Source organism: Scyliorhinus canicula, chromosome 17 (assembly GCF_902713615.1).
Source record: "Scyliorhinus canicula chromosome 17, sScyCan1.1, whole genome shotgun sequence".
Taxonomy (NCBI): Eukaryota; Metazoa; Chordata; class Chondrichthyes; order Carcharhiniformes; family Scyliorhinidae; genus Scyliorhinus; species Scyliorhinus canicula.
Window position 1 is genome coordinate 133452078 of NC_052162.1, and position 144179 is coordinate 133596256.

The window sequence follows — 144179 nt, forward strand, 5'->3', positions numbered from 1 at the left end:
AGTTGATAACCGCCGCATATTTATTATCATCTTTAAGTCTCCGGTGTCCCCGGTCACCAGTTTCCGTTTGTTGATTTCGATTGTGATATTCTAGAAATTGCTGTCGCTGGTCGATTCCTGTCATTGGTTTGATCAACCGTGCAGTGGCTCCTGAATTTTTTAATTTCTGCTCTGATATATAATTCCCTGAGAGCAACTGAAGCAGGAACTCGGGGAACCGCCTTTCAGGTCTCCTCATCATCATCTCACTTTTTGGTATTTTCCTCACGTAACACCCCCCCCCCCCCCCCCCCCCCGACTCTCCCCTCACTTTGTAACCTGATATCATCGTTATTAAATAATGACGGTGGTGAGCGTGGCCGTTCTGTTGGTCAATACGGGGCTGATGTTAAAGTTTATTTTATTTTTTCTATTGTTTTCTGCCAGACTGGAGCCACCAAAACTTCGGGGAACAGCGGGGAGGCTGAAATAAGGGTTGAAGAGGACAGTGACGTCACTCAACAGATCACAATCAATAAAATGGAACCTGACAGGTACAGTCAGCAATTAACAGCAGTTTCATTGACAAATCATCCCGATTTCGTGGGAAAATATGATCGCGAATAATGTATTTATTCATAGCATTCCGATTAGTGAACATCTGGAACACGACGCGTAAAATGATGACAGAAGAAGATTCAATAGCAAATTTCAAAAGGGGATTGTCATCATGTGAAAATGGAATATGGAAGATTGGGTGCGAAAGACGATTGGGGCAGCATTTTCATATAGGCCCGTGTACGGTAAGCCGAATGCTCATTCCGTTCCCTAATTGTCTATAACTCTGGGCGATTCATGCCAGTTCCCGGCTAATTATTCTCACTCACTTGAGCAGTGAGCAGGTGCAGGATGGTCACATAACTTTAGACATTGAACCGTCGCAATTTGCGCTCCATCAGTCGCGCCTGCTCCTGATAACAACCAAATAGCCCGACTAGTTTAGAGTCTGTGGTGTCCCCGGTCACAGTTTCCGATTGTTGATCTCGCTCTAACACCATTGTGAAATTGTAGAAATTGCTGTCGCTGCTCGATTCCTGTCATTGGTTTGGTCAGCCGTGCAGTGGGACCTGAATCTGTTTTTCTGCTCGGCAGATAATTTCCTGAGAGCAAATAATTCTGGAATTTGGGAAACCGCCTCTCAGCTCTCCTCATCACCGTGTCTCCCCCCCCCCCCCCGCCCCCCACTGTGTAACTTAATATTATTGTTAATTAAATAATAATGATGATGGCGAGGTGGCCGTTATGTTGGTCAATATGAGGCTGATGTTGATTTTTGATTTTATTTTTTCTGTTGGTTTCTGTCAGACACCAGGACCCAGGGGAACAGCGGGGAGGCTGAAATAAGGGTTGAAGAGGACAGTGACGTCACACAACAGTTCCCAGTCAATACAATAGATCCTGACCGATACAGTCAGCATCCGGGCACCCTGCACCGTTCATATTCCGTCAGATTGGAGAGGATCTGTGCAGCAGAAAGGTATAAATGATCGCAATATGACTTACATCCAGATAAATAGCTGTATATAAGTATATACTGTAACCAATCCAGGCGCAGCACAGTTGAGCTTTCTGACCACAGGAAGTGGAAGGATCTATAATAGTGTACACAGTTCAATGTAGCAGCAGGAGCGCGGTACTGACGATCAGAACAGACTCTGTTCAGCTCAGCAGGGAACGTCAATCCTCTGACTGCCAGCGACACTCGGGTGAAAGGCAACGTCAGCAATACTGCCCCCGTGACAGTGCCGCAAAAATCTGCAAGGACGATACAAATACAAGGCTGTGGCGGTCCCGGGCGTTCATGACTTGTGGATTAATCCGAGGGACGGGAGCGTTGTAGCCCTGACCGTGAGCCGCACCCCTCTGAAGTAGGTCCCGTATCTGAGTGACTTGCAGCAGGCAAGGGATGAGTTTTCGATCGAAAAACCGATTTTCTACTGAAGCCTACATACAGCAGGCACCATGGTCCAACATGATAATAATAATCGGGTTCCTCCGTGAGTCCTTTTTGAAATTCTTATTAAGAATTCCACGTGTTAAATACAACAGCAAAGTTTGACACTCTCTGTTTTCTTACAGGAACGGATGGGACAGAGACAACGGGCCTCCACTCATCTGAGTTAACGGTCTGGAAGATCAAACTATAACTTCCAGCTACATTATCTCCAGATCTGAGAGCTGTTATTACCGCTGCTGGTATCCGGGTATTCCAAGTTTTAATTTACCATGTACATCGGGCCTGGGGATGGGTCTCGTTATTTCCCAAATTGTTCCTCTATAGACCTGAGGAAGGAGCTGCGCTCCGAAAGATAGTGATTCGAAACAAACATGTTGAAGTTGAACCTGGTGCTGTCAGACATCTTAATGTGCTCACCCCAGTTCAATGCCAACATCATGACCTGTAGAAGGACAGAGACACCAATAAAACTTTATGAAAAGCAGACATGACTGTGTTCGTGAATCCCCGTTCGGAAAATTCCCGCAGACAGGAAACTGAAAGCAGGTTTAGTGGAGCTGAAAATACTCGCCGAGGTTTTTGTACGGGGCTCTCGCTGCTTTCTAACGCTGTGCCTCATTGCACAGTAATAGACCGCCCCGTCATCCACGCTGAGGCTGCTTATATTGAGGTAACCGTTCTGTTTAGACTTGTCAGCAGCCGCCAGATATCGTCCTGAAACTTCATCTTCCTTCTGAGCTACGAATTTTCTAATAATCCAGATTGGTGGGTGTGCCGCTTTCTGCTGATACCATTGCATGGAATTCATATTGGAGTCTGTATATTCACAATCCAGCCGCACTGAACCCCTTTCTGATACGGTTATTGTCATCGGTGATTGAGTTACTCGATCTGCGCTCAGCCCGCCTGTGAAGGGAGAGAAATTAAACATCTCTCATGTTTAAACATAATTGATCCAATTTGTTTGTCCAGGCGTGAGTTTGTGGAAACACAACTCTACTCATCATGTGGATATTTCTGGTCGTTAATTATATTAAATGTTATTACAATCTATAATTATGGCGGCACGGTAGCACAGTGGTTAGCACAGTCGCTTCACAGCTCCAGGGTCCCAGGTTTGATTTCCGGCTTGGGTCACTGTCTGTGAGGAGTCTGCACGTTCTCCCCATGTCTGGGTGGGTTTCCTCCGGGTGCTCTGGTTTCCCCCCACAGTCCAAAGATGCGACCATGCTAAATTGCCCTTAGTGTCCAAAAAGGTGCGGTTACTGGGTCACAGGGATGGGGTGCAGGTGTGTGTTTGGGTAGGGTACGCATTCCAAGGGCTGGTGCAGACTCGGTGGGTTGAATGGACTGTAAATTCTATGAAACAACCAGCTAATCTGGCATTATGAACATTATCCATTACTCACCGTCCAACAGCGCCGCCAGTATTAACAGAAACATGTCTGACTGCATCTCTCTGAGTGAATGGGACTGGGATGAGGCAGAGATTGAGAGGAGAGAGGGAACCCGCGCTCTGTTCAGCTCAATGTTCCACCCACACACTGCAGGAGGCCAGGCCCATTGTGACATCACTCAAACTACGACGCCTATTGGTTTTGACAATGCCGTCACGGAACTTCATCATCCCCATGTTTGAAGGTGGCGCCCCCTGGTGCCGGAGTAGCTTAATTCCTGTTGGAATGCAGCTACTGAATGGATTGAGGGCGTATTGATATAAACAAGACGACACGAATGTTTCCCAGAAATCCAAACTGGATCTGCTACGAAACAGTTTTTATTACTGTTGATGTTTATGTCTGAAAGGGATATTAATCGATTAAATATTTGCTGGCCGTTACTTTCCAAATCCCGCACAACAAATGAGAAGTAGTGTCAGGACGTTGAGAAAGTGCGGATGTCATACATTTAAATGTTGCCAGGGACGTGGGCCGTTTATGCAAAAGACTCAGAGAACTTTCGCTTAATTTGCCTGTCACAAAGGAGGTAGAAGGAAGACTCATTTATTTTGCTGAAAATATATGCCTTTCCGAAACCGTAGATCGTCTGTATTTGTTCCCATTAGCAACAGTTCCAATGACAAATCATCCCGATTTCGTGGAAAATATTACAGAGAATAATGTATTTATTCATAGTATTCCGATTTGTTAACATCTAGAACAGGACGTGTAAAATGATGACAGAAGATTCAATAGCAAATTTCAAAAGGGGATTGTCATAATGTGAAAAGGGAAAGAAATATGGAAGATTTGGGGTGCGAAAGACGATTGGGACAGCATTTTTAAATAGGCACGTGTATGGTAAACCGAATGCTCATTCCGTTCCCTAATTGGCTATAACTCTGGGCGATTCATGCCAGTTCCCCACTAATTGTTCTCACTCACTTGAGCAGTGAGCAGGTGCAGGATGGTAACATATCTTTACAGATTCAACCGTCGCTATTTCCGCTCCACCTGTCGCGCCTGCTCCTGATAACAAACCACACAGCCCGACTAATTTAGAGTCTGTGGTGTCCCCGGTCACAGTTTCCGATTGTTGATCTCGCTCTGACACCATTGTGATATTGTAGAAATTGCTGTCGCTGCTCGATTCCTGTCTTTGGTTTGGTCAGCCGTGCAGTGGCACCTGAATCTGTGTTTCTGCTCGGCAGATAGTTTCCTGAGAGCATATAATTCAGGAACTATCGCGGCAACCGCCTCTCAGCTCTCCTCGTCACCATCTCACTTCACGAAAACTCCCCCCACTGTGTAACCTGATATTATTGTTAAATAATAATGATGATGATGGGTTGGCCGTTATGTTGCTCAATATGAGGCTGCTGAATTCTGATGTTATTTTTTCTGTTGGTTTCTGTCAGACTGGAGCCACCAGGACCCAGGAGAACAGCGGGGAGGCTGAAATAAGGGTTGAAGAGGACAGTGACGTCACACAACAGTTCAGTCAATACAATAGATCCTGACCGATACAGTCAGCATCCGGGCAGCCTGCACGGTTCATATTTAATCTCACTGGAGAGAATCTGCGCAGCAGAATGGGATAGATGATCTTACTATGACTTACATACAGATACATCCCTGTACATAAGTATATATTGTTACAGACCGAGGCACAGCACGGTTGAGCTGTCTGACCACAGGAAGAGGAAGGATCTACAATAGTGTACACAGCTCAATGGAGCAGCAGGAGCGCGGTACTGACGATCAGAACAGTCTCTGTTCATTTCAGCAGAGACGGCCAATCCTCTGATTACCAGCGACATTCGGGTGAAAGACAGCGTCAGTAATGTTGCCCCCCCCCCCCCCCCCCTCCCGTGACAGTGCAGCAAAAATCTGTGAGGACGATACAACTACAAGGCTGTGGATTAATCCGAGCGCCGCGAGTTTTATCGCCCTCGTCGTGAACCGCACCCCTCTGAAGCACGTCCCGTATCTGGCCGACTCCCTCACAGCAGGCAAAAGATGAGTTTTCGATCGAAAAATCGATGTTCTCGTGAAGCCTAAAGCAGACTCAAAAGGTTCTAACATCATAAAAAGAATCGGGTTGCTCCGTGAGTCGTTGTTGAAATTCTTATTTCAGCAGAGTTTGACACTGTTTTGTTACAGGAACGTACGGGAGACTCAGGGGCCTTGGGCTCATCTGAGTTAACACGTCGGTAAAAGCAAACTAGAATTTCCGGCTACACCTGAGAGCGATATTACCCCCTGCTGGTACGCGGGCATTCCAAGATTTAATTTACCATCTCCATCGCGGCTGGAGATGAGTCTCGTGATTTCGCAAATTGCTCCTCTGTTCACCCCGCAGAAGAGCAGTGACACCGATAAATAGACCTGACTGTGTTCGTGAATCCGGGATTAAACAATTCCCGCAGACAGGAGCAGGAAAGCAGATTCAGTGGAGCTGTGAATACTCGCTGAGGGTTTTGTACGGGGCACCAGCTGCTCTTTAACGCTGTGCCTCATTGCACAGTAATAGACCGCCCCGTCCTTCACACTGAGGCCGTTTATATTGAGGTAACCATTCTGTTTAGACTCGTCAGCAGCCGCAAGATATCGTCCTGAAACCACATCTTCCTTCAGAACTAATACCTTGGTAATAATCCAGATTGGTGGCTGTGCCGCTTTCTGCTGATACCATTGCATGTAATCCATACTGGAGTCTGTATATTCACAATCCAGCCGCACCGAACCCCCTTCTGACACTGTTTTTGGCACCGGTGATTGAGTTACTGGATTTGCGCTTAACCCGCCTGCAAAGGGAGAGAAATGAAACATCAATAGTCGAAGCATAATTCATCTACATTTCTTTGTATATGTGTGAGTTTGTGGAAACTCAACTCTACTCATGATGTGGATATTTTAGATCGTTAATTATATTAAATGTAATTCCAATCTATAACCTGCTAATCTGATTTTATGAACATTATCCATTACTTACCGTCCAACAACGCCGCCATTATTAGCAGAAACATGTCTGACTGATTCTCTCTGGGTGGATAGGAATGGAATGAGCCAGAGGTTGAGAAGCAGAGAGGGAACCCGGGCTCTGTTCAGCTGAATGTTCCACTCACATAAGCCCATTGTGACATCACTCTGACAGCAACGCCTATTGGTTTTGACGATGCCGTCACTGATCTTCAGCATCCCCATGTTTGAAGGTGGTGCCCTCTGGTGCCGGAGTAGTTTCATTCCTGTTGGAATGCAGCCACTGAATGGATTCAGGGTGCATTGAAATACACAAGAAGACACGAATGTTTCTCAGAAATTTGAACTGGATCTGGTAGGAAACAGTTTTTACTGCTGTTGTTGTTTATGTCAGAAATGGATGCTTAATCGATGAAATCTTTGCTGGCCGTTTCTTTCCAAATCCGGTGGACGACAAATGAGAAGCAGTGTTAGGACGTTGGAGAAAGTGCGGATGTTATATATTTAAAGATTATCAGGGACGAGGGCAGTTTATGCAAAAGACCCAGTGAACTTTGGCTTCATTTGCTTGTCATAAAGGAGGTAGAAGGAAGGCTCAATCGTTTTGCTGAACAATATGCCATTTCGAAGCGTAGATCGTCTGTAATTGATCCCATTAGCAGCAGTTCCAATGACAAATCATCCCGATTTCATAGAAAAATATGCTAAAGAATGATGTATTTATTCATAACATTCCGATCTGTTAACATCTAGAACACGAGCCGTAAAATAATGAAAGAATATTCAATAGCAAATTTCAAAAGGTGATTGTCAGAATGTGAAAAGGGAAAGCAATATGGAAGATTTGGGGTGCGAAAGACGATTGGGATAGCATTTTCAAACAGGCATGTGCACGGTAAGCCGAATGCTCATTCCGTTCCCTAATTTCCGATAATTCTGGGCGATTCATGCCAGTCCCCCACTAATTGTTCTCACTCACTTGAGCAGTGAGCAGGTGCAGGATGGTCACAGGACTCTAGAGATTGAACCGTCGCTATTTCCGCTCCGGCAATCCCGCCTGCAGTTGATACCAGCCGCACAGTCTGACTAGTTTAGAATCTGCGGTGTCCCGGGGCGCAGCTTCCGTTTGCTGTACCCATTTTCATTCTGAAACGATTGTGCTGTTGGGGACATTACTGCACATGACCCATTCGTGGCATCGGATAGGTCAGCAATGCAGTGGTCTGGGAGTGTGTATTTCTGCTCCAGCTGATCACTTCCTCCACTGAAGAGGGACTAATTCAGGATCCTCCTGGTTCCACTCCTCGACATGATCTAACTTCACCGAAACTCTTACCCTCACTTTAAAACTCCAATATCCCCTGACTGATCTCTTTGCCCAAATATCACAGATTCTACTTGTTTGTCCAATAATCCCATTTCCCTCGAACCCGTGGGGCACTCCGTATTTCATTTCTATTTTTGTAATTTACCACAATTTCCTCTTCAGCTACCTCACTGCCTGCCTATTACCCCTCCTATTTAGACCGTAGACAGTTAGTATGGCCAGTGAGAAGCTCTTCCCCTCAGAAACTCCGGAATTAGCAACACAACAGCATCGGCTTTTTTCATCACTCCTTCCCCGGGATAGACTAACCCCTAAAGGGGAATGTATATGCTCTTGACTTAAAAACACAATGACATTGACATTCCGCCTAAGAACGCTGAGATGCTTGTTTTTAAAGCATCTTTTCGTCCTCTCTACATTATATGAAACTAACCATATAAGAAATAGCATTGAGCGCAGATCAATTGACCCTTCGATCCTTCAGTAAGATCACAGTTGATCAGATTGCGGCCGTCGGTCCAATTTCCTGCCTGCCCTTCAGAAATGGCAACTCGCGTGAAAATCAGAAGCTTCCGTCGAGATCAAAAGCAACCTCGTTTTTTTCAATCAGGGGCAGTTGAAAATATCCACCTTGAAAAAGTGTCCATGACGAAAAGTGAGAAAGCACAGTCCCTGAATTCAGTTTCTCGCTTTATCCTCAGGATCTTTTCGCCTGGTTTGGAACCATTTGCCAATGTTTCTGACAAGCTGCTGGATCCAATTAAAGAATTATCTGTATTCAGTCATGCCTTATTAAAAACTGTAATTTACAATGAAATGAGATATCGAAAGCTATCACTCGATTACAATAATGGTCTGTCTACCAATGTTTGCTTTGTGTGTGTGTCTGCAAGTGTGAATGTGTGTATATGTGTGCATGTGAATTTATATTTGTGTGAGAGAATGTATGTGTCTGTTTGAGTATGTGGTGCTTGTGTGTGTGTTGTATATGCGTGCGTGCATGTGTTCTTTATTGCCTTCCTTTTCGGTGTATGCGTCTGGAAGTGTTTATTTGTATGTCTCCACGGCTGTTCCCTGGCGTCTGCAGTTATGCTGCTTAACAAAACTTGATGCAAGACGGCGCTGCGAGATAATTTGGTGAAGGTTTTTCCAAGCAAACATTTTCAATGTATGTAAATTACTTCAACTAATCAAGCCATTGTGTGCACATTTTTTAATTCTGATCGTGCACATAATGTTTTTCACGTTATTAAGTTTGGAATTTTTAAAGGGCCATATCAAAACCAGGAATTGCTTCACTTTCAACCTCGTCAAATATTGCAAGAGATGGGATGAGAGAGGGGAAAAGAGTGAGCAAGGTAGAAGGTGAGACTGACAAAAAATGGATGGTGAGAGAGAAAAGCACATGGAAAGAGAGCATAGGGGGATAGTGTGAGAGAGAAAGATTTAAAGCAAAACTCTGAGCAGAAGGTCAAGAAAGAGAAAGATACCGAAATAGGTTTAGCCACACTGGGTAACGGTTACATATGTTACAACTGTAAGTGTGAACCTCTGCTTGAGTGTTTGTATGAGTTTCCATGTGCGTCTGCTGTGTGTGTAAGTGCATCGATGGAAGGCCAACCTCAAGCGGATTAGCACGGAAAGAACTTTGAGTGTTCATGCAGGAATACCAGCATCAATGATTGGTTCATCGTTAGTCCCATTTCTGAGAGAGCAGCCAATCCTCGGCAGCTGTCCCTCAGATTCACAATAAGCGAAACATTCCCGTTCTATGTTCACTGTTTAATGAAAATCGCTTATTGTCACAAGTAGGCTTCAAATGAAGTTACTGTGAAAAGCCCCTAGTCGCCACATTCCGGCGCCTGTTCGGGGAGGCTGGTACGGGAATTGAACCGTGCTGCTGGGCTGCCTTGGTCTGCTTTCAAAGCCAGCGATTTAGCCCTGTGCTAAACAGCCCCGAATGTCAGTCTATAACATTCAGAATATTAAAAACATTCTGATTTGTTAGCTGAAATCTAACCCATCCACCATATTTCTCCTATGTCCTTTCCCGATAACCATGGTCGTGCTGCCCGGTGAGTGGGTTGTTGAGTCGTTTCCATGTTCCATTGTTTGCGTTTACTGTGACGTCTGACACAGTTTGGTCTTTATTTCAGAATTAGTTGGAACGGATGTAATGTCCCATAGATGATTCAGGACCGACAGACCGTAACACAAAACTGCAATTACTATACATCGGATAGCTAGCCCTACCTCTTTGGCACATTCGCTATTCTGCAGAAGCTCCGGGATACTTACTGAGAAGGTATGGCAAGGGGCAGGGGGCGCGTTCTCCAGAATTCCAAGAGCGTTTATTTTGCTAATTTCGACCAGGACAAGGAAACAGTTCCTTTACATATTAGTTGGGCTTCTATCCCTGACTCTGCCGTGTATCTCTGTGGGCTGAGGTGCATTCAGTCCGTACAAAAACCGGCAAGGCACTCTCATCCCCTCTCACTCAATCGGATCACGAAAGTGAAGCTCAGATTCATATCACAGATCAAACCCAATTTGTAAAATAGCTGTCAGCAGAACCCAAACTGAGTGGCGTTGCCTGAGAAGGCAACGCTGTTGAGCATCAAACTGAGTCCTACATCAGATACACTGTAGAGGCCAGAAAGGTGTCTCTGGGAATGTGGATAACAGGGTAAAGGTGTGAGGGAGCTTCAGCATTGCTGTTCCGCCACAAGCAGGAGAGTGCGCATGCGTCAGTGCTTCCGTCTGAGGAAAGTCAGACAGCAGTCTCTGTGAGGTCAGTCTGTACTATCTGTGACGTCAGTCTGTCGATTCTATGTGACGTCAGAGGTACCCTGTTCCATGGAGCTGATCCCAACATTAAACCCTGTTTTTAAAAAGAATAAAGAACGAAAAGGCGCAGGAAAGACTAATTAACCGATACGTTTATTTCGAACTGCATCTACCTGTCATTTTAAAGATTCTATTTTGTTTGTTTTTTCAGCCGCTTTTGGAACCGGTATCTTGACGTTTTCATTGAAAATGAGATTGGTTTGTTGGCAGGATTTGGTTTGAGAGGCTGACAGCGCTGCTCATATTACGGGTGAATCTGCTCGAGATTCTGTAGAACCCCCAAACAGACAGGAGTACTGAGCTGCTGCCCAAGGTAAACGTACAGGGGTCAGACTGCTTTCCATCACATTTCCCACACACAGAACGCAGTAATAGATAATAGACGGTACAGACAGTCAGCTGCCGCCCCTTGAAGCTTAAACTGGTGAATTTAGTAGAGGTCTCGAATTCTACCGTGAAATATGGTTTGGCAAAACTTTCATTTACCCACCCAGAATTCCTGCAGTGCAACTTCGCGCGCTGTGTATCTGGTGCTCTTGGTGCCAGAATAAATAATGAAGCTGATGTTGCATATACCTTTTTCAGTTTCCCCTTCTACAACTGTCTTTAGATCTAAGGACAGCAACTGACAAACAGAGCCTCCATGACCTGGATCTAAATCCATATTCAAACAAGGAATTATCAGACCGGCGGGTGTTTAATATTCTGATTCATACCCTATTTTAGAAAATGGAGAAAATGCGGAAGGTGTTTAGTCCACAATTATTCCCACAATATCCTGATGCTACGTCACATTCTGCTCGCCATCCGCTCTGTCAAAGGAGGGTTGAATATTTGAAGACACCGATCCTGATCCTACCGTCAATCATCTGCTGTAAGGTTTTAGGATTCTATCGCCTCACTGCCATTTGCTCGCAGTGCGGTTGTGAAACGGATGAATAGTGAAGTGACTGCGAATGAATAGAAACATATCGGTCTCGGTCTCGGCTGCAGTGCCGTGGCCTTTTCGGGGGCTGGTTCTGTTGGAGGAGTTGGGTGAGAAGAAAAACTTTCTTTAGGCACTTTAAGACAGAAACTCTGGGCTATGAAAGCTGGTGGAAAATATGATAGATATAAAAAGACACTCCAAAAGGTCATGAACATCGAGGGAAATTGATGCATGGGGTGTGTTTTAACACTCGATGTTCTTAATTTGTAAATTTTAATCTTTTCATTAAAACAACAACTAAAACACGCTGTTCATATAGAGTTTGTGCGCGGTCGTGATCAAAAGGATCGGTATACTCACGGGGAGATGGAGGGAAAATCCACAATAAATCAGACAGATACAGAAATAACATCAAAAGGAAAAAACGAGGTGACACCATAAATTTATTTGTGACTCTCATTTGTATTACAGCTGTGAGCTGAAAGCAACTACTTTAATTCCCTAAGTGGCCCTTGCCTGGTTTTGTTGGGCGCGCCGTCTTGCTCTGAAATTATGAAAAGTCTCGTTGGCTTTCACTGTGGAGGTTGAATATTTATCGGCGAGAGAACGCCCTCTGGTGGGCACTAACTGGAACTCTCAATGTGGGGTTATTGTACGGCATCTGCTATATCTCTGCAGCAGTGTGGGCACCATGGCACAGACATACACGGCGCAGTCGGAGAGAAGCGTCCCGGCGATAGTTAAAGGAACAGTTGTGTTTTCTTTATGCAAAACCGCCACGAATCTGACTGGTAAATTTGGAGAATTATTTACAATCCCAGAGCTATATATTGCCATTAAATATTTTGGAGCTTTCCCGGGATACTGGATGTACCAGAACAGACTTTGAAGAGAAGCTGTCGAGTATCTACAATCCAGTGTTATGTTCTGTCCTTCCAGAACCTTTAATTCAGATCGATCCTGGAACACTGCTTCTTCGCCATTTGTTCCTGTAAAAGACAAATAATGTTTCAAACGTCTGGGAGTGAACATAGCATATGGAACATGTGCATGTGTGATATTGAATAGTATAGTAAATATTGACTCACTGGGCAGGATGATGAGGATCACCATAAAGCAATATGAAGAGAACATGGCACCTGGTTTAAAGTTGGAAAGAAATAACATCATGTTTGAAATAAGTTGATATTAAAGAGTAATCTCCAATCAGCTGCAGATTTCACGCAATGTGATTATGATGGGCGTTTCCCAAGGTCAGGATTGGCTCGTCCCTCAGTGCTCGTGAGAGTCGGGCACTAATCGTTTTTGCTTCTGGGCTAATTAACTCCTTGAGCATTTTCGCTGCCTTGGTGTCTCTCAGCGTGTCTGTCTCTCTCTGCTGTTCGACTTCTCTTTCGGTATCTCGCCTCTATCTCTCTCTCTCTCACACACACACAAACTTTCTCTGTCTCGTTTTCGTTCCTTCACATGACATTCAAGTTCAGAGAGTCGAAAATAAAATTCATCTCAAATTCCCGTTTCAACTAATTCACCAGCCAAGGTACAGTGAAGGGACCCGGTGCCGTGATGTGGAGACAATAAGGTCGGTGACACGAAGAGAGACAAACGAACAGATAATAACATAAACAGAGAGAGAATCAAAGGAACATAGTGAGAGAGAAAAACATAAAGTCGATGCAGGAATTCAAAATGGAAAGAAAAATAAGATATAAATAATAATATATTTAAATATTTAATAATTGAGAAAATTATATGATCAATTGAATATAACACAACACGTGTCAAAATATGTTACTTTACTGCGATTTAAACATAATTTAACATTAGTTCCTGTGTATATTCACCTGCATTAAAGTACATTATAATAGTAATAACGAGGAACCCGTAACCGCTCCCACCGCAGTAAACAGACAAATACGATGCTGGAGCTCTTTGATGGGAGGAACTTTAAATTACACAAGGTGATAACTACAGTTCAGACGCCAGACTAAAATGGAGGCAGCTAACTTCTAATGTATGTTAAATACATGTATGTTAAATTACACGTTTCAGATACTAAACTGCCAGCGTATATCCCCGTTCTGTGCATATGCCACGAACAACACAGAGATCATTTCCCTGAGTGCCACAGTAGAATCTTAATCAAACTCGACTCCCTTCACTACCACCCCTAACAACTCCCCCTCCCCCATACCCTTCCCGGCAGCCAGTTCAATTTATTTAGTGACAGAGACTGAAATAAATAGAACATCTTCATCTGCATCCAATTAATTCTTCCGGAGAACAGCTTTCAGGACAATTACTGATTAAACAGTCGCTGAGGTCAATTAGAGATCAAACTTTGGACTTCCGGTTGCGGCTATGACCAGCTAAGTCGCACATTTGGCAGCTCCTGCGACAAAGGTGTTTAAGGGCCGATTGGAGGGCCCCGACGGTACTGTAAAGACGAATCCCGGTGGGGGAAGGCTCCCTGAGGAGAGTGAGACCAACTTTATGGTCGGTACTCGGAGTGGGGCGACAAAAAAAGCAGCAGCAGCTCCCCGAAAAAAGCGGGGGAAGAGGACCAAAATGGCAGCCGGTGGCGCGCTAGAAGATTGGAGAAAATGGGCGGAGGAGCAGCAGGCCGCTCTCCTCCGGTGTTTTACGGAGCTGAAAGTGGAACTCTTAGAGTCCATGAACGCGACGACCACAAGGCTGATGGGGGCCCAGGCGACCCAAGAGGCGTCGATAAGAGAGCTGCAGCAGGAGATGGCGGTGAGGGAGGAGGAAGCCACGGTCCTCGTGGGAAAGGTGGAGGTGCACGAGGCACTCCACCTGAAATGGCAGAGCCGCTTTGAGGAGCTGGACACTCGAATGAGGCGGAAGAACTTGAGGATCCTGGGCCTAGCAGAAGGCCTGGAGGGGCCTGATCTCCCGAAATATGTAGCGGAGATGCTGAGCTCCCTGATGGGAGAGGGGGCCGGTCCATCGCCCCTGGAGCTGGAAGAAGCATATCGGGTCATGGCTAGGCGGCCTAGGGCGAACGAGCCCCCGAGGGCGGTGCTGGTGCGATTCCAGCGTTTCTGTGATCGGGAGAAAGTGCTGAGGTGGGCCAAGAGGGAGAAAAGCAGCAAATGGGAGAATTCGACGGTGCGGATATATCAGGACTGGAGTGCGGAGGTGGCAAAGCGGCGGGCCCGGTTTAACCGGACGAAGGCGGTGCTGCACGCAAAGAGGATCAAGTTCGGAATGCTGCAGCCAGCGCGTTTGTGGGTCACCTACAAGGACCAGCACCACTACTTTGAGACCCCAGAGGAGGCATGGACTTTTGTTCGGGAGGAAAAGCTGGACCTGAACTAGAACTTGGGAACGCCGGCGGTCGAGGCCGCCCGAGTACCCTTGACTGATCAAGTGGCCCATGTCTTTCTTAGGCCAGGTCGGAACTTGGTTAAAGTTGATGGATCGTTTGGTTTCTTTGAAACTTGTGTTATGGGGGGTTTCTTTGTTCCTTTTTGTGTGTCTCTTCCCGTTGCCAACTTCCCTTAATTATTGTTGTTGTAGGGGGGCTTTTTTTTTTTTTTTTTTTTACTGCTTTTTTTTGATCTGTTCTTTAAGGGTTATGGTTACTGTTCTGTTCGATGGAGGGTGATGGTTAAATACGTTATTATTGGGTAGTTATTTAGTTATGCAGGCATAGTTATGTATTTAGGTATTTATTTGAGATTTGTTATTTATATTGTTATATTGTTAAGTTGGGGAGGCGGGACGGGGGGGGTGCAAGTTGGTTATGCGTGTTTTCTTTTTCTCTTTTTTCTTCCTCTCGTTTTAAGGGGGCTTTTTTATGGGCTTGGATGGGGACGGGGGTGGAATTGAAGATGGCGGGGTAGGGTGTGGCCGGGCGAAAGCGCGGGCTTTCCCCTGTTTCCCGCGCGCGGGACGGAGGAAGGGGGAGGAGAGAAGAGTGGGGTGTGGCCAGCAATGGCGGCTTTTCCCGCGCTGAAGCGGGGTCAGAGAGGGATGGCAAGGGGGGGGGGGAGGCCCCTCCCCCCCCACATCGGGAGGAGTCGGAGTGTGGCAGGGGCAGCCGGGTCAGCGAAAACCAGCTGACTCTCGGGAGTACGATGGTGGATACACCGCGGCTAGGAGGGGTCCTAGCCAGGGGGGGGGGGGGGGGGGGGGGGGGAAGGGGGGTTAGGGGGGGATACCGGGTTGCTGCTGGAAAGGCCGAGGACGGGAAGGGAGGAACGGGAGGAGAGAGGGGGAGGGGCCATCGCCATGGGGAACGGGTCAGAAGGGGAGGGTCGACCCGGGGCGAACAGGGGACAGGACATGGCTAACAGACAGGGGAAAGGGACGGGTCGCTCCGCGACCCGGTTGATTACTTGGAACGTGAGGGGGCTGAATGGGCCGGTCAAGAGATCAAGGGTTTTTTCACACCTAAAGGGACTGCAGGCGGATGTGGCAATGTTGCAGGAGACTCACTTGAGAGTAGTAGACCAGGTACGCCTGAGAAGGGGGTGGGTGGGACAGGTGTTCCACTCAGGCTTGGACGCAAAGAACCGGGGGGTGGCGATTTTGGTGGGAAAGAGGGTGTCGTTCGTGGCGGCGCAGGTGGTAGCAGATAAGGAGGGTAGGTACGTGATGGTGAAGGGTAGGCTGCAGGGAGAGAATGTGGTGCTGGTGAATGTGTATGCCCCGAATTGGGATGACGCGGGTTTTATGAGGCGCCTGTTGGGCCTCATTCCGGGTCTGGAGGCAGGGGGCCTGATCATGGGGGGGGACTTCAATACAGTGCTCGACCCTGGGCTGGACAGATCGAGTTCCAGGACGAATAGGAGGCCGGCAGCGGCAGAGGTGCTAAGGGGGTTCATGGAGCAGATGGGGGGGGTAGACCCTTGGAGATTTGGCAGGCCAAGGGCGAGGGAGTATTCTTTTTTCTCCCACGTCCACAGGGTGTACTCCAGAATAGACTTTTTTGTACTGAGCAGGGGGCTGATTTCGAGAGTGCAGGACACGGAGTACTCGGCCATTGCGATTTCGGACCATGCACCACACTGGGTAGAGGTAGAACTGGGGGAAGCACGGGACCAGCGCCCGTTGTGGCGCCTGGATGTGGGGCTGCTGGCGGACGATGAGGTGTGCGGAAGGGTCCGGAAGGGCATTGAGAGATATCTGGGCACGAACGACACGGGCGAGGTGAAGGTGGGGGTAGTCTGGGAGGCCCTGAAAGCAGTGATCAGAGGAGAGCTGATCTCCATAAGGGCACACAGAGAAAGGAAGGAGAGGCAGGAGAGGGAGAGACTGGTGGGGGAACTTATAGAAGTGGACAGGAGATATGCGGAGACACCAGAGGAGGGGCTGTTGAGGGAGCGGCGCAGTTTACAGGCCCAGTTTGACCTACTGACCACTAGGAAGGCGGAGACGCAATGGAGAAGGGCACAGGGCGCGGTCTATGAGTACGGGGAAAAGGCGAGCAGGATGCTGGCACACCAGCTGCGCAAGCGAGATGCAGCCAGAGAGATTGGGGGAGTGAGAGAGAAGGGAGGGAACGTAGTGCAGAAGGGGCAAGAGGTGAACGGGGTCTTCAGGGATTTCTACAGGGAATTGTACCGGTCTGAGCCGCCCAGGAGGAGGGGGGGAATGGAGAACTTCCTCGATAGATTGAGGTTCCCAAAGGTCCAGGAGGAACGGGTGGAGGGGCTGGGGGCGCCGATAGAGCTGCAGGAGCTAGTTAAAGGGATAGGCCAGATGCAGGCGGGGAAGGCGCCAGGGCCGGATGGGTTCCCGGTGGAATTTTATAAGAAGTATGTGGACTTGGTGGGTCCAGTGCTGGTGCGAGCCTTCAATGAGGCGCGAGAGGGGGGGGTTCTGCCCCCGACAATGTCACAGGCCCTGATCTCCTTGATCCTGAAGCGGGACAAGGACCCTGTACAGTGCGGGTCCTACAGGCCTATCTCCCTCTTGAATGTAGATGCCAAACTGTTGGCAAAGGTCCTGGCAACCAGAATAGAGGATTGTGTGCCAGGGGTAATCCATGAGGACCAGACGGGGTTCGTAAAGGGACGACAACTTAACACAAATGTCCGGAGACTGTTGAATGTGATTATGATGCCAGCAGTGGAGGGGGAGGCTGAGATAGTGGTAGCACTGGATGCGGAGAAGGCATTCGATAGGGTGGAGTGGGAATACCTGTGGGAGACGCTGGAACGGTTTGGGTTTGGGGAGGGATTTATCAAGTGGGTGAAGCTGCTGTATTCGGCCCCGATGGCGAGTGTGGTTACAAACGGGAGGAGGTCAGAGTATTTTGGGCTCCATCGAGGTACCAGGCAGGGATGCCCCCTATCCCCCTTACTATTTGCATTAGCGATCGAACCGTTGGCGATGGCACTGAGGGGTTCAGGGGGGTGGAGAGGACTGACAAGGGGAGGGGAGGAACATCGGGTATCACTCTATGCGGATGATTTGTTGTTGTATGTGGCAGACCCGGAAGGGGGAATGCCGGAGGTAATGGAAATACTAGCGGAGTTTGGGGACTTTTCGGGATATAAATTAAATGTGGGTAAAAGTGAGGTCTTTGTGATACACCCGGGAGATCAGGGGGAGGGAATTGGGCGGCTCCCCTTTAAGAGAGCAGTAAAGAGCTTCAGGTACTTGGGGGTGCAGGTGGCAAGGAACTGGGGGACCCTCCACAAGCTGAACTTTTCAAGGCTGGTGGAGCAGATGGAGGAGGAGTTCAAGAGGTGGGACATGGTACCGCTGTCGCTAGCAGGGAGGGTGCAGTCAGTCAAAATGACGGTCCTCCCGAGGTTCTTGTTTCTGTTCCAGTGCTTGCCCATCTTCCTCCCCAGGGCCTTCTTCAAGAAGGTAACTAGCAGCATTATGGGCTATGTGTGGGCACATGGCACCCCTAGAGTGAGAAGGATTTTCTTGGAACGGAGTAGGGACAGGGGAGGATTAGCGCTACCCAATCTTTCCGGATACTACTGGGCGGCGAACGCATCGATGGTGCGCAAGTGGGTGATGGAGGGGGAGGGGGCAGCTTGGAAACGTATGGAGAGGGCGTCCTGCGGCAATACAAGCCTGGGGGCGCTAGTAACGGCACCATGGCCGCTCCCCCCCACAAGGTATACCACGAGTCCGGTGGTGGCGGCCACCCTGAAAATCTGGGGGCAGTGGAGGCGACACAGGGGGGAAGTGGGGGGTCTGATGGCGGCGCCACTGAGAGGGAACCACAGATTTGTCCCGGGGAACACTGGCGGGGGATTCCAGAGCTGGCACAGGGCGGGCATCAGGCAACTGAGGGACATGTTCATAGAGGGGAGGTTTGCGAGCCTGGGAGAGCTGGAGGAGAAATTTGAGCTCCCCCCGGGGAACACGTTTAGATACCTGCAGGTGAAGGCATTTGCCAGACGACAGGTGGAAGGATTTCCCTTGCTTCCCGATAGAGGGGTGAGCGATAGGGTGCTGTCAGGGGTCTGGGTCGGAGAAGGGAAGGTCTCGGACATCTACAAAATAATGCAGGAGGTGGAGGAGGTATCGATAGAGGAGCTGAAAGACAAGTGGGAAGCGGAGCTGGGAGAGCAGATAGAAGATGGGACATGGGCGGATGCCTTAGAGAGGGTCAATTCGTCGTCGTCGTGCGCAAGGTTGGGCCTCATCCAATTTAAGGTGCTGCACAGAGCCCATATGACGGGGACTAGGATGAGTCGGTTCTTCGGGGGTGAGGACAGGTGTGTTAGGTGTTCGGGAAGCCCTGCGAACCATGTACATATGTTCTGGATGTGCCCGGCACTGGAAGAGTTCTGGGAGGGGGTGGCGGGGGACGGTATCGAGAGTGGTGGGAACCAGGGTCAAACCAGGGTGGGGGCTAGCGATTTTTGGGGTTGGGGTGGAGCCAGGAGTACAGGAGGCAGGGGAGGCCGGAATATTGGCCTTTGCGTCCTTGGTAGCTCGGAGAAGGATCTTGATTCAGTGGAGGGACACAAGGCCACCAAGTGTTAACACCTGGTTAAACGACATGGCAAGCTTCATCCAATTGGAAAGAATCAAATTCGCCCTGAGAGGGTCGGTACAGGGGTTCTTCCGGCGGTGGCAGCCCTTCCTTGACTTTCTGGATCAGAGATAGGAACTGGAGGCCGAAACAGCAGCAACCCGGGGAGAAAGGGGGGGGGGGGGGGGGGGGGAAGGGAGGGGGGGGGGGGATAGCAACGAAGGGAGCACGTCAGCGGGGGGTCGCGGGCAATGACTGCCCGAGGCCATCGGTAGAAAGGGAAAAAACGGTTTGGTTGCTAGACTGGTAGCGCGGGGGGGGGGGGGGGGGGGGGGGGTGGGGGGGGGGTGCGCGGGGGGGAGGGCGTGGGGAGGATTTTCCAGGGGGGATTTGTTGTGTTATAATTTAAAATGTAGTAGGGGTAAATGTTTGTATCGAAAAATTTCAATAAAAATTATTTAAAAAAAAAAAAAAAAAAAAAAAAAAAAAAAAAAAAGAGATCAAACTTTGTTGATTTTTACCGTTCTGTTAGTGATCAGCGAAATGTACGGTTAGATTTTCAGCCTCTGCAATAAACACAGACTTGTGATTACAGAAATAATATCAGGCCAATCAGACGCAGCTCTCGAGGCGATGTTCCTGTCATATGTTCCGCAGGAAGTGGCTTCAGTCAAGCTTCAGCCAATAGTCTCAGTTTTTGTTTAATTTTGCACAGGTTTCTGAGATGAATACAAAGTTGTACCTGTTCCTCTAGGCTTGTTAACCTTTTGGGTTTATTTGAAGACAGAGGAATCTGCTGCTAATTTTGGAAAGTCCAGGTTCCAACCGCCCCCCCCCCCCCCCCCCCCCCCCCGCCCCGGCCCCTCCCCCTACACACTCTCTCTCTCGCCCGCTATTCCCTCTGTTACACCACAGAATTGTTTCTGTACGAGTCTCCCTCTGGTTGCTGTCACTGTGTGTTTACGTCCGCAGTAATACACCGCGCGGTCAGACAGCCGCAGCTCCTGGATGGTGAATTTCCCCTCACATTTCGAAATATCCAGAGATGCAGAAAATCGATTCCCCACACCCACAGTTCTGGAAACTGCTCCGGAATTAGGAATATAGTTCAAGAAGATGGGGGCTTTGTCCCAGTGCCGGCGGTACAGCTGTAAGGAATATGAAGCAGCAATGGTCGGATAGTTGTAATTAACCGTCACCGAATCTCCTTCAAACGGTGTCAGTGTAACCGGTTCCTGTGAGACTGAATCTGTACCACTCACACCTGCAGATATTTAGAGATAAAGAGATTTTTAAAAATCATTCTGTTATATTAATGTTATCAAGGTACCAGCATTTTTTTTTGCAAATATAGAGAATAAACAGTTAAAGGGAAGATTACTATGTCAGTATAACGTGAAAGTGCAAATTGTGTAACTTGGGCTATTACAGGCGAGGAGAGCCGCAACTGAGAGGAATGAGTAAAAAGTAACTCCCAACATGTCCACAGAACAGATGGTGGATTTGAACAGAGGGAGTTAAACCTGAATTGTTTAGTTCAGACGCTCCGGTCTCTCTGCAGATTGGCTCATTCCTGACAGTCAACAGGTGGCACCCAATCAGCTCACAGTTCTTTTTTCCTGCCAGGAACAGAATGACAGATTCCCAACAGTACAGAAGGAGGCCATTCTGCCCATACAGTCTGCACCGTCCCTTCCAAAGACCGTCCTATCTAGGGCCAATTTCCTTACGCTTCCTGAAACTCCACCCTAGGGGGCAATTTAGCATCGCCAATCCAGCAAACCTGCACATCTTTGCACTGTGGGAGGAAAGCAGGAGCACCCGCGGGAAACCCACGCAAACACGGGGAGAATGTACAAACTGAACACGGACAGATACCCGAGGTCGGAATCGAACCCGAGTACCGAGCGATGTGAGGCATCAATGCTAACCACTATGACTCTTTGCCGCCCAATCAGATTAACGTCCATTTGTTTTCCACCAATCCACGACGTCAGAGCAATGAATATCGAACCAATTGAAAGTGTTCCCACAACAGTTAATTGGACAGAAGAACAGAAGATGATAAGAAATAGGATTTCGTGTGGGCCATTTGGTCTTTCTAACTTGATCCGCCATTCAATAAGATCCTGATTGTTTGACCTGACATTCAACTTCCTGAGCTATCCAAAATTCCTGATTACCTTAATATTCACAAATCCATCAACACCTGTTTTTAAGGAACTCAACAACTGAACAACGACTACTGTCTCGGGGAATAAGAATATGGAGGGCATTAAACGCAATGTTGTTTCATTATCAAGGTGGGGGTGATTCACCCAGACAGCGCTCACTGAAACTCATTGAAAAACATTTTACTTTTGATGCTGAAAGTGACGGAGATTCCATATTTCGAAGGTATTCCATCGAACTCTTCTCCCTCCATCAGAATACTTCATTGGAAAGGAGGCACTGCAGAGCAATGTGGCCAATGCGTCTTTTGGTGTTTTTGCTTTTCGGAATCTTACGACATTGGTTGTTTCAGCCATCTCTATACCTCTGTATGTTTGTCCATTCCACTGTCGATACATCTGATTTACATTTAACAATCTGCTGTTGTATTCGTTTGATCGCTTCTCTTCATCGATCCTAATCTATCTACGTCTGTAGCTGTCTTAATCCTCCTGTAAAACTTCCAAAATAGCTCCGATTCTGTCAACTTTTGTCTGCTTTCAATGAGTTGCCTGTGAACATTGGCGCTGTCTAGGTGAATCACCCCCTTCCTAATAATATTTACGAGAACGGATCCAGAGATAAGCAACTTTAATCACAAAGATAGATTTGAGAAGTAGCGACTGCTGCCCTTGATGAGCAGGTTAAAACGCGATCTGAGAGAGGTATTGCAAATCATGACGGTTCTTGACAGAGTAGATATGGAGGAACAGTTTCCATTGGTGGGAGGATCGAGTACCAGAAGGCACAGATTGAAGGTAATTGGGAAATGAATCTTGGAGCCATGAGAGAAACACTTTCACCCAACCAGTGGTTAGGATGTGGACTGGACTGTTTGATTGTGTGTGTGTGGGGGGGGGGGGGGGGGGGGGGGTCAACAGATGCTTTCAAAGGGTAATTGGTTTGTTACCTCAAATAGAAAATCAATGCTAGTTTACAGAGAAATGAGTGGTGTAAGATAAATCACCCCTTTATTCGGCCAGCACATGCATGCCTGGTGGAAAGGTCTTCTTCTGCATTGAAATCACCCTCTGACTATGTTTAAAGGGGCGGCAGTGGGTTAGCTGTAATGTCACTGAGATAGTAATTGAGATGGCTAGCCTAATTCTCTGACACCATATGTTCAAATCCTACAATAGCTGAAAGATGAATTTTAAAATATAAATAAATGGCACAGTAAGCTAATCAGTTCATTGGGTTAGAAATGGTCAACAAATGTTGGTCTAGCCAATGATGCCCACACCCCATGACATTTGTTTTTTAAATCAGAAATTGCAATACTATAGTTTGGCCAGTTGATGGCAGTGACACTGTGGTTGCTGACATTACATGAAGCAGAGAGTGTCTCAATTATTACGACAATGGACCCTGTCTGTGTTCAAATTAAACAAGACACCGTATTAGGCTAGCTCAGTTGGTTAGACAGCTGGTTTGTGATGCAGAACCTGGCCAAAAGCACGGGTTGAATTCCCGTACTAGCTAAGGTTATTCCTGAATGACTTGCCTTCTCAACCTTGCCCCTGGCATCAGGTTTAATCACCACCAGCCAGCTCCCGCCCTCAAAGAGGAAAGCAACCTGTGGTCCTCTGGGACTATGGCGACTTTACCTATTAGGCTCGGTCACGTTTCTGATTTTATGACTGCAGAGCCCAGTTATGACCGTACTCGGCTGAATCCCAGCTGTTAATATGTTGAACCAATATTACGCTCAGCATTCAGGAAATTACAATAGCACTGAATCATACCTCGGCTAATATGAAAATGGTCCATGCCCAATTGTTACTTCAAGAGACCCAGCATCCACTGATACTAAACCTAAGCATGTTCCTATTTGTATTACATGAGGCTCTGTCTCAATTATTACTTTAAAATAACCTGCCACATTCCTCGGCATAGTGGTCTTGGCCAAACCATCTTTAGCCGTTTTAGCCATTACCTTCTTTTACTCATAAAGTCAGAAATGAGGATGTACTCTGTTGATTGCACAATATTAAACCACCATTCGCGACCCCTCACATGCTGACCCAGCCTATGAACAATGCAGCAAGATCGGGACTATATTCAGGTTTGATTGACAGGTGACAAGTATAGGCAATGGCCAAGAGAGCATCAAACCATCGTCACTTGACATTGAATGGAGTAAGTATTGTGGAATCCCCCAGCATCAATATTCTGGGAGTGGCCATTGACCAGAAACTGAATTCGAATATCCCAATAAATATGGCGTCCACCAGAACAAGTCAAGTCTAGGAACACAGGACAAAACAGCCTCTTTGATTGATATCACTTCCATAAACATCCAATCCTTTAACCACCGACAAAGAGTGTCAGATTATGTAACATATACAAGATGTATTATAGAAACTCACCACGGCTACTGAGGAGCGCCTTCCAAACGTACGAACACTTCCATCTTGAAGGACAACACGAGAAAACACAAGTATTTGTGTGATCAAAATCGTAGAAATATTTTGAACACTAATAAGTGGAATAGGTCAAAGATAATGCAGGCATCAGGATCAAATTCCGAAGTGACAGGAATACAGATTCCAGAAATAATAATAGAGAATTAGAGCATTTAAACTTGAATGGTGGTGGGCTATTTGTACATACATTACCGAAGCAGTGTTTTTACCCACTCTTATTTTTGGAGACGCAATTAAAATAGTTAAGACATTGCTGACTATGAACGTACGCAATACAGGGTCTGGTGCAATTTTAATAGTTACAACCTGCAGTGCATGACTGAACACATCTCTGGATCGAGTCTGCTGCTGACACAATGAGTATCTGGTGCAGCTGGACAAAGTTGGCTGTCAAATAACCGTGTCTGTGTGGGAGACAGCGAACATTGACACAACAGCAAATGGTTTTCTTAACGTTGCATCAGAGTCAGGCACCATTGCAATGTGATTGGATGAAGTTAGTGTCAGGCAGATAAAACCCGAAATTGCTGGAATTCCTCTGCATGTCAGGCAGAATCTGAGGAGAGAAACAGAGTTCACGTTTCATGTCACTGACAGAACATCAGCACCAGGTTCATGTCCCTGAAACTAACTGTATTTCTCTCTGAAAATGTGACCCGCCAGAGTAACACATTTGGCCGCACTTCTGTTTCTGACCTAATAAAAGCAAATTACTGCGGATGCTGGAATCTGAAACGAAAGGGAAAATGCTGGAAATTTTCAGCAAGTCTGGCAGTATCTGTAACGAGAGAAAAGAGCTAACGTTTCGAGTCCGATGACTCTTTGTCAAAGGTCAGACTGGGGTCTGTTTCTGACCTGTTTGACCTGGGTTCAAATTCCACTCCAGGATTGTTGACCATGGCGGGAGTGTTGCTGCCACTGAAGCAGGTTATTAATCAGCCTCCAAAATCCTTAACACTCTCCACACCTTCCTGCAAGAGGGATATAATGTGAATGTACGAAAACCAATCGGATTGTCCATCCGCTTTCTGACCTGTTGAGTTTTTCCAGCAGCTTTCGAGCAGTATCACTATTTTAGATTTCTAGTATATGAGGCGTGTTACCTTTGGACTAATGTAATGGGAGCTGCGAACAGGTATTTCAGCATCGATTCGTTGGTGGCACTCATACCCCCTGAGTCAGAAAGCTGGGGGTGCAAGTTCCAGTCCGGACTCCCGATCTCATAATATAGATCAATTCTCACCGTGATAGTTTCGATGAAAATCCTTGGTGTCCATTATCCATTATTTCCATACATTTCAGATTGAAGGGGTGGAGGACAGAAAAAACACTGGTCAGTCGCTCCATTCAGCGAACTGCGGGTTACCGGCATATCAATGATGCTTTAAAGTCCGTTCCTCCTCCTCCCCCCCCCCCCCCCCCCCCCCCCCACCTCGCACTTGCAAAATAACAACGTATTTCTCCTCGGATTTGCGATGTGATTTACAACTGCCGCACCAGTATAATAATCACAGAGACCGGCTCCAGTGTATCCGTAACAGAGACTGCCGGGCCCGGGGTCAGACTGGGGTCTGGTATAATAATAATCACAGAGACCGGCTCCAGTGTATCAGTAACAGAGACTGCTGGGCCCGGGGTCAGACTGGGATCAGGTATAATAATAATCACAGTGACCGGCTCCAGTGTATCAATAACAGAGGCTGCCGGGCCCGGGGTCAGACTGGGGTCAGGTATAATAATAACCACAGAGACCGGCTCCAGTGTATCAATAACAGAGACTGCCGGGCCCGGGGTCAGACTGGGGTCAGTTATAATAATAACCACAGAGACCGGCTCCAGTGTATCAATAACAGAGACTGCCGGGCCCGGGGTCAGACTGGGATCAGGTATAATAATAATCACAGTGACCGGCTCCAGTGTATCAGTAACAGAGACTGCCGGGCCCGGGGTCAGACTGGGGTCTGGTATAATAATAATCACAGAGACCGGCTCCAGTGTATCAGTAACAGAGACTGCCGGGCCCAGGATCAGGCTGGGGTCTGGCATAATAATAATCACAGAGACTGGCTCCAGTGTATCAGTAACAGAGACTGCCGGGCCCAGGGTCAGACTGGGATCTGGTATAATAATAATCACACAGACCAGCTCCAATAGCAGTCTGCTGATAATATTATGAAGGGAGGCATGGAGCTTAGTTTTATTCGGAAGTGAAACTATGAGAAAGCTGTGATGCCGAGGTCCTGGGCCAGTCTCCCTTGCATTAAAAACGGATTGCAAACATCTCTGAGTGAGGAACGTGTGACTGACTCCTCCTGGGATTCTTTATACCCAATGGGAGGACAATCATGGCCGACTCGAGAGATTTCTGATATCTGAGGTGATAATGATTTATCTTTCAGGGGAACCGAAACATCTGTTTCTTCTCATTCTTACCAACACTTCCCCATTGACATAGACACAGAAAAGCCGCATCCGACAGGTTATGGAAACTAAATCATCAAACCCCCATCATATGAAGAATTCGTGCCACAAATGTTCAAGATAATTGTACTTTTTCTGAGCAAATTCTATCGAGTGTTAGTTTGTTCAAAGTTACGAATTTCTCATAGAATCGCTGCAGTGCAGAAGATGGTCATCGAGTCTGCGCAGACTCTTCGAAAGAGCACCCTACCTGGATCCAATTACCGAACTTGTCCTGTATCGGTGCCCAACCTTTGGACACTAAGGGCAATTTAGCATGGCCAATCCACCTAACCTGCATATCTTTTGATTGTGCGTGGAAACCAGAACACCCGGAGGAAACTCAAGCACACACGGGAGGAAAGTGCAAACTCCACACACACAGTCACCCGAGGTCAGAATCATCTGGTCCCTGGCGCTGTGAGTCAGCAGTGCCAACAACCCTGCCGCTGAAAGTTTCCTGAAAATTAACTGCACACGCCCAGGTTCTGTCAAATGACAGGATTAGCACAAGAGCAAAGCTATATAATGATTGCATTTTATTCGGTTTCAATGAGGTACAGAGTCCAAACAGAAATGGTACTGGGACAATGATTAGAAATGAGCCATCCGACAAAGTGACACTGGCTAGAACTTGCTCAGGAAAAGTACAACTGATCCCATTCCCTATAATGCTTCATATCGTGATGTGGAGATGCCGGCGTTGGACTGGGGTGAGCACAGCAATAAGTCTTCCAACACCAGGTTAAAGTCCAACAGGTTTGTTTCAAATCACTAGCTTTCAGAGCACTGCTCTTTCCTCAGGTGAATGAAGAGGTATGTTCTAGAAACATGTAGATAGACAAAGCCAATTGTCTATGTTCCAGAAACATATATAGAGACAAAGATAACGAGGAGACAATTGTCTTTATCTATATATATGTTTCTGGAACATAGACAATTGTCTTTGTCTATGTATATGTTTTTGGAACCTACCTCTTCATTCACCTGAGGAAGGAGCAGTGCTCCGGAAGCTAGTGTTTGAAACAAACCTGTTGGACTTTAACCTGGTGTTGTAAGACTTCTTACTATTCTTCATATAATAACGCCTTAAAATATTTATCGTTAATTTTACAACTATATTATTAAATATGATTCTATCATTCTTTCCAGCTGTGCTTCCAGTTTATAACAACTCGCTGTGTAAAAACAGTCCTCCTGTTCAATGCAGTAAATCTGTGTCCTCTGGTTCCAGACCCTCCTGCCAGATTTAATACTCTCTCTTTAATTACTCTGTTCAAACCCTCATGGTTTTATCAGTTTTCTGAAATAGACAACACAGAGAGATGGAGAGAGATACAGGGAGAGAGAGGCAGAGTAAATGTGAGCAATGAAATATGAAGAGGAGAAAGAGAGATGGTGGGTTGAAAGAAAAAAACTGAGAAACAACAAAAATGAATTACGCAGAGAGAGGGAGAATGATAAAATAATGAAAGGTAGCAAGATATAATTTCCTGGATTCAGAGAACCGAGTGACTGATCCAGTGACCATCCAATCATGCCCTGGAGTGGAACGTGTGAACAGATCACACCAGGCTCATTTGTAAATGTCACCACAATGTGATCTGTGTGACTCTGCCCTGACTCTGTGGACAGATATAAGCCGCACTGACAGATGTTCTCACCAGATTGTGGTCCCTGGATATATTTTCTGCTCAGAAGTGAGATGTGCGGTTTGGAACCGGCAGCAGAGAAACAGGAAGTTGTGTTACCTGAGAATGAAACAGCAGGCGTCAGTTTTATGTTATCACCGTGAACAGTCTTCCTGCCTGTGAGGGTGAACTCACTGTGACAGCATCAAGAACACCCACACAGATTGCTGCCGATGTCACCAATACATTCACCTCGATTGCCATTCCCTTAAAAAAGTTAGAGTACTTGTGTAAAAACACATTAAACGAAGGGGAGATGGATAGAGGGTTGTCACTGGGAGAGAAGAATGGGAATTAAAACAACAATTTCGCTAACAGGTGTTATACTAAAGTAGAAAGTTTGAAGTAAGTTGATGTTTCTGTGAGTGAGAGATTGAGAGAGAGACACAGAGAGAGAGAGATTAATATTTAAAGACATAAAATGCCTTCAACAAAAAAAGATTTAAACGTTAGGTGCCAGACCTGGCTGCTGTGAACCTGTGTATGGGAGTTAAGTCTGAGAGAGAAAAGCGGGGTCAACAGAGAAAGCGAGGTGAGCCGATATGTAAGTAATTTGAAATATATATTTGCCTTTGCAAAGGAATGAACAGCTTGATATTACTGTCACGATCACTCAAAAACAGTAAATATTGACTGTAGCATAGGATCTGGAAGGTAATCTCAACAAAATGTCGTCATGTGCTGAAAAATAATTACAATTATTTGTACCGCCATTTTGCAAAAAATTAAAAATGATGTGTTCCAGACCAACGGACCACCATCGACATACATACACTTTCAGATCCTGTCTCTCTCAATCATTGGCCACAGCAAAAGCAAACAGAAATCCTTCAGCAAAAAGGGTGGAAGACAATTGGCACCATTAAAGAAAACAGTGAGTAATTGTCACAGATAAACACAAGTATGAATTAATGATATCTAACACAATGACGTTTGTGACTTGTGTGATGTGAAGTTCAATATGGCTCCTGTGTTTCTGTTCCTCAGTTTGCTGATGAAGTGAATGTCACATGACTCATTCCAATCTTTCAGCAAAATATTACACACACATCACCGGAGCAATCACACTAACACCGTAGGGCAGCTCGGTAGCACTCGTGGCTAGCATTGTGGCTTCACAGCGCCAGGGTCTCAGGTTCGATTCCCCGCTGGGTCACTGTCTGTGCCGTGACTGCGTGGGTTTCCTCCGGGTGCTCCGGTTTCCCCCCACAGTCCCACAACGTGCAAGTTAGATGGATTGGCCATAATAAATTGCCCTTAGTGACAGGCAGAAAATGGTTAGGAGAGGTTATTGGGTTATGGGGATAGAGTGAAAGTGAGGGCTTAAGTGGGTCGGTGCAGATTCGATAGGCCGAATGATCTCCTTCTGCACTATGTTTTGTTAAATAGTTATTCATTATGCTTTTGTAAGTTAATTAAATCTCAGACAGAAAAGGGAGCTTAAGTAATGTAGTCTGAAACAAAGAGATGAGAGCAGATCGGCAGTAATTTGAAAGATGTATTTGCGTTTGCAAGGAACGTCCACAACCCCTAATAGTTATTGACACGACGAAATGTATTCATAAAAACAGAAGTGAGTGCCCCTTTTACGCACACAAGTCAGTGGCTCAGTGTTATTGACACTGGACAAGTAATCCAGAGAACCAGAGTCAAGCTCTGGGGACCCGGGTTCCCACCACGGCAGGTGGTGACATTTCAATCAAGAAAAATCTGGAATTAAAAGATGACCATGAAACCATTGTTGATGGGAGTAAAAAAACATCTAGTTTATTAATGTCCTTTAGGGAAGGACATGTGTCACGTTTAACTATTCTGGCTAGAACTATATAACTTTAACTATATCGTCGCTGGACTAGTAATCCAGAGACCCAGAGTCCAATTGGCAGGTGGTGAAACTTGAATCCAGAAAATTCAGGAATCTAATGCTAACAATGAGCCATTGTCGATGGGAGTAAAAACCGATCTGGTTCACTGATGTCCTTCAGGGAAGGGAATCTGTTGCCTTAACTAGTCTGTCCTTCATATCACTCAACACCCACTGCAATGTGGTTGACTCTTAAATGCCCCCAGGGATTGGCAGTTGCTGCTGGCCCAACCACCGACTCACACATCCCATGAACGAATAAAAAATATTTAGAGTTTGAAAATGAAAATCCACCCATCTTTTCCTTCCTTTCTTTCTTTCTTTCTTTCTTTCTTTCTTTCTTTCTTTCTTTCTTTCTTTCTTTCTTTCTTTCTTTCTTTCTTTCTTTCTTTCTTTCTTTCTTTCTTTCCTTCTTTCTTTCTTTCCTTCTTTCTTTCTTTCCTTCTTGCTTTCTTTTATCTATCTATCTATCTATCTATCTATCTATCTATCTATCTATCTATCTATCTATCTATCTATCTATCTATCTATCATCTATCTATCTATCTATCTATCTATCTATCTATCTATCTATCTATCTATCTATCTATCTATCTATCTGTCTGTCTGTCTGTCTGTCTGTCTGTCTGTCTGTCTGTCTGTCTGTCTGTCTATCTATCTATCTATCTATCTATCTATCTATCTATCTATCTATCTATTTATCTATCTGTCTGTCTGTCTGTCTGTCTGTCTATCTATCTATATATCTATTAGACAACCTTTATTTCTTTCATCCATTTACGCGATATGATGGTTAGGTCAGGAATTATGGCCCATTCCGAGTTGCCATTCAGAAGGTGATGGTGAGCTGCCTTCCTGAATCGCTGCGGCCCCTGACATGCGGTTACACCCGTTCTCCAAGGCGGTTTTCAGGACGCGCGACAACGCAGAATTGCCGAGCAAAAACTTATAGCTAAGTTCCGCACGCCTGAGTGCGGCCTCAACCGGGTTCTTGGATTCATGTCGCATTACATTCACCCCCCACCATCTGGCCTGGACTTGCAAAATCCTACCAACTGTCCTGGCTTGAGACAATTCAGACCTCTTTAAACTGAGGTTACCCCCTATCTCTGGATCTGTAACGATTTGATTACTTGTAAATGCTCGCATTCCAAGCATTGTCTGGCATCTCTGACTTTGTCTATATATATGTTTCTGGAACATACCTCTCCATTCACCTGAGGAAGGAGCAGTGCTCTGAAAGCTCGTATTTGAAACAAACCTGTTGAACTTTAACCTGGTGTTGTAAGACTTCTTACTAGGATATGGAGGGAAAGCGAGAACAGTTTACTGAGTTGGATGATCAGCCATATGATCATAATGAATAGAAGAGGGGCCGAATGGCCTACTCTCGCACGTATTGACTATGCTTCTGTGCTTCTATGTTTCTATGTAATGCCACAAAGCCTGAAATATATCTAAACTGAAACAGGGACGAGTGCAGTAATTCCTCTTGAGACAGGGCCGAGTTCAGTGATTATTGATGGGGGAAGGGATCTACATTAAGGTAGATTAAGACATGGGTATAGTGCACTAATTGCTGATACAGGGTCTAGATTGATATAAATTGAGTCAGGGCCGAGTTCTGTGATTACTGATCGGGGGGGGGGGGGGGGGGGGGGGGAGGCGAGAGGTCTAGATTAATGTAAATTTAGACAGGGGTCTGATGAAATAATTGCTAATGCGCGGGGGTGGGGGGGGGGGGAGATTAATACAAATTGAATCATATTCTATGTGGTAATTACTGCTACAGGGTCTAGATTAACGAAAACCGAGATAAGGTCGAATGCAGTGATTACTGATTCCCGGTATAGATTCGCACAAAGCGAGACAGGGTCGATTGAAGGGTCGGCCCAAGATTACTGTTCATCAATATAGGGCTGAGTGTTGTGTTCACCATTACAGGGTTGAGATTATATATATTAAGACATAAGTCCGTCTTTTTCTGTGTTTCTGTGTGTGGACATTTTCACACCAAAATCCTGTATAAACACACAAATAATTCCTTTGTTTTATTCACCAATTAATGAGGCGGTGTATGGGGAATTTTACTCTTCGTATAACCCTGCGTTGTTCCTGCCCTGCAAATATCTGATGGTGCGGCAAAGAGGAAACTTTACTATGTTCCTTACATGTGCTTTACCTGTCCTTCACATGTTAGATAGCAGATGTTGCGAAGAATGATTTCCTCTGTACTGTATCTGTCCTTCGCGTGTTTGAGGGGAGATTGTAAAGGGACTTTTACTCGGTAACTAAATCTTCACTGTTGGTGCCCTGGGAGTGAAAAATGGGACATATTTCAGGAAGTTTTATTCTTTATCGAAACCTGTGATGCATTTGGCCTGAGAGTGTTTGCTGGTTCAGTGTGCAGGAAGCTTTGCTCTGTTTCCAACGTGCTGTACCTGATCTGCGTGAATTTGACGTGATATTTTAGACAAGCAGAGCTTTACTAAATCTGCCCTTGGAATTTGATGGGCGCAGGAAATGGAGAGGACTGGAACCAATGTCTTAATGACTGCGTCATATTTGAAAAGTGAGCAATATTGATGTTCATGTGATTAAAGCGGCAGTGAGAGAATATGTACAAAAGTGGCAGGTATCCAACTTCAGGCACAACAGGAAAGAGGACAACGATGACAAGGGAGTGGCCAACGCAGGACAGAGGGTGTTGTGCCTAAATGTGTGCAGCATATGGAACAAGGTAAATTAGCTTGTTGCGCACATTTAAATTAGCTGGTACGGTGTTGTGGACATCACAGAGACATGGCTGCAAGGGGACAGGGCTGGGATCTGAATATAGGAGGATAGGTGTCCTAAAGAAAGGATAGGAGACGGACAGAAGGAGCAGGTTGCATTGTTAGTATGGAATGAAATTAACTCGATAGCAAAAAGCAATATAGGATCAGAAGGCATAGAATCTCTGTGGGTCGTGTTGAGGAATCGCAAAGGAAAAAATGCCCTGTTGGAAGTTATGTACAGCCCCCCGAGCAGGAATCAGTATGTGGGGCACAAAATAAATCAGGAGACAGAAAATGCATGTAAGAAAGGCAATATTACAATAATCATGGGGGACTTCAATATGCAGGTGGATTGGGAAAATTGGGTTGGTAGCGGATCCCAGGGAAAGGAATTTTTGGAATGTCAAAGATATGGTATTTTGGAGCAGCTTGTGACAGAGCCTACTAGGGAACAAGGAATTCTGGATTTGGTAATATGTAATGAGGCAGACTTGATTAGGGAACTTAAGGTGAGGGAACCCTTAGGGGTAGTGACTACAATATGATAGAATCTACCCTCCGGTTTGAGAGGGAGAAGTTGGAATCAGATGTAACAGTTTTGCAACTGAATAAAGGTAACTACGAAGTTATGAGGGAGAGCTGGCCAGAGTTGATTGGAAAAGGAGCTGAGCAGGGAAGACAGTTGAACAGCAATGGCAGGAGTTTGTGGGGGTGGGGGGTGGGGGGGGGGGTTATTAGCAAAGACAACATAAACTAATCCTAAAGCGGAGGAAACATGCTAAGGGGAGGACAAGGCATCCATGGCTGACGACGGAAGTCAATGACAGCATGAAAGCAAAGAAAAAAGCATACAATGTGGCGAAGATTATTGGGAAGCCAGAGGATTGGGGAGCTTTTAAAAGTAAGCAGATGACAACTAAAATAAATCAATAAGGGGGGGGGGGACTAAATATGAGTGTCAGATAGCTAATAATATCTAATAATATTGCTGAGAGTCTTTTTTTGATCCATAAAAGGTAGAAGCGAGGCAAAAATGGACTTCAGACCACTGGAAGTGAGGCTGTAGATGTAGTAATAGGGGACAAAGAAATGTCAGAGGAACTGAATAGGTACTTTCTATCTTTCTTTACACTGGAAGACACCAGTGGATACCAGATCTTCAGCAGTCAGGGGGCAGGGGTGTGTGAAGTGGCCATCAATAAGGAGAAGGTGCTGGGGAAACTGAAAGATCTGAAAGTGGATAATTCACATGCACCGGATCGACTACTGCCCAGGGTTCTGAAAGAGATCGCTGAGGAGATTATGGAGGCATTGGTGGTAAACTTTCAGGATTAACTGACGGCAGGGACGGTCCCAGAGGATTGGAAAATGGTTAATGTAACACCCCTGGTAATGCCACTGTTTAAGAAGAGAGGGAGGCAGGAGACAGGATATCATAGGCTGGTTAGCCTGAGTTCGGTTGTTGGTAAGATTTTAGAGTCTATTATAAAGCATGAGAGTGAGGAAAACACTGTGGTGGAGTGATTAGCACTGCTGCCTCACAGCACCAAGGACCCGGGTTCGATCCTGGCCCTGGGTTACAGTCCATGTGGCATTTGCAGATTCTCCCCATTTCTGTAAGGGTCTCACCCCTATAACCCAAAGAGATGTGCAGGGTTGGTGAATTGGCCACGCTAAATTGCCGCTCAATTGGAAAGAAATAATTGGTACTCTAAATTTATTATTTTTAAAAATTAGGGATGAGATTTCGGAATATTGAGAAGTGCATGATAAAATAGGATTGAGTCAGCATGGATTCATCAATGGGAGGTCATACCTCAGAAATCAGTTAGAATTCTTTGAGGAGGTAACGATGAAGTTAGACAAAGGAGAACCAGTGGACGTGATCAATTGGGATTTCCAAAAGGCCTTTGACAATATGATACAGGAGGCTGTTAAATAAGATAAGAGCCCATGGTGTTATGAGAAAGATACTGGCAGGGAGAGAGGATTAGACGACTACAGAAATGAAATTAAAATCGCTTATTGTCACAAGTAGGCTTCAAATGAAGTTACTGTGAAAAGCCCCTAACCGCCACATTCCGCCGCCTGTTGGGGGGAGGCTGGTACATGAATTGAACCGTGCTGCTAGCCTGCCTTGGTCTGCTTTAAAAACCAGCTCTTTAGCCCTGTGATAAACCAGGTAGAGAGTGTGGATACAGGGGTCTTTTTCAAGGAAGGTCAGTGTTAAAACCACAGCTATTCACAATGTGCATTAATGATCTGGATAAATGAACAGGACATCATGGTAGCACAGTGGTTAGCACCGTTGCTTCACAGTGCCAGGGAACCAATTGCAATTCCCGGCTTGGGTCACTGTCTATGTGGAGTCTGCACGTTCCCCACGTATCTGTGCGGGTTTCCTCCGGATGCTCCGGTTTCCTCCCGCATGTTCCGAAAGACGTCCTGTTAGGTGAATTCGACATTCTGAATTATCCCTCGGTGTACCCGAACAGGCGCCGTACTATGGCGACTCGAAGATTTTCACCGTAATTTCATGTGTTAATGTAAGCCTACTTGTGACACGAATAAATGTTTTTATTATTATTGAACTGAGGGAACTGTTGCTAAGTTTTCAGATGATACAAATGTATATACGGGGACAGGTTGGGTTGAGGAAGCAGGGAGGCTCAGAAGGACCTGGACAGGCTAAGAAAGTGGGCAATGAACTGGCAGATGGAATACAACGTAGAAAAGTGTGAGATTGAGGTTGTGCGCTTTGGTTGGAAAAATAGAGGCATAGACTATTTTTCAAGCTCTTTTCTCTCCCTGCAGATACTGCCAGACCTGCTGAGATTTTCCAGCATTTTCTCTTTCGTTTCAGAATCCAGCATCCACAGTAATTTGCTTTTATTCTCTTAAGGTTAACATGGAGGTTCAGTTGGCAGTTTGGAAGGAAAATGCATGTTCGGATTCATGTCGAGCAGGCTAAAAAACAAGGGCAGGGATACCCTTCTGATGTAGAAGGCTCGTGACACATCCCATTTGGAATATTGTGTGCAGTTTTGGTCCCCGTATCTAAGGAAGGATAGATGGCCTTTGAGACGCTCCAGAGGAGATTCACAAGAATGTTCCCCAAAAGAAGGACTTGTTATATGAGGAGCGGTTAAGGACTCTGGGTCTGTACTGGATGGTATTTCGAAGGATGAGGTTGGGGCGGGAGGGGGGGGGGGGGGGGTCTCATTGAAACTTGGAGAATACCAAAAGGCCTAGTAGGAGAAACGAGAACCCAAGGGCACTGCCTCAGATTTAAGGGATGATCCTATAAACAGAGATGGGGATACATTTCTGCAGCCAGAATCTGTAAAACCCATTCCCACAGGAGGCCGTGGAGGCCAAATCACTGAGTTTCTTTAAGACAGAGATGGATAGGTTCTAGATCAGTAAGGGGATCAGGGGCCCTGGGGAGAAGGCAGGATAATGGGTTAACAAACGTAACAGTCATGATTGAATGCCGAGCAGACTCGATGGGCCGAATGACCAAGCTCAGCTCCTACACCTTATGATTTTATGGCAGGAATGCCATCTATGGATAATCTTAGAACAGATGCTTGATTGCCTTTGCTGATATGGTGGGTAGAAGGGCAACTCTCTGTACTGTAAAACTCTAGGACTCAATGGCTCTATGACAGGGTCTAAAGCAATGATAACTGATGCAGGATGTAGATTAACCTAAACTAAGATTGGATCTAATGGAATGGTTACTGATACGTGGTCTCTCTTAACATAAACTGAGATAGGTTCTAGTGCAGCGATTACTGATGCAGAGTTTGATGAACTTAAATGAGATAGAATCGAGAGTAGTGATTATTGATTCAGGGTCTGGAATATTATAAACTGAGACAGCATCTATTACAGTAATTCCTACTGCAGGGTCTGGATTAATATATGTGTAAAGAGTTATTAGGACAGATGATTAAAAACATAGTCGACGAGGCAGGTTATGGGATGATTTTAATAAGTGAATTAAACTAAAGAAGAGGAGGGAGAGAATACCAGAGTTTAGGACCGAGAAATATGAAGACATCACAAAGTGAAACAAATAATTCTGCACAGTTCGTCTTGATCGGTTACAGTTGCAAACATTTAGAACAATGTTTTGTATGCACACCTTCACGAACGGTCAATATGTTTTTGCAGTGATTTTAGTTGCTCCAGATGAGTGTTTTATAGTTGGGTGGACATATATCCTATGGGTGCCCACCTGGCGATAATATGAGAGCACTGTTCTGTCTAACACTGCCCGTGGATCAGGTGATTCGTTAATATAAAACGAGGCTGGAAAAAATCTTCACTGTGAAATTTTTTTACAATCGATAGTGTATAACACAAGAGTAAATTTGTAATTTTGAACAAAACAGAGATTTCCATTAACGTTTGGAAATTGCACTGCACCAGTATTCACATATTGACCTGCCCATCAAGCCTAGTTCATTACTGAGACATTGGTAAAATATTCAACTCAATATTACCCACATGATAGCAGAGCAAATACAAATGTCATACAACTAATTAACAAGAATTCACATAATCTCCAAATCAACAATGATTGTACTTGTACAAACAAGAAAATATATACAATCATTTATAATATCGTGTCAGGCTACAGGAACATGGTCCGGTGTAATACCAACAGAGACAGACCCTGGTGTGATGTAAGGAGACAAATTCCTGTGGAATATAAAATAGGCGGAATTTAATGTAATGTAATCCTATGCATGGTCTAGTATAGTATTAATTGAGTGTAGCACAAACTGAACAGTGTAGTGTAGACATGGACAGGGTTTACTTAAATATAAATAAAGACAGGGTCTCATTCAACATGAGAAGAAACAGATTTGATGTAATTCCGTGACAGAAAATAGAGCAGGAGCAGAACATTATGCACTTCGAGCCTGCTCCGCTATTCATTATGATTATGGCTGATCATCCATCTCAGTAATCTGTTCCCACTTTCCCCCATATCATTTGGCCCTTTCAGAATTTTGACCCCAAGAGCTTATTCTAACTTCTTCTTGAAAACATACAATACTTTGGACATAACTTCGTTCTCTGGTAGACAATTCCACAGGTTCACGACTCCCAGGGTGAAGATATTGCTCCTCATCTCAGTCCTAAATGGTTTACCCGTATCCTTAGTCTGTGACCCCTGATTCTAGCTTCGCCGCCATCGGACACATCATTTCTGCATCCGCCCTGTCTAGTCTTCTTACAATTTGATGGCTTTATAATTAGATGGGAAAATTAATATTTCATAAATTAGTGTCTTCTGATTTCTGACCATCCGCCAGTGAATCAAGTTTCTTCCTAATTAATCAAACAAAACCCTTCATAATTGTGAACATTTTCACCATGCCTGCCCCATAAACTGCTAGGTTGTGAGGAAAACAATCCCAGCTTCCAGCCGCTGTGACCGTGCAGCTCATGCAGTGGGAAGATCAAGTTGTATACATTTGTCTGCCTTGCTTGTGCTCAGATGCTATTTTAGGAATTACTGACATGTATGGTCTTAGTGTAGTATTAGTTGAGTGTAGCACAAACAGAACAGTGCAGGATAGACAGGAACAGGGTTTACTTTAATATAAATAGAGGGAGGGTCTCGTTCGACATGAGAAGAAACAGATTTAATGTAATTCAGTGACAGAAAATAGAGCAGAAGCAGGCCATTCTGCCCCTCGAGCCTGCTCCGCTATTCATTATGATCATGGCTGATCGTCTATCTCAGTAACCTGTTCCCACTTTCCCCCACATCATTTGGTCCGTTCAGAATTTTGAGCTGGTATGGAGCTAGTGGAATTCCCACTCACCATTGCCATCGTGTCAGAATAGGACGCAAGACTAATAAAAGACCAGCCTCTGAAAAGTAAATTAAAGAGTTAGAACTTTAGATACACTGAGCAATATTTCAGAATGTAATGTCAAAATGCAAACGATGATAAGTTAACAGTGTTGTTCTAGTAGAATCAATATCACCTCCCAGAGCAGATACCTGAGCCCATGATCAAGACCTGTGATCCAATGCAGAAGGAGTGTTTTATGTTCAGTTGCTCCATCTTTTGGATGTGATGATATTACATTCTTAGCAATATTTTTTTTTTTTTAAATAATTTTTATTGAAAGAATTTTTTACATGAAGATATTTACCCCAACTAACTATAAAATATTACAAAATATTCCCTCTTAACAAATATCCCCCCCCCGCCCGAACTCGCGCGCGCGTTGTCCCTCCCCCCCCCTCCCCCTCCCCCAAAAACAAACAAAGCAACAATCAACATCAAACATGAACTGCGAGCAAATTTGCCCGCATATCAACCGTAAATAACCCACCACAACCGTTGTTGCCACCCCCCCCCCCCCCCCTCCCCCCCCCCCTCCCCTCCCCCCCGGGTTGCTGCTGCTGCGACCTCTGTACCCTATCTCTGAGCCAAAAAGTCGAGGAAAGGCTGCCACCGCCTGAAGAACCCTTGTACCGACCCTCTCAGGGCGAATTTGACCCTTTCCAACTGAATAAAGCTTGCCATGTCATTAATCCAAGTTTCCACGCTTGGAGGCCTCGCGTCCTTCCACTGTATTAGTATCCTTCTTCGAGCAACTAGGGACGCAAAGGCCAGTACTCCGGCCTCTCTCGCCTCCTGTACCCCCGGCTCCACCCCAACCCCAAAGATCGCAAGTCCCCATCCTGGTTTGACCCTGGATCCCACCACCCTCGACACCGTCCTTGCCACCCCCTTCCAGAACTCCTCCAGTGCCGGACATGCCCAAAACATATGGACATGGTTTGCTGGACTTCCCGAACACCTGACACATCTGTCCTCACCCCCAAAGAACCGACTCATCCTTGTCCCCGTCATATGGGCTCTATGTAGCACCTTAAATTGAATGAGGCTAAGCCTCGCACACGAGGAGGAAGAATTAACCCTCTCCAGGGCATCAGCCCATGTCCCTTCCTCTATCTGTTCTCCCAGCTCCCCCTCCCACTTGGCTTTCAGCTCCTCTACTGATGCCTCCTCCGCCTCCTGCATTACTTTGTAGATGTCCGATATCCTCCCCCCTCCGACCCAGACCCCCGAGAGAACCCTATCACTCGCCCCCCTACTGGGGAGCAAGGGAAACCCTTCCACCTGGCGTCTAGCAAATGTCTTCACCTGCAAATGTCTAAACATGTTTCCCGGGGGGAGCCCGAATTTCTCCTCCGGCTCTCTCAGGCTCGCAAACCTCCCATCTACAAACAGATCCTTCAGCTGCCTGATGCCCACCCTGTGCCAGCTCTGAAATCCCCCGTCCATGTTCCCCGGGATGAATCTATGGTTCCCTCTTAACGGTGCCTCCATCAGACCTCCCACTTCCCCCCTGTGTCGCCTCCACTGCCCCCAGATCTTGAGGGTGGCCGCCACCACCGGGCTCGTGGTGTACCTCGTGGGAGGGAGCGGCCATGGCGCCGTTACTAGGGCCCCCAGGCTTATGTTGCCACAGGACGCCCTCTCCATTCGTTTCCAAGCTGCCCCCTCCCCTTCCATCATCCACTTGCGCACCATCGATACATTTGCCGCCCCAGTAATACCCCGAAAGATTGGGTAATGCCAGCCCTCCACTACCCCTACTCTGCTCCAAGAAGACCCTCCTCACCCTTGGGGTGCCGTGCGTCCACACGTAGCTCATGATGCTACTCGTCACCTTTTTGAAGAAGGCCCTAGGGAGGAAGATGGGCAAGCACTTAAATAAAAACAAAAACCTCGGGAGGACCGTCATTTTAACGGACTGCACTCTGCCCGCCAGCGACAGCGGCACCATGTCCCACCTTTTAAATTCCTCCTCCATCTGTTCCACCAGCCTGGAGAAGTTCAGCTTGTGGAGAGTCCCCCAGTTCCTTGCCACCTGCACCCCTAAATATCTAAAACTCTTTCCTGCTCTCTTAAACGGGAGTCTCCCGATTCCCTCTTCCTGGTTCCCTGGGTGTATCACAAATACCTCACTCTTGCCCAAGTTTAGCTTGTACCCCGAAAAGTCCCCAAATTCTGCTAGCAGTTCCATCACCTCCGGCATTCCCCCTTCTGGGTCTGCCACGTATAGCAGCAGGTCGTCCGCGTATAGCGATACCTGGTGCTCCTCCCCGCCCCTTGTCAGCCCTCTCCACCCCCCTGAGCCCCTCAGTGCCATCGCCAATGGTTCAATTGCCAGTGCGAAGAGCAGGGGGGGCAAGGGGCACCCTTGTCTGGTCCCCCGGTGGAGCCCAAAATACTCCGATCTCCTACCATTCGTCACTACACTTGCCGTCGGGGCCGAATAGAGCAGCTTCACCCATTTAATAAATCCCTCCCCAAATCCAAACCGTTCCAGCGTCTCCCACAGGTACTTCCACTCCACCCTATCAAATGCTTTCTCCGCGTCCAATGCCACCACTATCTCCGCCTCACCCTCCACTGCCGGCATCATGATGATGTTTAGCAGTCTCCGCACGTTCGTATTAAGCTGCCGCCCTTTCACAAAACCCGTCTGGTCCTCGTGTATCACCCCTGGCACACAATCCTCTATCCTGGTAGCCAGGATCTTTGCCAGCAACTTGGCGTCCACATTCAGGAGCGAGATAGGCCTATATGACCCACACTGCACGGGGTCCTTGTCCCGCTTCAAGATCAGAGAGATCAGTGCCTGTGACATTGTCGGGGGCAGAGCCCCCCCCTCCCATGCCTCGTTGAAGGCTCGTACCAGCACAGGGCCCACCAAATCCGCATATTTTTTGTAAAATTCCACCGGGAACCCGTCTGGCCCCGGCGCCTTCCCCATCTGCATATGCCCAATCCCCTTGACTAGCTCCTCTAACCCTATCGGCGCCCCCAGCCCCTCTACCAGCTCCTCTTGGACCTTGGGGAACCTCAATTTGTTCAACAAGCCCTCCATCCCCCCTCCCCTCGTCGGCGGCTCTGACCGATACAGCTCCTTATAGAAGTCTCTGAAGACCCCATTTACTTCTGGCCCCTTCTGCACTACGTTCCCACACCTCTCCCTCACTCCCCCAATTTCTCTAGCTGCATCCCGCTTGCGGAGCTGATGCGCCAACATCCTACTCGCCTTCTCCCCATATTCATAAATCGCGCCCTGCGCCCTTCTCCACTGTGTCTCTGCCTTTCTGGTGGTCAACAGGTCGAACTTAGCCTGCAAACTGCGCCGTTCCCCCAACAGCCCCTCCTCTGGTGCCTCCGCATATCTCCTATCCACGTCCAAAAGCTCCCCCACCAGCCTCTCCCTCTCCTGTCTCTCCCTCCTTTCCCTATGTGCCCGTATGGTGATCAGCTCCCCCCGGATCACCGCCTTCAGGGCCTCCCAGACCATCCCCACCTGCACCTCCCCCGTGTCATTAGTGTCCAGATATCTTTCAATGCTTTTCCGGACCCTCTTACACACCTCCTCATCCGCCAGCAACCCCACATCCAGGCGCCACAGCGGACGCTGGTCTCGCGCCTCCCCCATTTCCAAATCTACCCAGTGTGGCGCATGGTCTGAGACCGCTATGGCCGAGTACTCCACTTCCCGTACTTTCGGGATCAGTCCCCTGCTCAATACAAAAAAGTCAATTCTAGAATAGACTCTGTGGACATGGGAGAAAAAGGAATACTCCCTCGCCCTCGGCCTCCCAAACCTCCAGGGATCTACCCCTCCCATCTGCTCCATAAACCCTTTTAACACTTCTGCCGCTGCCGGCCTCCTACTCGTCCTTGAACTCGATCTGTCCAGCACGGGGTCCAGCACTGTGTTGAAGTCCCCCCCCATGATCAGGCCCCCTGCCTCCAGGTCCGGAATGAGGCCCAGTAGGCGCCTCATGAAGCCAGCGTCGTCCCAATTCGGGGCATACACATTAACCATCACCACTTTCTCCCCCTGTAGCCTACCCTTCACCATGACATATCTACCCTCTTTATCCGCCACCACCTCCGCCGCCACGAACGACACCCTCTTCCCTACCAGGACCGCCACCCCCCGGTTCTTTGCGTCCAGTCCTGAGTGGAACACCTGTCCCACCCACCCCCTTCTCAGGCGGACCTGGTCCGCCACCTTCAAATGGGTCTCTTGTAGCATTGCTACATCCGCCTTCAGTCCCTTCAAATGCGAGATTACTCTCGTTCTCTTGACCGGCCCATTCAGCCCCCTCACATTCCAAGTGATCAGCCGGGTCGAAGGGCAGCCCGCCCCTCTCCCCTGCCGACTAGCCATATCCTGTCACCTGCTCGCCACGAGTCAGCCCTCCCCTTCTGACCCGCTCCCCATGGCGATGGCGCCCTCCCCCCACCCCTCCGGTCCTCAACTTCTCCTCCCTGGCCTTTTCAGCAGCAACCCGGTAGCCCCCCCCCTTCCCCCCTCCCTCTCCCCCCCCCCCTCACCCCCCTCCCCCCCCCAGGCTAGGACCCTTCCTAGCCGCGATGCACCCTCCATAGTACTTCCGTAAGTCAGCTGGTTCATTCTTAGCAATATTATTACTAGACTGGTAATCTGGTTTAGCTGCGGGCTGGTTTAGCTCACTGGGCTAAATCGCTGGCTTTTAAAGCAGACCAAGCCGGCCAGCAGCACGGTTCGATTCCCGTACCAGCCTCCCCGGACAGGCGCCGGAATGTGGCGACTAGGGGCTTTTCACAGTAACTTCATTGAAGCCTACTCGTGATAATAAGCGATTTTCATTTCATTTCATGGAGACCTGAACTGTTATTCCAGAGGCAGGAGTACAAATTTCGCCAGGGCATACTGAAATGATGTGAGAAATTTTGGACTCCTGATCGAAGGATAGATATTTTGAGAAGGCTCATTAGGTTACTCTCATGTATGGATGGATTTTCATATGTGCTGAAATCCATATGTAGAATATGGAATGTCACAGCACATAAAGAAGTCCTTCGGCCCATCGTTACTGCGCCTGTCATCAAATAAAGAAGAATCCAGCCCTCGATGGCCTTGAAATACAGACCAGATATGTTTGGTTTACAGCCAAACACGTTGACCAATTGCACCACAGACACTGATATAAAGAGAGCTTAAGTAGGTAAGTCCTACACGCATTGGAGTTTAGAAGAATGAGAGGCGAACTTACTGAGATATATAAAATTCTCAGGGAGCTTGACAGTGTGGATGCTGGAGATTGTTTCTGCTTGTGGGAGAGTCTAGGACCAGAGGGCACAATCTCAGAGTGAGGTGTCGAGGGTGAAGAGGAATTTCTTCTCTGAGAGGGTAGTGATTCTCTGGAATTATTTGCTGCAGAGAGTTGGCCTGGTCAATAAATATGTTCAAGGCTAAGACAGACAGATTTTTCATCAGTAAGGAATTCGAAGGTTATGGGGATAAGGCGGGGAAGTGGAGTTGAGGATTTACCCAGATCAGCCACGATCTCACTGAATGGCAGATCAGATTCCATAGGCCGAATGGCCAACTTCTGCTCCTCAATCTTATGGTCTTATGGCAGCTGGGGAACTTTAAATTGAATTAATTGATAAATCAGAAATAAAAATCCTTGTTTCATTCTTAATACTCATGAAGTTCTCGAAATTTCCCAGAGCTCAGCAGGTTCACCAACATCCTTCAGGAGAGGAAATCTTCTCTCCTTCCCTAGTCTGGCCTATATGTGACGAGTTCAACAGTAATGTGGTTGACTCTTTAACTACCTCTGGTATTGCTGAACAAACAAGTTAGTTCAAGGGAAGCTGCTATAGAAAGTCAAATGTGAATTAAATAGTCAGAAGTGCACCTTATCAAAAAGGTGGTTCACATCCGGCTCCTCAGGATGGACAGTTAATGCTGACTTTGCCAGTGAGGGTCAGATGTCGAGAATGATTAGAAAACTGTGCAAAGTGTTGCAGATTCCGAAATCTAAAACATAAACAGCGAAAAGATGCTCAGGAGGTCAGTGGGCATCAGCAGAGAGAGAAACAGATTTACATTTCAGGTGGATTACCTCACTGACATAATTCTAACGAGCAGAGCTGCTTTTCCCAGTATCCTCGACCAATGTCCATTCTTCATCTAAAATCACAGATTAGTTGGTCACCTATCACATGTCAATTTGTGGGGGCTTGCTGTGCGCAAATGCCATGCTCTGTTTCCAACATTGCAGCAGTGACTGAATTCAGCAAAAAATTATCAGTAAGTTTTAAGGGCGTTGGGATGACCTGAGGTCGGGTAAAGCATTTTCCAAAAGCAAGCGCTTTCCAAATGTTAACATTTTAAAATGCAGGTTGTAATATGTTGAAAGATCTGATATTGATGTGACTATCGGCCACTGCTCTGTCTGATGTTTTAATATATCTAGTTTAAATCGGTTAAAATTTTAAGCAAATTGACATTCAGTGGAATAACAGCCTGGTTAAAGATGCTTTATTTAATTGAGACATCAGAACTTTCATAATAAATACTTAATTCAACTGTATTCTTTATTTCAATTAAGTAACATCTGTTCCAATGGAGGTTTCTATACATTTAAACGGCTGTCAACATTCTTAAAATAAACCGCTATTTCTGCGTTTAAACTAATCAATAAGTGACTGTGTTTATCTCGTTCTGCTGACATGAACATTTCATTGTGCCAGTGAGGTGTTTATGTAAATAAACACAGAAATAGAAGGCCCAGTTTAAATTGTAGACTGACAAAAGCAAAACAACTATCTCCTCACCGACACCGCACAGAAATAGAGATAAAGATGTAAATAGATTAATGGATTCTGGTAGTAATTGATTTTGGACATTTATTTCTTCATCAGTTATATGATTAAAAATGTCATCATGGGATCCTTGTTAAGAATGAGGAGAGTTTCCCTTTAATCTCGAAATATTATGACATGCGGAATATGTTCGCAGTTTGCTGTATCCGATTTCTGTGTCTTTCTCCCAATTGGTTCTGTCTTATGTCTCTCCACAATGGGTCATTGTCTTTATTCGATAACATGAAGGCAACTTGATCCCAATATATTCTCTCAGCCCGATCTCACCCCATTGGCTTCCAACTAAATGGATCTAATCCAATGAATTGGAATATGTAGAGGGGGTTTTATTCTAAAATGTGGTTGGAACATTCAATTACCTTGCAGTTTTTAATGAGAACTGCAGAGAAGGTTTTACTCTGAGCTGCAGAGTGGTGAAGATTTGATGTGACAGTGCCGAAGGATCTTTCCCTATATCTAACCAGGCTGACACAGATATATAGTTTCTTGATTAATACGGGGATCAGAGGTTACGGGGAGAAGACAGGAGATAGGCGATTAGAAACATAACAGTCATGATTGAATGAGGAGGGGCAGCACGGTGGCGCATTGGTTCGCACAGCTGCCTCATGGTGCCGAGGTCGATCCCGGCCCTGGGTCACTGTCCGTGTGGAGTTTGCACATTCTCCCCGTGTTTGCGTGGGTTTCGCCCCCACAACCCAAAAGATGTGCAGGATAGGTGGATTGGCCACGCTAAATTGCCCCTTCATTGGAAAAAATGAATTGCTGACTCTAAATTTATTTTTAAAAATGATTGAATGAGGAACACACTCGATGGGCCTAATGGTCTAGTTCTGCTCCTGTGTTTTATGGTTTTGTGGTATGAAGACCATCTGTGGACTATCTTAGAATAGATTGGGACTTGATTGCCATCGCTGATACTATGGGTGGAAGGGCATCTTTCTGTATTCTAAACCTCTAAGACTCCATGACTCTATGACAAGGCCTAAACGATTATCACTCATACAGGGTGGAGATTAACCTAAACTAATCCAATAATCTTTATTGGCACAAGTAGGTTTACATTAACACGGCAATGAAGTTACTGTCAAAAGCTATTAGTTGCAACATTCAGGCGCTTGTTCGGGTACACAAAGGGAGAATTCAGAAAGTCCAAATTACCTAACAGCCCGTCTTTTCGGGGCATGTGGGAGGAAACCGGAGCACCAGGAGGAAACCCACACAGAACACAGGGAGAATATGCAGACTCCGCACAAACTGTGACACAAGTCGGGAATCAAACCTGGGATCACGATGCTGTGAAGCAACAGTGTTACTGAGATTGGATCTAGTGCAGTGATTCCTAATACAGGGTCCACACTAGCATGAACCGAGACAGGTTCTAGTGCAGCGATTACTCAGACAAAGTTTGATTAACCTTAAATGATATAGGATATAGAGCAGTGATCATTGATTCAGAGTCTGGACTATTATGAACTGAGGCAGCATCTATTACAGTCATTCCTGCTGCAGGGTCTGGATGAATATATGTCTGAAGAGTTATTAGGTCAGATGATTAAAAGCTTTGTCGACGACGCAAGTTACATGGGACGATTTTTATTAAGGAAATTGAGGTAAAGAGGAGTACGGAATGCATACCAGAGCTTAGGGCCGAGACGGATGAAGATATCGCAAAGTGAAACTATTAATTCCGAAGATAGCATTGCGTCTTGATTGATTACAGTTGCAAACATTTCGAACAATGTTTTTTATACACACCTGCACGAACGGTCAATACGTTTTTGGAGTGATTTCAATTGCTCTCCTTAACCAGATGAGAGTTCTATGATTGTCTAGACATTTATACTGTGGGTGCCAATCTGGCGATACTGTGAGACACGGTTCTGTCTAACACTGCAAGTGCATCAGGTTCTGACAATCCACTGTGTCTATGCTTCTCATAATTTTGTAGACATTTATCAGGTCGCCGGTCAACCTCCTTTGTTCCAGTGAGGACAAACCAAGTTTATTCAACCTGTCCTCATAGCTAATGCCCTCCATACCAGGCAACGTCCTGGTAAACCTCTTCTGCACCCTCTCAAAAGCCTCCACATCCTTCTGGTAGTGTGGCGACCAGAATTGAACACTATACTCCAAGTCTGGCCTAACTAAGTACTATACAGCTGCAACATGACTTGCCAATTTTTAAACTCTATTCTCCGACCAATGAAGGCAAGCATGCCGTATGCCTCTTGACTGCCTTCTCCACCTGTACTGCCTCTTTCAGTGACCTGTGGATCTGTATACCTAGGTCTCTCTCTGACTGTCAATGCTCTAGAGGGTTCTACCTTTCACTGTATATTTTCCAATTTATTAGACCTTTCAAAACACATGACCTCACATTTGTCCGGATTAAACTCCATCTGCCATCTCTCCACCCAAGTCTCCAAATGATCTAAATCCTGCTATGTCCTCTGACAGTCCTCATCGCTATCTGCAATTCCAGCAACCTTTGTGAGAGAGGGTCATTGGACTCGAAACGTTAGCACTTTTCTCTCCCTACAGATGCTGCCAGACCTGCTGAGATTTTCCAGCATTTTCTCTTTCGCCCCACCAACCTTTGTGTCGTCCGCAAACTTACTAATCAGACCAGTTACATTTTCCTCCAAATCATTTATATACTGCAAACAGCAAAGGTCCCAGCACTGATACCTGCGGAACATCACGAGTCACAACAAGCAAATATATACAATAATTTATAATATCGAGACAGACAACAGGAACATGGTCCAGTGTAATCTAAACAGAGACAGGCCCTGGTGTGATGTAAAGAGACACATTCCTGTGGAATATAAAATAGGCGGAACTTAATGTAATATAATTCTATGCATGGTCTAGTGTAATATTAATTGAGTGTATCACAAACAGAACAGTGTAGTACAGACAGGGACAGGGGTTACTTTAATATAAATAAAGACAGGGTCACATTCAACATGAGAAGAAATCGATTTGACGTAATACAGTGACATAGAAAATAGAGCAGGAGTGGACCATTCTGCCCTTCGAGCCTGCTCCACTATTCGTTATGATCATGGTTGGTCATCCACATCAGTAACCTATTTCCACTTTCCGCCGTATCATTTGGTTCCTTTAGAGTTTAGATCCCCAAGAGCTTTATCTAGCTCCTCCTTGAAAACATACAATAATTTGGACTCAACTTCGTTCTGTTGTATCGAATTCACAGATTCACAAATCTCAGGGTGAAGACATTGCTCCTCATCTCAGTCCTAAATGGTTTACCCCGTATCCTTAGACTGTGACACCTTGTTCTAGCTTTGCCGGCCATTGGGACCATCCTTTCTGCATCCGCCCTGTCTAGTCCTGTTGCAATTTGATCGCTTTATAATCAGAGCGGAAAATTAATTAATATCTCATTAATCAGTGTTCTCTGTTTTCTGACCCTTCTTCCAGTGAATTAAGTTTCTTTCTAACTAATCAAACAAAACCATTCCGATTTTGACCTTTTTTACCAGGCCTTCCCATAACCTGCTGGGTTATAAGGAAAACAATCCCAGCTTCCAACCGCTCTAACCGTGCAGCTGATGCAGTGAGAAGATCAGGTTGTACATATGTTTCTGCCTTGCTTGCATTTAGATGCTATTTTTGGAATAACTGATATTTTATATGGAGCCAATGGACTTCCCATTTACAATTATCATTGTGTCCGAATAAGACCAAGACTAATAAAAGACCAGCCTCTGAAAATTAAATTGACCCAAGTAAGACTGGACCCAGAGTTTGAACTTTAGACACACTGAGCAATATCTCAGAATGTCAAAATACAAACCATGATAGGTTAACAGTCTTGTCTCAGTGGAATCCATATCACCACCCACAACAGATACCTGAGCCCATGATCCAGACCTGTGATCCAATGCAAGAGGAGTGTATTTTGTTCAGTTGTTCCATCTTTTAGATGTGATGATTTCAGTCTTAGGGGTAGTTTCGCAAGATTATTACAAAACTGGTAACCTGGATGTCTGAACTAATACTCCAGACACAGGATTCCTCCAGGGCATATTGTAATGCTGTGAACGATTTTGGTCTCCTTATGTAAGGATAGATATTTGGGGACAGTCCTGAGAAGGCTTTTTAGGTTATTCCCGAGAATGGAGGGATTTTCAAAGGCAGGTAGCATTTCACAGCACAGGAAGAGGCTCTTCGGCCCACCGGTACTCTCTGTCAGCAAATAATGAAGAATCCGGCCTTGAATCACAGACCTTGCGGTAAACAGCCAAACACGCTGACCAATTGCACCACAGAGACTGACATGAGGAGAGCTTAAGTAGGTTAGGACTACATGCATTGGAGTTTAGAAGAATGAGAGACGAAGTTACTGAGATTTATAGTTTTCTCAGGGCACTTGACAGTGTAGATATTAAAGATTGTTTCGGCTTGTGGGAGGGTCTAGGACCATAGGGCACAATCTAAGTGTAAGGTGCCACTCATTTCAGACGCGGATGTGGAGGAATTTCTTCTCTCAGAAGGTAGTGATTCTCTAGAATTCTTTGCCATAGAGAGTTGGCCTGGTCAATAAATATGTTCAAGGCTCAGACAGACAGATTCTCCATCAGTAAGGGAATCAAGGGTTATGGGGAATTATGTGGAAATGTGGAATTGAGGATTTTACCAGATTTGCCACGAACTCATTGAATGGCAGATCAGATTCCATGGGCCGAATGGCCAATTTCTGATCCTAGATCTTATGGTTTTATGGCAGCTGTAGATACTTTCAATTGAATGACTTAATCAATCAGAAAAATATCGACGTGTCATTTATAATACTTATGAAGCTATCGAACTTTCGCAACGCCCAGCAGGTTCAGCAACGTCCTTCAGGAGAAGAAAGCTTCCCTCCTTACTCTGTCTGGCCCATATGTGACTCTAGTTCAGCAATGATGTGGTTGACTGTTAACTATCTCTGACATTGCCGAGCAAGCAAGTCAGTTCAACGGAACATGCTACAAAAAGTCAAATGTCAATAAAATCGCTCGAAGTGCATCTTATTAAAAAAGTGGTTCACTTCCCGCTTCTCAGGATGGACAGTTAATGCTGACTTTGTCACTGATGGCTATGTGGCGAGAATGAATCCAGAACTGTGCAAAGTGCTGCAGATTCTGGAAATCTAAAACAAAAGCAACAAAAAAGGCTGCTCAGCAGGTCAGTGAGCATCAGCAGAGAGAGGAACAGATTCACATTTCGGGTGGATTGCCTCACTGATATAATTCTAAAGAGCAGAGCTGTTTTCCCCATAATCTTGGACCAATGTCCGTTCTTCATCTAAAATCACAGATTAGCTGGTCGCGTATCCCATCTCCTTTTGTGGGAGCTTGCTGTGCACAAATTCCCTGCTCTGTTTCCAACATTGGAGCAGTGACTAAATTCAGCAAAAATACATCAGTGAGTTTTAAGGGCGTTGGGTTGACCTGAGGTCGGGTAAAGCGTTTTCCAAAAGCAAGCTCTTTCCAAATGTGAACATTTTTAAATGCAGGTTGTAATATGTCGCAAGATCTGAGATTGATGTGACTACAGATCAATCCTCTGCCTGATTTTTCAAGTTATTTACTTTAAAGCGGTTAATATTTCAGTCAATTTAACATTCAGTGGAAAAGTAGCTGGTTAAAGATGCATTAATAATTGAGGTATCAGAAATTTCAGAATGAATACTTTATTTAAAGTATGTTTTATTTCAATTAAGTAACATCTGTTCTAATGGAAGTTTCTATTCATTTAACCAACTGTCAATATTCTTAAAATAAACCGCTATTTTGAGTTGAAACTAATCAATAAGTGAATGTGTTTATCTCGTTTTGCTGACATGAACATTTCATTGTGACCAGTGAGGTTTTTATGTAAATAAACTCAGAAATAGAAGTTCCAGATTAGATTGCGGACTGAGAAAAGCAAAACAAATGTTTCCCCACCAACACAGCACAGAAATAGAGCCAAAATTGCAAATAGATCAACGGATTCCAGTAGCGTTTGTTTTTCGACATTTTTTTATTCATCGGTTATATGAGAAAAATGTCATTATGCTATCCATGTTCATAATTAGGAAAGATTCCCTCCAATCTCTAAATATAAGGACATGCCAAGTGGGTTAGTAGAATTTTCCTGTATCCTATCTCTCTGTGTGTCTTTCTCATAACTGGTTCTATCTCATGTCTCTCCACGAAGGGTCACTGTCTTTAATCGACATGTGGCCAGCACTAATAACAATTTACTGTGAAAAGCCCCGAGTCGCTACATTCCGGCGCCTGTTCAGGTAAGCTGGAATGGGAATTGAACCCGCGCTGCTGGTCTTGTTCTGCATCACAAACCACTGTCTAGCCCACTGAGCTAAACCAGCCCTCTCAGAGCCCTCTCAGCCCGAACTCACCCCATTGGCTTCCAACTAAATGGATCGAATCCGATGTATTGGAATCCGTCGAGGGAGTTTTACGCTAAAATGAGGTTGGAGCATTAAATGACCTTGGCGTGTTTAATGAGAACTGTAGAGACAATTTTCCTCTATATCTGATTTGGGATTCAAATGGTGGTTGAGGATTTGACGTGGCAGGGCCGGAGAATCTTTCCTTGCACTTGATCAAGCTGCCGAGACCTTGGAGCATTTGACTGAACAGTGTAGAGCAAGCTTTACTTGCCTGTAACCTGCACTGAACCTGCCCTGTGAGTGTTTGATATGACTCTGCACAGGGAGATTTACTCCGTACCTGAACTGTGCTGCACCTGACCTGGATGAGTTTGATGGGGAAATGCAGAGGTTTCTTTACCTCGTAACTAACCCCACTGTCAATCTGTCTTGGAGGTCTCTGAAGGATGAGTGCAGAAGAGGTTTTGCGTGGTATCGAACTCTTGGTTTCCAGGCAGTTAATGTGTTTGAGCGAGTTATGTAGAGGAAATTTAATTACATATCTAAACAATCTGCAGCTGCTCCGAGAATGTTTGATGGGGACAGTGTAAGGGAGTTTCTCTTTGTCTCCAACCTGTGATGCACCTGTCCTGCGGGTGTTTGAAGGGACAGTCGTCCCTGCCTCTGTATTGCACCAGGCCGTGAGCCCGTCTCTGTTTATATTATACTACCTTGTACCTGTGTCAGTTTATATTAAATGAGGACTTATTTCTCTTTGTTCATATTAAACTAGGCCACCAATTAGAGGACATGTCTTCATCAATGAGGCGTTCAGAAGTTATTGGAAGAAGGCAGGAGAATGGGGATTAGGAACATATTGGCCATGATTTAATGGCGGAGCAGTCTCGATGGGTCGAATGGCCTAATTCTGCTCCTATATCTAATGGAGTTATGGACCCAGTTTGTCTCTCTTTTCATTAACCTAGAACCTGACTCTGTTTCTATTAATTTAAACGTATCTCTGTATTACATTAGATACAGCTTCAGTTCTGCACTGGACCATATCTCTGTTCATACTACATTGGACTCGGCCTCAGTAATTGCTGCGGTAGACGATGCACAATAATTTGGAAAGTGGCTGAGGTGGAAATTGTGAAGATTAAAAAACAATCTGAGGGAAAAGTGATAGTCTAAAATTCTTCAGCAACCAATGCTGATCTATGTCCAGATAAATGTCATAATCTGTCTTGTCAGCACTCTAGACGCATCTACATACAAGCGCAGACCTCCCTGATCTTCTTGCAGCCACTTCAAATTGTACATCTGAACTTCTATTGCCTGGGCCTAGTGCAATAAACTAAGCAAATGGAATAGTTGGAATTGTGTAACATAAACAAAGGACCATTAGATAAATAACTGAGACAAAACCTAATGTTGCAGCAACATTCATTCTCTTCACAGCAGGCACACAGTAGCTGCATTGTGTAACATCGACGGGATGCACTGCAGAAACTCGCCAAGATTTCTTCAACAGCACCTTCCATTCCCGAAACCTCCGAGAATCACAAGGGCAACAAGCACATGGGACACAATACTCTGCATCCTCCTACACATACAGCTCTCTGGGGTAGGAATTGGTCTTGGGTACTGGCAACGAAGAAATGACAACTGAAATCTAATTCTGTCGACTGCACTGAAAATGAATATCAAATGCTGCATAGCACACACTGTATACACTATACATCCCGTTTCAGGCTGTTGCTATACTGATTTCTTGTCCAAAATATCTATTTATTATATTATCTTTCCATCTCAAAGACATGTGGAATAATGCGCCCACAATTCAAACCAGAGGAATTATCTGGTGCATTAATAAAAGTGAGGAGGTCTCGGAAAAAGTAGGCAGATTCAGGATCAAATATAGAATCCCTACAGGGCAGAATGTCACTCGGCCCATAGCACCTGCACCGACCTCTGAATGAACACCTTCCCCAATCCCCTGCCCTTGCAACATGACCTGCGCATCCCTGGACACTAAGGTGCAATTTAGAATGGCGAATACACTTAACCTACATATTTTTGGATTATGGGACGAAACAGGAGCATCCGGAGGAAAGCCTCTCAGACACAGGGAGAAAGTGAAAACTCCACACGGATCCTCAAGAATTGAACCCTGGAGCTATGAGGCAGCAGTGTTAACCACTGTGCCACCGTGCCGCCGATAACATAATCAGAGACTGGGTCTAGTGCAATATAAACTGAGTTCTGGTCTAGCGGAGTGTCGACTGATCCAAATTGAGACATGATCAATGCAGCAATAAGAGGGATATCTTACAGCACAAGAATAACAGGGGCAGGGGCTAGTGTTATATAAACAGGGACATGGACAGGTGTAGAATTAACTAAAGCAGCATTGAGTTTATTAGAATCTAACTATCTTGTCGAGTAATAACTGAGACCGAACCACATGATGCAAACAGAATGTTGTTCCAGTTTACGATGCACAGATAAACGTCCTGATGCTGTAACCATTGTGACGTGTTTCGTGCCAGGCTAACTGAGACATGATTCCGTGCAGTTATTATTAATGATTTGTAATATAAACAAGGCGTGGGTCTGTATATTAACAACTGATATTCAGCCGAGTGCAGGAAAACTGAGACATTACCTGTTGCAATGTGATAGAGACATGGCCGAGTGTAATGTAAACAGAGGCGGGGGTTAGGTGAATGTAAGCTGAGAGATATGTTTAAAATGATTTAATGGCATCTTGGTGTCACCAGTAACGTCAGCATTTGATGCCAATTCCTAATTGCCCTTGGGAATGTGGTGTTGAGCCCGCATATTGAACCATTGCATTCCATACTGAGTAAGTCCACCCACAGAGCTGATAGGAAGGGAGTTTCAGGATTTTGACCAGTGACAGTAAAGAGATATAGTTCCCATCTTCTGCACTGTAAATTCTATGATATATATGAAGATAGTGTGAGGCTTGTCGGGGAACTTGCAGGTCTTGCTGTTACAATGCGTCTGTTGGGCCTGGTCCTTTTAAATGTCTGAGTTTGTGGGTTTGGAAGGTGGTATAGAAGGAGGCAGTTGCTGCAGTCGATCCTTGTATATCGTTCACGCTGCTAGAATTGTACACCCGTGATGCAGGGAGTGAATGTTTCAGCTGGTGGATGGGGTGTTCCCCGAGTCGGCCGCTTTGTCCTGGATGGCGCTGAGATTCTCGAGTGTTGCTTGAGGGGCGCACTTCAGACAAATGGAGAATATTCAGTTAAACTCCTGACTTCTGCCTTCTAGATGATGAGTAGGGGTTGGGAAGACAGGAGGTGAGTAACTCACCGTAAAATCTCCAACCACTGACCTGCTCTTGTAGCCACATTATTTAAATGGTTCTTCCAGTTCAGTTTTTCATCAATGCTAATGATGGTGGGGGATTCAATCAATGTAGAGTCATTTAAAATCAAGGGGAGTTGGTTAGCATCTCCCTTTTGCCTGACCATCCCAAGCCTGAATGTTGTCCAAGTCTTACTGTAAATGAAGACAGACTGCTTCAGTATTTGAGGAATCGAATATGGTGCAGAACATTGGGTAATCATCAACGAACATCCCCACTTCTGACCTTATGATGAAGTGTGAAGCTAGGGCCGGGGGCACTATGCTAGGACACTATACGTGACAGGATGCTCCTTGACACTTTTCATGAAGTTGCTGATGATCGAATGCGGACTGATGGGCCAATAATTGGCCGGGTTGGATTTTTCCTGCCTTATGTGGACGGGTCATGTTTGGCAATGTTACACATTGTTGGGTACATGTCAGTGCTGTACCTGCACTGGAGCAACTTGTCTGGGGCGCAGCCAGTTCCAGGCCACACATCTTCAGTATAGCTGCCAGAATGTTGCCAGGGATAACGCATTAGCAGCGCCGTCAGCCGTTTCTTGGTATCGTGTGGAGTGAATGAAATTTACTGAAGACTGACATCCATGATGATGCAGAGCACCGGAGGAGGCCGAGATGGATCATCCTCTCGGCACCTCTGGCAGAAACTTTCAGTCTTGTTTTTTTGCACTGACGTGCTGGGCTCCCGCATCATTGAAGAGGGGAATTTTATTGAGGCTCCTATTCCGGCCTTTTGTTTATTTATTCATTACTATTCAGGACTGGATGTGGCAACACGGTAGCATGGTGGTTAGCATAAATGCTTCACAGCTCCAGTGTCCCAGGTTCGATTCCCGGCTGGGCCACTGTCTGTGCGGAGTCTGCACGTCCTCCCCGTGTGTGCGTGGGTTTCCTCCGGGTGCTCCGGTTTCCTCCCACAATCCAAAGATGTGCGGGTTAGGTGGATTGGCCATGCTAAATTGCCCGTAGTGTCCTAAAAAGTAAGGTTAAAGGGGGGGGGGGGGGTTATTGGGTTACGGGTATAGGGTGCATACGTGGGTTTGAGTAGGGTGATCATGGCTCGGCACAACATCGAGGGCCGAAGGGCCTGTTCTGTGCTGTACTGTTCTATGTTCTAAAACTGCAGAGACAGATCCTGCATATTGAAAATAGGATCACATTGATTGTGTGATATAAACATTGACAAGTACTGGTGCAGTATTAATTGAAACAGAGTGTCATGTATTATAAACAAAGACAGAGTCTAGTCTAACAAAAATACAGATGGAGTCCAATTTAAAATTAGCAGAGGCAGCTGTAATTATTGAGACAATGTCTGCTTCATGTAATGCAAGACATCTCGATTTAAATTCCATCTGCTGGCCAAACTTTGCAATTGCAGTGACTGTGAAAATGTCGCTGTCAGGTATAATCCATGATGTTGATGTGTCCATAATCCATCTGCACAAATGTAATATCACATCGCCTTCTACGGGAGGTGCCAAATTTTAAGGTGTAACTAATTGCAGGTGTCGCTGGCTGATTCTCCCACATTGAGTTCAGCACAAGAGCAAAGTGGCTCAATTCCTGGTCACGCGTTTTTGTTCATCTTTGTTAAATAGAGGAATGTTTACCTGGGCGTTGTGTGGAGTCCATGCGAAATGTAACATTCATCTAACAAGCATAGTGTTGGGCAGAGTTTATTGATTCATTATACCACTAGGAAGATGGTTGGGGCCATTGTCGCCGGAGCCTCCCAGGAAGTTAACATGGGATTTTAATTTTAAAGGGGAAATATGGGTGTGCGTGCAAGACAGAGAGAATAGGTGTGTGAGAGGCTGTGTGTGTGTGTGGGGGGGGGGGGGGGGGGGGTGTTTGTGTGAAACACATGTTGCGTACAACTAAATTTCACAAAGGCCACGGCATCCTTCTATTTCCAATAGATACACAGCAAATATTTCCACAAATGTAGCACATGAAGCTCCCAGTTGTCGTTCTGGGTTGCCATTTTCTCGGTTTGTGTCCATTTCAAACCTGCTAAATCCACTGGTCCTGGTGTCTCACACCAGCCCACCGGAGGTGTCGCCATTTTTTTTCAATTTGCAGATGGTGACACCCGATTGTGATGATCAATGTTTAGGTTTCGGGCATTATGTCACACTTGGAAAAATCCTTGAAGCGGGATATCGGCCTTCCGCTGGGTCGTATCTGCTTTCTCCATGACAGCATCATATTCTACATCAAGGCAGTCTCTCACCATGGAATCTCGAGAGGAGAATCTGCTCACCGGCTCTTATTTAGTGTGACCATGGCGAGAGTGCAACACCTTGTCCCACTGCCATGCGTATGTTAAGGAAGAACAAGTTACAGGCACCGAGGACAGATTCCATGAGTCTCTGTAGGTGATGTTTTGTTTGGATGATCCAACTTTCAGCGTAAAAAGTTTCCTTACTTTTTAGGACACTACGGGCAATTTAGCATGGCCAATCCACCTAACCCGCACATCTTTGGATTGTGGGAGGAAACCGGAGCACCCGGAGGAAACCCACGCACATACTGGGAGGACGTGCAGACTCCGCACAGACAGTGGCCCAGCCGGGAATCGAACCTGGGACACTGGAGCTGTGAAGCATTTATGCTAACCATCAGGAATTCTCTGATGAGGGTGTATTCTGGTTATGTCTCCGTTTTCATGACTGAAAGGTTGTAGAGGTTGCAGCCTGACCGAGTGTGCAAGTGGATTCATCCATACCTTCAGGGAAGGCGAAGATCAGCAGCATGGAGAGGAAGATGCTGAATAGTGTTGGGTGGCGGACAGGATCCTCTTTCATTCAATTATTCACTTAGAATCATTCGGAAGTGGAATCATCAATCAGTACAGTGCAGTGCATTTTGCCGTGGAAGGAGTGAATGCGACAGGGGAGCTTAAGCAGACAGCCAATTTTCCCCAAATCATATAGTCCCCACTCCGCTGACAGTGTCGAATTTTTATTGAGATTGACGAACGTAAGGTGACGAGGAAGGCATGTGGTATAGGGACCAGATTATGTCCAGAGTAAATATTGCGACGCAAACACAGCCCCTTTCTTCCAGCAACATTCGGCCTGCAAGCAGGTGAAGTGTTTAAACTGTGACCATTGGAAAGGCCTTCCCAGTGCTGCTATGAGTGAGATATGCCAATCGTTGCTGCAGTCTCCTCTGTCCACTTTGTTTTCAGATATTGGTTATGATTTTGCATCATGAATCTCCTGTGGGATGAGTTATATCTTCCAGCAGAGAAGGAGCAGGCCATAAATGTTCAGAAGCATAGCAATAAAAATTCACCAATTTTCATTCATTTATGAATATAATTAATTAGATTCACAAATTGCCATCGTTCCACAAAGTACAGTTTTAAATTAAGTTGTACGGTGTGGCCGCCGAGGGTTAGGCCATGACTTATTGTCCATCACTAATTGCCTTTCACAAAGAGGCGGTGAACTGCCTGTTTGAACCTCTGCAGTCACTCTGGTGTAGGTACACCGACGATGCTGTTAGGGAGGAAGCTGTAGGTTTTTGAACCAGCGCATATTCGGTGATATATTTCAAAGTTAGGTTAGTGAGTGATTTGGAGGTAGATCTCTTAACCTTACTTCCATCAATCTCAATAAACATTCGACATCGTCAGCAGAGCAGGGACTTTAAGATTTGGAGGGGAATTTCCAAGTGGTCATCTTCCCATGTGTCTGCTGCCTTTTCCTTCTAGAAGGTAATGGTCCTGGGTTTAGAAAGTGTTTCAAGGGCGACTTGCTGCGTTCCTGCAGCTCATCATGTGGATGGTACATTATTGTCATTGTGCTTCCGTGGTGGATGGAATGAGTGTTTGCGCATAGGGTGGAAATCAAGCGGGGCTGTTTTGGCCTGTATGGTGTCAGAGTATTCAACAGTCCTTACTTGTGCCTTGCAGATGGTGAACAGGCGTTGGGAGTCAGGAGGTGAGTTGCTCGCCGCAGGCTTCCAAGACGCTGACCGTATCTTGTAGCCTCAGCATTTATATGGCCAGTCCAGGACAGTTTCTGGTCAATGGTAACCCCATGGTATTGATAATTGGGGATTCCACGATGGCAATATCAGTCAATATCAAATGGCGATGGTGAGATTCTATTTTGCTTGAGATGGTCATTGTTTCGCATTTCCGTGGCGAATATTACCAATTGTCACAATTCACAAAGTGAAATAATGATATTAATCAATTATCATCAACTCACAACATAAAAAGTTATGTTCACCAATTATGATACGCACTTTCTTTCACAAAATGTAAATGCAATTCATTTAAGGGAGGTGGATTTGAGACCAGGAAGAGATCAGCCATGATGATTGAATGGCGGAGCAGGCTCGAAGGGCTGAATTTCCGACTTCTGGTCCTCATTTCTATTTTCGTATGTTTAACATAATGTATTGAGATTAAACGTAATTGAGATAGCATTGACCATTCTGTCACCAGGAAGTCACATCTTCATCGGAATTCAATGTGAAATGGAATTAAACCACACCGAGATTAATGTGCAGCTTCCCAGCAGCCTCTGCGCTCTATTGGTCAGTAATCACCTCATCGTCAAACAGAATCTCTACACTGGAGTGTGAGATGATTTTTAAAGTGATGGTAGAAACGAAAATACCTCTACCTAATGTGACGTTAATGAATCTCTAAATATGGATTTGTTATGGAAAAGTAATTCAAAGTCTGCAGCTGTCCACCGAGTTTCACAGGATTTCTGTTCCAAGTCTGGTGTCTTATTGATTTGGGCGAGGACATCTTGAGTGACCTATTGTACATGAAATGACCACATGTTGCAAAAATTACAGCCGTCCCTCCTCAATGTAATCATGTTCCCGCTTTCTGTTTAGGGTGAAGATTCGCTGTCAGCGGAGAAGAATCACCAGAACCGCAGGAATATCTCCAGTTTCCTCTTAGTGACGTCCATCTCATCAGTTCCTGATAGTCTGGGGATGGAATTCACCCAGGAAAGCTTCAGCCACCGAATGTATTAGACTGACACAAATTATAATGGACCTGCTTTAATTTATCAAGATCAAAATTGAGAATGTGGAACAACATCTTTCAGACTATCTATCCATCCATCCATCAACCCAGTCACTGATTCCGCAAACAAATTGTTCAGGCATCCAACCAACATCCATCCCTACATCAAAGTAGTAATCCCTTTATCTTTTGGGTGGATGGTAGGGAAGTATTCATGACATTGAACCAATAATTCCGTGGGAACTCGGGAACACATACCACCACGGCCGGTGGGGAAATTTTAGTTCAATTAATAAATTTGGAATACATACTAACTGTGACCATGAAATCCGCTCTGCTTTACCAATGAAGGAAATCTGACAACCCTCCCTGGTCTCACCTACATGTGGCTCCAGTCGGACAGCAACATGTCTGACTCTTCAGTTCCTTCTGAGCTGGCCCAGTTAATCACTCAGTTCAACAGCAATTACGGACAGGGAACACGTGGTGGTCTTGCCAGTGAGTCTCACATTCCATGGAAGCACATAGGGAAAAAAAACCAAGAATATACATATTGATCTGTGAAAAATGAGTCCCTGTCTGATCGTCTATTGTATTTCTATCCATCATCACAATGTTATGAGGTGTGGGAGAGATCCTCCAGCCGGCAGTTGTTGCTAAGAGGGGCAAGAAAAGCTGGATAATTCTCCTTTCCTGAGATGGGAACAGTTCAAATAGGTTCACAATTTAAAACATAAAATGATCTCCAGTGCTGTTGCTGGGTAGATTTGTTTATAAATAGTCCTCATTGACAATGTTAAAAGTTTGAAGTTGGCTTGCAGCCAAGCGGTCAGTGCTGAAGAAACAGATCTTTGAAAAAAATCCAGATGTTTCCTGTAAACAACATTGAACATTCGAGCCTCCCTGACTGCAGGCAGCTGGATTGCTGCCAAATACTGTGTGGGGCAGATTAGCCTGAATATGAATGGACACAACGGGATTTATCCATTCAAACAATAAATGTTTCAGTCGCACATGAAGTAAACGTTTTAAATGGTGTTCCATCTAAATAAATATATTCAGTAAATGTTCTGTTCACTTTGAGATTAAACATGATCGGAAAATAGTAAACGGACTAACTGCAATTTAAGTTACATTAGTTCCGAGTAAAGGTCACTCTAGTTATTAAAGTCCGTTTGTTAAGAACCTAATGAAGTGAGAGTGAGTGGTGTTGATGGACCCCGTCCACAAGCCCAATAAGATGAGTGGAATTGTAAAACAGATGAATTAAATTAAAAGGAAATCATAATTCTGCATTGAACCCGCCGGAATTCCTGGAATATTCTCCAAGTTGTTGACTTGATTTGAACGGAGGCATCTCTTATACCTGATCAGTACCGTGTTGTGTACAGTTTAATTTGTGCTGATTCCCATTATTTAACAGTCCCTCTCATTGCTGCCAATGAGTGGAGAAATGACCAGTTCATGACCAGCTTCAGTGGAAGATAACACATTTATTCCTGTGATATTGTGTAATATGCCGCAAAGTCCTGATATCCTGTGTTCCCAACACCAGTGAATGTTAGACAGCCGGTGGGCAGTGAAATTAGCGGCAATGATTTGGATGCTGAAGGATAACTTTGCTGATCGCCGTGTCCGTTCTGATTCATTAACTTCTCTGTCAAAAGCTGGTGTGAATTTTATGTTTCTCTGTCAACTCACTGCTGAATTATCAGGCAAGCGGCTTCTTTTACCGCTAATGTTCACACGACTGTCTGAGGCTCAGGGGCAGTTCGAGAAATGTAAAGAGAGATATTGTGTAATGTGAGGAGTTTCTTCTTGTCCCCAGGCAGGAATTCCGGCGGGTTCAAGGCAGAATTATGATTTGCTTTTAATTTAACTTATTTGTTTTACAATTCTACTTGCACACTTTAAATAAAATCACTTTATTCATTCCCCGTATTTAGTTACAATTTGCCTGATAGAACATACAGTGCAGAAGGAGGCCATTCGGTCCATCGAGTCTACACCGACCTAATTAAGCCCTCACTTCCACCCGATCCCCGTAACCCAATAACCCTCCCAACGTTTTTGGACACGAAGGGCAATTTAGCATGGCCAATCCACCTAATCTGCACGTTTTTGGACTGTTGGAGGAAACCGGAGCACCCGGAGGAAACCCACACAAACACGGGGAGAACGTGCAGACTCCTCACAGACAGTGACCCCGCAGGGAATCGAACCTGGGACCCTGGCGCTGTGAAGCCACAGTGTTATCCACTTGTGCTACCCTGCTGCCCACCTAAATTATAAGTTATTGTTTTAATGGGATAAAGACCCGGAGTTGTTACAAATCAGACAGACAGACATCTTATTCCCTGTTAATATAATTTAACCTGTTTGTGTTCATCCCATTATGTTGAAGAGTAGAAATAAAGGTACTGAGTTTACAATGGAATTAACTTTTATTAACAGATGAGAAAATATGATTTCAGATTAGGATGATGAGATATATTACAATTAATCAATTCAGACAAACAAATATCCCGCTACAGATAAATGTCCACTTTTAATAATAACCTATAGTAATTCCCTGGGTCCATTCAGTTGGGGGTGTGGAAGGTGGGACGTGGGTCCAGTCGCCGCCTCCACCAGGGAATCAACAGGCGGCGCCTGGAAAGCCGCCCCCTTCTGCCGGGTATTTAAATGCCGCTCACTGGGACCCGAATCCAACAGTCCGGGAGCTGGTTTGTTCACTGAGTTCCTGACACAACCATTTCCCCCAAATGACCAGAAGGATGAGGTGGGCCATTTCTCTCAGTTTGTTGTTGACTTTCTTATCCCGTGAGTAGTTTTTATTGTCCAAGTCTCTCACTGTTACTGTCTCAGTGTTAGTCTCTCTCTGGAATGTTCCAGAGTCACCAATCATTTCACCAGCATTAATCCTCGGGCTTTTTGATATATTTTTACAGGTGTCCAGTCGGATGTTGTGTTGACTCAGCCGGAGGCAGAGACCGGGCGTCCCGGAGGCTCACTGAGACTGACCTGCAAAACCAGCGGGTTCAATCTCGGCAGCACCTGGATGAGCTGGGTCCGCCAGGTTCCCGGACAGGGGCTGGAGTGGTTGCTTTGGTACTATAGTTCATCCAGCACCATCTACTACGCGCCAGGGATTCAGGGCCGATTTACTCCGTCCAAAGACACTTCAAGCAACATCTTCGCTTTGGCAATGGCGAACCTAAAGACCGAAGACACCGCCATCTATTACTGTGCAAGAGAGTCACAGCGAGAGGAACCAGGGCTGGACCCGCACAATAACAGCTCGAGAGGGAATTCAGCAACTTGCACCTTAACCTGAAGGTCAGCACTTGATTCAAATCTAATATTAATGTCAGTGGTCAGAACCGGACCACGAGCCGCGTCTGACACAACTCAGACAGACAAATGTTCGCAGTAAAACCTAACAAACCTACCGATATCAATGTGACTGTGTTTATATGTAATGTCTCAGTTTCAGCAATTACTGACCTGAATATGATACTTGTTTTAATCTGTCTATAATATGGAGCAGAGCTTTATCCATTGTGTTTTGTAAACGGTTGAATAAATTGTAAATTAGATCAGAAGTAAACGTGCATTTGATGTGAATATTAAGTGGTAAGACTGTACAGAGAGTGAGTGCAGTTTTTGTGCGGGTGTCTGTCACTGTGACTACAGTGGGTCACAGTGCTGTGCACAGCGACATCCTCATACAAAAACCTCAGAGAAAGAGTCTGTTCAAATTGGTGATCAGCGCCACAGCAGGGTTATCAATGTAAATGAGTTATAAATAAAACAGAGTTTGGACGTAATATTAGTTTGCAAAAAGGTATTAAAATCCTCCACTTTATCTCTGTTGACCGACACGCGAAATGTGCACAGAAGGTTTAAAAGTGTTCCGATCATCTTTATAAATGTAATGACCAAGACAAGCTGAAATAGATTCGCTCTTGGAAGAGACAGAGTTAGGTTTTTGAGAGAGCAGTGAAATTCAATCTCTGTATTTTACAGTTAAGAGTCTGCCGCAGTATTTGACACGCTGTGTCTCACTGTGATAACTGGTTGGCACAGCAGTTACTGTCAATACAAAAAGCCCCTCAGCACTAATTAACTGAGGCTGGCTCAGTGCTCGCTTTTATAATCCAACTTTATTTACAGTGAAGCATTATTTATTTCCAGCACTGACAAAATAATAAGAATTAATCTGGAAAATTGGTGGTCGTTATTTAGTCACAGTTGGTGTTTTCAGTAACATTTCCATGTCTGTGAAATATAAAACATTCGGTCATTTATGAAGAGAGAACGGTATCCACAAATATTAATATAATTTCCTGAAAATTAATCGTGAATTTTCTTTGCCGTTAGTCGGTGAATATTTAAAATAATGGTGGATTTCTGTCTATTTTATGCAGGTGCAGTTATTGTATGGAGCTGCCCAGGGAATGTAACACTGTGACATCATGGACTACTGGGGACAGGGGACCATGGTGACGGTGACTGCAGGTAAGAACCATTCCGTCATTTACCAACTGTTTTACTTGAGTATTTGTTTTATATTTTTCTGCATTTTCAAAATCCATTCGTTCACTGAAATGTGTTTTGGTGGATCATGTATTGAGATGTTGTTGCAATGTTTCATTTGATTCTGCTGAAAGGGGGATATAGAATCCCGCGGTTTCTTGACCGAAAGATGCTGCTGAGGGATTCAGTCCCTGTTTGCTGTGATTTGATGTTTATTTGCTGAGGATACTGTGTGGCGGGGTTAGTTTAAATACAGAACGTCTGTTTTTACGATGTTTAATCTCGGTTCTATCTAATGTCTGCAGTTTGTACCGTCTTCTGCACAAGTGTTTGAGATCTAACCCAATGTTAACAAAATGTGCTAAAGTTTCTCCATTATCTTATTGAATATGATCCGCTTACTGACAATGCTGATGTTATTATTCCACTTTTGTGTTTCGTTTAATTCTTCATTCATTTGATGACATGAGGGTTTGGTGCATTCTAGATTGAGATTTTCTTGCAATGTTGCATTTGGTTCTGTTGAAAGGGTTTGTAGAATTGAACTGCTTCTCTAAGTAACAAGTATACCGTTTTGGATACTTGTGGGGGGGACGACTTACCAGGGGTAAGCCATGGGGTACGGGCCTCTGGCACGGAGTCTGTCCCTGTTGCTCAGAAGGGAAGGGGGGAAAGGAGTAGAACATTAGTAATTGGGGACTCAATAGTCAGGGGCACAGATAGGAGATTTTGTGGGAGCGAGAGAGACTCACGTTTGGTATGTTGCCTCCCAGGTGCAAGGGTACGTGATGTCTCGGATCGTGTTTTCCGGGTCCTTAAGGGGGAGGGGGAGCAGCCCCAAGTCGTAGTCCACATTGGCACTAACGACATAGGTAGGAAAGGGGACAATGATGTCAGGCAGGCCTTTAGGGAGCTAGGATGGAAGCTCAGAGCGAGAACAAACAGAGTTGTTATCTCTGGGTTGTTGCCCGTGCCACGTGATAGTGAGATGAGGAATAGGGAGAGAGAGCAATTAAACACGTGGCTACAGGGATGGTGCAGGCGGGAGGGATTCAGATTTCTGGATAACTGGGGCTCTTTCTGGGGAAGGTGGGACCTCTATAGACAGGATGGTCTACACCTGAACCTGAGGGGCACCAATATCCTGGGGGGGAGATTTGTTAGTACTCTTTTGGGGGGGTTTAAACTAATTCAGCAGGGGCATGGGAACCTGGATTGTAGTTTTGGGGTGCGAGAGATTGAGAGTAGAGAGGTCAGGAGCACAGTTTTGACTTCGCAGGAGGGCGGCAGTGTTCAGGTCTGTGGTTTGAAGTGTGTCTATTTCAATGCCAGGAGTATACGAAATAAGGTAGGGGAACTGGCAGCATGGGTTGGTACCTGGGACTTCGATGTTGTGGCCATTTCAGAGACATGGATAGAGCAGGGACAGGAATGGTTGTTGCAGGTTCCGGGGTTTAGGTGCTTTAGTAAGGTCAGAGAAGGGGGCAAAAGAGGGGGAGGTGTGGCGCTGCTAGTCAAGGACAGTATTACGGTGGTAGAAAGGATGCAAGATGGGGACTCTTCTTCCGAGGTAGTATGGGCTGAGGTTAGAAACAGGAAAGGAGAGGTCACCCTGTTGGGAGTTTTCTATAGGCCACCTAATAGTTCTAGAGATGTAGAGGAAAGGATGGCGAAGATGATTCTGGAAAAGAGCGAAAGTAACAGGGTAGTTGTTATGGGAGACTTTAACTTTCCTAATATTGACTGGAAAAGATATAGTTCGAGTACATTGGATGGGTCGTTCTTTGTACAATGTGTGCAGGAGGGTTTTCTGACACAATATGTTGACAGGCCAACAAGAGGTGAGGCCACTTTGGATTTGGTTTTGGGTAATGAACCAGGCCAGGTGTTAGATCTGGAGGTAGGTGAACACTTTGGAGACAGTGACCACAATTCGGTGACCTTTACGTTAGTGATGGAAAGGGATAAGTATACCCCGCAGAGCAAGAGTTATAGCTGGGGGAAGGGCAATTATGATGCCATTAGACATGACTTAGGATGTGTTGGTTGGAGAAGTAGGCTGCAAGGGTTGGGCACACTGGATATGTGGAGCTTGTTCAAGGAACAGCTATTGCATGTTCTTGATAAGTACGTACCAGTCAGGCAGGGAGGAAGGGGTCGAGCGAGGGAACCGTGGTTTACCAAAGAAGTGGAATCTCTTGTTAAGAGGAAGAAGGAGGCCTATGTGAAGATGAGGCGTGAAGTTTCAGTTGGGGCGCTTGATAGTTACAAGGAAGCGAGGAAGGATCTAAAGAGAGAGCTGAGACGAGCAAGGAGGGGACATGAGAAGTCTTTGGCAGGTAGGATCAAGGAAAACCCAAAAGCTTTCTATAGGTATGTCAGGAATAAAAGAATGACTAGGGTAAGAGTAGGGCCAGTCAAGGACAGTGGTGGGAAGTTGTGTGTGGAGGCTGAGGAGATAAGCGAGATACTAAATGAATACTTTTCGTCAGTATTCACTCAAGAAAAAGATAATATTGTGGAGGAGAATGCTGAGACCCAGGCTATTAGAATAGATGGCATTGAGGTGCGTAGGGAAGAAGTGTTGGCAATTCTGGACAAGGTGAAAATAGATAAGTCCCCGGGGCCGGATGGGATTTATCCTAGGATTCTCTGGGAAGCCAGGGAAGAGATTGCTGAGCCTTTGGCTTTGATTTTTAGGTCATCATTGGCTACAGGAATAGTGCCAGAGGACTGGAGGATAGCAAATGTGGTCCCTTTGTTCAAGAAGGGGAGTAGAGATAACCCCTGTAACTATAGGCCGGTGAGCCTAACGTCTGTGGTGGGTAAAGTCTTGGAGAGGATTATAAAAGATACGATTTATAATCATCTAGATAGGAATAATATGATTAGGGATAGTCAGCATGGTTTTGTGAAGGGTAGGTCATGCCTCACAAACCTTATCGAGTTCTTTGAGAAGGTGACTGAACAGGTAGACGAGGGTAGAGCAGTTGATGTGGTGTATATGGATTTCAGTAAAGCGTTTGATAAGGTTCCCCACGGTCGGCTATTGCAGAAAATACGGAGGCTGGGGATTGAGGGTGATTTAGAGATGTGGATCAGAAATTGGCTAGTTGAAAGAAGACAGAGAGTGGTAGTTGATGGGAAATGTTCAGAATGGAGTTCAGTTACGAGTGGCGTACCACAAGGATCTGTTCTGGGGCCGTTGCTGTTTGTCATTTTTATAAATGACCTAGAGGAGGGCGCAGAAGGATGGGTGAGTAAATTTGCAGACGACACTAAAGTCGGTGGAGTTGTAGACAGTGCGGAAGGATGTTGCAGGTTACAGAGGGACATAGATAAGCTGCAGAGCTGGGCTGAGAGGTGGCAAATGGAGTTTAATGTGGAGAAGTGTGAGGTGATTCACTTTGGAAAGAATAACAGGAATGCGGAATATTTGGCTAATGGTAAAATTCTTGGTAGTGTGGATGAGCAGAGGGATCTCGGTGTCCATGTACATAGATCCCTGAAAGTTGCCACCCAGGTTGATAGGGTTGTGAAGAAGGCCTATGGTGTGTTGGCCTTTATTGGTAGAGGGATTGAGTTCCGGAGCCATGAGGTCATGATGCAGCTGTACCAAACTCTGGTACGGCCGCATTTGGAGTATTGCGTACAGTTCTGGTCGCCTCATTATAGGAAGGACGTGGAAGCTTTGGAACGGGTGCAGAGGAGATTTACCAGGATGTTGCCTGGTATGGAGGGAAAATCTTATGAGGAAAGGCTGATGGACTTGAGGTTGTTTTCGTTAGAGAGAAGAAGGTTAAGAGGTGACTTAATAGAGGCATACAAAATGATCAGAGGGTTAGATAGGGTGGACAGCGAGAGCCTTCTCCCGCGGATGGAGGTGGCTAGCACGAGGGGACATAGCCTTAAATTGAGGGGTAATAGATATAGGACAGAGGTCAGAGGTGGGTTTTTTACGCAAAGAGTGGTGAGGCCGTGGAATGCCCTACATGCAACAGTAGTGAACTCGCCAACATTGAGGGCATTTAAAAATTTATTGGATAAGCATATGGATGATAAGGGCATAGTGTAGTTAGATGGCCTTTAGTTTTTTTTTTCCATGTCGGTGCAACATCGAGGGCCGAAGGGCCTGTACTGCGCTGTATCGTTCTATGTTCTATGTTCTATGTTCTATGGTGTTTCACTCCTTCGGTGATGTGTTTTCGTGTTTTTCTGCTGAGGAATGTTTTTGGGTGACTTTGTGTAGAAAAGTTTGTGAAACGGTTTGGCGTGTCTGTATTGTTTCAACTCGGTGACGCTGAGCGGTTACACGGTTTGCGATTGAATGCAGAGTATACCGAGTGTTGGAAACTGCTTGGTGCAGGCTTGTAGGGAGAGAACAGGGAGGCTGTTTCTGCATCTTGAAAAAAAAGTGAAAATTGCAGATTAAACTAAGCCACGTTCTACGACAAAGCCTTTCCGAGCACAGGTTGTTGCTGCAATCACAGTTTGCCGTTTGTGCAATGTTTAATCTCCGTGACATCTGATGGTTGCAGCTTTTACCATCTCCTGCAAACATTAAAAACATTTAAATCTGTTTGAAAAATGACTCAATATGAAAAAATTGGTAAAGTTCCAATAATTCTTTGTTGTTTATATTCCAGCTCCTCACAATGCTATTGCTGTTATTCCACATTTCTGTTTAGTTTAATAATTCATACATTTGGCGACGAGCTGATTTGCTGGATATTTATATTTTCTTGCAATATTAAGTTTGATCCAGTTCGATGTAGAATTGAGCTGTTTCTCCATTAACGGGTTTCAGTCCTTCATTGATGTGATTTTGTGTTTTGTTCTTCTGAGGAGATTGTGTATCTGGGTGACTTTAAATGTTTAAGATCTGTCAAACGGTTCAGCGTTTCTGCATTGTTTCTGCATTGTTTAAACTCGGTGACACTGAGCGGTTACACGTTTTCTGATTGAATGCAAGCAGTCTAGGCGTTTCAAAATGCTTGAAGGGCGATTGTCGGGAGAAAACAGCCAGGCTTAAGAAAATAATCTAATAAAGATATAGTGATGCATTTTGTAATTTTAACTGATGCTTCCAGATTAAACGAAATAATGACTGAAACGCCCATGCAGAACATAGTAACATTTATATAAAACAAACAATTGCAATGCGGTAATACAACTCCATATTAACCAAAGGTTATTTTATATTAATATAATTCATCATTAATCACCTTTCACAATCCTGCTGTGTTCTGCACGAGGTTGACATGGTCGGACAGGTTTCTAGGCTGGAAATACTTTGTAGTTCCAGTTATTCTATTATTTCAGTGCCGCTGCAACCATATTATACCTTCACTGTAATGCGTAGTTGGATAGCGAGGGAATTATCATGAAACTAATCTTAAACAGGTTTCTGAGATGTGGAAGTCGCTGCCAATCAAGGAATTGTTCCCATGATTTTATTTGTATTGTAGGAAAGTTCAGGTTGCACATGGCAAGAGATTGAAAAGTAAAAGCTTGAATGTCAAACCGATTTATTTATTTACAAAAGGTTAATAGTAGCTTTGCATTTTATAATGACATCCTGTCTCCCACGGCTGTGCTCTATACACGATAGGGTTATAGGAAGAACAGATGATAGGAAAGAAGGAATGATTATATCTCAGCTTTAGGCTTAAATTTTATTAAATGCTAAATTCAACAACAAATTACCCACTCCACTTGCTCATAATGGGTGAGTTCTGCAAATGATTTGAATAAATATTACTGAGCTGTTCCCGTTATATTCATTACTTTCTGAGAATAGATGGAGTTTATGATTTATCAATGTGTTCAGAAAGGTGCATATTTTACACATTTGTAGGTCGAATAGAGCAATTGGAGTAAAAAATAAAATAAAATGTGAATAGAGTCAAGTAAATGTTAAGATGTTTCCATCGAGTAATTTGGAGTTTATTGTTCAACGTTGTTTGATTGTCAGGTTGTTTTAATTAAATCCCAATTATTTCACAAAGCTCTGGGTAAAAACAAATTGCAGATGATTGAATACTATTTTTATTATATTTATTATTATAGTACAGATAATCTAATAAAAAAATAGCTGACAATTAACAATAACTTACAATTCAATATCAGTGAGAATTAATTCAGCATAAATGACCTCCTACAATTGAGTTGTATCCTGGCGTGCAATATCTCAAAGGTTTTAAAGAGTTTTAATAATATCTGAAATGAAGTTAGGAAACAATACATTTCTTTACACTGCTGTGTGCAGCTCAGTTCTTTTGCTGATTACATTATTTTGCCTTGATTCTTTTGCTGATTATATTTAGTTGTGTTTTTAGATCATATCAGTGGCTAATGTGAATATTTCCTGGTTTGTTTAATTATTGCCCTGTCACTGAGTCTCTGTTCCGTCATTAACCTACCCTGAATCTGTAATATTTAATCTGCTCATTTTCAGCAAAACTACTTTTTGCCCAATTGTCGAGATTTGCGATAGACGGAGGGAAATAGTTACAAGCCGAATGCAGTTTTGAAATTAATGTCAGTTTAATTTCAAATAAGTCACTAAATTATTGTTGTCGGAAGTTGACCATTGATAAATTAGAATCAAACAGTTTCATGAAATTGACAGATTGAACAGATCTATCTGCTGGAACTCGATTGTTGTCATTTGTGTCTGTTCAGTTTCTGTGCGCGCGGTCACTGTGCTGGGACCAGGAATCTTCCTGATTGGTTGTAAATCTTCGACTTCATTTTCCAGGATTTCAGGGAGTGCAATTTGATCAAGCCCTTCAATAAAACTTGTATATTTGTGGAATGTGGAAATTATACTTGATGTTTGACTGGGCGACTCAGAAAGGGGATTCCAAACCCAGATTGTGACAGTCAGAAAGAATTCAGCAACACCAGACAGGCTGGAGAAGGGGATTTGGGTGATTTTTAAGCAGTGATCTATTGGTCTTGGGAATTTTCGATTCGGCAATGCAGAGAGCGATTTATTGGGTTACATTCCGTGCTGTGGCCGTCCTTGATCTATTTAATGGATCAGTGGGGCGGAGAAATCCCTTTGCATTTTATTTTTAATCCTATCCTAGGATTCTGGAGGCGCTGGCAAGGCCAGATTTTATTATATATGCCTGAGGGTCCTTGGGAAAGTTTTGATGCGAAGCATCCTTGAATAGCTGCAGTCCATGTGGCGGAGGTATATCTGCAATATTGCTAGGGAGGGAGGTCCAGGATTTTGACTCGGCGACAGTGAAGGATTGGCAGTATATTTCCAAATCAGGATGGTGAGTGTCTTGAGAGGGAACTTGCAGGTTTTGGTGCACCCATACATCATCACAAACACACACATACTCTTGCTCTCTTACACACAGTCTCTCACATCCTCACACAAACTCATTCTCTCACACACATCATCACAATACTGTACTTCTTTCAAACATACACACGCAATCACAGACTCACAATCTCACTCTCAGACACACTGTGATGATCTCTCACACACATTCACTCACACGCGCTCTCACTCACACGCACTCTCTTTCACCAAATCTCTAACACACATTGCCTCACTCTCACACCCACTCTCAAGCACACAGACCCTCTCTCTCCCTAACATACATGCATAATCGCTCTTCACACGTAGCATTTTTTTCTTTCAGGCTCTCTCTCACACACATTCCCTCTTATACACATATACAATATCTCAGACGCACACAAACTCGCCAACACATTATTACTCTCTCACTCTCTCGCTCTCACGCACTCTCACACGTGCACACTGGCACATGCCCTCTCTCTCTCTCATGGACACTGTCTCATTCTCTCTCTCTGACAAACAATCTATCTCTCCCTTTCAGGCATGCAGTATCTTACACTCTCACACATTCTCTCTCTCTCTGACACACGCACTCTCTCATACACACATTCTTTCTCTCTCACACTCCCTCTCTATGGCAGACACACTATCTCAGACACACAGATCTCTCTCTCACACAGTCTCACATCCATAATCGCTCTTCAAACATAATCATTCCTTATTTCACATACACAATCCCAAACATACTATCTCTCTCCCTTTCTCTCACACACACTTCCACAGACACACACACGCACCCTGTCACACACACACATTCTCTCACCTGCTATCTCTCATGCACACTGTGTCACGTGTCTCTATCACACAATCTCTCTCTTTCGCACATGCACACTCTCATACACAAACACATACATACTCACACAAGCACTTATTTATCTCTCTCTCTCACACACACACACACACACTATCACTGGTACAGACATACCTCGTGAACACACTTTCTTTCACTCAAACTCGACATGTTCTTTGGCATACTCGATCACACGTTCTCAGAAACACACAAACGTGCCCCCACATTCTGTCTCTCTCTGACGCACGTGGTCTCTCTCTCACTGTCTGAGGTACACACTCACACGCTCTCTAATCTCTCACACACACTCATCATACACACACTACCTCGAACTCACGCACACAATCTGCCATTTACACACACTCTCACACACATTGCCTCTCTCACTCACACACAAAATCTCACACACACACATCCCCTCCCACACACTCACACAGAAACACTCCCTTGCACATTCTTTTATTCTCCCTCTAACACCTATCTCACATCCATACACGTACTCTGCCTATCTCTCTCTCTCACTCTCACACCCAGGAACACACATATATGTTCACACACACACACTCAGACGTGCAAAACAGCAACACACACACACACGCAAGGAAACACACACACACACACATATACACACACTCAGGACCAAACACACACTCAGCAACACACAAACAGAAACAGACACACACGCTCACAGACACACAGGACCACGCACACAGGGATACAGAGGGATACACACAAACACAGGAACACACACACACACACACGCGCACACTCAGGAACACCGAGGAACACGCACACGGGGATACACACATACAAGAACACACAGACAGCTGAGTGTGACTGTTCGTGACATCAAGGCAACATTTGAACCAGTGTTGCATCAAGGACCCCGAGCAAAACTGAAGTTTATGGGAATCGGGGGGAAATTCCCCGCTGGTTTGAGCCATACCGAGTGGAAAGGAAGATGGTTTCGGTTGTTGGAGGTCGATCATCTCAGTTCCAGGACATCACTGCAGGGGTTCCTCAGTGTCGGCCCCGCCATCTTTAGCTGCTTCAGCAATGACCTTCCAAAAGTCAGAAGTGGGGATTTTGGCTGATCATTGCACGATGTTCAGCACCATTCACGACTCCGCAGTTACTGAAGCAGTCCATTGCTAAATGCAGCAAGATCTGGACTATATCCAGGCTTGGGCTGACAAGGGAAAAGGAACATTCGTACCAGACAAGTACACGCAATGGACATCTCAAAGAAGCGAAGATTGAACGATCATGCCTTGTCATTCAATGGAATTACCATCGCTGAATCTCCTACGAACCATTGACCAGAAACTGAACTGGACTCGCCAAATACACTGTGTGGCTGTGACAACAGGTCAGAGACTCGGAATTCTGCAACAAAAACACCTCCTGACGCCCCAAAGCCTGTCCACCATCTGCAACACCAGGTTAAAGTCCAACAGGTTTGTTTGGAATCCCTAGCTTTCGGAGCTCAGCTCCTTCATCAGGTGACTCACCTGAGTAAGACTTCTTACTGTGCTCACCTTAGTCCAACGCCGGCATCTCCATATCACCATCTGCAAGGCACGGTTCAGGAGTGTGATGGAATGCTCCCCACTTGTCTGGATGAATGCAGCTCCAACGACACAAAAGTAGCCCGCTTCATTGGCACACCATCAACAACCACTCCCTCCCTCCACCACTGAGGAACACTGGCAGCAGTGTGTAACACCTACAACATGCCCTGCAGGAACTCGTCATGGCTCCTTCGACAGCAGCTTCCAAACTCACAACAGCACCATCTGCACAAGGACAGCAGACACATGGGAACATCACCAACTGGAATTCCTCCATCAAGCCTCTCACCATCGTGACCTCAAAATATCACATTGTTCCTTCACTGTCGATTATTCTAAATTCTGGAGCTGCCTCCCAAACACCACATGGACTGCAGTGGTAGAAGAATGAAGCTCACCGCCACCTTCTCAAGGGCAATGAGAGGTGGGAAATAAATGCTGGTTCAGCCAGAGACGTCTGCATCACAAGAATGAAGAAAACACTCTCTCTGACACAATATGACAATTTTACGGCCTGAAATTGCCATTTTCAAAATGAAAATCTATTAAGTTGCAGGAATGTTCATTGTTCCAGTTCCGAATTGTTTTCTACAAAATTAAATCACACCGACATTAAAGCAGCTGCCCAGTGATCTACACTGCTGTCTGACTTTACACAGCCCGTGTTACTGAAAGTATTAAAGCAGCTGCCCAGTGATCTACACTGCTGTCTGACTGTACACAGCCGGTGTTACTGACAGTATTAAAGCAGCTGCCCAGTGATCTACACTGCTGTCTGTCTGTACACAACCGGTGTTACTGAAAGTATTAAAGCAGCTGCCCAGTGATCTACACTGCTGTCTGACTTTACACAGCCGGTGTTACTGAAAGCTGATCAATGTGGAGAATCAGGACAGGATGGATGGAGAGGACGAGGAGGAGATGGGGGTGGTGGGGCCGAATGGAGGAGCCCCCAGCTCGGCTGTGGAAAACAGGCAATAGGAAGCTGAGCCTGAGCGGAAAATCATCCGGAGAAACATCGTCCTAATGGGTTGCGAGTACCTGGCAATGATCATCACGGTCACTCGCCCTCTCTCACCCTCACTACTACACCCTCACTCACACATTCTCACTCACTCATTATTTTTAAATGAATTTAGAGTACCCAATTCATTTTATCCACTTAAGGGGCAATTTAGCCTAGCCAATCCACCTAATCTGAACATCTTTGGGTTGTGGGGATGAAACCCACGCAAACACGGGGAGAATGTGCTAACTCCACACAGACAGTGAACCAGAGGCGGATTGAACCTGGGACCTCGACGCTGTGATGCAGCAGTGCTAACCACTGCGCCCCCATGCTGCACTTTTGACTCACTCCTACACACTCACTCACCCGCCGTCACTCACTCACACACCGTCACTCACTCACACACACTCACTCACTCACCCACCCTCACTCACCCTCACACACCCTCACTCAATCACTCACACACCCTCACTCACTCACTCACCCTCACACACTTATGCACACTCCCTCACTGACACGCCTTCACTCACTCTCACACCCTCACTCACAAACCCTCGCTCAATCACTCACACACCCTCACTCATACCCTCACACCCTTATACACACTCCCTCACTCACACACATTCACTCATTCACCCACCCTCACTCATCCACCCTCACTCAAACATCCTCACTCACACAAACTCACCACCCTCCCTGAATCTCCCTCACTCACCTCCTCTCCCTCACCCACCCTCACTCACACACCCTCACTCAATCACACACGCTTACTAACTCACCCAACCTCACTCATCCACCCTCACTCACACATCCTCACTCACACTCACTCTCACACACACTCACAACACTCCCCGTCTCTCCCTCACTCACCTCCTCTCCCTTACCCACCCTCTCACACACCCTCACTCACTCACACACCCTCACTAACTCACCCAACCTCACTCATCCACCTCACTCACACACCCTCACTCACACACCCTCACACACACTCACTCACACACACTCACGACACTCCCCGCATCTCCCTCACTCACCTACTCTCCCTCGCTCACCCTTACTCATTCACATACCCTCACTCACATACCCTCACTCACACACCCTCACTCACACACCCTCACTGACCCTCACTCAGACTCCCTCATACACACACCCTCACTCACACACCCTGATTCACCCACCCTAACACCCTCACTCACACACCCTCACTCACTCACACACCCTCACTCACTCACACACCCTCACTCACTCACACACCCTCACTCACTCACACACCCTCACTCACTTACTCACTCCCCTCACTCTCACAACCTCACTCACTCAAACAACCTCACTCACTATAACACCCTCACTCACCATCACTCTCTCACACTCATTGACTCACACTTGCTAGCCCAACCTAATTTGCTCACTCTCATTCACCCGCACTCATTCACACACCCTCACTCCAGCTTAGTCACTGACACTGATTCACTCACACACCCTCACTCAATCACCCTCATTCACGTACCCTCACTAACCCACCCACCCTCACTCAGCCACCCTCACTCACTCAGCCTCACACACCCACCCTCACGCATCCTGACTAACCCTCAGTCACACAACCTCACTCAGTCACCCTCACTCATTCACCCTCAGTCACACACCTTCACACTACCCTCATCACTCACCCTCATTCATCCTCACTCACTCACAAACCCTCACTCACTCTTCCTCGCTCACACACCCTTATTCACTCACCCACCCTCACTCTCTCAGCCTCATTCATTCACCTACCGACCTCACTCACCTTCATTCAGTAACCCACCCACGCACCCAACCTCACTCAGCTTAACACACCCACCCTCACATCCTCATTCAGACTCTCAGCTCAATCGATCACCCATCCTCACTCACTCACTCACTCACTCACCCACCCACCCTCACTTACTCACGCTCACTTACTCACGCTCAGTCACACACCTTCATATACTCACCCTCATTCACTTACCCTCACCCACCCACCCTCACTTACTCACGCTCAGTCACACATCTTCACACACTTACCCTCATTCACTTACCCTCACCAACCCATGCTCTCTCGTCCTCACTCACACTGCCCTCACTTGCTCACCCTCACTCACCCACCCACCCACCCTCACTTACTCATGCTCAGTCACACACCTTCACACACTCACCCTCATTCACTTACCCTCACCCACCCACCCTCACTTACTCACGCTCAGTCACACATCTTCACACACTCACCCTCATTCACTTACCCTCACCAACCCATGCTCTCTCGTCCTCACTCACACTGCCCTCACTTGCTCACCCTCACTCACCCACCCACCCACCCTCACTTACTCATGCTCAGTCACACACCTTCACACACTCACCCTCATTCACTTACCCTCACCCAGCCACCCACCCTCACTCACGCTCGGTCACACACCTTCACACACTCACCCTCATTCACTTACCCTCACTCACCCATGCTCACTCGCCCACACTCACACTGCCCTCACTTACTCACCCTCACTCACTCACCCACCCACCCTCGATTACCTTAATTCAGTAACTTACCCTCACTCAGTCACTCACCCTCACTAACACACTGACTCACCCACTCTCCCTCTCCCACTCTCATTCACTCAACCTCACTGACACCCTCACTCACTCACCTCACTCACTCACTCTCTCACTCTCACTCACTCAGCCATCCTCAGTAAACTACCCGAACTCAGCCCCACTCACCATCACTCGCCCATCCTCTCGCATTCACCCACTCTGACTCACTACCCTCACTCACACAGCCTCACTCACACACCCTGACTCACTACCCTCACTCACACAGTCTCACTCACACAGCCTCACTCACACAGCCTCACTCATCCACCCTCACTCACACATCCTCACTCACACTCACTCTCACACACACTCACAACACTCCCCGTCTCTCCCTCACTCACCTCCTCTCCCTTACCCACCCTCTCACACACCCTCACTCACTCACACACCCTCACTAACTCACCCAACCTCACTCATCCACCTCACTCACACACCCTCACTCACACACCCTCACACACACTCACTCACACACACTCACGACACTCCCCGCATCTCACTCACTCACCTACTCTCCCTCGCTCACCCTTACTCATTCACATACCCTCACTCACATACCCTCACTCACACACCCTCACTCACACACCCTCACTGACCCTCACTCAGACTCCCTCATACACACACCCTCACTCATACATCCTGATTCACCCACCCTAACACCCTCACTCACACACCCTCACTCACTCACACACCCTCACTCACTCACACACCCTCACTCACTCACACACCCTCACTCACTCACACACCCTCACTCACTTACTCACTCCCCTCACTCTCACAACCTCACTCACTCAAACAACCTCACTCACTATAACACCCTCACTCACCATCACTCTCTCACACTCATTGACTCACACTTGCTAGCCCAACCTAATTTGCTCACTCTCATTCACCCGCACTCATTCACACACCCTCACTCCAGCTTAGTCACTGACACTGATTCACTCACACACCCTCACTCAATCACCCTCATTCACGTACCCTCACTAACCCACCCACCCTCACTCAGCCACCCTCACTCACTCAGCCTCACACACCCACCCTCACGCATCCTGACTAACCCTCAGTCACACAACCTCACTCAGTCACCCTCACTCATTCACCCTCAGTCACACACCTTCACACTACCCTCATCACTCACCCTCATTCATCCTCACTCACTCACAAACCCTCACTCACTCTTCCTCGCTCACACACCCTTATTCACTCACCCACCCTCACTCTCTCAGCCTCATTCATTCACCTACCGACCTCACTCACCTTCATTCAGTAACCCACCCACGCACCCAACCTCACTCAGCTTAACACACCCACCCTCACATCCTCATTCAGACTCTCAGCTCAATCAATCACCCATCGTCACTCACTCACTCACTCACTCACCCACCCACCCTCACTTACTCACGCTCACTTACTCACGCTCAGTCACACACCTTCATATACTCACCCTCATTCACTTACCCTCACCCACCCACCCTCACTTACTCACGCTCAGTCACACATCTTCACACACTCACCCTCATTCACTTACCCTCACCAACCCATGCTCTCTCGTCCTCACTCACACTGCCCTCACTTGCTCACCCTCACTCACCCACCCACCCACCCTCACTTACTCATGCTCAGTCACACACCTTCACACACTCACCCTCATTCACTTACCCTCACCCACCCACCCTCACTTACTCACGCTCAGTCACACATCTTCACACACTCACCCTCATTCACTTACCCTCACCAACCCATGCTCTCTCGTCCTCACTCACACTGCCCTCACTTGCTCACCCTCACTCACCCACCCACCCACCCTCACTTACTCATGCTCAGTCACACACCTTCACACACTCACCCTCATTCACTTACCCTCACCCAGCCACCCACCCTCACTCACGCTCGGTCACACACCTTCACACACTCACCCTCATTCACTTACCCTCACTCACCCATGCTCACTCGCCCACACTCACACTGCCCTCACTTACTCACCCTCACTCACTCACCCACCCACCCTCGATTACCTTCATTCAGTAACTTACCCTCACTCAGTCACTCACCCTCACTAACACACTGACTCACCCACTCTCCCTTTCCCACTCTCATTCACTCAACCTCACTGACACCCTCACTCACTCACCTCACTCACTCACTCTCTCACTCTCACTCACTCAGCCATCCTCAGTAAACTACCCGAACTCAGCCCCACTCACCATCACTCGCCCATCCTCTCGCATTCACCCACTCTGACTCACTACCCTCACTCACACAGCCTCACTCACACACCCTGACTCACTACCCTCACTCACACAGTCTCACTCACACAGCCTCACTCACACAGCCTCACTCACCCACCCTCACTCACACACCCTCACTCACACACCCTCACTCACACACCCTCACTCACACAGCCTCACTCACACAGCCTCACTCACACACCCTCACTCACACACCCTCACTCACACAGCCTCACTCACACACCCTCACTCACACACCCTCACTCACACAGCCTCACTCACACACCCTCACTCACACACCCTCACTCACTCAGCCTCACTCACACAGCCTCACTCACACACCCTCACTCATGTTCCCTCATACAGCCTCCATCAGCCACCCTCACACACACTCATGCACCCACCCTCTTTCACCCACTCTCACTCACCCTCACTCAATCACCCTCACTCAATCACCCCCACTCAATCACCATCACTCAATCACCCCCACTCAATCACCCTCACTCAATCACCCTCCCTCAATCACCCTCACTCAATCACCCTCACTCAATCACCCTCACTCAATCACCCTCACTCAATCACCGTCACTCAATCACCATCACTCAACCACCCTCACTCCTTCACCCTCACTCATTCAACCTCACTCATTCAACCTCACTAATCCACTTTCATTCATTCACCCTCACTCACCCACCCTCATTCAGTCACCTTTGCTCTCACGTTCACTGCACACCTTCACTCACAAACTCACCCACCCAGCCTCACTCAGCCAGCCTCACTTATTCTCGACCTCTCACTCACTGTCCCTCACCCATCCAGACCCATTCACCCTCAGTGACATACCCTCACCCATTTACCCTCACTCCATCAACCACCCATTCTCTCCCACTCATCCACACTCCAACCGTTATTCAGGTACCCACTCACCCGCACTCACTCTCCTACCCTCATTCACTCACCCACACTCACACTCCTACCCTCATTCAGTTACTCACTCATCCACACTCACTCTCCTACCCTCACTCAGTTACTGACTCACCCGCACTCACACTCCTACCCTCACTCAGTTACTCACTCACCCGCACTCACTCTCCTACCCTCACTCAGTTACTCACTCATCCACACTCACTCTCCTACCCTCACTCAGTTACTGACTCACCCGCACTCACACTCCTACCCTCACTCAGTTACTCACTCACCCACACTCACTCTCCTACCCTCACTCAGTTACTCACTCACCCGCACTCACTCTCCTACCCTCACTCAGTTACTCACTCACCCACACTCACTCTCCTACCCTCACTCAGTTACTCACTCACTCGCATTCAATCTCCTACCCTCACTCACTCACCCACACTCACCCTCCTACCCTCACTCACTTACTCACTCATCCTCTCTCACTGATGCTCAGGAAATGGGTAAGGGAGCATCTGCAACGGAGGAGGAATAGAGAACTGGAGCGAAACTGATGACGAGTGGCGCCCGAATGTGGCTGCATAACACGGGAGTGGCGGGAGCCGGGGGAAAGGGGCAGAGAGCCGGGGGAAAGGGGCAGAGAACCTGGAAAAGGGGCAGAGAGCCGGGGGAAAGGGGCAGAGAGCCGGGGGAAGAGGCAGAGAGCCGGGGGAAGGGGCAGAGAGCCGGGGGAAGGAGCAGAGAGTCGGGGGAAGGGGCAGGGAGCCGGGGGAAGGTGCAGAGAGCCGGGGGAAGGTGCAGAGAGCCGGGGGAAAGGAGCAGAAAGCCGGGGGAAGGAGCAGAGAGCCGGGGAAAGTGCAGAGAGCCGGGGGAAGGAGCAGAGAGCTGGGGAAGGTGCAGAGAGCCGGGGGAAGGAGCAGAGAGCCGGGGGAGGAGCAGAGAGCCGGGGGAAGGAGCAGAGAGCCGGGAGAATGCGCAGAGAGCCGGGGGAGAGCCGGGGGAAGGAGCAGAGAGCCGGGGGATGGAGCAGAGAGCCGGGGGTTGTGTGGAGAAAGGGAGGGGGGGGGGGGGGGGGGTTGCGGCGGGGATGCAGAGAGGCGGGGGACGGCGCAGAGAGCCGGGGGAAGGAGCAGAGAGCCGGGAGAATGTGCAGGGAGCCGGGGGAAGTGCAGGGAGCCGGGGGAAGGAGCAGAGAGCCGGGGGAAGGAGCAGAGAGTCGGGGGAAGGTGCAGAGAGCCGGGGAAGGAGCAGAAAGCCGGGGGAAGGAGCAGAGAGCCGGAAGAAATTCCATGGAGTGGGTCATAAGCGATAAGAATCGGGGTAAAGCGCACTGTGCTGGTGAAAAGCTCAGAAAGCCCGCACAAAGTGCCAGGAACCGGGAAAGGCACAAAGAACTGGGAAAAGTGCAAGCACACATGGGCAAAGCGCAAAGAGCAGGAAGAAAATGCGGAGTCGAGAGAAAGTTGAGAGATGAAGAGGAAAGCGCAGAGCGCCGTGAAAAAGAGCAGAGCTGAAAGAAAGTGAAGGGACCAGGAGAAAGGTACAGAAATCCAGCGGGAACCGTAGAGAGATGGGGGACCGCACAGGGAGCGCGGGGCAGGGTGCGGGGGGATTGCAGACAGCCCGGTCTCAGTGACAGGCGGAATGTGAAATTAACTGCACTATCAACACAGGCAGGAGGATGGGGGAGGAGACTCGACAGACCGAATGGCCGCCTCCCGCTGTTAATGTGCAGGATCCTAAAATTAGAGAATGTTGCAACTACTCAAATGTAGAGTTTTATTGTAATTAGATAAATGTGCATTCAGTTAGCTGGATTGTGACGTTCACAGCTCAGTTAGCTGGATTGTGACGTACACAGCTCAGTTAGCTGGATTGTGACGTACAGAGCTCAGTTAGCTGGATTGTGACGTACACAGCTCAGTTAGCTGGATTGTGACGTACACAGCTCAGTTAGCTGGATTGTGACGTACACAACTCAGTCAGCTGGATTGTGACGTACACAGCTCAGTCAGGTGGACTGTGACGTACACAGCTCAGTTAGCTGGATTGTGACGTGCACAGCTCAGTTAGCTGGATTGTGACGTACACAGCTCAGTTGGCTGGATTGTGACGTATACAGCTCAGTTCGCTGGACGGTTGGTTCATGATGAAGAGCGATCCCAGATGCGCAGGTTCAATTGCTGCACCGGCTGAGGTTATTCATAAAGACCCCCATTCTCAACCTTGTCCCTGGCCTGAGGTGTGGTGACCCTCAGGTTAAATCACCACCAGTTAGCTCTCAAAAGGAGAGGGCAGTCTCCGGGACTATGGGACATTACATTTTATTTAACATCATGGCTGACATAATGGGGAAAATCATCCGCTTTTCGCTTTCAATCCAAAGAAAATTACATCATTCAGATTATATCAAAATGTTGTTTTTTGCCAGGTGACATGGACGGAGAAAAATATGTAAGTTTCTAATGAGGGGCAAACAGGTGTTGGTTCTCAAATGATAGAACTAATAGAAGCTGAAATGTGGATGCGGCATTTATTCGGAAAATGTTTTGAATTGTTTGGTACCTGAATAAATACAATCCCAGAGTCTAACTTGTTGAATGGGCCATTCTCTCCCAGCGACACCGTCTCCGCCCACTCTCTACAGCCTGGTCTCCTCCTGTCAGCAACACAACACCGACGGCTCCGTCACCTTTGGCTGTTTAGCGATGGACTACACCCCAGAAATCACCAGCCTTACCTGGAAGAAAGATGGGCAGCTGATCAGCACTGGAGTTAAGAAATACCCGTCAGTGAGAAACAAGAAGGGAACCTACACCCTGAGCAGCCAATTAACCATCACCGAGTCAGAGGGGGGATGCAGCAACATCAGCTGTGAGGTTCGACACAGCGGCTCAGACAAGAGCATTGGAATGACATGTAAGTGATGTGGAATCTGAGAATCAGAAACCTATGATTACCATGTATATGGTCTTGGATATAACTAATTTTAATACTCTGCATATTCCTGATCCCTGGAAAGTCCAGCTTTGTGTCTATTGACCACACATTTTTTTAAAGCATATGAACTCATTTTGTTTATCAATTTCTTCTGCAAGAAATATCTAATTGTGTTTCTTGAAGGTCCCAGAATTTATGCTCCAAATGTTCTCCTCACCGTGAGTTCCAGTGAAGAAATCACAAGACAGAAATTTGCAACCATCGTCTGTTCAATTAACGATTTCCAGCCAAATTCAATCACGGTAAAGTGGCTGAAGAATGGACAACCCATGGGTTCAGGAATTGTCACCTCTTCCGCCTGTGAAGTGAACGGGAACTTCTCGGCGAGCAGTCGGCTGACAGTCTCCGCTGGGGAATGGTTCAGCAAAGCGGTCTATACCTGCCAGATCACTCATCAAGAGGTCATCCACAGTCGCAACATCACCGCGTCTGGTAAGAGACACAAACAGAGGAAACAGTAAATCATCCTGCACTCTGATGTTAATCCAAATCAGGAATTTATTAAATTTAGTACAAAGCACAGAACAAATTCTAATTTCATGCCATGTAGTTTGTGTTTCATTCTGATGTCAGTGCTGCACTTGGATGCTCACCTATCAGGATTTGATCAGTATAGAAATACATGCTTCCCTCTAATTTGAAGTCATTTAGTGAGTGAGCTGGACTTTATATGAGCTTTATCCTGAGACAGCTGATTATATTTGAGAGGCAGTGGGTGTCTGGAACCCTTTACTGATAACAGCTCCGAGGTAAAGTATTGGAAAGTTCATTCAACTTATTTATAAAGCAGCCTTCCGCAATTAGGTTTCTCAGTTCAGGACTACAATATTTGTATTGGGAATGCTGCAATACTAATTCATTAGAATGGCATCGGGGCTGATTGTATTTCACAATGAGAATAGTTTACACTGACCAAACTGGTTTTCCATTGTGTAGAGACGAATAAAGGCGATCATTAGAAGTTTCGAAGTTGATTTATTCCCATTTGGAGAATCCTCCTGTCCTGATTCTGAAGATGAAAAAAAATGAAAATGAAAATCGCTTATTGTCACGAGTAGGCTTCAATGAAGTTACTGTGAAAAGTCACTAGTCGCCACATTCCGGCGCCTGTTAGGAGAGGCTGGTACGGGAATTGAACCGTGCTGCCGGCCTGCCTTGGTCTGCATAAAATGCCAGCGATTTAGCCCAGTGTGCTAAACCAGCCCCTATGAAACTTGTGTTGATTTTCATGTTTTCATTCACAGATCCTTCCCTTTGCACTGTTGCCTCAGTAACAATACTGCCACCGCCAATAGAACAGGTCTTACTGGAGGCGACTGTAACCTTAACCTGCGTCATTTCGAATGCTCCTTATGGAGTCAATGTGTCCTGGAGTGAAGCGAAGAAGCCGCTGAAATCAGAGATTGCTGACCAGCCTGGGGCAGATACTGAGAGCGTGGTCAGCAAATTAAACATCTCGACACAAGCCTGGCTGAGTGGGGCTGTGTTTGACTGTGTGGCGAGCCATCAGGACCTGCCAACTCCTTTAAGAATTTCAATCCACAAAAAAATAGGTGAGCGGTGAGACTGAAGCAATAAGTGAGCCATTGTGTCTATTTCTAGTGTGAGCAGTGGTCAGTATTTAGCATTCAGTGTATTTATGGTCCATTCTGATTGGTAATTCCAGTAACTAAATACTCTGGGCATTGAGAGTTTAAGGGGGAAATTGATATGCAGATGAATGAACAATCAATTAAAATCAGTGATATTGGGTTTATATGGAGCGAGGCCATAGACCAGAAGACTTACGAGCAGATGTAGGCCATTGGGCCCATCAACACCAGTCCAGCCTTCAGTGAGATCCTGACTGATCTGATGTGATAATCTTCAATTCCTCTTTCCCGCCTTATCTCCAAATCTCTTGACGCCTTTACTGATTTAAAATGTGTCTCTCTCAACCTTGAACATACTGAATCTGGAGCAACACAGAATCTACAGCCCCCCTGCGTTAAATAATTCAACACCTTCACTGTCCTCTGAGAGAGGAAATTCCACCTCATCTCTGTCTGAAATGGGCGAACCCTCACTTTGTGATCATGCGCTCTGCTCCCAGACGCTCCCACAGAGGAAAATAACCTCTCAGCGTCTATCCGAAGAAGCTCCCTGAGAATCTTTCATGTCTCGATTAGGCCGCCTTCTTTCTTCTCAACTCCAACAAGTGCAACCCAGCCTACTTAACCTCTCCTCGTAGGAAAATCCCTTCATACTCGGGATCAACCTCGTGATCCTTCTCTGGAATGCCTTCAAAACCAATCTGTCTTCCTTAGATAAGGGCACCAAAACTGTTCAAAGTATACCAGTGTCGACTAACTAATGCCTTGTATAGTTTTAGCCAGACTGCCCCATGTTTATATTCTATTCCCTTTGAAATAAATGTCAACATTCAATTTGTCTCCATATTACCAGCAGAACTTGCTTTTTGTAGTTTCTGCACGAGGGCCCCCAATCCCCCCGTTTCTTCAGCTTTCTAAGTGTTTCTCCATCTAAATAACATTCCGTTATGTTCCTCCTCCTACCGAAGTGTCTAACCTCACATTTTCCTACATTATGTTCCATCTGCCAAGTTTTTGCTCAGTAACTTAAGCCGTCTCTGTCCCTCTCTAGATTTTCTGTAACCTCACCACTTGCCTTTATATTTTTGTCATCTGCAGCCGTGGGAATAGTACATTCATTTATTAAACACAGTTTTGAAATTTATGTATATTACATCTACTGGTCCCCCCTCTCTCTCGCCTTCTCCTTATCACCTCAAATAAGGGCAATAAATTTGTCAAGCACTGATTTCCCCTTCACGAAGCCGTGCTGACTCTGCTGATTATATTGTGTATTTCTAAATGCTCAGCTATTGGATCCGTTATAATGGACTCGAACCGTTTCCCACTGACAGATGTTAAGGTCACTGACCTATAGTTACCTGTTTTTGACTCCCTCCCTTTTGAATAAGGGTGTTACATTGGCAGTTTTCCAATCCTCTTGGGGTAAGGTGGGAGGAGTTTATACACCAGCACAGAACAGTTGGGCCGAATGGCCTGTTTCCCTGCTGCACACTTTCTGAAACTTTCGAATCCAATATCCGTAAATTCTCAGGGAAAAGGGTCGTGTCCACCTCTGCTCCGAGCTGGGAACCGGGACAGATCCCAAAGTGGGAAATGCAAACCTTTAAAATCCAACACAAAACATATTTCTCCCACATCTAACCCGCGGGTCCATTGTCTCCGGAATTCCCCATTTTATTGACATTTATTGTACATTTTCTGCAGATCCCAACCCGCGGGAACCGTCCGTCTCTGTCCTCCTGCCCTCGGCTGAAGACGTCTCCGCTCAGAGATTCGTCTCCCTCAGCTGCTTAGTGAGAGGTTTCTCCCCCCGAGAGATCTTCGTCAAGTGGACCGTCAATGACAAGCCGGTGAATCCCGGCAACTACAAGAACACCGAGGTGATGGCGGAGAACGGCAATAGCTCCTTCTTCATGTACAGCCTGTTATCCATTGCAGCGGAGGAGTGGGCCAGCGGCGCTTCTTACTCCTGTGTGGTGGGACATGAAGCCATCCCCTTGAAGATCATCAACAGAACGGTTGATAATTCCAGCGGTAAACCCAGTTTTGTGAACATTTCCCTCGCTCTGATGGACACCGTTAATTCATGTCAATGAGAATCTATTGGTTATATTTCGAACTAAAATAAAAATAATAAAGGTTGTTTCCTCCAATTGTGATTTAAATGTACAGCCGCCTAATTAGTGGTGCTTCCACTTTGCTGATATTAGATCTGCTCAATGAGACCCGGATTTCTACAGGTCTCGGCCCCAAGTCTGATACAATCAGTGCTCCCAGCTCAGATACACCCTGGGTTAGAGACAGAGCAAAGCTCATTCATTCCAGGATTCAGCAAAATATCTTCATTGTCTTTCCTCCCGCTGAGGAGAAATCATTTCAGACAAACAAACCCATCACATTTAGATCTCGGTGTTCCTGCTTCTCTGATTGTCCATCCCTTTTAAATTAATGTCAGTTTTAAGTTGCTCTATCACATCTAATGGGACCTGAATTGAGGGTCACACAAAAACATGGACCAACAATCCCCAGTCAAAGAGAGGGAAAAGTGAAATTGTTAATCCACTGTACCCCCACTTCCCCAACAGAGAGGGGGAGGGGCATTAGTTAATCCACTGTACCCCACCTCACCAACAGAGGGGGAGGGGCATTAGTTAATCCACTGTACCCCCACTTCCTCAACACAGAGAGGGGGAGGGGCATTAGTTAATCCACTGGACCCCCACTTCCCCAATAGAGAGAGGGGGAGAGGCATTAGTTAATCCACTGTACCCCCACTTCCCCAACTGAGAGAGGGGGAGAGGCATTAGTTAATCCACTGTACCCCCACTTCCCCAACAGAGAGAGGGGGAGGGGCTTTAGTTAATCCACTGTATCCCCACTTCCCCAACAGAGAGAGGGGGAGGGGCATTAGGTAATCCACTGTAACCCAATTCCACAACCAAGAGAGGAAGAGGGGCATTACTTCATGCACTGTACCCCGACTTCCCAGGCAAAGAAAGGGGGAGGGCCATTAGTTAACACACTGTACCTCCACTTCCCAGGCAAAGAGAGGGTGGTTTAGTTTACACACTGTGCCCCCACTTCCCCAGCAAAGAGAGGGGTGGGGCATTACTTAATGCATTGTACCCTCACTTCCCCAATAAAGAGAGCTAAGGGGCAATACTAACCCATTTTACCTCCACTTTCCCGACCAAAAGGGGGCCTCACGGTAGCATGGTGGTTAGCATCAATGCTTCACAGCTCCAGGGTCCCAGGTTCGATTCCCGGCTGGGTTACTGTCTGTGTGGAGTCTGCACGTCCTCCCCGTGTGTGTGTGGGTTTCCTCCGGGTGCTCCGGTTTCCTCCCACAGTCCAAACATGTGCGGGTTAGGTGGATTGGCCATGCTAAATTGCCCGTAGTGTAAGGTTAATGGGGGGATTGTTGGGTTACGGGTATACGGGTTACGTGGGTTTGAGTAGGGTGATCATTGCTCGGCACAACATCGAGGGCCGAAGGGCCTGTTCTGTGCTGTACTGTTCTAAAAAAAAAAGAGGAGGAAGGTGATGAGTGAACTCTCTGTATCTCCACCTCCAGCAAGGAGAACCCAAAGGCAATTTGCTGAGCTGACCAGAGAGAGGGAGATTATTAACTCAATAACTTCCCAGTCCCCAAGCAGGGAGCTTGAAAGTAAACGGTTCTCTGGACTAAGAAATCAGTTACTGACATTACAAGACGCATTGAGCTTACTGGCTGAAGGGTTTAAAATACCATCATGATAAAGATGTTCTTAAAGTATCTATTTATGCAACATAATTTTTTTAGCAGCTTGTTCCTCTTATCCGTATGCTAAAACCGATTCCCCAGAATCCAAATCCAGACTGGTGATTGAATTCTCGCTTGGTTTTCACTGTTCTCTCCTGAGGCACCTCCTTGTATTTTTGCATTAGGTCACCTGATGTCAGCTTGCAACTCACACAAAACACATTTATAAGCACAAAGTTCAACATATTCTACATCGGTACCAATAATACCCACAACTGGCAAAGCTACAGGCAGCTGATACAGATACACAGACAGATAAACAGACACAGACACTACACATTCATGCGCATAGACCCACAAACGTACACACGCTCACACGTAGACACAAACACACACATTGACACACACATAGAAACACATGCATAAGCATACACCCAGGCACAACGAACCACACATATTTTGACTCAAAAACACACGCAAACGTGCACAAAAATTCACAAGTATGCACATAAACACAAAAAGCACACGTTTATACACACACAGACACACATTCACATCTACACATACACACACAAATCCACACACACAAGCGGCTACACAAATGTACACAGACACATACAGCCACATGTCCACACATATACACAGACATATACAACCAGACAAGCAGGCTGACAGAAGAATATGAAACAGAAATGTAACCAATAACATGTACATGAGCAGAATTTCACGATGACAGAAATATTTCCATTCAGAGACAATAATCCACATTAACACACTAATGGGCTCACGTCGACACATATTAGCAGACTCGGTCACACGCTAACACAAACACATATGAATACTGATAGAGTCATCAATACACAGCAATAGATAGTTATAAACAATCATCAATGCATAAATAGCACTGCTGCCTCACAGCGCCATAAACCCGGGTTCAATTCCAGCCTTGGGTGATTGTCTGTGTAGAGTTTCCACGTTCTCCCGTGTCTGTTCCTGTTTCCTCCGCGTGCTCCAGTTTCCTCCCACAATCCAAAGATGTGCAGGTTAGGTGGATTGGCCATGCGATACTACCCCTTCGTGTCCACAACGTTAGGTGGGGTTCCGAGGTTCTGGGGACAGGGCAGGGGCATGTGTCCAGGTAGGGTGCTCTTTCGGAAGGTCGGTGCAGACTCAATGGGCCGAATAGTCTCGTTCGGCCCAGTCGGGACTATGCGATGATGATTCTATGATGAAATACAGGCATCAACAAACTCACACACACACAAACGCACTTATCCAGACACAAACATTAAGACAATGACATGCATGTTGAACGTATAAAGACACATTAACACTTTTATTACTGGGCAGGGAAGTATAAACTTATATTAACACAGGCATTAATATATAAACATAGATTTCAACACACAAACACACACAATAAAACACTCATATATACACATTGACTTAAGATAAATTTACACACAGGCGCTGACTCACAAATACACAGATCAATACTCATTGACACATGGACACACACAATGACACTTATAAAGACATCGGGACACACAAATGAAGAGTAAAGAAACACGAATTTCGCATCTACACAGACACAAAAGCTAAAGAACAAACACAAACGTCAGACAAGGGCGGCACGGTGACGCAATGGTTAGCACTGCTGCCTCAGGATCCCGCTCCTGGGTCTCTGTCCCTGTGGAGTTTCCCCATGACCCGTGGGTCTCACCCCGACAACCCAATGATGTGCAGGGCAGGTGGATTGGCCAGGCTAACTTGCCCCTTAATTGGAAGAAAAAAGTTACAGAGATCGATTTCCGAGTGTCACGAACTCAACAGTAGATATGCAATGAAAATATATTAAAGAATGAATTAGCAGCGGGAGAAAATGATACGGGAATATTAAAAACAAAACGTGTATTAAACTAAATTAAAAATGCTTATTGTCACGAGTAGGCTTCAATGAAGTTACTGCGAAAAGCACCTGTCCTGGGAGGCTGGTACGGGAATTGAACTGCTGGCCTGCTTGGTCTGCTTTAAAAGCCAGTGATTTAGCTGAGTGAGCTAAACCAGCCCCTATTAACAAATAATCTGATTATATGTATTGGGCTCTATCCCCGTAGATACCACAGACCACACCTGGACTGAAGACGATGAGGATGATAACGGCAACATCTGGACAACCGCTTCCACATTCATCACCCTGTTCTTCCTGAGCATTTCCTACAGCGCTGCAGTCACTCTGGTGAAGGTGAGAGGAATCAATCCACTCACACTTCAAACTGACAGAAGCCGTTTAAAACATCTCTAAATGTTTGATTGATTAAAAACTCTAACATCAATGTCCCAGATCATAAACATCTGCTTCATCATTTTCTCTCTCTTTTACAGATCAAGTGATGGGTTGACGTTCGGACGCTGTAGATTTTCGTCAGCTGTTTATTATGATCTGTGTGTGACAGAAATACAATATCTCCTCTTGGTGACTCTAACAGTAAAATTCTCTCAGTTTATTATTCTGCATCTGTAACTGAGACAATCATGGACAGTATTTCTGCTTTTCAGTTTGAAATGTACGAGATAATTTTGGCTGTATTGTAATTGTAGCTAGTAATTTCTTTCAATGTCATGTCTAAATAAGTATCTTATCGCGTACCTTATTTGCAACAGTTACCTTCCCTTTATGTTGAGCTCCTGTTCTATCTTGTGTCTGTTATAGTTGTACATACATTTGGCAGCTCAGAGGGCATGTGCTGTGTTCTCAGTGTCACCCTCAATCGTTATTTTCCCTTTTGTAAACATCAAATAAACTTTTGTGTAATATTTTCTCTGAAATTTTAATAAATATTGAATGAAAAATGAAGAAAATAAGTCTAATCTGAACTCCTTTCTCTAAGGTCCATCGGCACTGATCCTTTTCCCCGATTATACAGTTCTCTCCCCTTTCCCAGACAGATATTTCTCACCAGTCCTGTCTGGGATGTGTCTGAACTCAAGGCCCCTCAGTGAAACGGCCACTGCGCCACCAAGCGGCCCATCCGGGTTAAGACACCTTCACCTTTGCCTTTTTATGGTAAACTCGAGAGGCAGAATGATTTCACAGCTGAAGAATTCCACAGATTCACTACCCTCTGATGGAAGAAATGTCTCCTCATCTGTTTCCTAAATTTGAACCCCTTCCTCTGAGATTATGCCTCTGGCCCTAGACTCTCCCACAAGAGGAAAGAAGATGATTTTTTAGGCTGTGTAACTGGTTAAATCTTTTCCACAGTCAGTCCACTCAGATGTGTGTGGGTCTCGGGGCTTTTCCAGTCACACTGATGTTTGAAATCTCTTCCCACAGTCAGAACAGACAAACGCATTGACAGTTTGTGATATTTAGATGCTAATGAATTGAGTGACTGTCAGACCTTGATGTTAAATTTGGTTCGAGTTGCCCAGCTGCCAATCCTCCCATTCTAATGCCTGAAAAAGAAGTTTACAAAAATGATCACCAGAAGAACAGGGTAGAAATTCACAACAGATCATTTTATTTTCTATCAAACCTTCTTTCCTCTCTTGCTTTCCCCAAGCATGTGGTCCAGTCAAAATAAAAGACCAAAATCAGCTAGAAACCACAACAAAAGTGTGACTGCCTGTGCGGAGTCTGCCCGTTCCCACCGTGTCTGCGTGGGTTTCCTCCGGGTGCTCCGGTTTCCTCCCAAAGTCCAAAGATGTGCAGGTCAGGTGTGGCCATGCTAAATTGCCCTTCTGTTAGATGGGGTTGCTAGGTTACAGGGATGGGGTGGCGGTGTGGTCTTAAGTAGGGTGCTCTTTCCAAGAGCCGGTGCAGATTTGATGGGCCGAATGGCCTCCTTCTGCACTATAAATTCTATAATTGTATCTCTATGTATTGAACAATCCAGGGAGGTAGGAGAGAGGCAGGGAAATGAGAGCCGGAAGGAAGACGCGGGTTACATTAACAAACATGATATCTCCAGGAGTAGGGAACGAGGAGAATAAAGACAAAAGACAGGAGCAATGGCAGAAGCAGAGGTGAGCGCAAGACGGCAGCGAGATCCGTCCGGGAGAAGCAAGCGACAACACCAACACCAAACACATTCGAGTATTGCTCACTGTAATTGTTTCTCCGGCACCCGAATGTATATTTACCTCCCCAATCTCTCCCCCCCCCCCCCCCCCCCCACCCGCCCGCCCGCAAACAGTCGCTTACTTATGTGTTGTAAATAATTTTGCCAGGTGTACCGAGTTGCTGCTGTTGAGCTGGTGCACAATACCCTACCAGTTATTCTATTTTATTTTGTATTGTATTTTTAAAAATTATGCACTATTTTCTTTTCTTTGGTATGAGAACATAAGAACATAAGAACTAGGAGCAGGAGTAGGCCATCTGGCCCCTCGAGCCTGCTCCGCCATTCAATTAGATCATGGCTGATCTTTTGTGGACTCAGCTCCACTTTCCGGCCCGAACACCATAACCCTTAATCCCTTTATTCTTCAAAAAACTATCTATCTTTACCTTAAAAACATGTAATGAAGGAGCCTCAATGTTGGGGTGTGTCCTTCTCTTCTATACATGTGTGTGTGTGTGTGTATATATATATATATATGTTTCTTATCCTGTGTACATAACGGTAAATATACTTTGTTCAAAAACCCAACAAAAAACATTTACCAAAAAAAATGTATTGAACAATCAGCGAGTCAGCCTGAAATCGGCCTCACAATGCCCGGGTGATTGACGGCAGCTCCAGACCAATAGGATGAGGAGGGGCGGTACTGGAGGGCAGAACGGGAGCGGCTGGTCCTCCAACCAATCGGAGTGAATGAGGGGCGGGGCACCGCTCTGATTGAAGCATGCGCAGTGTGGTTAATGGCGATGAAGAAGGATGTCTTTTTCAGATCAGAAATCGGTATGAGGCGTTTAACAATACGGAGGGAGCGAGAGATCGCGGGGGTGGGCGGAAACGTTGGTTAAAGCTGTTGCAATCGCAAACCTCTGAAATGTTTACGGGACCCAGTTTGTACCGAGCGGAGCTGCAGCTCATCATCTTCGACTCGGGTTAACGCCGCCATCTTTATTGGATGTGCATCAGGGCGCATGCGCGTTTCTCATCTTTGTCGGGGCGATGTTTAAATGAGTGGGAGGGGCTTGTTCCCCATTGTTCAGAATGGAGACAACTTGTCCATCAAACTGGATTAGTCTGAGCCCCAATGTCTTATTGATGATGCAAAGCGGTGGCAGAGATGGAAAGAAAAGGAAGCCAATCCTGCTCTCCAGATTTCGCTGTCTCATTGTCCATCCTGCCCGATGTGTCCAAAGCTCTGTTGCCCTGTTCAGCCACATGAAGCCCCAGGGTGGAAACTCACAACCCTAAGTCAGCATGACCCTCAAATCAGGGGACTGCTGATGACGAGGGTCAGTGTGCAGCGGGGCGCGCGCGGGGGGGGGCGAGGCGGCATGGGCTGTAATCCTGGACCAGGGAGCAGGAAGAAAGGTCATTGTGAATTTCTATACTGAACTGACTAATTGATTTTGGAAACTCCTTTTATAGGGGATTAATCGGGGAGGATTTACACACAGCAAACTCAAACCAGGAGAAATGTTTATCTTTCCTGAATTTTATTTCTGGACTGACAGTGATGCCTTTGTAAACTTCTTTCACAGGGGCTTAGAAAGGGATTTGCAGACAGGAAACTCACAACCAATCCTCACATCAGATTCTGACAGCACTTTTCTGGTGATCAGGACCTGGAGATTATCGACCTTTGTGTGTAAGCATTGAGTTCAAATCATTACCACACTGTGTAAATTTTCTTCCTCATATCTCCCCTGTAGATCTTGCTCACAATCTTAAATCTGTGTCCCATAATCCTTTTACAATCTGCTAGTGAACAGTTTTTCTTCATCTTTTGCCGGGTTTGCTGTTGTTGTTTCCGGTGCCTGGGTCGCTGCCGGGAGGTCCATCTGGTTTCATTCCCTTTTCCTGTTTTTGTAGCGGTTGAATGGGCTTGGACCAGTACATTTAAGATCCAGAAAACAATTGAAATCTCCTCCAAGAATTAATTGATGTGTATCCATGTATGGGGGAAACAGTTCTTTTTACAAATGCCACATTAACCTAGTTAGGGGCATAGCCATTCACCAGCATCACCAATGTACCCGCCAACCACCCACTGATCACCATGGTTACACTGCTGCCTCACGGCGCCGGGATCCCAGGTTCGGGTCACTGTCTGTGTGCAGTTTGCACATTCTCCCCGTGTTTGCCTTGGTTTCGGCTCCACAACCCAAAGATGTCCAGGGTAGGTGGATTGGCCACGCTAAATTGCCCCTCAATCGGAAAAAATGAATTGGGCACTCTAAATTCATATTTTAAAAAAACATTAGCACTGCAATGAAGTTACTGTGAAAAGCCCCTGGTGGCCACATTCCGGCGCCTGTTCGAGTACACAGAGGGAGAATTCAGAATGTCCAAATGACTTAATAGCATGTCTTTCGTGACTAGTGGGTTTAAACCAGAGCACCCGGAGGAAACCTATGTAGACACAGGGAGAACATGCAGACTCCGCACAGACAGTGACCCAAGCCAGGAATCGATCTGGGATCCTGGAGCTGTGAAGCAACAGTGTTACCCACTGTGCTACAGTTACTACCCCTTAAAACATGTTGCTTGGCCAACAGAAAACATTATCAAAGGGCTTGTCCGGGATTTGAACCCGGGGCCTCTCGCAAATTTCGAAACCAAAACACCCGAAGCGAGAATCATACTCCCTGACCAATGAGCCCCTCAATGAAGGCAGTCGCCTCCTCTGGAGTCTCAAAATGAAAGTCCTTGGACTCATCTGCAACTCGTAGCTTTGCTGGGTAAACCACCCCGAATGGAACTCCTTTCTTAGATAGAGCAGCCTGAACCTTATTAAAGGCCGCTTGCTTCCTCACCAGCTCAGCGCCCACATCCTGGTAAATCCTCACTAGGATAACTGAGTGAATCCCTTCCCACACTTAGAACAGGTGACTGGTCTGTCGCAGGTGTGACGATGGTGATGATTTTCCAGCTCACATGGAGATCTGAATCCCTTCCCACAGTCCCCACATTTCCATGGTTTCAGCATGCTGCTGGTGTCCTTGCCCCTCTCTACGTTTGACGATCAGTTGAACTCAAGTGTGTGTGTTTCGGGTCTTTTTTCAGTAACGCTGATCTTTTAAAAAAAATAAATTTAGAGTATCCATTTTTTTTTCCAATTAAGGGGCAATTTAGCATGTCCAATCCACCTCGCCTGCACATCTTTGGGTTGTGGGGTTGAAACCCACGCAAACACGGGAGAATGTGCAAACTCCACACGGACAGTGACCCGGGGCCGAGATCGAACCTGGGACCTCAACACCATGAGGCAGCAGTGCCAGTCACACTGATCTTGAAAATCCTTTCTCACAGACAGAGCAAACATTTCTTCGTCTACATTCACAGGCCAATGGTATTCACATCCTGATGAATGGAGTGACTCTGTTAAATCTTGCTTTGAAGTTTGATTTGAGTTTCCATCTGCAAATCCCCTCCTTGTAATATCCTGTACGAGGAGTTTATAAAAGTTCTGTCGGGCGGCAGGCACAGTGGCTCAGTGGTTTTCCGAGGACCCAGGTTTGATCCCGGCCCCGGGTCACTGTCCGTATGGACTTTGCACATTCTCCCCTTGTCAGCATAGGTTTCAACCCCACAATCCAAAAAGATGTGCCGGATAAAATTACCGCTTAATTGGGACAAAATATAATTTTGTACTCTATATTTAATAAAAAAACAATATTCAGCACTCAGTCCAGGATAGAAATTCTGAACAGCCAATTCTAGTTTCTCTGGAACATTTTTCCGTCTCTTGTTCCCCCAAAGCTGTAAATCCCCGTCCCACACACTCTCCCTCCTCCCTCGGCTGAAATCCAAACCCATCTCACCATCTGCACCATTTCTTTCCTCCACTCTCAGTTTTCTCCCTCCCTCTCCTCTGCCTGGGTTCAGTTCTCCAGCTCCTGTCTGCAGACTGACAATAAAATCAATGGGTCTTATTGGGGGTTTGGGGCCTCCAGCGGGTGTTTGTAAATGCTCCCTGTCCACCTGCCAGGGTTTCCTTCCTCCCCAGATATCAGGGCCACGATTCTCTGGTCTGGCGTCGGAATGTAGGCGCCGACGCCAAAACAGGAGTACTTTACTCGGGCGCCGGTTCCGAGACCCAATTCTCGGGTCCTGGGGGGGAGGGGGAGGGGGGGGGGGGGGGGGCAGCACGGCGCTGGAGTGGCCCATGCCGCTCCAGCTGCCGCTCCCGGATGGACCCCCCCCATCCATCCCTCAACAGGCCGCATCCGGACCGTTAAACCCCGAGGTCCCACCGGGCCCAGAGCATGTTAGAACGGCGCCGGCGGGACTAGGATTTTTTCAGACGGCCGCTCAGCTCATTCGGGCCGGAGAAACGCGGCGCCGGAAGATCGCCACTATGGCTGCGGCAATTCGCCATGCGGCCCAGCACCATGCGTGCCTGCCTGTTTTTTCACGGGTGGGAGAATGGCGTTGGGGTGGCGTGGCGCGATTCGCACGGTCCCCTGCCGATTCTCCGCCCAGCAGGGGGTCGAATAATCGCGACCCAGAGTCCTCTGATGATTTGAGCCCAACCTGGAACCACGTTACATTTCCATAAAATGGGAAATAAAATTATGTGAAATTTCGTGGCTCCACAAAGTGTTTCCAGCTCCTGCCTCCCACCCCGTTAACAGGTGGATGCAATTATTGTTCTGACTGAAAGGGTGGTCTCTGGGAGCATGGTGGTGCAGTGATTAGCACGGCTGCCTCATGGCGCTGAGGATCCGGATTCGATCCTTGCCCCGGGTCACTATCCATGTGGAGTTTACACATTCTCCCCATCTCTGCGTGTGTCTCATCTTCCCAACCCAGTGATGTGCAGGGTAGGTGGTTTGGACAAGCTAATTTTGCACCTTAATTGGAAAACAAAAGTTGGTTACTCACTCCAAATTTATTTTAAAAAAGGATTGTCTCTTTCCTAATGTTCACAATTAAAGGTGTGGGTACCCCAGGAGAGGGCTACATTTCAGGGGACAGTAAATGGACAGAGATACGTCTCGTGTTCGTATATGGTACAGATTAGATGTATTACTTACAGTTCTGTAATAAAATTCATCATTATTTCTTGCCTTGTAATACAAGACTAGCTACGTTATAGATTTCCAGCTATCTCTTCCCTCAGAGGTTGTTAGTCTTTGGATTTCTCTTCCACAGGGACCAGTTGTATCTGGGGGTCATTGAATATATTGAAGCACAAGTTTGACAGATATTTTATTGACAACGGAGTTAAGGGTTATGGGGAACAGGTAGGAAAATAGAGAGAAAGCTGAGATGAGGAGGGATTTCTTCACTCGAGGATGTGGTGAAGCTTTGAAATTCTCTACCTCAGAGGAATGTGGAGCCTCAGTCATCAGGTATGTTCAAGACAAATATTGATAGGTTTCTAGATATTGAAGATATCGAGGGATATGGGGATCGTGTGGGAAATCGGTGCTGAGGTAGATCGGCCAAGGATCACATTGAATGGTTGAGCAGACTCAGTGGGCCGAATGGCCTACTCTTGATCCTATTCTAATCTCTGTGTCCTGGTCAGGAAGCAGTGAGCTGAGCTTGGATCTGTCAATCAACATGAATCAGCCCTTCAGGAGAATTGGGTGAGTGAATGTTACATTCAGCAGAGTGAGAATGGAGGGAGTGTGTGGGATGGAGATTTACAGCTTTTGGAGAACGAGAGAGCAAATTATGTTCCATAAGAACTAGAAATGTCTATTCTGAATTCCTATCCTGTAATAACAGTGGTGATTTTTGTAAATAGTTTTCAAAGGATATTAGAAGAGGAGGAATTATAGACAGAAATCTCAAACATCATTTCTCGATGTGACAAACTCACTCGATTGATCCTGATCTGAAAATAATGGGCTCTGAATATCAGCGGGCTCTGAATATCATCGGCGAGAAGGAGAAATGTTTGTCCGATCTGTTGGCTTCAAAAGACTTTAAACGTGAGCGTGACTGGAAACAGACAACACACACCCGAGTGAAAGTGTTCCAGTGAACTGACTGTGGAAACATCAGTGTGATTGGAAAAGCATGTTCTGTGTGTAGACAAGACTTTTGCTGATTGTCCAACCTGGAGAGACACGAGGAGACCCAAAACATGGAGAAACCGTGGAAATGTGGGGACTGCGGGAGGGGATTTAGAGCCCCATCTGAGCTGGAGATTCATCAACGCAGTCACACTGGGGAGAGGCCATTCACCTGCTCCCAGTGTGGGAAGGAATTCACTCAGTTATCCAGTCTGCAGACACACCAGTGAGTTCACACAGGGTAGAGACCATTCACCTCCTCCCTCTGTGAGAAGGGATTCAGTGATTTATCCACCAAACAGACACAATAGTAAATTCACACTGGGGAGAAGCCATTCACCTGCTCTCAGTGTGGGAAGGGATTCACTCACTTCTTTAACCTGCAGTCACACCAGCGAGTTCACACTGGGGAGAGGCCATTCACCTGCTCTCAGTGTGGGAAGGGATTCACTCAGTTATCCAGTCTGCATACACACCAGTGAGTTCACACTGGGGAGAGGCCATTCACCTGCTCCCAGTGTGGGACGGGAATCAGTTCTTCGTCCAACCTATGGAGACATCAGCAAGTTCACACTTGGGAGAGACCATTCACCTCCTCCCTCTGTGAGAAGGTATTCAGTGATTTATCCACCCAACAGACACACTAGTAAATTCACACTGGGGAGAAGCCATTCACCTGCTCCCAGTGTGGGAATGGATTTACACATTTATCCAGTGTTCAGACACACCAGCGAATTCACACTGGGGAGAGGCCATTCACCTGCTGTCAGTGTGGGAAGGGATTCAATAATTCTTCCAACCTACGGAACCATCAGCGAGTTCACACTGGGGTGATCAAACCTCCAGGAATACATTTAATCAAAGTTGGCGAGGAGAGAATGTTGTGAATTTCTATCCTAAACTGACAGTGAGGTTTCTGTAAATTTACAGGATACTGGAAGAGGAGGTTTAACAGACGGGAAACGCAAACCAAACGTCACATCGCAATCTGACAGAGTCACTCGATTCATCAGAACCTGAATTTCAGCAGCATCTGGGTGTGGAAGGTAAAAGGTTTGTCTGTTCTGTCTGTGAGGGAAGATTTCAGGTCTCAGTGTGACTGGAAAAGCCCCGAGATTCACAAACCCTAGTTCGGCCAAACCAGGAGACCTGTGTTCAGTTCTGGGCAACAAACCTGAGGAAGGATAGAATGGCCTCGGAGGGAGTGTAGCACAGATTTACCTGAGTGATATCTGAGCCCTCCGGGGTTAAATTACAAAACTAGATTACACAAAGGAGTCAGAGACATGATGACACAGAGAATGGCATTCGGCCCAATGAGTCAATGAGTCTCCAGCTCAGATGGTGCTCTAAATCCCCTCCCGCATTCCCCACATTTCCATTGCTCTCTGGAGCAATCCAGTCAGTGCCATTCTCCTGCTCTATCCCTGTATCCTCACAGGTTTATTTCCCTCAGATCTCTATCTAATTTCCTTTTGAAATCAAATGAATCGTATCTATTTTCAAACTCCCACATAGGCAGCAAGTTTCAGGTCATTGCCACTTGCTGTGTTTAAACATATATCTCATATCATCTCATATCTCCTGTACCTTTTACATACAAACTAGGAACAGGCCACTTGGCCCCTCGAGCCCACTCAGCATTCAATAAGATTGTGGCTGATCTCATTCTAACCTCAACTCCACATTCCTGCCTACCCCTGATGACCTTTCACCCCCTTGCTTATCAAGAATCTATCCAGCTCTGCGTTAAAATATTCAAGGACTCTGCTTCCACTCCCTTTTAAGGACGTGATTTCCAAAGTCTTTCAACCCTCAAGAGAATAAAAAATTCCTCATCTCCATCTAAAATTGGCGACTTTTCACAGTAACTTCATTGAAGCCTACCTGTGACAATAAGCAATTATTATTATTATTATTATGACTCCTTATTTTGCAACAATGATGCCCTCGTTCTAGATTCTCCCACAAGAGGAAACATCTTCTCCACATCCACCCTGTCAAGACCCCTCAGGGTCTTATATCGTTCAATCCAGGCTTTACCCAAAACTTTAAATCTGTGTCGCGGCTGCTTGTACGATCAGTGAATGGAAACAGAGTTTCTTTGTCCACCCAATAGAAATCTGGCATAATCTTGTGGACCTGAATCAAATCTCCCCTCAACCTCCTTTGCTGGAACCATTCTGGTAAATCTGCTCTGCACCTTCTCCAAGAACCTTCACATCCTTCCTGAAGAGTGGTGACCAGAGATTTATGAAGATTCATGGAATAGAATTAGTACCATAGAGGTCTTTCGGCCCATCAAGTCTGCACCGACTTCTGGACGGGCACCCTGTCTAGGCCCACACCCCTATCCTGTCCCTGTAACCCCATAGCCCCACCTAACCTGCACATCCCTGGACACTAATGGGCAATTTATCAAGGCCAATCCACCTAGCTTTCCCTTCTTTGGACTGTGGGAGGAAAACTGAGCACCGGGTGGAAACCCACGCAGACAGGGGGAGAAAGTAAATGCAACATGGTAGCACGGGTAGGGCAGCACGGTAGCATGGTGGTTAGCATAAATGCTTCACAGCTCCAGGGTCCCAGGTTCAATTCCCTGTCTGTGCGGAGTCTGCACGTCCTCCCCATGTGTGCGTGGGTTTCCCCCGGGTGCTCCGGTTTCCTCCCACAGTTCAAAGATGTGCGGGTTAGGTGGATTGGCCATGCTAAATTGCCCTTAGTGTCCTAAAAAATAAGGTTAATGGGGAGGGGGAGGGGGGGGAGGGTTGTTGGGTTACTGGTATAGGGTGGATATGTTGGCTTGAGTGGGGTGATCATTTCTCGGCACAACATCAAGGGCCGAAGGGCCTGTTCTGTGCTGTACTGTTCTATGTTCTAAAGTGCAAACTCCACACAGACTGTCACCAAGGCCGGAATTGAACCCAAGTCCCTGGCGCTGTGAGGCAGCAGTGCTAACCACTGTGCCACCAGAAGCATAGTTTCTGTATCAACATTACTGTTTATGAAGCTGAAGATCGAATTTGCTTTGCCAACTACTCTCTTAATATGTCTTGTAGACATACAAAATCGCTCTTCACCTCTTTCTCTCTCCTCCCAAAGAGGCCAGTTGGGTTTTGATGACAATCCAGCAGTTTTCATGGTCACATTTTCTTTGATTCAGATTAGTTTCAGATTCCAGCATCCGCAGTAACTTGCATTTATCCAGCATTTTCTCTTTCAGTTTTTCTTAGTGTTGGCCCCACAAATGACCAGATTCATTCAGCTCAATTTCACAATCTGCCTTTGTGATTTTGTGGGTTCTCACTCAATCCCTATTTTCTGTTTTAAATCAGTTTCACAGGGTGTTCGAAGGGGAGGCTTCAAAGTCCGGAAACTCAAACCAAGCATCACATCAGGATCTGACAGAGCCCTCAATTTATCATATCCTGAATATCAGCGGATTTTGAACATGGAAGGAAAAAGCATCGTTCACAGTGGGGAGAAACCGTACATGTGTTGTGTGTGTGGACGAGGATTTGCTCGAGCATCAGGCCTCACTAACCACAAATGCAGTCACACTGAGGAGAAACCATGGAAATGTGCGGACTGTGCGAAAGGATTCAATTCCCCATCCAAGTTGGAAACTCATCGACGCAGTCACACTGGGGAGAGACCATTCACCTGCTCCAAGTGCGGGAAGAGATTCACTCAGTTATCCACTCTGTCCACACACCAGCGAGTTCACACTGGGGAGAGACCATTCACCTGCTCAGAGTGCGGGAAGGGATTTTCTTTTTCAACCCACCTGCTGAGTCATCAGCGAATTCACACTGATGAGAGACCGTTTCAATGTCCAGACTGCGTGAAGTGCTATAAACGTTCTGGGGAACTGATTCGTCATCAACGTGTTCACACAGACGAGAGACCGTTTCGGTGTTCTCACTGCGGGAATAGGTTCAGACAATCATCTGACCTCACTGTACATTGGCGAAGTCACACTGGGGAGAGGCCATTCACCTGCGCCAAGTGTGGGAAGAGATTCACTCGATCATCTGACCTGCAGAGGCACCAGCGAATTCACACTGGGGAGAGGCCATTCGCCTGCTCCAAGTGTGGGAAACGATTCACCCAGTCATCCGACCTGTTGAGTCACCAGCGGGTTCACACTGATGAGAGACCGTTTCAATGTCCAGACTGCGGGAAGTGCTATAAAAGTTGTAAGGAACTGATGTACCATAAACGTGTTCACACTGACGAGAGACCGTTTGGTGCTCTCACTGCGGGAATTGGTTCAGACAATCATGTAACCTCACTGTACATCAGCGGATTCACATTGGGGAGAGGCCATTCACCTGCTCCTGGTGTGGGAAGGGATTTACTGTGTCATCAGCCCTGCAAAAGCACCAGCAAATTCACACTGGAGAGAGACCGTTCACCTGCTCCCAGTGTGGGAAGGGTTTCGCCTCTTCATCCAACCTGCTGACACACCAACAAGGCCACAAGTAACCACAGTGATTGGGTTTTGCTGTTCCTCACATTCAGGACTGAACCACGTTCATTTGGGTCTCTTTCTGCTGATAACAAACTCCAGCCCATTTACAGGGGCTAATATTCTGGCTAAAAGTCAAATAAATTAGATTTGTGTGAAATGCACAGTGTGTTGAAACTTTTTAATATCTCTGACACAAGTTAGTTCCTTTTGAAGTTCTCTCGCTCTCCCCTGTCTCTTCCATCCCCACCTCCAACAGGAAGTGTGAGGAGCTTGTGGAGCTTCTTTGTGACTGAGATTGAATAAATCCGATCAGCTGCCTCTGCTGCTTCCCTCCCTTCCGCGAGCCCACCGGACCAAACTGTCTCTAAATTTCATCCTTGCCCGAGCCCTGAATCCACATCTTTCTCTAGTTTCTCTCCCATCTCCCCTCATGCCCTCTCAGAGCTCATCTTGTCCATTATCGAGGGCAACAATACCTGACAGACAACTAAACAACATGAATCACAACACCAAGCTACTGGATCCATATACCCGAGACAGGAAGGAGCATTGGAGACGGACTGGAAGAACATAAAGACTCCAGACACATTATCCGAAAACAACAAAGTACAACAGATAGAACCAAGGAAGTTTTGTCTGCTCCCTAAAACACCCAAAAACATAGACTGTACCAGGGAAATACCCACAGAGAGACCCATCAGATCAGACTGTGAGAGCAAAAGTCCGACAGAATCATAGAATTTACAGGCCTATCAAGCCTGCCTGGCCCTTGGAAAGAGCACCCTACTTCAGTCCGTGCCTCCACCCTATCCCTGTAACCCAGTAACCCCACCTAACCTTTTTTTTGGACATTAAGGGGCAATTTAGCACAGCCAATCCACCAAACCTATACGTCTTTGGATGGTGGGAGAAAACTGGAACACAACGGAGGGAACCCACACAAACTCAGTGTGCAAACTACACTCTGAATTGAACACAGGTGCCAAATACAAAATGCTGCCAAGAGTCGATCCAGTTCTCCAAACATTCTCATTGGTCAACACCTCTCAGGCAGAAAATGAGGTTGTGGAAACCGCGCACACGTGGCCAATGGGAAGAACTCAAAATGATGCAGAGTCTCAGCCAATGATGGAGATCCAGGATCAGCCCCGCCCCTCATTCACTCCGATTGGTTGGACAACCAGACGCTCCCACTCGTTTCTCCAGTCCCGCCCCCTCTTCCTTTTGGCCCAGAGCTGCCGTCAATCACTCCCGGGCATTGTGATCCGGAGCAAGCGCAGTGTGGCTGCTGGACATGGATTTCAGCCCTTATTTGTCCCGGAGAAGCGGAGTCAGCGTCAGGCGGTGGGTGGGAGGATTTGGAAACACTTTGTGGGTCCACAAACCCTTCACCATCATTGTCAGCTCCCTGGTTTGCAGCTGCGGAGCTTCTCTCTCCCTCCCGGGAACAGGCCCAGGTTAACGGGCACCATCCTGCTTCACACACTGGAGGGTGGTTCACATCACAGGATGGGGGAGGGGGGATAATAAATAAGAGCTTGGGGGAGGTGGGGGGGCTTGATTCACAAACATCAGCTGGAGGTCCCAAACTCCCAATCAGAACCTGCAGATCCCAGGTCTCCAGCTCTGGGGGATTGGTGGCTTCAGGTGCAGCCATCTTGGTGAAGGAACATAGTGTGGGCGGGGCTTCAGGGTCCCAGTGACCAGGAGGAACAATTATTGATTAATTGATTTGATTCTCACTTTTCATAAAGTGGTTTGAGAACTGAACCCAGTCAGAGGGGAGGGAGGGGGTAAACTGGAAGGAAAGGCATTGTGAAGGTGGTGTGCAGGGTTTGCCAGGCTGACCAACTCTCATGGTGAAAATTAAGGCACAGCCTGCACTGAAAGGCTGGCGTTCTGCCAGAGCTGGGACCAGGCCGCCTGGGGTAAGTCTCTGCCAGAGCTGGGACCAGGCCGCCTGGGGTAAGTCTCTGCCAGAGCTGGGACCAGGCCGCCTGGGGTAAGTCTCTGCCAGAGCTGGGACCAGGCTGCCTGGGGTCAGTCTCTGCCAGAGCTGGGACCAGGCCGCCTGGGATAAGTCTCTGCCAGAGCTGGGACCAGGCCGCCTGGGGTAAGTCTCTGCCAGAGCTGGGACCAGGCCGCCTGGGGTAAGTCTCTGCCAGAGCTGGGACCAGGCCGCCTGGGGTAAGTCTCTGCCAGAGCTGGGACCAGGCCGCCTGTGGTAAGTCTCTGCCAGAGCTGGGACCAGGCCGCCTGGGGTAAGTCTCTGCCAGAGCTGGGACCAGGCCGCCTGGGGTAAGTCTCTGCCAGAGCTGGGACCAGGCCGCCTGGGGTAAGTATCTGTGTTTCTGGAACACAGAAACAGTAAGGCACATGATTCTGTGCATTGAGAAAGGTCCAATATATGTGACGGATAATATCCAGGCAGCATGCAGCCTGGGACAGAGAATACAAATACAATCGTATAAAATATGTGACTGTTAGTCACTGTGGTATTTGCATCCAGCCCCGGGAGGCAAGAGAGTGCTTGGGATTAGGATTTACTGCTTTACAGGTACAAATGTGGAAAATATGTTTAATGGAAAATAGAATTGTACATTCAGAATTTCTCTCCTCTATTTAAAGTTTTGTAAACTCCTTTTCCAGAGCATGAGAATGGTGGATTTACGAACAGGAAGCTCAAACTGAACATCCCAGCATTATCTTGTGGATTCCTGGTTAATTTGCTGTCAGTCTAGATTCAATAAAATCTGAGATGGATTTGCAGGTATCATATAATTTAATAATAACTAACTTGCAAGGCTGACTCAATCCATAGGACCTCAGGACACACATACTGTCTTCTGAGAGCCCAGAATAAAGAGAGACAGAATACAAAGAAACTTCTGCTGATATATTCAAAATCACAGTAAGATTCACATATAAGCTTCCCATTGGTCATTCTATACACCTCCTGACCTGGCCCTATATCCTAATTGGTCACTTTGCATTGTAACCCCAGCATCTTTTTCACCATGCCCACCACGAGGTTCCCATCCCCCGCGAGCCATGAAACTTCTGCTTTCCTTTGTTCTGTCTGTGAACACAGTGCCCTCAGGGTCCTAGTGCCTAATTTTATCACATTCATTTATTCATTTCCTCATTCCATCCTTTTATCATTTCATGATAAACTATCGGTCCAAGCCGCAGTCACGGCCCCTCATCTAGGAAAACTTGTTGCTGCATTTCTAAATCCTACTGCAGCACCTCATCGGCCGCTGCATGCTCGTGGATCCGAACAGTCAAGACTCTGGCGGCGGGTATCTGTTCCACGGTACCCTGCATTTTACCCATCACGCATTTAAGGATGATCGTGCCCACAAAGATGCAGGCGAGATAGTCAAGAGCATAACGGTTCTGCATGACAAACAACCTGAGTTGAGATAATTCCCTGGTTATTGCCCCGAGGGCCCCTAAGGTCTCGTTTCCCAGGATAAGGCCGCAAATAAAATACTTCCTATCGTTGACCGCCAAGGAACCCCCCATACCCCCCAGTGTCTAGGCGCTCAGAATTCCCCATCCGGCTGAGTGGCCCCGGTTGGGTGCTGGAACCTGAGGTTTCTTCCAACCTTCGCAGAATTCGGCTGAGACTGACCGTTGCGCCAATTTATGGTGCAGTATCCACTCAGTGGGGCAGGGGACTGTGGTGGGGACTAGAGTCCCGATAGCAATTTGGCGGGGAAATGGGAGTGACGAAACATTGGTCGCTGTACCATTAAAGAAAAAGTAGTATCCTTGCTCCGTGTACCGGCTGGCATCACAATCAGTATATTGATTGAGCAGGGAACCCCCAGTAGCCCATTTCATCCAGCTTCGGAACGCCCATTCGGGCCTCATAGCAATGCGGAACGCCCTAGACTCAACAGTGATATGAGAGACATTCGCCCAGCCACAAAGGAGCTGGATGCCTGGCGTCAACGGGGCACAAGTGGCATTGTAACAGGCACATTGACCTGATGTCAGGGTTATGCAACACTTTGGATCAGTACAAGTGGAGGACAGACATGTTATATTCATTTTCATCTCTACCAGCAAACAGCCGTACCCCTCATTGCTGAAACAATTCTCATATGACCGGGAATCTCTATTGGGAGTGAAGGGGCTAGGTATATATGCCCTCCACCGTTGAAGCTTATCCTAGTGAGAGTGGGAATTATCCCCAGGAAGGGGAAGGCGAATAGCCGGTGGGCCGAACCTGGATCGGAAGGAAGAGTAACTTGCGCGGGCGGTGGCTCGGAACTCTGACAATGAACCACAGTTTGGGGAGTGCCCCAAAGTGGTGAAACAGAAAATAACCTAGACACCGATGTGGGGTTTGGGTAGCAGACAACCCTCCCCTGGCCATACAAGCGGTGGTAAATCTAGAAGAGATTCATACCGTCCAGGTTTCCCTCATTCCGGATCCTAAATAAATTAAGTACATCTCCTGATAATCTACATCTGGTTGTACCTCCCCTCTTACACAGCCCTTCCTCTGTCTAGTCCCTCTTTCTCTCTCACAACCTCTTCCTACCCCCTCCTCATAGTCTGATTTTACCTGTAAGGCATCAAGGTTAACACATCCAAAATCAAATTTACATATGCTCCAAAAACAAGGCAATGTCCATGCAGTCTTCCCTTCCCATCGTTGGGACCGGTGCAATTGCGTCATAAGTCCTGCATGGTCCGTTAACCGGATGACCTTCCATGAGTCGATACCACGTCCTCGTATATGGGGGCAGCGAAGAACGTCATCTTTGCAGAGGTGGAATGTCCGGGTACTTCGGCTGGGGTTACAGATGTAGATGATATTCCCCTGTTCCATTACCGCCGCCGATGTCACTCTAAGCGAGGCGTTGCCGAAGATCACACAGGCGGCGTGTAGCCACCCCATCATGCTTCACACCTGTAAAATAGCGCTGGGGAAGGGAGGCAGGTTAGTGACCGACCTTTTACAGTGGTGGAGGTGGACCCAAACACTCCACCCCTCCACTTTAACTGCAGTGGGGGTGGTAAGGAGAACTTGGAAAGGCCCCTCCCATCGTGGCTCTAACCCTTTCCGAGTCCAATTTTTGACCATGACATAACGACCAGGCTGCACTGAGAGCGAGCTATGTGATAGGGACGGTGACGAGCTGCGCGGACCTGGCCATGGAGCTCCTTGAGGGCGTTAGTGAGGGCTAGAACATAGTTAGTCCTTTCTTTAGTCAGATGGTGAAACTGGACCAATCTGGGAACAGGCAGGTTCCCGGGAGTTCTAATGGGCCTGCCGGAAAAGACTCGGCAGGAGAGAGCCAGGCCGATCCTGCAGGCGTGACCTACAGCTGAATGAGGACACCGGAGAGCAACTTAAGCCCCGTGTCCGCTCTTAATTTAGCCAATTTAGTTTTGAGGGTTTGATTATGTCTCTCAACCAACCCGGCTGACTGCGGTCTGTCCACACAGTCTAACTGCTGGCATATCCCCAACTGGGAGCAGAACTCCTTGTTAATCTGTCCAATAAAATGAGGCCCGTTAACAGAACTTAACTGAGCCGTTATTCCGTACATAAACACCTCATCACATTTTTACAGCCTTTGGCTCTCCGTCCTCTTCCGTCTGGTGTCATGGTCACCAGTGACGAGATGTCATCTTTGGTGAATAATGATGGGCCAAGCCTATCGGCAGCATCCGAGCCCTAGCCAGCGTACAACACATATTAAAGCATCCAATGATTGTGCAGTCTACAATTATAATAACAAGTATTATCAATCCATGCAGCAGGTAAATCCCCATGACCAAGCTATGAGAGATAACCCCGAACTGAATCTGACTAGATAGATAGCCATCCTCAATACTACCGTGTTTCCCTTAGGATTTATATCCTTCTTATAGTTATACTGACTAGCAACTATCCCTCAGCCTTGTCATTCGTGTTTACATGTCAGGATTTGTAAACTGTGCAGGAAAATCAATGGTAAATGCATCCATCTCGCAGACCAGTGTCAATAGACCCTTTGTGAGGTGCTTTCCTCAAGTCCAATCACCGTGAACCATAGCTGGCGCCACTCAGGAAGGTAACACAATAGCCATTCCGGTTGTTCCACTACCTCCAAGGCATCTGACTACCTCGGGGCAGTAGCACCATAAAAGCATCCTCATGTCCCTTAGAAGCAGCCCACAACTCAGTCCATCAGCGACCAAAAGGTCCTTATCCCTCACTGGGATTTTTTTTTGTAGGAAGTGCTTTCCGTTTCCCATAGGAATGGTAATTGCTAATATTTTGTATCATGCGCTGATTATCTTGCTTTATTAATTGCAGGAGCGTCAACCAATCCTGTTTCTATTTCTGACTTCCTGACTCTGACGTCGAACATTGTACTGAATCATGTAGCCCGCCAGCCCTGGCTTACTTGAGACAATAGCTCCGTTTTCTTCAACCCTCTGTTGTCTGTTATCATTTTCCTTACCGCATGGAGTGTATACTTGCCATTATTTGTTTTTTCTTAAACACCACTCACGCACTTAGTACAGGTAACTTCTTGTGGTTACAACCCAATTGAATTTATACATAACATTCCCAAACAACTTAAAGGACATTTAGTCTGTAACAACTGTTATACTCTCCAATGCTATATTGGTTACAAATTTCCCCTCGCGGCAGCAAGCTGCTAATATTCTAGACCAGTGCCTCTCAAAGTGTGGTACGTGTACGCACCGGTACGTGGAGTGTTTCCAGAAAAGAAAGAGACAGTAATCCTGGATTGGCTTGTTTCGCTCACCGGTCCCTGGCACATTGGGAAAAAAAACTGCTGGTACGCCACATCAGATAGTTTGAGATGCACTGTTCCAGACTACTGTCATTTAAAATACGGGGGTTCCTCGTCAGTCACTGCTGTCTGCCGAGACCCTTAATAACTCCTCCGCGTAATACGTCCCTCTTGGAGACCACAGATCACCCATCAGCTAACGTCCCGTTAGAGATGTCTGACCGGAGGTTTCAGTATTCAGTAATAATTTGATATTTTGATTTGTTGCTAACCCGTAAGGTTTTTCTTCCGGGCTCTATCATTCAATTCCCTCAAACATGTAGCCAATTGTATCATTAGTTTTTTTCCCATACTGTCTGAAACATTCTTCTGCAGAGTGTTCAGGTTCTTCATCGGTATGATCGTTGCTTGATCTGAAACTAAAACGAACAGGTCAAAGGCGGAGAGGGCCCTATTTCTTAATTTGTATCTTCCTATCCGTGCTTGGATATTCCAGAAGTACCATCTAGCATAGCCCACGTACTGACTCACAAATCGATACCATAAGTCTGTCACTTGTCTACAAGATTGCACAGCCTTTTAAAGTCACATTGTTGTCGGCCAAATTATCCTTGCAGTAATTGCACGTTGTCATTAACCTATCCCACTTACACTGACACTTATGTAGCATGGTGGTTAGCACAAATGCTTCACAGCTCCAGGATCCCAGGCTCGACTCCCGGCTGGGTCACTGTCTGTGCGGAGTCCGCACGTCCCCCCCCCCCGGTGTGCGTGGGTTTCCTCCCACAGTCCAAAGATGTGCGGGGTTACGTGGATTGGCCATGCTAAATTGCCCGTAGTGTCCCAATAGCAAGGCTAAGGGGGAGGGGAAGCCGTTGGGCCACGGGTATAGGGTGGATACGTGGGTCTGAGTGGGGCGATCATTGCTCGGCACAACATCGAGGGCCGAAGGGCCTGCCCTGTGCTGCACTGCTCCATGCTCTTGGATTCAAAATCCCCCCTGTGGTCACAAACCTGAATCATTAAAGTTGCCTGATATTCCACAAAACAATCAGGACAAACCTGAATGCCCCAAATCTCCCTGGGGGCTGCAGCATCCCATCGCTGTCTTTGCAAATTATCCATTCTCCTGAATACTCAGTATCTGACCGTCTCCTGGGTTTCATATGACTACTACCAGTCCAAACAATCGGGCTACAGAATGCCCCACAATCCAGACTTGTGGTTTCCTGATACTCACTGTGAACCATTTTAAACTGAGGGCCATTAATCACCGCCCTTGTGGCCTGTTAAGCCTCCTCCTTCTGTTATTGCACCCCTGAGTGAGATGCGAAGAATCTCAAACTCCTCCTCTTTTGCTCACCCAGTGAACCAATCTAGTCAAAACCTTCCCCTGATACATTCCTGATATTGCTACTGCATTTACTTTAATTACTTTATGTTGATGACGACCGGATTTGTATGAAAGTAAGATCGGATTTGTATGAAAGTAAGATCCAAACATGACATTTGAACTTTATCAGCTGTGCAATCAATGCTGCTAACAGGTTTTAATTCACTGTCTTCTCCCCCATCGGATCATTCGTTTTAAATGTGATACAATTTCATTTGCTCCAGACACCATGCTGCCCTAATTCAACTGTATGTGTACTCAGAATCTGAACTAATCTTGTCTTCACATCTTACAGCTTCACGGATGATGTTCCCTGAAGTCTTAGTTGGTAGCTTCACCCAAACTTCCTCTAAATTAGCAATTGGTTTTAAATCTTAATTTTTCTGCATCAATTTTTTCATTAAATATTTCCCTGCAATCAGATTCTCATTTCCTGATACTGCAATTAATTCTCTTAATCTAACTTCTGGTCCAATATCTTTATTCTCCAAATCTCCTTCTTCAATATCTATAACATGGTAAACATCATTATTTCTGCAAGTGACTGTTTGTGCTCGTCGGGCACTAGGACCCTGCGGAGCCATGCATTACAGCTTACACAAAGCTGTCTGCTTGGAAAGTCTTTGTCCATGAGCACATTGCTCTGCCGGCCATTTATAACTTCGAATTGATTTGAAACTATTGTATTTATTTATTTATTTATTTTTCAGCCAAGACTATGCCGAGTTGCAACTAATCATTTACAAATCCCAATTTAAACAGTTTGATTTCATTTTTTGTTTTCTTCCTGAGAATTATGTTTAATGAACATCATTATTACTAAGGTTCTGAAGAACTTTCAAATACTTACTCCGTTTTAACTCTCACTTTAATACCTCCTAAAGCACAACATTTCACAAAACTAGGAACAGAGGTTATCACATTCTTATCAAACAGACTCATTCATTCATTGGAGATCTCCATTCAGACAAAGGAATTCAAATCCTTATACGGTCATTCATCAACACACAAGTCATTTATAACCCAATTCTGTTTCATTCAAACAACCCATATCTTCGCGAAGCTATAGTTGAACGGCATTGAACTGTCCGCAAACATTCCATCAGCGATCCTTCCTTCACTGAACTGTTTCGCGACATCACATCAACCCGGTACGGACCGTAACCAATTTTTTCATCAAATTTAAAATTGAACGGAATTGAAGTGTGCGCCAACATTCCAACAGCGGTCTTTTACTGAACTGTTGCGCGATATCACATCAATCCGTTAAAGACCTTAACCGAATTAAAGTATAATTTAATAGAGCCAATTTTTAATTTGCTACTCACATGCAACCGAGTAACCAGGCAACATCTCATCAGACACCAACTGAACTGTTCGCCTCATGCAACTGAGTAACCAGGCAACATCTCATCAGACACCAACTGAACTGTTCGCCTCATTCCAAAACTTAACCATACCTGCAATGACTGAAATAAAATCTTTGAATCCATCAGACTGACCTTTGATTTCGTCGAGGCAATCGAACCTAATCAAATGCGAGTGATTAGACTGTTAGCAGAATACGAGACAGAGGAAAATCGATATAAAAATACCGTAGGGCCCATAATTCCCCTCTCCCCGTCTGCGAGCATTCCAATTCTGATTTCGCAGATGAAAGGCAAAATTGTCGAGAAATCCCGGGTTTCGGCACCAAATGTGGATTCCTGGTTAATTTGCTGTCAGTCTAGATTCAATAAAATCTGAGATAGATTTGCAGGTATCATATCATTTAATAATGACTAACTTGCAAGGCTGACTCAATCCATAGGACCTCAGGACACACACACTGTCTTCTGAGAGCCCAGAATAAAGAGAGACAGAATACAAAGAAACTTCTGCTGATATATTCAAAATCACAGTAAGATTCACATATAAGCTTCCCATTGGTCATTCTATACACCTCCTGACCTGGCCCTATATCCTAATTGGTCACTTTGCATTGTAACCCCAGCATCTTTTTCACCATGCCCACCACGAGGTTCCCATCCCCCGCGAGCCATGAAACTTCTGCTTTCCTTTGTTCTGTCTGTGAACACAGTGCCCTCAGGGTCCTAGTGCCTAATTTTATCACATTCATTTATTCATTTCCTCAATCTGACAGAGTCACTGACTCACCACGGCCTGAATATCATCAGTATTTGAATTTGGAAGGAGAAATGTTTGTGTGTTCTGTCTGTACGACACCAGTTTATTTATTAGAATTAGAACAGTACAGCACAGAACAGGCCCTTCGGCCCTCGATGTTGTGCCGAGCCATGATCACCCTACTCAAACCCACATATCCACCCTATACCCGTAACCCAACAACCCCCCCCTTAACCTTACATTTATTAGGACACTATGGGCAATTTAGCATGGCCAATCCACCTAATCCACATCCACCATGTTAAAACATCTGTGACTGGAAAACCATCAAACACACACTGGAGTGAGAGGTTCCAGTACACGGACTGTACAAAGAGCTTCAATCAGTTAAACAGTCTGTAAAAAACATTACACGATTCGCAGAGGGAAAAAAAGCGTAATTGTGTTCTGTGTGTGGACAAAGCTTCAACTAATTGTCCAAACTGGAGAAATACAGGAAACTGGCACCATGGAGAAATGGTGGCAATGTGAGGAATGCGATAAAGGATTCAATTCTTCATCCCGACTGGAAATCCATCGACGTGTTCACACTGGATGTTCACACATCCAGCAGAGGGCAGCAGAGCAGAGTCTGTCCCTGTTGCTCAGAAGGGAAGGGGGAAAAGGAGTAGAACATTAGTAATTGGGGACTCAATAGTCAGGGGCACAGATAGGAGATTTTGTGGGAGCGAGAGAGACTCACGTTTGGTATGTTGCCTCCCAGGTGCAAGGGTACGTGATGTCTCGGATCGTGTTTTCCGGGTCCTTAAGGGGGAGGGGGAGCAGCCCCAAGTCGTAGTCCACATTGGCACTAACGACATAGGTAGGAATGGGGACAAGGATGTCAGGCAGGCCTTTAGGGAGCTAGGATGGAAGCTCAGAGCGAGAACAAACAGAGTTGTTATCTCTGGGTTGTTGCCCGTGCCACGTGATAGTGAGATGAGGAATAGGGAGAGAGAGCAATTAAACACGTGGCTACTGGGATGGTGCAGGCGGGAGGGATTCAGATTTCTGGATAACTGGGGCTCTTTCTGGGGAAGGTGGGACCTCTATAGACAGGATGGTCTACATCTGAACCTGAGGGGCACCAATATCCTGGGGGGGAGATTTGTTAGTGCTCTTTGGGGGGGTTTAAACTAATTCAGCAGGGGCATGGGAACCTGGATTGTAGTTTTGGGGTACGGGAGATTGAGAGTATAGAGGTCAGGAGCACAGATTTGACTTCACAGGAGGGTGCCAGTGTTCAGGTAGGTGGTTTGAAGTGTGTCTACTTCAATGCCAGGAGTATACGAAATAAGGTAGGGGAACTGGCAGCATGGGTTGGTACCTGGGACTTCGATGTTGTGGCCATTTCAGAGACATGGATAGAGCAGGGACAGGAATGGTTGTTGCAGGTTCCGGGGTTTAGGTGTTTTAGTAAGGTCAGAGAAGGGGGCAAAAGAGGGGGAGGTGTGACGCTGCTAATCAAGGACAGTATTACGGTGGCGGAAAGGATGCTAGATGGGGACTCTTCTTCCGAGGTAGTATGGGCTGAGGTTAGAAACAGGAAAGGAGAGGTCACCCTGTTGGGAGTTTTCTATAGGCCACCTAATAGTTCTAGGGATGTAGTGGAAAGGATGGCGAAGATGATTCTGGAAAAGAGCGAAAGTAACAGGGTAGTTGTTATGGGAGACTTTAACTTTCCAAATATTGACTGGAAAAGATATAGTTTGAGTACATTAGATGGGTCGTTCTTTGTACAATGTGTGCAGGAGGGTTTCCTGACACAGTATGTTGACAGGCCAACAAGAGGTGAGGCCACATTGGATTTGGTTTTGGGTAATGAACCAGGCCAGGTGTTAGATCTGGAGGTAGGTGAGCACTTTGGAAACAGTGACCACAATTCGGTGACCTTTACATTAGTGATGGAAAGGGATAAGTATACCCCGCAGGGCAAGAGTTATAGCTGGGGGAAGGGCAATTATGATGCCATTAGACATGACTTAGGATGTGTTGGTTGGAGAAGTAGGCTGCAAGCGTTGGGCACACTGGATATGTGGAGCTTGTTCAAGGAACAGCTATTGCATGTTCTTGATAAGTACGTACCAGTCAGGCAGGGAGGAAGGGGTCGAGCGAGGGAACCGTGGTTTACCAAAGAAGTGGAATCTCTTGTTAAGAGGAAGAAGGAGGCCTATGTGAAGATGAGGCATGACGTTTCAGTTGGGGCGCTTGATAGTTACAAGGAAGCGAGGAAGGATCTAAAGAGAGAGCTGAGACGAGCAAGGAGGGGACATGAGAAGTCTTTGGCAGGTAGGATCAAGGAAAACCCAAAAGCTTTCTATAGGTATGTCAGGAATAAAAGAATGACTAGGGTAAGAGTAGGGCCAGTCAACGACAGTGGTGGGAAGTTGTGTGTGGAGGCTGAGGAGATAAGCGAGATACTAAATGAATACTTTTCGTCAGTATTCACTCAAGAAAAAGATAATATTGTGGAGGAGAATGCTGAGACCCAGGCTATTAGAATAGATGGCATTGAGGTGCGTAGTGAAGAAGTGTTGGCAATTCTGGACAAGGTGAAAATAGATAAGTCCCCGGGGCCGGATGGGATTTATCCTAGGATTCTCTGGGAAGCCAGGGAAGAGATTGCTGAGCCTTTGGCTTTGATTTTTAGGTCATCATTGGCTACAGGAATAGTGCCAGAGGACTGGAGGATAGCAAATGTGGTCCCTTTGTTCAAGAAGGGGAGTAGAGATAACCCCGGTAACTATAGGCCGGTGAGCCTAACGTCTGCGGTGGGTAAGGTCTTGGAGAGGATTATAAAAGATACGATTTATAATCATCTAGATAGGAATAATATGATTAGGGATAGTCAGCATGGTTTTGTGAAGGGTAGGTCATGCCTCATAAACCTTATCGAGTTCTTTGAGAAGGTGACTGAACAGGTAGACGAGGGTAGAGCAGTTGATGTGGTGTATATGGATTTCAGTAAAGCGTTTGATAAGGTTCCCCACGGTCGGCTATTGCAGAAAATACGGAGGCTGGGGATTGAGGGTGATTTAGAGATGTGGATCAGAAATTGGCTAGTTGAAAGAAGACAGAGAGTGGTAGTTGATGGGAAATGTTCAGAATGGAGTTCAGTTACGAGTGGCGTACCACAAGGATCTGTACTGGGGCCGTTGCTGTTTGTCATTTTTATAAATGACCTAGAGGAGGGCGCAGAAGGATGGGTGAGTAAATTTGCAGACGACACTAAAGTTGGTGGAGTTGTAGACAGTGCGGAAGGATGTTGCAGGTTACAGAGGGACATAGATAAACTGCAGAGCTGGGCTGAGAGGTGGCAAATGGAGTTTAATGTGGAGAAGTGTGAGGTGATTCACTTTGGAAAGAATAACAGGAATGCGGAATATTTGGCTAATGGTAAAATTCTTGGTAGTGTGGATGAGCAGAGGGATCTCGGTGTCCATGTACATAGATCCCTGAAAGTTGCCACCCAGGTTGATAGGGTTGTGAAGAAGGCCTATGGTGTGTTGGCCTTTATTGGTAGAGGGATTGAGTTCCGGAGCCATGAGGTCATGTTGCAGTTGTACAAAACTCTAGTACGGCCGCATTTGGAGTATTGCGTACAGTTCTGGTCGCCTCATTATAGGAAGGAAGTGGAAGCTTTGGAACGGGTGCAGAGGAGATTTACCAGGATGTTGCCTGGTATGGAGGGAAAATCTTATGAGGAAAGGCTGATGGACTTGAGGTTGTTTTCGTTAGAGAGAAGGTTAAGAGGTGACTTAATAGAGGCATACAAAATGATCAGAGGGTTAGATAGGGTGGACAGCGAGAGCCTTCTCCCGCGGATGGAGGTGGCTAGCACGAGGGGACATAGCCTTAAATTGAGGGGTAATAGATATAGGACAGAGGTCAGAGGTGGGTTTTTTACGCAAAGAGTGGTGAGGCCGTGGAATGCCCTACCTGCAACAGTAGTGAACTCGCCAACATTGAGGGCATTTAAAAGTTAATTGGATAAGCATATGGATGATAATGGCATAGTGTAGGTTAGATGGCCTTTAGTTTTTGACTTCCCATGTCGGTGCAACATCGAGGGCCGAAGGGCCTGTACTGCGCTGTATCGTTCTATGTTCTATGTTCTAAAGGCCTTTCATCTGTTTTGTGTGTGAGAGGAGATTCACTCAGTCATCTGCCCTTCGATTACACCAGCGAGTTCACATTGAGGAAAAGCCATTCAGCTGCACAACCTGTGGAGAGAAATTCAAGTCCTTATCCATGCTCACTGAACACCAGCGAATTCACACGGGTCAGAAACCATTCATTTGCTTTGTGTGTGGAGAGGGATTCACTCAGGTATCCACCCTCCAGACACATCACCAAATGCACACAAACGAGGATCCATTCAGGTGCACCACCTGTGGATAGGGTTTCAGTCAGTCAGCTGACCTCAGTCAGCACCAACGCACTCACATTGGGGAGAAGCTGTTCACCTGCTCCGTGTGTGGGAAGGGATTCCCTTGGTCATCCCAACTGCTGACACATCAGTGGGATCACACCGGGGGGAGACGGTTCACCTGCTCCTTGTGTGGAGTAGGATTCACTCGGTCACAACACCTGCTGAGACACCAGCGAGTTCACAAGTGAGTGCAGAGACTGGAATCTGCTGTTTTGCTGCTGCTAATCACATCCAGGATTGATAGTCTGACAATATCCGGTTTGATTCTGCTGATGTTAACAATCCCTATAACTGGCTGCAGATTAATATTCTGGAGCTGTCACTGATTTCCGGGACTGCAATGTCCCTTTTTAAAATCAGCACCTGTGATCTTCCTCCTTAATTCAGGAACTCTCAACAGGAACACATTTACAGTAAAATTATGAACTTGTACTTCAATCCTAAGTTGATCTCTGATGCAAATCAGTGTCAGCAAATGCTCTACTGGTTGTCATCTTCAGTTAGACAGTGCAGATTAATCCTTCCTGACAATTCTTACTGACTTCTGTCCGTTAGGGAATTAAATTGCATCACGTGAAAGTAGCCAAGACAGTTGTGTAAAAATCAGGGACATACTCTGTAAATAAACATTGGATCAGCCGGTGTCAGTGATTCCAGACTGCCTGTGACAATGGAAATCTCTGTGTGATGGGATCAAGAGGACGCCTCGTCCGACCATCACTGAAGTTGCCCGGCTGAAATTGGAGCTGGTGACATTCTCACCGACAGAAGTAAACAGATATCCCGCTGGGTTGAACATGACTGTGAGCTGTATCCCTGTGAGACGGACACCTCCCAGTCTCTGACTGACTCCCTCGCTGCTTCCTGATATGGTTGAGTTGGACGAGGAACACTCATCACTTGAGCTGGAAAAGGCCATCAATTGCTGAGCAAGCAGAAAGGCAACCGGCTTTCTGAAATGCTCAAAGACGGAAAGTCCCATTGACTGTCACACCTTCATGACCTCCTCCATCTCTGATGGATGACAGGAACCATTCCATGTGCGTGATGCAAACATCATCACAATTTTAAAAAACAGCAGTGACAGAGGAGATTGCAACAACTACAGGGACGTCTCACTCCTTAACATCACTGGGAAGATCTTCACTGGGGTCATAACACATAGAACAGCACAGAACAGGCCCTTCGGCCCTCGATGTTGTGCCGAGCAATGATCACCCTACTCAGACCCACGTATCCACCCTATACCTGTAACCCAACAACCCCCCCCTTAACCTTACTTTTTAGGACACTACGGGCAATTTAGCATGGCCAATCCACCTAACCCGCACATCTTTGGACTGTGGGAGGAAACCGGAGCACCCGGAGGAAACCCACGCACACACGGGGAGGACGTGCAGACTCCGCACAGACAGTGACCCAGCCGGGAATCGAACCTGGGACCCTGGAGCTGTGAAGCATTTATGCTAACCACCATGCTACCGTGCTGCCCCTATGTTTACAAGATTCCATCTTCTTGCTGACTGAGTGTCAGCCATTGACGTTAATGGGTCATTTGTATTATTTATATCCTCTGGTTGGTGTGTGCGAGAACCCTGATCCCAGCAGGGGGGTTGTCAGAGCATCGCGTTTGGATCGACGCGTGGCACCAATACCGATTGTATGATTCTCCACTGCATCAGGGACCCCGCTGTGAGTGGTGGAGAATCCAGCTCAATGTGTATAAACATCTCCGACATTCATCACAAGTGTCTGGCAGTTGCCTTTGTGTTCCAGGCTGATATTGTCTCTGACATTATAGGCAGAGAGAGGTGCTGTCTGTTCAGGGTTTGGGAAGACATTCACAGACTCCGTTAGCAGCAGTTTGTCAAATGGCCTCCGGTAGCTCCTTCTGATGTTGGACAGTGCAGTTCAGCGATGGTCTGGTAGAAGCTCTTCAGATGCACCTTATGAGTCAGACATTTCCAAATGGGAGAAGTTAATATTTTTATTCTCCTGACTCATAGGCAGAGGGTTGGTCGTCTTATTGGTTGCTGTTCACCCAAAAAGTCCAGTTTAAACATAAAAACTGCAACAAGGCTCTTTTTCATAAAAACATACAAGGTTAGGTTCTGTCCTATCGCATTAAGTGGAGTCGGCCAATGTTACTGAGGTGAAAATAGTCTTGTGGATATATAGTTGAAAACTCATCTTGGGGTGAAATATTTTGTGTTGGGTGTGAGCCAGGGTTCAGCCGCAGACAGTTCCCAGGGAGCGGGATGGAGTCAGTGGGTAGGGAATGGAGTTTGTTCAGAGGATTGAAGGGATGGAGTCAGTGGGTAGGGAATAGAGTTTGTAGTGGGGATTGAAGAGGGATGGAGTCAGTGTGTAGGGAATAGAGTTTGTAGTGGGGATTGATGTGGGATAGAGTCAGTGTGTAGGGAATAGAGTTTGTAGTGGGGATTGAAGAGGGATGGAGTCAGTGTGTAGGGAATAGAGTTTGTAGTGGGGATTGAAGAGGGATGGAGTCAGTGTGTAGGGAATAGAGTTTGTAGTGGGGATTGAAGAGGGATGGAGTCAGTGTGCAGGGAATAGAGTTTGTAGTGAGGATTGAAGAGGGTGGAATCAGTGGGTAGGGAATGGAGTTTGTAGTGGGGATTGAAGAGGAATGGAGTCAGTGGGTAGGGAATGGAGTTTGTAGTGAGGATTGAAGAGGGATGGAGTCAGTGGGTAGGGAATGGAGTTTGCAGTGAGGATTGAAGACAATGGCCTCATTCTACATGTTTAACTGGAGGAAGTTTCTGCTCTTTCAGCCTGAATGTCAGACAAGTCAGCATGGTGTGTGACTTGGAGAGGAATTTGGAGGTGAAGGTGTTTACATATACCTGCCATCCCAGTCCATCAAGGTGGTGGGGGGGGGGGGGGGGGGTGGTGAGAGTTTGGGTGGTTCTGCCAAGTTCTGGTCAATCGTAGATGTGTAAAATCTGTCTCCCTGCCCACTGCCTCGACCTCACCAATGACCAGGTTCAGCTCAATTTCACAAGCTGTCTTTGTGTTTTTGTGAGTTCTCACACCCTTTTTTCTGTTTTAGCTCAATTTCACAGGGTATTGGAAGGGGAGGATTTGCTGTCGGGAAACTGAAACCAAACATCACATCAGGATCTGACGCAGTCGCCTAATTTACCATAACCTGAATATGATTTTGAACATGGAAGGAAAAAGCACTGATCACAGTGAGGAGAAACCATCCACATGTTGTGTGAGTGGACGAGACTTCAGCCGATCCAGCCGGTCGAACCACAAGCACCGTCACACTGAGGAGAAACTGTGGAAATGTGGGGATTGTGGGAAGGGTTTTGATTATCCAGTTAGGCTGGAAATTCATCGGCGAATTCACACTGGGGAGCGACCGTTCACCTGTCCCAAGTGTGGGAAGGGATTCACTACCTCATCCCACTTGATGACACATCAGCGAGTTCACACCGGGGAGAGGCCGTTCACCTGCTCCAAGTGTGGGAAGGGATTCAGTCAGTTATCCAACCTGCTGACGCACCAGCGAATGCACGCTGGGGAGAGACCATTCATCTGCTCCGAGTGTGGGAAGGGATTCACCATTTCAGCCCACCTGCTGAGACACCAGCGAGTTCACTCTGAGAGACCTTTTAGATGCTCAGACTGTGGGAAAGGCTATAAAAGTTCTGGGGAATTGATGTCCCATCAACGTGTTCACACTGACGAGAAACCGTTCAGGTGCTCTCTCTGCAGGACTGGGTTCAAACAATCATCTGACCTCACTGTACACCAGCGCACTCACACTGGGGAGAAGCCGTTTTCATGCTCCGTGTGTGGGAAGAGGTTTGGTCGGTCATCCACTCTGCTGAGTCACCAGCAAGTTCACACTGGGGAGAAGCCATTCACCTGTTCTGTGTGTGGGAAGAGGTTTGGTCGCTCATCCACTCTGCTGAGACATCAGAGAGTTCACAAGTAACTGCAATGAGTGGACTTTCCTGTAAATCACATCCAGGCCTGGACTGGGGGAGGAGCCAGGTTGGGAGAGTCTGAATCTGATTGGAGGAGCTGTTTCTCACACATTCTGTGTCTCCCACATTCAGGAGAGAGTTAATTTTCAATGGTCACCCCAGTGGTGAATTCTAATGGTCATTTTGGGTTGTTTGATGGGCAGAACGTGCCACCTCCCCCATTGAAATTACACCATGTTCCAATTCTCCACATCTCCTATTAAAAAATGCTGATTAATCCTTGCTGACAATTCTTGCTGACGTCCACATAAATTATCAAGGAATCTGAAACAAAACAGTGAATTATTTCACAGACACAAGATTCAACAATCAACATTGATATTGATGGAGTTTGGAAGTCGCTGAGTTGAATCATTTCTGACACAGCAGCAGCAACATTTGGTAAAGGTGGAACCCACACACAGACTAATTTGAGAGCCACTCAGCAGAGATGACATCTGTCATTGAAGCAAAAGGCAAAGCCGACCCGATGAACAACATAAATCCAACAGCTAGAACACTGCATCATGTGAAAGTAGTCAAGATAGTTGTGTAACCATACTGGAGGTAGACCGTAAATACTCCGAGGCCCCGACCGTAGAGCTCCTGGCGGAGAGAAAAGAATTACAAAGGAACTTTGACCTGCTCTCCACCAGGAAAGCAGTACACCAACTCCGCCAGGCACGCGGGGCCCTGTACAAACACGGAGACAAAGCCAGCCGCCTGTTGGCACACCAGCTGAGAAAGCAGGCAGCCAGCAGGGAAATTGCGCAAATCAGAGGTACCAGAGGCACGTGGGAAACAGAACCAGAGAGGATTAACGAAACCTTCAAGGCCTTCTACCAAGAGCTGTACACCTCAGAGCCCCCAACGGGGAAGGCTGGGATGAACCGGTTTCTTGATGGACTGGACATACCAGTCGTGGGAGAGGGCAGAAAATGGGATCTGGAAGCACCACTAGCACTGGGAGAGATCATGGAGTGCATTAGCTCCATGCAGACGGGGAAGGCGCCGGGACCGGACGGATTCCCGGCGGACTTCTACAAAAAATTTGCGACAGCGCTGGCCCCGCACCTGCGGGAGATGTTCACAGACTCGCTAGCTAGGGGCACACTGCCACCCACGTTAGCACAGGCCTCAATCTCGCTGATACCTAAGAAAGACAAAGACCCAACGGAATGTGGGTCATACAGACCCATATCCCTGCTGAACGCAGACGCCAAAATACTGGCCAAAATCCTAGCCAAAAGGCTAGAAGACTGTGTACCTGAGGTGGTCACAGAGGACCAGACGGGCTTCGTCAAAGGTAGACAGCTTACCGCGAACATCAGGCGCCTGCTGAACGTGATAATGACCCCCTCCGGGGAGAGAACACAAGAGGTGATCGTCTCCCTGGACGCAGAAAAGGCCTTCGACAGAGTCGAATGGAAATACCTCATAGAGGTACTGGAGCGGTTCGGGCTTGGAACAGGGTTCACCGCTTGGGTAAAGCTCCTATACAACGCTCCCATGGCGAGTGTACGGACCAACAATACCAACTCCCAATACTTCCAGCTGCACAGGGGCACCAGACAAGGATGCCCACTGTCCCCGCTGCTGTTCGCACTAGCAATCGAACCGCTAGCAATCGCGCTCAGGGCAGCAAAAAATTGGAGGGGGATCCGAAGGGGAGGTAGAGAGCACAGAGTCTCACTCTATGCGGATGATCTGCTCCTCTATATCTCGGACCCACAAAGCAGCATGGACGGAATCATAGCGCTCCTGAAAGAGTTTGGAGCCTTCTCGGGCTACAAACTCAACATGAGCAAAAGTGAGATCTTCCCAGTACACCCGCAAGGGGGGGGGGGGGGGGGGGGGGCAGCGCTAAAGGGCCTGCCGTTCAAACAAGCCCAAAATAAATTCCGCTACCTGGGGATCCAAATAGCCCATGACTGGAAAGGGGTCCACAAATGGAACCTCACCAGCCTGACGGAGGAAGTTAAAAAGGACCTGCAAAGATGGAACACACTCCCGCTCTCCCTCGCGGGGAGAGCCCAGACGATCAAAATGAACGTACTGCCCAGGTTCCTTTTCCTGTTTAGATCCATTCCGATCTACATCCCCAAGGCCTTTTTCAAAGCGCTGGACAAACATATCATGGCGTTCGTATGGGGGGGTAAAAATGCTAGGATCCCAAAGAAGGTCATACAAAAAACAAAATCCAGGGGGGGGCTAGCCCTCCCGAATCTACAATTCTACCACTGGGCGGCAACAGCCGAGCGAGTAAGGGGATGGATCCAGGAGCCAGAAGCCGAGTGGGTGCGTGCGGAGGAGGCCTCCTGCATGGGAACCTCCCTCCGGGCCCTCGCCACGGCAGCACTCCCATCCCCACCCAAAAAACACTCCACCAGCCCAGTGGTGACAGCCACCCTCCAATCCTGGAACCAACTGCGGCAGCAATTTGGCCTGTACAAAATGTCGGACAAGGCTCCCATCTGCAACAACCATAGGTTCAAACCAGCACTGACCGACGCCACCTTCAAAAGGTGGAGGCAGGACGGGGGGACACTGACAGTCAGGGACCTATACACGGACGACAGGATCGCAACACTGGACGAACTGACAGAGAAATTTCAGCTAGCTGGGGGGAACGAGCTACGGTACCTGCAGCTCAAAAACTTCCTACGAAAGGAGACAAGGACGTACCCACAACCGCCACGACAGACACTATTGGAAGACTTACTGGACGCAAGTATCCTAGAGAAAGGGAACTGTAGTGACATGTATGACCGACTGGTAGACAGGGACGACACCGTACTGGACGCAACAAGAAGGAAATGGGAGGACGACCTGGGGATGGAGATAGGGTGGGGACTCTGGAGCGAAGCACTGCATAGGGTCAACTCCACCTCCACGTGCGCAAGGCTCAGCCTGACGCAACTAAAAGTGGTACATAGAGCCCACTTAACGAGAAACCGTATGAGTAGGTTCTTCCCGGAGGTGGAGGACAAATGTGAGCGGTGCCAGAGAGGCCCGGCCAACCACGCCCACATGTTCTGGTCTTGCCCCAGACTTGTGGAGTACTGGACAGCCTTCTTCGAGGCTATGTCCAAAGTGGTGGGGGTGAGGGTGGAGCCATGCCCGATAGTGGCGGTCTTCGGGGTTTCAGACCAGCCAGATCTATTCCTGGGGAGGAGGGCGGACGCCCTTGCCTTTGCCTCCCTGATTGCCCGCCGTAGAATCCTGTTTGGCTGGCGGTCAGCAGCACCACCCAGAGCTGCAGACTGGCTGTCCGACCTCTCGGAATCTCTCCAAATGGAGAAAATCAAATTCGCCATCCGAGGGTCGGACGACGGCTTCCACAGAACGTGGGAGCCATTCATGCAACTGTTCCGGGACCTGTTTGTGGCCAACGTACATGAGGAAGAATAGTTGGGTGGCCAAGAACCAGGGGAAAATGGGCGGGAATCGGGGGAAGGTAGCCGGGGGGAGGGGGGGGGGGGGCTACGGGCTCGGTATGGGGGTTTGATGGCAAGCCAAGGCCCAAAACCAAACTATAAATAAATGCCTATAAACATGTGCCTCGGCCATATTGGGGAATGTAAAATATGTATGCTGGCTAAAGGGGGCGGCCACAATTATTGTTATGAAGACGCTTACCTGTAAATATTCATGTAAAAAATTTTTGTGTTTTCCTTTTTTTTTTCTCTCTCTCTAATAACTTGTAATTTGTCATATATAAAATATGAAAACTCAATAAAAAAACATTTATAAAAAAAAAGATAGTTGTGTAAAAGACAGGATGTGTGAAATAATCGCTGGATCAGCCCACATGACAAAATGTGAATTCCCTCTTAAATCTACTGTATTTGATGGGATCAAGACGTCACTTGGTTCTTCCTTCACCAACGTTGTTCCCTTGAAATCAGCAGATGGTGAAGTTCTCATTGACAGTAGTAACCAGCGTTTCCGCTGGGTTGAACATGACTGTGAGCTGTACTCCAGTGAGACGGACACCTCCCAGTCTCTGGCTGACTCTCACAACTCCCTGTCATTGGGTTGGACGAGAAGCCCTCACCAATGAGCTGGAAAAGGCTATTGATTGCTGAGCAAGCAGAACGGCACCCGGAAAGGATGGAATTCCAGCTGAATGGCTCACACACAATGTCCCAGTGATTGTCACACCTTCATAACCTTCTCCTCCTCTGTCGGGAGGGAGTATACATTTCACAGGAAATGGATGACACAAATATCACATTTTACAAAAACAGCGGTGACAGAGGGGATTACTGCAGCTACAGGGACATCTCGCTCCTTAACATCACTGGGAAGACCTTCACTCAGGTCATGTTTGAAGATTCATCTACTTGCAGACTGAGTTTATCCAGAAGCACAGTGCGGTTTCTGTGCTGACAGATATACAGTGAACATGATCTTCACCACACACCAGCTACAAGAGAAGTGAACAATTGGGATTTAATCTAAAATGCTGCCAGTTCTTGTGCTGAGAAAAGTGAAATGTTCCAATTGCTGAGTGAAAGTAAACCTTTCAGTGTGAATCACAATTTACTGGTACAATTGGGAAAGGCACCAAAATGTTTGATTCCAAAAAGATGATATTCAGCCTTGAAGTTATATTTCGGAGCTCACAAGCTGTGGGAAGCTCCACCCTCTTTAACTCTTTTTGGTCTAAAAATGTTGAAGCATTTGTTTACCCACAAAGCTAACTTTTTTTAGTTTGGGAAAGACTCCTGAAGAAAGAAAACAATTGGGAAAAACTAGGAAAAATACCAAAATCATTGGAAAAACAAAGATCAAAATGGTGTCTTGTTCATCTTTAATCTGGAAATAAAGTTATGTGACGTTGACACAATTGTGCCCATTTGTGAATGTTTGCTTCACCCTTTTACACTCAAGCAGCGCGGTGAAAATTTAAACTAAAGATTCTGTTTTTTAAAGATTTGGCTTCATCCCATTTGCTATCGTTCAAGACATATTGCCTGAAAACAGGAGAGTTACCCACAAACCGATCTGTACCTCTGTCTCTGATCTAAAAATACTGGATGATGTGAGTGTTTAATTGGGCAGTAAAGTTTCCGCAGGCTCTTGTGGGAAGCCTCGTTTTCAAAGAAAATAAATCACACCAGCGATTGGGAATAGGAATAATTCACTCTGGATTTAGTGCAATGGAACAGACAAACTAGATATCCACGTACATTCTAGTGGAAGTCAGGAGTGTAGATGAGACAATAATTGATAGTTTTCTCTTGATGTTTGTGTCCTTCCTTCTGCACTTAAAAGTAACAGAATCTGACAGTCTGGTAACTACCTGAAGGTATTGGAACCATATAGAGACAGGCAAACATCTTCATGGAGAGGCTACTGTCATCTTTTTAATAACTTGAAAATCCATGAGTGGGCAGTAGCAGCTGGTAGATGAAACCTCCTTTTTTTAAAAATTAAATTTTGAGTATCCAATTCAATTTTTGGGTTGTGGGGGTGAAACCCACGTAAACACGGGGAGAATGTGCAAACTCCAAACAGACAGTGACCCAGAGCCGGGATCAAACCTGGGACCTCAGCGTCATGAGGCAGCAATGCTACCACTGCACCACCATGCTGCCCTGGATGGAACATCTTTTTGCGATACAGATGTGAGTGTGCAGATGTGATATGTTACATGTAGTGTCAGTAATTTGTGGAAACACATGGTGACCATGCACTGGAGAACAGGTCCCTGACATGTTCAGCTAAACAATGACAGAACAACATTGAGAGATTAACGCAGAATGAGAGAGAAGAGGCACGGTGGCACATTGGTTAGCACCGCTGTCTCAATGAGCAGCACATTTTCACAGTGGTTAGCATCTCTGCCTCAATGAGTAGCACGGTGGCACAGTGGTTAGCACTGCTGCCTTATGACACCATGGACCCGGGTTCGATCCCGGCCCCAGGTCAGATCCCGGCCCCAGGTCACTGTCCGTGTGGAGTTTGCACATTCTCCCCCTTTTCTGCATGGGTCTCACCCCCGCAACCCAAAGATGTGCAGGGAAAGTGGATTGGCCATGCTAATTGGCCCTTTAATTGGAAAAAAATAATTGGTTACTCTAAATTTATTTTAAAAAGGAAAGAGAGAGCATTTTAAGTTATCAAGGAAGTGACATATCTTGCACAGAGAATCTGACTTTAAAACAATCAGGACAGAATTAAACTCACTGGAATCTATCAGAGGGAGTGAAATTAAAGTGAAGAGGGATCTAGAATCTGGATTGAGAAAATATCCACAAGGTGGATGCAGGTGAACAGGGGGCTGGAGAATCTTTGAAGTTTGAGCCTGAATCTTTGTTTGAACCGGATGTGTTTACGATGCCAATAATTTAGAATTGTGAGAGATGGAGTGTAGGTGGGGAGGACGGAGTGTGGGTGGGGAGGGCGGAGTGTGGGTGGGGAGGGCGGAGTGTGGGTGGGGAGGATGGAGTGTGGGTAGGGAGGACGGAGTGTGGGTGGGGAGGACGGAGTGTGGGTGGGGAGGACGGAGTGTAGGTGGGGAGGACGGAATGTAGGTGGGGAGGACGGAGTGTAGGTGGGGAGGACGGAATGTAGGTGGGGAGGAGGGAGTGTGGGTGGGGAGGATGGAGTGCAGGTGGGGAAGATGAATCTAGTCAATAATGATCACATTTTACTGGAAAAGATTTTACATTTATTCTCGGTGGCAGCTCAAGGGTTTGTGTTGCTGATTCTGATCATTCCAGCAGCTTTAGAATGTTATCTATGGACTGTAACAAGAAATTCGGAAAAGAAGCTTGTAGTTTAGAAATAGCTGGGTTAATCAGAAATCAGATTGTGAGACATCAGTAAGGATAATCCCTCTTCAAGGTGGGAAGATCTGTAAGAAATCACTGACTAATAACCTAATGAAATCTTCAGAAACGTATTCATAACAGGAATAGCTGTGTGTGTGTCTCTCTCTTGTTTAGAAATAAAGATTCCTGGCTTGACAAACACAGGGAAATGTATCCCAGTATTACCTCAAAGAGATGGAGTTAGGGAATGGAATTTGTAGTGGTGACTGAAGACAATTACTTTGGTCAAGTTTTAATGGGAGCAAGTTCTGGATGTGGGATAAGCAGTTTGATAATTTAGTAACAGTGGAGGAATGGAGAGGGACGGGGGTGAGGTAGAGCTGGGTGTTGTCAGTGTACATGTGAAAACTAACAGTGCTTTTGGATGATGCCACCTAGTGGCAGCATGTGGATGGAAAATAGGAGGGGCCGAGGACAGATCCTTTATTAATATGGGTGATGACGGTGGATTTAAAGGTGAGAGGGACCAGTTGACATTATCAGCTAACACAGGGAAGTTGGGTGATCAGTAGTTCAGTGAGAATAGGGTCAATACAGCAGAAGGTGGGTCTCATGGACAAGATGAGCACTGAGAGGGCACAAGAGAAGACGGCAGAGAAACTGGAGAAAGCTGTGAGTTCATGGCTCAGAAACAAAGTTCTGCCCCCGGTGGGTTAGTGGGAGAGAGAGAGGCAGCTGATCGGATTGGCTCAATCTCAGTGAGAAAGAAGCTCCATCAGCTCCTCACACTTGTTGGAGGTGAGGATTTTGGAGATGGGACAGGGAGAACACTTCAAAAGGAACTAATTCATGTTTGAGATATGAAAAAGACTCAACACACTGCTTGACACAAAGTTGGTTTATTTGGCTTTATGCAGATATAAACCCTGTAACTGGACCCCAAAAAACATGGTTCAGTCTGGGATGTAATTAACAACAAAATCCCATCACTGTAGTTTCTTGTGACTTCGCTGGTGTCTCAGTAGATTGGATGACTGACTGAATCCCTTCCCACACTCGGAGCAGGTGAATGGCCGCTCCCCAGTGTGAGTGCGCTGGTGCAGAACAAGCTCAAATGATCGCCTGAATCCCGTTCCACAGTGAGAGCATCTGAATGGTCTCTCATCAGTGTGACCACGTTGATGGTGCATCAGAACCCCAGAACTTTTATAGCATTTCCCACAGTCTGGGCATTTAAATGGTCTCTCCACAGTGTGAACTCGCTGGTGTGTCACCAGGCTGGGTGAATCTGTGAATCCCTTGCCACACTCAGAGCAGATGAACGGCCTTTCATTGGCATGGAACCGCTGATGTGTTCTCAGTGAAGAAGACTGATTAAACCCTTTCCCACACTCGGAGCAGGTGAACGGCCTCTCTCCAGTGTGAGTGCGCTGGTGTATAGTGAGTGCAGCTGATCTCTTGAACCCAGTCCCGCAGTGAGAGTACCTGAATGGTCTCTCGTCAGTGTGAACACGCTGGTGGTATACCAGTTCCTGGAAATTTACGTAGCCATTTCCGCAGTCTGGGCATTTAAAATGTCTCTCATCAGTGTGAACTCGCTGATGATGTGCCAGGAGGTTGGATGATTGAGTGAATCCCTTCCCACACACAGAGCAGGTGAACGGTCTCTCCCCACTGTGAACTCGCTGGTGTCTCAGCAGGTCAGATGACTGAGTGAATCCCTTCCCACATGTGGAGCAGGTGAATGGCTTCTCCCCAGTGTGAGTCCGTCGATGAGTTTCCAGTGTAGATGGGTAAATGAATCCCTTCCCACAGTCTTCACATCTCCATGGTTTCTCCTCACTTTGAACTGTGCTTTTTCCTTCCATCTTCAAAATACAGTGATATTCAGGTTCTGAAAAATTGAGCGACTGTCAGGACCTGATGTGATGTTTGGTTTCTGATTCCTGGCTGCAAATGCTCTCCTAATACCCTGAGAAATTAATTTAAAACAGAGAAAAAGGAGTGAGAGAGAGCTCGCAAAAACACAAAGGCAGGTTGTGAAATTGAGCTGAATGAATCTGGTCATTTTGTTGGGCCAGCACTGGGAAAAAGTGACCATGAAAACTGCTGGATTGTGGTAAAAACTAGTTCACTAATATCCTTCAGGGAAGAGAAGCTGTGGTCTGGGCCGATGCATGACAACTCGCCTCTATCGGGGAAGAGACAGAGGTGGGAGCAGCATGGGGGAGTGGATTGTATATATCTAAACTCAGCCAGAACTTTGACAGAATCTCCCAAACCGTCAACCTCCACCCCCTGAAAGACCAGGGTGGCAGGCGTATGTGAACAGCATCATCTTCCAGTTGCAATCCAAGTCACACCATCCTGACTTGTCTGACATCCAGTACCGGATTAACAGAAATTTCCTCCATTTAAATATGGAAAGATCTCAGTCCCCATCTTCAGTCCCCACAACAAACTCCACTCCCGACCCACTGACTCTATCAACTTTCCATGAAAACAGTGCAAGGCTGAACCAGGCTGTTCATAACTATGGGAAAATACTTCACTCAAATAAAAGCAAAATACAGTCATAGAATTTACAGTGCAGAAGGAGGCCATTCAGCCCATCGAGTCTGCACCAGCCCTCGGAAAGAGCACCCTACCTAAGCCAACACCTCCACCCTATCCCCATAACCCAGTAACCCCCTTAAACTTTTTGGACACTAAGGGCAATTTTGCATGGTCAATCCACCTAACCTGCACATCTTTGGACTGTGGGAGGAAACCTGAGCAGACACAGCGAGAAAGTCCAAACTTCAGACAGACAGTGACCCAAGCCGAGAATCGAACCTGGGACCCTGGAGCTGTGAAGCAACTGTGCTCACCAATGTGCTACCAGATTCTTGCCTTTATCGGGGAAGAAAGAGAGGTGGGAGCAGCATGGGGGAGTGGATTGTATGTATCGAAAACACAGCCAGAACTTTGACAGAATCTCCCAAACCGTCAGCCTCCACCACCTCGAAAGACCAGGGTGGCAGGCGCATGTGAACAGCATCATATTCCATATATAAATAGAAAATGCTGAATAAGAATAGAAAATGCTGAATAAACTCAATAGGTTTGGTAGTATCTGTGCAGAAAGAAACAGAGTTAACGTTTCAGTCCATTTGACATCTTCAGAGCCGGCAGCTGAGTTTCAGACCACAATCTCTGCCAACTCCTCAAATGAGTTTTCGTCTCATTCACATCACTGGACTTGATTCTGTCTCAGATTTGCGATTCCTTTATTACCTCGAGACTTCACTATTCCTGCACTCATGACCAGCCTCCGACATTCAACCTGTGACAAGCTTGAGTTTATCCCAATCTCTGCTGCCTCTGCCTCTACATTAATTTCCATTCACTCACTCATCACCCTGTCCTCATTAATCAACACAGGCTCCTGGTCAAACAGCAACTCAATTTATAATTCTCACCTTCCTTATCAAATCTGAGGCTGGTTTAGCACAGGTCTAAATAGCTGGCTTTTAAAGCAGACCAAGGCATGCCTGCAGAGCGGGTTCAATTCCAGTACCAGCCTCCCCGAACAGGCACCGGAATGTGGTGACTAGGGATTTTTCACAGTAACTTCATTTGAATCCTACTTGTGACAATAAGCGATTTTCATTTCACTTGTTCTCTCCATGACATTGCTCATCCCCATTTCCAGTCACACAGATGTTTGAATATTTTTTTCCACAGACTTACATTTCGGTTCTGATGAATCGAGTGACTGTCACATTTTGATCTGATGTTTGGTTTGTGTTTTCTGTCTTCAAATTCTGCTCTTCCAACGTCCTGTAAACAGAAATCATCACACTGTCAGTCCAAGATTAAACACTGAGAAGAGACACACATTTCTCTTGGTTTGAGTTTTCTGTGTGTAAATCCAGCCATCCCAACCCCCTGTAAAAGGAGTTTGCAAAATCCATCCCTGTCAGTCCAGGAGAGATATTCACAACATTCTCTCCTCCTACTCTCCTCTCCTCCTGCTGACAGGACGGGAGCACCGCGCATGCGCCCTGCGGCAAATGATTAAGTTTGGTGGAAATGGTTTTGGGCCTTTCGGCAGCTGCTGCCGCCGCCCCGTTTGGGGCGAATGCCGGACCGATCAGTTCTTATTATGGTTTTGAGTCCTGCACTGGGTGTTTATGAAGCCTCAGCACCCACTCGGCCACCTCCATTACCCGGCCACAATCGGCTGTTTCTGTCTAATCGTGGAATCCAAATGATCTCCTCCCTGTGGCGGCAGCACCCACACTGCGCATGCGGCTGTCGGAGTCCACACCGCGCATGCTGCTATCGGAGTCCATACCGCGCATGCGGCTGTCGGAGCCCATGCTGCGATGCAACAATTTCAGTCACACTGCGCATGTCCAATAGCGGCGGACAATTGGAGCGGAGAATGTTCATTGTTCGGCTCCAGGGCCACGCTCAGGATTTATAAACCACGCCCCCCGACACTGACCTCTCACGTGACACCTCACAATGCCCGGGAAATGATTGACGGAAGCACCGGACCAATAGGAGGAGAAGGGAACGAGGCAGGGCGACACAGGAGTTGGGAGTAGGAGGGCGACACAGGAGTTGGGAGCAGGAGGCGGCCACTCAGCCCCTCGAGCCTGCTGCACCATTCAATACCATCATGGCTGATCTAATTGGAGTCTAATTCCATTTGCCGCCCACCACCTATAAAAAAATATCTACCTCTGGCTGAAAAATATTCAGTGACTGCATCCACCACCCAAAATTTCCAAAGCCTCATGACCCTCAGAGAGGAAAATAATTCTCCTCATCTCTGTCCGAACCGGGTGATCCCTTATTGTTAAACAGTGAGTTCCAGACTCTCTGACAAGAGGAAAGATCCTCCATACATCCAGTTTTGTCAAGACCCTTCAGAGTCTTATATGATTCAATGAAGTCACCCCTCACTCTTCTAAACTGGAGATGATACAAGCCTGGCCAATTCAGCCTTTCCTCATAAGACAACCCATCCATTCCAGATATAAATCTTGTAAACTTTCTCTGAATGGCCTGCAACACACTTACATCATTTCTTAAATAAGGAGATCTGTCTGATGCGGAGTTTGCACATTCTCCCCGTGTCTGCATGGGTCTCGCCCCCACAACCCAAAGATGTGAAAGGCATGTGGATTGGCCATGCTAAATTGTCCCTCAATTGGATTTGTTTAAAAAATAAGACCAACACTGTACCCTGTGCTCCACGTGCAGTCTCACCAATGCCCTGTATAACTGAAGCATAACCTCCCCAGTTTGTATTCAATTCCCCTCACAATAAATAACATTTTATTCACTTTCCGAACTACTGCTCGCCTTTTGTGATTAGTGCACAATAACACCTCAGTCCCTCTGTGTCTCAGAACTCTAAAAGTCTCTCATAATTTGGACAATATGCCTATTTTATTCTTCCTAACAGAATGGGCATTTTCAACATTTTCCCACATTATACTCCATATTCCGGGCCTTTGCCCACTCACTTAGCCTATCTATGTCCCCATGTGGCTGTCTTGCATTCCTCACAATTTAGTGTCCCACCTTTCTTTGTGTTATCAGCAAATTTAGCAACAGAAGCATCAGTACCTTCATCCAAGTCATTTATATAAATGGTAATAAGTTGAGTCTCCCGTACTGATCCCTGTGACACACCATTCATCACATCCCACCAATCAGAAAAATACCCATTTATGTCTGTCCTGTTTCCTGTTGGTTAGCCAATCTTCAGTCCATGCCAGTATGTTACCCCTTATATCCTGAGTTTTTATTTTCTATACCAACCTTTGATATAGCTTATCAAATGCTTTCTGGAAATTTAAGGACAGTACATTCACCTATTCCCCTGTATCCAGAGTCATGTGACTCCATTGTGTAACTCTGATAAATTGGTTAAACGTGATTTTCCTTTCACAAAACCATGTTGACACTGCCCGATTGCCTTGAATTTTTCTGAGAGATCTGACATAACATCTTTAATAATAGCTTCTAACATGTTCCCTATGACTAATATTAGCTGAACTAGCCTGTAGTTTCCAGCCATCTGTCCCCCTCCCTTTGTGAATAAAGGAGTTACATTCACTATTTTCCAATTTAATGGAATCCTCCTCGTATCTAGTGAATTTTGGACAATTAACTCCCTCATTAGCTGCTTCTTTCAAGACCTTTTGGTGAAGTCTGCCTGGACCCAGGATTTTGTCAGCCTGCACACTCAAGACATTGCTCATTACCACTTCCCTGGTGGTTGTAATTTTCTTTCCATTCCTTCCTGATTTACGGATATTTCTGGGATGTCATTTGATTCCTCCATACCTGATCAATTAATTTGCCAAAACCTTACTTTTCATTGTTCATTTCCCAGACGGGTTTTCTGGAGAATCAACACTCACTTGAATTATTTACTTATACGAATGTCTATCGAAACTCTGTCTTTATATTTCTAGCCAGCTTTCTCTGGTACTCTAATAATAATAATTGCTTATTGTCACGAGTAGGCTTCAATTAAGTTACTGTGAAAAGCCCCTAGTCGCCACATTCCGGCGCTTTTCGGGGAGGCCGATACGGGAATTGCTCCCGCGCTGCTGGCCTTGTTCTGAATTACAAGCCACTTGTTTAGCCCAATTATTCCCTCCTTATTAATATTTTTGTGTTTATATTCTATTCTTTATAATCTGCCCAATGTTCTGTCCTGAAATATGCCTTTGAGCTCAATCTTCTTCCCCTCAAACTGCACGTCAAATTCAATCATATTATGATCGCTGTTACCTGGGGATGTCTTCACCATGAGGTTATCAATTAATCCTTGTTGCACAATACCAAGCCTGGTATAACCTGCCCTCTGGTTGGCTCCAAAATGTGCTGATTGTAGAAACTATCACAAAAACATTCTGTGAACTCCTCACCTACACTACCTTCAACCATCTGATGTTTCCAGTCTATAAGTAGACTAAAATCCCCCTTGATTATAGCTGTACCTTTTCTGACAAACTCCCATTATCTCTTCCTTAACACTCTGTCCTACTGTGCCGTTACAATTAATAATAATAATAATAAATTAATATTAATAATATTTATTGTCACAAGTAGGCTTAACTGCAATTAAGTTACTGTGAAAAGGCCCTGGTCCGGTGCCTGTTTGGTACACTGAGGGAGAATTCAGAATGTCCAACTTACCTAATAGTATGTCTTTTGGGACTTATGGGAGGAAATCAGAGCACCCAGGCACAGGGAGAACGTTCAGAATCCGCACAAGCAGTGACCCAAGTCGGGAATCGAACCTGGGACCCTGGCACTGTAAAGTTATAGTGCTAATCACAGTGCTCACGTGCTGCCAATTAGGAGGCCTGCACATCACTCCCAGAAGTAAATTCTTGCCTTTACCATTTTTCATCTCAAACCAAACCACTCCTACATCCTGGTTTCCTGAGTTTAGATCATCCCTGTTTAATGTGCTAACACCATCAACAATTACACTATAATATTCAGCTCACCACCACCTTTCGAAGGGAAATGAGGGCTGGGCAATAAAGCAGTGTTAATGTAAGCCTACTTGTGACAATAATAAAGATTGTTACTATTGTTATTAGTTTTAACAATCAGAAATATTTATTGGGCATCATGGTAGCACAGTGGTTCGCACTGTTGCTTAACAGCTCCAGGGTCTCAGGTTCGATTCCCAGCTCGGGTCACTGTCTGTGCGGAATCTGCACGTTCTCCACGTGTTGGCGTGGGTTTTCTCCGGGTGCTCCGGTTTCCTCCGGCAAGTCTTGAAAGACATGCTGTTGGGTCATTTGGACATTCTGTATTCTCCCTCGGTGTACTCGAGAACACATTTAAAAGGGCGCCAGAACGTAGCGACTAGGGGCTTTTCACAGTAACTTCATGGCAGTGTTGATGGAAGCCTACTTGCGACAATAGAGCTTATTATTATTATAAATGTTGGACTGGCCAGCGACACCGACATGCCATGAATGAATATAAAACAATTCAGGTCCCAATCTATGTCTCTGAATGGCCATCAGATCATACTGACTTATTTCTATAGGTGCTGCCAATTCATCAGTTTGGTTTCAAATGCTGCTTGTGTTTTGATACAGATCTTTAGTTTTGTCATTTTATTATTTTTGTCGCGTTTATCTGATGTAATTTTAAATGTGTTCACTCTGTCTCTTCCTGCTTCAGTCTGTTTATCATTTCCCATGTTCTTATCTTTCTCTCTGGTCTTACTCTTTGCTTTACCATATCTTCCAAAACAAATGAGAAAAGATCCAACAAAGGAACAGTCGGTAACAGGACATCAATCAGTCTCTTCCTATTTTAGAGAAATCAAGGACCAGAACACTGTCATTAACACAAAGCTAATTTAATTAATCTATATACAGAATATTAAACTCCAGCCGAATCACCGGAATGATTACCATCAACTGAAACAAACTCCAACCGTCAGAATGAACACGGCTCAGTCCTGGATGTGATTAACAGCAGCAATAACAGTATCCAACCCCTGTAATCGCTTGTGAACTCGGTGGTGTTTCTGCAGGTTAAATGAATGAAAAATTAAAATCGCTTATTGTCACAGGTAGGCTTCAATGAAGTTACTGTGAAAAGCCCCTAGACGCCACATTCCGGCGCCTGTTGAAGGAGGCTAGTACGGGAATTGAACCATGCTGCTGGCCTGCCTTGGTCTGCTTTAAAAGCTAGCGATTTAGCCCATTGTGCTAAACCAGCCCCATCCCACACACAGAGCAGATGAATAATGTCTCCCTTGTGTGAATGCGCTGGTGTTCCAGCCGGAGGGAATGCTGAGTGAATCCCTTCCCACACACGGAGCAGGTGAACGCCCTCTCTCCAGTGTGACTGCACTGGTGAATCACCAGATCCATTTTGCCTTTAAAGCTCTTCTCACAGGTGGAACATTTAAAAGGTCTCGTGTCAGAGTGAACACGTTGGTGTGAGGCGAGTTGGGCAGACTGAGTGAATTCCCTTCCCACATTCAGAGCAGATGAACTGTCTCACCCCAGTTTGAATGCGCTGGTGAATGGTCTCTCCCCAGTGTGAACTCGCTGCTGATCCAACAGTTTGCATAACTGAGTGAATGTCACCCCACACGCAGGACACGTGAATGGTTTCTGCCCAGTGTGAACTCGCTGGTGTCAGAAGGTTGGATAACTGAGTGAATCTCTTCCCACATTCAGAGCAAGTGAATGGCCTCTCCCCAGTGTGAACTCGCTGGAGTCAGAAGATTAAATTTGTTTTTAAAGCTCTTCTCACATTCGGACCATTTAAAAGGTCTCCTGCCAGAGTGAACAAGTTGGTGTGCAGTCAGATGTGTTAGTCGAGTGAATCCCTTTCCACACTCGGAACAGGTGAATGGTCTCTCCACGGTGTGACTGCTTTGATCTGTTTACAGCTCAGACGGGTAACTGTATCCCTTCCCACAATCCCCACATTTCCAAGGTGGTTTCTCAATGGTGCCGGCGTCCTTGTGTCTCTCCATGTTGGACGATCGGTTGAAGCTTCCTCCACACGCAGAACACGTGTATGGTTCCTCCTCACTGTGAGGGTGTGGTGTTTTTCAGGCTGTGTAACTGGTTAAAGCTCTTTCCACAGTCAGTTCATTGGAACACTCTCTCGGGTGTGTGTGTTTGTCATAGAACATAGAACAGTACAGCATAGAACAGGCCCTTCAGCCCTCAATGTTGTGCCGAGCATTGTCCGAAACCAAGATCAAGCTATCCCACTCCCTGTCATTCTGGTGTGCTCCATGTATCTATCCAATAACCGTTTGAAAGTTCCTAAAGTGTCCAACTCCACTATCACAGCAGGCAGTCCATTCCACACCCTAACCACTCTGAGTAAAGAACCTACCTCAGACATCCCTCCTGTATGTCCCAACCTGAACCTTATAGTTATGCCCTTGTAACAGCTACATCCACCCGAGGAAATAGTCTCTGAACGTTCACTCTATCTATCCCCCTCATCATCTTATAAACCTCTATTAAGTCACCTCTCATCCTCCTGTCTTTGTGCTTTTGCAGTCACACTGAAATCTTTTCCCACAGACAGAGCAAGCAATTCTCCTTCCACATTCAAAAATTGATGACATTCAGATCCTGATCAATTGAGTGACAGTCAGATCTTGATGTGATGATTGATTTGAGTTTCCTGTCTGTCAATCCATTCCTTGTAACCCTGTAAAACCAGTTTACACAGGTCAGAAATTCAGAACAGATAATTCTCGTTCCTGGGGAGTAATTGTTTATATTGTTTCCTAAAGCTGCAAATCCCAGTCCGACACTTTCCCTTTCCGATAAACTCACAATGGTTTCAAGGTCATTAATACTGAGCCATGATGTGGAGATGCCGGCGTTGGACTGGGGTGAGCACAGTAAGGAGTCTTACAACACCAGTGTGGTGATACGATCTGCATACTCGTCTGCCATTGGGCCAGAACGTCGGCTTACCATTGGCCCTGGTCAGTCATGTGCCTCTCGACCAATTGGCCGAGAGGCTGAGTTAACCACGCCTCTATTAACGAGGTATAAATGCTCAGACACCTGACGATCATCCCTTTCCACTGTAGACAATCGCAGAGCTGTGTTCTAGTCAATTAAAGCCAGACTTTGGTAAATCACTCGCCTCGCGTACAATCGATGGTACATCAACCAGGTTAAAGTCCAACAGGTTTGTTTCAAACACAAGCTTTCAGAGCACTGCTCCTTTCACCTGAGGAAGGAGCAGTGCTCCGAAAGCTCGTGTTTGAAACAAACCTGTTGGACTTTAACCTGGTGTTGTAAGATTAATACTGAGTGCAGCTTTGAATTCCAGATTATTCACTGAATTTAAATTCTACCACCTACATTAACAAATCCATCAGTGTGAGAGCAGGATAGAAATTGTCCCATTCTCTCCTCCTGCTCCAGGATCAGTAAAGTGAGTGAAAGATAATTTCTCCTGAACAAATCCATTGCTGCATTTCCTTCCTGAAGCCACATTTGTCTACTAGGGCCTGGCACCGGGAGAAAGCGGCAGCTGCCGTTGTGTTGGGTGTTGAGGCGGTGCGGCTAGTTTGTTATTGGGGGTGTTGAGGCCCTCACTGGGTGTTTGAGAAGCCTCCCCTCCCACCCACTGCCCCTAACGCTGCCTCCGCTTATCCGCCTCCTTCCCGCCTGAAGATGAGACAAAGAAGCGTCTGTCCCTGGACATGAGCCTCACTACGCATGCTCCACATCACAATGCCTGAGAGTGTTTGACGGCAGCTCCGGCCCAATAGGAAGAGGGGGCGGGACTGGAGGACGAGCAGGAGCGGATGATCCTCTAACCAATCAGAGTGAGTGAGTGAGGGGCGGATGTGACTGAAGCATGCGCAGTACCGGTAATGGCGACGGAGAGAAGCTTTTATTTCGGATCCACAAAGGGTAAGAGGAATATTGTGGAACGGGGGAGCGATGGATCTGGCTGGTGGGTGGAAAAGTTTTCTAAACATGTTGTGCAAGCCCATACCCGGAAAAAACACTTCCTTGTTCCCCCGTTTCACGGAGCGGGGCCGCGAGGGTCCAGTGATCGGTTCGGGGTAACGACCGCCATCTTTACTCGGGACAATCAGCAGCAGAGCGCATGTGCGGCCGCCATGTTTGTTGGGCACAGTAAGAAGTCTTACAACACCAGGTTAAAGTCCAACAGGTTTGTTTCAAACACGAGCTTTCGGAGCACGGCTCCTTCTTCAGGTGAATGGAAAGGCTTGTTCCAGAACATTTCTGGAACAAGCCTTTCCATTCACCTGAAGAAGGAGCCGTGCTCCGAAAGCTCGTGTTTGAAACAAACCTGTTGGACTTTAACCTGGTGTTGTAAGACTTCTTACTGTGCTCACCCCAGTCCAACGCCGGCATCTCCACATCATGTTTGTTGGGGGCAACATTTTCAATGATTGGGAGAAGCTTATTCCACATTGCTCAGAATGGAGACAACTTAGCCAGTAAACTGGATTACCCTTTGTCCTGGCACCTGACCTTCCATTACACCGGTTTTCACAGACCCAGATACCTATGATCAGAGTAGCAACAGAAAAGTAAATAAACAGAAGCAAATCTTAATCCCTGGACCCCACTAACTCAATGTAAGTCTGTTACATTGCCCCCACTGGGTGTTTGAGAAGCCTCCCCTCCCACCCACTGCCCCTCTGTTCAGTCACACGGCGACCCATGTCCAAAATTCACAACCCGAGGGGTGGCACAGTGGTTAGCACTGTTGCCTATGGCACTGAGGATCAGGGTTTTCATGCCGGCCCTGGTCACTGTCTGCGTGAAGTTTGCACATTCTCCCCGTGTCTGCATGTCTCACCTCCGCCATCCAAAGATGTGCAGGGTAGGTGGATTGGCCACGCTAAATTGCCCATTAATTGGAAAAAAAATAATTGTTTACTCTAAAAAAAATTTTTTTAAACGTCTCTTTCCTAATGTTCACAATTAAATGGGGTGGATTCCCCAGGAGATGGCTGACATTTCAGGGGACACTATATTAATAATGGACAGAGATATGTCTCGTATTGTTACATGGTATAGATTGGATATATTATTTATGGTCCAGTGATCGGTTCGGGGTAACGACCGCCATCTTTACTCGGGACAATCAGCAGCAGAGCGCATGTGCGGCCGCCATGTTTGTTGGGCACAGTAAGAAGTCTTACAACACCAGGTTAAAGTCCAACAGGTTTGTTTCAAACACGAGCTTTCGGAGCACGGCTCCTTCTTCAGGTGAATGGAAAGGCTTGTTCCAGAACATTTCTGGAACAAGCCTTTCCATTCACCTGAAGAAGGAGCCGTGCTCCGAAAGCTCGTGTTTGAAACAAACCTGTTGGACTTTAACCTGGTGTTGTAAGACTTCTTACTGTGCTCACCCCAGTCCAACGCCGGCATCTCCACATCATGTTTGTTGGGGGCAACATTTTCAATGATTGGGAGAAGCTTATTCCACATTGCTCAGAATGGAGACAACTTAGCCAGTAAACTGGATTACCCTTTGTCCTGGCACCTGACCTTCCATTACACCGGTTTTCACAGACCCAGATACCTATGATCAGAGTAGCAACAGAAAAGTAAATAAACAGAAGCAAATCTTAATCCCTGGACCCCACTAACTCAATGTAAGTCTGTTACATTGCCCCCACTGGGTGTTTGAGAAGCCTCCCCTCCCACCCACTGCCCCTCTGTTCAGTCACACGGCGACCCATGTCCAAAATTCACAACCCGAGGGGTGGCACAGTGGTTAGCACTGTTGCCTATGGCACTGAGGATCAGGGTTTTCATGCCGGCCCTGGTCACTGTCTGCGTGAAGTTTGCACATTCTCCCCGTGTCTGCATGTCTCACCTCCGCCATCCAAAGATGTGCAGGGTAGGTGGATTGGCCACGCTAAATTGCCCATTAATTGGAAAAAAAATAATTGTTTACTCTAAAAAAAAATTTTTTAAACGTCTCTTTCCTAATGTTCACAATTAAATGGGGTGGATTCCCCAGGAGATGGCTGACATTTCAGGGGACACTATATTAATAATGGACAGAGATATGTCTCGTATTGTTACATGGTATAGATTGGATATATTATTTATGGTTTAGTAATAAAGTAAATTAATTATTATTTCTCTTCTTGTAATATAAGACTGTAGCCTCAGAGGGTTGTTAGTTTTTGGATTTCTCTTCCACAGGGACCAATTGTATCTGGGGGTCATTGAATATATCAAAGCACAAGTTCAATAGATATTTTATTGACAATGGAATGAAGGGTTATGGGAAACGGGTAGAAAGATAGAGAGAAAGCTGAGATGAGGAAGGATTTCTTCACTCGGGGATGTGGTGAAGCTTTGGAATTCTCTACCCCAGAGGAATGTGGAGCCTCAGTCATCAGGTATATTCCAGACAAAAATTGATAAGTTTCTATGTATTGAAGATATCGAGGGATATGGGATTGTGTGGTAAAATGGTGCTGAAGTAGATAGGCCAAGGATTTGTGGGCAGCACGGTAGCATGGTGGTTAGCATAAATGCTTCACAGCTCCAGGGTCCCAGGTTCGGTTCCCGGCTGGGTCACTGCCTGTGCGGAGTCTGCACGTCCTCCCCGTGTGTGCGTTGGTTTCCTCCCACAGTCTAAAGAT

At 46.4% G+C, this 144179-nt stretch overlaps 1 protein-coding gene, 3 long non-coding RNA genes and 1 gene segment (V, D, J or C); 3 read left to right on the forward strand and 2 right to left on the reverse strand.

Moving 5' to 3' along the window:
* The first annotated feature begins 63092 nt into the window (after positions 1-63092).
* Positions 63093-88243, forward strand: LOC119951147. The segment is given in 7 exon segments: positions 63093-63278; positions 63407-63718; positions 64935-64976; positions 84115-84414; positions 84619-84927; positions 85740-86048; positions 87795-88243. Coding segments are annotated over 7 exon segments (1722 nt in total).
* Positions 88244-92251: 4008 nt separating this feature from the next.
* Positions 92252-94931, reverse strand: LOC119951182. The gene is made up of 2 exons (XR_005457538.1): positions 94824-94931; positions 92252-93291 (listed from the first exon to the last, which is right to left on the reverse strand). It is a non-coding gene; the product is annotated as an uncharacterized LOC119951182 (long non-coding RNA).
* On the forward strand, positions 94684-100970 carry LOC119951172. 2 transcript variants are annotated; one of them, XR_005457527.1, is made up of 3 exons: positions 94684-94739; positions 95495-95601; positions 100913-100970. It is a non-coding gene; the product is annotated as an uncharacterized LOC119951172 (long non-coding RNA). The 2 variants fall into 2 exon arrangements; XR_005457528.1 differs by having other exon boundaries at positions 94688-94783.
* Positions 100971-107219, forward strand: LOC119951177. The gene is made up of 2 exons (XR_005457534.1): positions 100971-101028; positions 107106-107219. It is a non-coding gene; the product is annotated as an uncharacterized LOC119951177 (long non-coding RNA).
* A 23661-nt stretch (positions 107220-130880) lies between these two features.
* LOC119951159 (zinc finger protein 239-like) lies at positions 130881-134447 on the reverse strand. 4 transcript variants are annotated; one of them, XM_038774187.1, is made up of 3 exons: positions 134337-134447; positions 133730-133819; positions 130881-131969 (listed from the first exon to the last, which is right to left on the reverse strand). In XM_038774187.1, the coding sequence occupies exons 1-3, from the start codon at positions 134432-134434 to the stop codon at positions 131885-131887; spliced, it is 273 nt and encodes a 90-aa protein (XP_038630115.1). In that variant the 5' UTR covers positions 134435-134447; the 3' UTR covers positions 130881-131884. The 4 variants fall into 4 exon arrangements, with proteins under 4 accessions (XP_038630115.1, XP_038630114.1, XP_038630112.1 ...); XM_038774186.1 differs by having other exon boundaries at positions 134337-134355; XM_038774184.1 differs by lacking the exon at positions 134337-134447 and adding an exon at positions 134209-134308.
* Between the last annotated feature and the right edge of the window lie 9732 nt (positions 134448-144179).

Bases quoted from the DNA above. Each gene is read 5' to 3' on its own strand.
- LOC119951159 (XM_038774186.1), bottom strand. From the start codon at position 131,865: ATGGAAGGAAAAAGCACAGTTCAAAGTGAGGAGAAACCATGGAGATGT.